We start from the raw sequence: 122,103 nt of genomic DNA on the forward strand, positions 1-122,103 counted from the left end.
CTCCTTTCAGGCAGTTGTAGACAGCAATAAGTTCTCCCCTCAGCCTCCTGTTCTCCAGGCTGAACAGCCCCAGCTCCCTCCCTTGAATTATTCTTACAATGTTATCACCAAAGTGCCGTCAGGGTTCCTCAGGATGAACCCTCCTCACCAGCTCTCAGCTCCCGGGCTGCCTGCTGCCATTTGGGGTGACGTGTTACCTCTTCTGATCCCCCGCCTGACTAGGCCTGACTCTGAGGCAGATCTGGAGCAGGCAGGCTGACACCCAGGGCAGTCGCTCACAGTCGGCCCGTGTTGTGTGTTCTACAACCATGGTGTTTAGGATGGAGTATTCCTCAGAAATATTATTATTATATATATAATATATATATATAAAATATTATTATTATATAAGTATATATAAGTATTACAGAAAATGAGCATAAGTAAGCAAATAATGCAAAACAAATAATTTGTTCACAGCGGAAGGAGATGGAGGAATAAAAGGACGATGCTTAAAAGGAATATACGCATTAAAAAATGAGAAAAATTATTATTTTAAAAATATTATTATCAGTGAAGAACGTTATTTACCTGTAGGAGCATGCAGCTGTTGAAGACAAATATTATTTTAACCATTTTTTTTGTCTCCAGAACCAGAAGACTGGGATAAGCACCACAAAACAAGGAAACTGTTTCAAGACCAAAATGGTGAATTGAATTATTATATTTTTGCAATTGTTCTTTTTCTTTGCACTGGGCTGAAAACCAAAAGAGCCCGGACACAAACAGTCCCAGTCTCAGTTCAGTAGCTAATAGAGGCCTGTTACAAGTCTATGCCACATATATTGAACTGTCTTACAAGAAGCTGAGAGAAGTTGAGCTTCATTTAATAAAGATTAAGTTTTCAAAACCTGGCAGCTTCATTTAATAAAGATTAAGTTTTCAAAACCTGGCCTGACCTGACCTTAGTCTCAAACTAGACAGTATCAACTGTTAGGGAGTGTGAAAGTTGTGCCCCAAAGCTGTTGCCAAACATTCACGATGTTTTCCCAAACATACAAACACAATTTTCATTCCAGTGGCACAAACCAAAAACATTCACTTTCCTTGATAAATAAAAGCGGAAAAAAATCCTTATGACCATTCCCTTTAATTAAGCAACTAAAGTGTAACATGAAATCACTGTTTTCCTTCAGCATTTTCCAACCAGCCATAGGCACGGTTACCAATGCATTTCATTAGACAGAAAGTGAAGAGGATAAAGAGACAGATAAAAACAAATTAATAGTTTTCAGGTTTATTTAAAAACAAAACAAAAAAAAACTGCTCACCTCATGCCTGTAGAAGGTGAAAATAAAAGATATGTAAAAAGAAAGAAGCTGTTTAACATCCTCGCCAACAATATGGGGAAATTACATGTTTCTTCTGGAAGCGGTATTTTAGCACCGTAGGATGTTCTTATGTTGTGACAAGATAATGTGTGTGTAAAGCACTCCTATAATTTAGCTGTCACACAGATGCACCTACTCAAGTGCATGTGTGTCAATGGAGAATTAGCTTTGATCTGTAAAATACATCAGATGGTTTCCATTCCTTACGCTGAATCAACTCAGTTTGATAAGAAATTAATCTGACCATCTTTCTTATAGCCATTGTCAGAGTGTTTAACTTCTGGAACGAATGCTGTGACTGCATGGGCAAAAAACTAATGTCAACATGGTTAAAAGTTATGTTTTAATGGTTTTTTATCTTAGCATTTCCCTTTTAGAGCATCCTAGACATTTAGGAGCCATCAGGGTAACACATTAGCCAGCAAATTTTTCTTGGAAGAAAAATAATGCAGTATTTAATGCTGAATAGACACTAAACTTTGGAACTGAGAAATTCTCTGTAGCTTTTGTAGTTTGAGCATTAGAGATCCAGATGTGAAAATAGAATTGTTTTTACAGCTATGCTTGCCAACACTATAAAGACTGACTTAAACTTGCAGATATCTCCTCTTATCCAAACATCTGCAAGTTTAAAGAGGCAAGCAGGTATGGATGGTGATATGAGTCCTTAAGAATATCAGTTGAATACAGATTTAACCACAGCTGGTACTAAGCTTTTTTTCACTATAATCATTCTTTCAAATACAACTTAACTTCAGCCTGGACTCTCAAGTTCTTCAGTATGTGCTTTTTCAGACAATTAGCCCACAAACAAACAGAAAGTAAAAGTGACTAATTTCCAGGAATCAGATCACAAAGAAAGCAAAATAACATGTGCACACTAAATCTAGGGTGAAAATTTACATGTGTTTTGAGGAGTTGTTATGCTTGGAAGCTGACGCTTGAGGGACTGGGATCTGTCTCCTACTTTCTTCATTTACCTCCCACACATGCTCACTTGGACACACAAAATGCTTGCTTCTAAGCAATTTCAGCATTCTTTCTACACTGAATATGTCTAAGTCTCTAAAGTTTTGCTGCTGCTGCAATTCATCTGTAAATTTTTATCTGGCATGTGGGAAAAAAAGGCTAAATGACAGATCAGAAAAAAAAAATCAGCTTAAATAAGGCCTTCATCTCAAGTATTCCTCGCTGCTGTACACATCATAGTGCTCCAAAGTCTTAGCTCTAGGCACAGAGAAGTCCTTAATTAAGAATCTAGTGTCAGAGATCGCCTACAGTCATTTAATGCAGCACAAGAAAGAGGACCAGCCTGACAAATGAAAATCATGCCCATACTTGCTCTTAAGTAAAGCACGTTACATGTTGGGCTCTCCCCATCTCTGACCATTTTAATGTTTCTAAAGAGCACTTTTAGGGAGTGAAAACTGTCTATTTTGAGGAATCTAGAAGTCTAGTGAAGGAAAATAAACAAAAGAGGATAACTGGGCGTAGATGGGTTATTTCAGCATCCAGCGAGACTGAAGTGATAGGGCAGAGAAAGACGAAGTGGTGGTCGTTCCATCAATGATGGAAGTGTAGAGAGGAATGGGAACTGTATTGAACAACCAGAACCAAGTCATAGAGACAGAAGATAGGGAAGAGAACAACCAAGTCTTCTCTATGCCTAACCACAGCCATATATAATGTGTGCAGCTATAAGTTGTACTAATAAACAATAGTTACATCTCTGAACAATAGTTACATGTCTGAATATCAAATCTAATTCCCATCTTTGCACTACCTTTCAAAAATTATTCTTAGATGTGGAGAGGACACAGCTAGTTAGTTACACAGATTAGTTATGTTTGTAGATTCAGCCAGACCAGGGAAGGTAGAGCAATAATTAATGATCCAGCCTGTAAGATTCTTTGCAAAGCCACAGGAAACAATAGCTTTGTCACCAGCCCTTCACTCAGAGAATCAGCTCTTCTCTGGTGTTCCCAAGGCAGCTCACCTCTGTTTTCCCAGTGATAGCAGCTTGTGTTAACTGCTTGTCTGCTTTCCCACATGCACCTGTGTGCTTTCTTCCTTACTTCGCAGTATGAACACCCTCCTTTCCTGCAAAAAACCCACCTCCTAAGCCTCTTTCCAGTCCCACTTCACCATTAAGTCCCACTTTGAGGCCAGTACTGTCAGCCGATGACAACTGGGCAGGTGGGCAAACTGCACAGGCTCTTGCTGGTTGGTTGACTTCAGTTCTCTCCATCCTGGAAGGAAATAACCATTTCAGTTTTCTTATCTTCACTTATAGCCCCCAACCCCTTGCCTTGCATATATGAAGGAGGAAATAAATGAAACTGGAATAAAAATCCTGACCTACTTTATTCTTCCCCAAGTTCCAGAGAAATTCTTCCTCTCTTGCTCACACATTTGGGTGTGGGGGTGCTTTTCTGTTATTCTTTTTTTTTAATACCATCATGCTTCAGTGATCTGTCTTCCCTGTGTTCTCAAGTGATTCTTCTGAGATTTTGGACTTCAAACACACAGTATCATTTTACTATACGCTTCTGTAAAATACAGTCGATGGGATTTCATCTTCATTTGTATTCTTGGCTGCAACTGCTGGACTGCAAAAGGACTAGTAGTAACAGGTGTACATAGAACTAAACTTGAGTAGGATGAGATTTGTTGTGAGAAAGAAAGTACCAAAATGGAATGCAAACCTGGTAAATATGACATTTTTTTGCTTAACCATGAACAAAAAAAGCAATGGCCAAAAAAGTATGTGTGCACTTTTGGGCCCATTAAAAATGGAGCATTTATATCTGCAAAAGTTTATTATATACAAGCTGTAGGTTTTTTTCTGGCTTCAAAACCAGAAATTTGCAGAGCCAGAATGTGAGTAGGCAGCAGAAGTTAATAGATCTGTCCTCGAAACATTAAAAAAGAAACTTGTATATGTTGTCATATAAAGAGTTTAATGGCTTTCAGACACACAGTGCTGGCCAATAATCAGACAGAATTAAAGTGCAATTAATTACACAGTTTGAAATGAATATATTAGTTACTTGATGGTACCATTTCTATCCCTAATAGACTTCAAGCTGTATAACCAAATTAAATATTGTAACCACAGCACAGCAGGACTTGCTATATGCACCGATAAAAGACCGTGGCCATTACTGCCTTTACTGGTTTGCACACCGAGAATTCAATGAAGAAATTATTTCAACAAGTATCCAAGTAATATACTACAGCGAAGGTAAAAAAAGGCATTCTCTACTCCTTGAAGGAAAAGGAAACAGCAGTGGTTGAAGAAATAATAAACCATTTTATAATAAATAATAAACCAAACTACCAAAGTATAGAAACTGTCAAATAGCCACCTCCTTGATGAAGGATTGAAGTGACCAGCCCCTAAAGGAACCAGTCATTATTTCACTGCAGAACGCAAAGTTTGTTGATTAATTTTTCTTCTTTCCAGTAAAACAACGCATATATCCAGCTATTCTAGAGTCGGTAGTAAGCAAAGAGCTGTGTTAAAATTTCCTAATGTTTTACAGTATCTGAAGTGCAGAAAAATCATGATATAGTGTCTCCGTCCAGCTTCATTAGAGTAACGCAGGCACACATAGAAACTGCGCAGAAAAGCTCTGCAGGCCAAGGGAAAGGAATGAACTTCTGGCTACCATTTGAGAGCTTTTCAATAGGCTGCCACTTCTCTGCAACCAGGAAGCAATGTTCTGTTACTCATCACAGGATTTTATTTATTACTGTCATAAAATAGGATTCGAAGGGTTTAGGATTTGATGGAGACACATGCCACAAATCTTTCACAAGCAGCAATATGGTCTATAAATTTGCTTTACTTATACAGCTTTTCTAAGAATAACACACCAATTAAAGCATTTCAATACAACTTTCTGAGCATGCCATTTGCCTTTGCCTTCAAAACAAAAGTTTTGCAAACAGTAAGTGCATTAGAAATACTAATTCACTATTTTAGACAAAGGGTAGACCTGTATCAAATGAGCAAAAATGTGAATCAACTACATCAAAGTATATTCCTATTCCCCAAATTTACATAGACAACAGTATAGATCTCACAATATTATGATAGTACTTGTGAAAGAACCTCTATAAATAAATACAAAAGGCCACAAATTATATGTAAGTGAATGAAAACCCAACCACCCATTCCCAAAAGTCGATAACTGAAAAAAGCACAAAAAAATTCCATGATACTCATAAGCAACATCAGCTAGTAAAATAAAACTGCTCCGAAAGGAACTTCTCTTCAGTATGTAGTGTTACACTAGACATTTCTGCAGTGCTAGCTACCTTCATTATAATCTGACCTTAATTCACATCATTGTAGAATTTTTGCTCTAGCATTAAAAGCTAGAGGTTTCCTTCTGAGATTTACCTTAATAAAATTACCTTATTGATCTTATCAACTATATATGCCGCACACAAACAACATATCATACATGAGGCTTTTATCCATGTCTTTGTGCCATATCTTTGTGTAAATAAGCTTTACTTATGTCAGTTGTTACTAGATAAACCAATTCTTGGATTGGAAAAAAAAAAACAACAACAAACAAAACAAACAAAAAAAAACAACAACAAAAAACCCCAGACAATAAATAAAAGCCAAGCTGATGGAAAACACTAGATGGAAAACTAAGACTTCTATTCTTCCTCCTAAGCCTCTGCTTGGCAGCAGTGAACACTGTCCTGTGGGAGCTACCGCTTGGATTTTATTATATAACCCAAAAAAATGCAACCACTTTAGATTTAAGATCTATAGATTTAAGACACTGGCCCACCTTGGTAAGATCTGCTGTTTCTGAGCATGTTTCATTGCAGCAAACGCAGCTTGCTCACTTCTCTCCCCCTCAGCATTGAACATCCAGAACTGACTCACAGCAGCGTTGCTCTCTGGATAAGAGCACTGCTGGTTGCTTCATTAGGAAGGGATTTCCTAAATCACCTTTGCAACTACCTCAGTTTGAAGGCTGACCTAAGGAAAAGTAAAATTTTGTAGAGTGCTTGAAGGCCTTCTGGTAATTCAACACAAAATACGCTCTCTATGGACACAATGAGCGCTTGATACACGACTTTGGCTCTTTCCTATCAGCCTTATATAAAATTCAGCCTTTAACTAAATACCATTAGCATTGTTTACACTTAGATATTAGCTATAGAGTTAAGAGCTGAAATAATAAAGTATTTCCTAGTTTCACTGGAAAGGAAAAAAAGATAGAGTGAAATGTACCTGTATGCTCCATATGTGTGCATCTAGAGGACCCAGAGGCAGCACCATCTCACCCATAAAATCCCTTCAAATCAACATCATACCTGTCTTATTCTGTGACAATTAATTTAAACATAAAGGATTGGCATTTGCCCATGCAGTCCCCATACATAAAGATGTACTTCTGTCATTAATTTCTCCAAAAAGTCAGAGTAATGTACACAGGCAATATGCCTTTGTCAAGGTAACACCAAGGAAGAGAGAACGCTCTGGGAAACACCTGGGAAGAAGAAAAGAGAAGTGCAGTCTCACTCACTGGAACCGCGGGGTGGTCATGGTGGCCTCTGAGGAGACCACGTAGCACAGGGTTGCTCTGTAGTCCCTTGTGAAGAGAGAAGGCTAAAGGAAAGGCAAGTCTCTGCTCTCCAAATCTTGCCTTGAACACACATTAGATATGAGGAAGACAGTTTTTACAATGAGGATGGTGAAGCACTGGCCCAGGTTGCCCAGACAGGTGGTGGATGTCCCATCCCTGGAGGCACCCAAGGCCAGGCTGGTCAGGGCTCTGGGCAACTGATGTATTTGAAGATGTCCCTGCTCATGGCAGGGGGGTTGGACTAGATGAGCTTTGAAGGTCCCTTTCAACCCAAACAATTCTACGACTCTGTAACAATAGAGCAGTACCACTCATAGTCTTCACTTTCCTTCAGCTGCCTCTGTTAACCCTGCACCTTAAGTACCACCATTCAGGACACTTCTCAAACTGCAACGCTGGTGCAGGGGATGGAAAGGTGTTATAATTATGCATCAAAAAAGATTTATTGCTGCTTGTTTTCATCAAGAACACCAGGATGTAACAATTTCTTCTCATTTTAAATATGTCTCTGGCTTAACGTCCTGCACAGCCTTTCCTTTCTGCATATGGAATGTCCTAGTTCTATGGCTTTTGTGTCCACCTGTGTTCATATGTGTTGTTCAGTGCATTAGACAAGTGCACTATTGGATCTACCATTTGTGTAGTTAAAACTCTTTTACAAGGTTTCCTTTGAACATCATGAAAGAAGGGCAGCTATATCCTTATAGAGGATTATTAAAATACCTTCTTATGTTATACCTTAGAACTAAACTTGTGTGCAAAACTCTATGTTGCTGCAAAGCCTTAGTGAATCAACTGACAAATGAATAACCACTGTAGTTCCAATAGTCTGAATTTACCAACTATTCTCTCCAAGTTTTAAAATCAGATTGAAAAAAATGTTTCAGCTCAGCCATGTGCAAACAGGACCAACCTGAATTGATAAATACAGATTCCAACATACCAGTACAATACTGTGTTAGTAATTTAGACCTGGAGCACTAAGGAAGAATGACTTTTAATACAAACTGTCAGTGTCCCCCTTATCATCTTAAGATTCAGTGTCTACAGAATTCAGCAACAACTTGTCCTTGGATTTCGGTTGGCATCGATAGGTTCTTTGCAACTTTGTGACTTTGTTCCCAGCTGGTGACTGTTTGTTAATTTTTAATAAAACAGTACGATATAACAAAATGAATCACAGTGACAGTGAGATGCAAGAAATAAGAAGCTTCCCAGTTCAAATGTATGATGAAAGCAACGAAATATAAACTTAAAATAAATTCTATCACCAAACTTTTTTTGTTACCAGCAACAGGCTTTAATAGTTGGAAATATTTCTTTTATTCATTGTCTCATTTTAAATTGCTTTTACCTTCCCTGGAGTACCTGGACTTCAGAAGGTTCATATTTTATCACCGTCTTTATTGTGAGTCAGCGAACAACAGGATTCCCAGCTGGACTCTTGCTTCTGCTCTTCAGCTCTATTTGATGTCACTCTCATGTGCTGTCTTGCGTCATTCAGAAAAATTATTCAAATAATTCTATCCTCAAAGTTGTTCACCGAGAAGTTGTTTTTTTCCCCCTTTACGCAGAGCATGAGCTGTGTTCTTCTTCGTACACTGTTCAGCCAGCTTCCTGCCCCCCCTTTCAAATTCAGGGTCAAGGTCATTTTTCCATTATCTGCTACAGACAGATTTTAAACACACCAGCCAGATGTTACTTTCATTTTAAAAACATAGATATGGAAAGTGTTTTAAGTCATAACAAAAGAAATCTGAGGATTTTTGAAGAGTTTTAAAGCAACTCAAACTAGGAAGGGAGTCCACATGATGTTGCAAAGAAGCAGTTAATATATCACATTGAAAGTACAGAACACTGGAGAGATCAGCAATCCTGAAAATTCTGCAAAAATCATGAGAATAAAAGAAATATGATGACATATATATTAGCAATGTTATTAATGACATTCTAAAATGCCTGTCCAAACAACTTCAGAAGGAGTACCCACTATTACTTGCAAGAACTATTCTACCACGTTTGTACTAAAACCCATCTCAGCACAGTGAAAATCTTCTTTTGCTCAACAATGACAGCTTGATGTTCACTTGAGAGATCACTAATGTACATATTTACAGCTCACTTGAACTATTCTGGGAGACTCTTGGAAACTAGTCACATGTATCATCTCATACTTATTTAACCAACCACTTTAAGGACTGAGTTCACTTTTACATTTTCTGCCATAGGCAGCCCATGTCAGTGATGCCCCTGTGAAAACCATCCACGCAGTACGGTTCTCGCTTTCTCGCTCCATGCAGATATAACCTCACATAAATCATTTTTTAATCTCACATCTTTTGCCCTTAAAAAGCCCACCTCTAAAGAATCACCAGGCAATCTGCTTTACATCGGACCAAAGAATTTTCAATCCTTTTCCCTCTGTTTTTTTTTCAGAGGCTCCCACGATGCTTAAGCTAATGCCACGTGCTGGAACCTCAGCTTTGGCCACTGAAAAGTCTTTCTGCTTTTATAGGATTAAATTATCTTTTTCTACAGACTGGATGGCCTCCACCCATCAGTTAGTGCAATCCCTGGTCCATGCCAGCTACTTCATGTCCAAGAAACTTCCAGGGAAAACACTGTCTGACCAGGCCAAACAAAAGAGGCAAGGCGTATTCCAACAGCAAACAACACGGGCAATCCAGTTTCAGTGCTGGGAAATATTCCCTGTTACTGCTGGACATGAATTGTATCTTGGCACTGCCTATAAACCACAAAACCTTACTTTGTGCAATGCTAGCTATACGCTAAATATTTGAGGCCCAGATAAAAGCTCCCGTAAAAAGGCTACAGGTAACTCTCTCTCCTTTCATTAACAGGGCAATAAATAAATACGCAGGAAAAATATTATTGCCTGTTTTAAAATTGACTTTTCTCTTGACTCTAGAACTCATGAGAACCCTGAAATAACTTCAGTTGTGCTGTTGGCAACCTTACATTATTCTCTGAGATGACACAGCCTGGCAAGTTGCTTCAGTTCATTCTTCAGTTCCAAGTTCTCCACAAAGACTGACAACGTTGAGTTTCACGATGGAGATGCTGGGGACTGAATGGCAACTCTACCAGTTTTTTACAATTATACTTGTAACAGTGTAAGTTCCTTCCACTAAAGAAATAAAAGATACATATGTATGCACACATGTAAAAGATATGTACATAATGCCAAGCCATATCCTAGCACCAATAACGTATTTTTAATACATTGAGCAGGCATGCACCTGGTTATGAGACCCACGTGACACGTTCAACATTTGGCATCTCTGTTATTCCAGCATATAACCAAAACACAATTTCATTTATGAAAGCCCTAATAAAAAGTCAGGAGGCTGCTCCTCCGAGTCAGCTGTTCTACATTTTATCCTTTCGTTTTTCCTTTCACTGTAATCCAAATAGAGATCCACGATTTCATCCCTGCCTGCCCCTGGTGGGTTACCACCTGGTTTGTAGCTGGTGGGTCTCTTTCTTTGCATAAAGCAGTTTTCAAACCAGACCTTTATTCTGGCACCGTGGGGCAAATTTTGGTCCCAGTAAAATTTACTGTCCGATTGACTTCACAAGCACTGCTGAAATGATTCCAAAAAGACAAAAATCTGTAGCAGTCTGAAAACATGATTTGTCAATCCAAGATTTAATGGTCTGTTTGCTTCTTCCAGAAGGCTACATATTGTGGCATTTTGCTCAGTCTAACAGATACTACAAACAACTCTTCTTAAAGCTGCGACCCTTATTTCTGTTAGCTGGTTTTGCATAATGTGAAATGACAGATTAACAGTTTCTCCAGTAACAGTGAGAATTACCACAGTGGATTTATTATTTGCCTAAGTATTTCTTCCACACACATAAATTCCTGATGAATCTCAGCTCTTTTGTAATAAAAAAATATCAGACTTATGCCCTCATATTCCTCCTGATTGGTGTTTGATTTCACTTTTATTTTTATTCCTGTCCTCTAGCAGCAAATGTATTTTATTTAAGAACCTAAGGAAGTATCATTTCAGGACAAAACAAATAAAGGCATTTCAGAGATTATTTTTGTGGAGTAACTGTTGTTAAACGAAAGTTAAATCATGGTAACAATTAAACGGTATGCTGGCAAGCCAAGCTGGGATGTGATGACGTATTTTGAGACATTAGATTTCACTGTATTAATGGAATGTATGTAATACAGGTTTGCAGGTTTGTTGTCCAGCTAAGTAGAGAGAATATTTATTTCTAAAGTGATTTCTAAAGTTTGCTGTTAAGCTTTTCTTTTTCAAATGTTGCCACCTTTTGGATTTCCCCACCAAAGACATTTTTGCCCCAGGCAGTAAATATTGATCCTTACACAAATGCAATATATAATGATGTCCAAGTTGTTCTTGTTAAAAGTGCTTTGTAGCAATTATATATTCTCCCATGTTCATAATATTTCATTTTGGATGCAACAACTGAAGTACTGTCACATAGGTCTTCAGAGTTTTGGTGCTACAGCGTGCTGATAACTAAAGAGATGCTCACACAGGCTGTGACCAAATGTAGCTGGTCACCTTCATCACTGCAACCCCCATCCACCACGCAATCCCATGAACCACGTGCATTTCTACGTGACAAGAAACAACAGCCTGGATCGATGCGATGAAGTGAAAGACACATTCATTCTGCATGGAGAGAGCAGAGCAAACAGCAAAACCCCAGCAAAACACTAATGCTGTTCCTGAAGAGACGTGCTCTCCCTACACCTGTCAGTGTACCCCTCCTCCTCCTCATCTCTCTGTTTCTTTCTTCTGATGCTTTTTCTAAAAAGCGTTGTTTTGGAGGGCAGGCTGCATGACAAGCTGCATTCTGCTCAGAGGAACAGATCCCTGACCCACAAAAGCTTTTGCACGGTTACCAATCTGCCTTTTGTGCACACGTAGGGATTCTCCAAAGTTATCTAGGCTGAAGAAATCAAAGTCTTTCGTATTATACCAACTGCAGAAGCTTCAAGGGGAATTTTATGCTAACGATTCTCTTTAATCTCCATATAATTCAGGCCAACTAAAAATAGATCTTTTACAAACAATGAATCATCATGACTTTAAGTGAATGCAGTTCTGCCACAATAAAGTTGAAATCTCTTGTTCTATAGCACCTTTCTTTCCTCTCTTCACGTAACAATAAGCCAACTGACAAAAACGAATACAGTTGCTTTTTCTTCTTCCCTCTTACTTCAGCTACCAGTAGTACGACCAGAGTCAAATCAAGAAATAATTCCAGGTACCATATTCATTTGAAGGATAATTCCAGAAGAGAAATATAATTTTCACGTTTTTTAAATTAGGGAAATTAGACACGTGATTGTCAAATCTCATGGCAGTAGCCAAAGCCAAGCTCATTTCTTTTCTGAAATGAAATTTAAAAGCACCTAGTCCCAGAGCAGGCTGTAGACCTACTTTTAGTGCTGTTCCACTGTCCTGGAATGTGTGAGAAATCAGCGATACATGCAGTGACTGAAGCAATTTGTATGATTAATTAGCATCCATGTTACCTTGCAGATCAGATCTGTCTCACAAGATTTCACACAGTGGCATTCTACACGCAAAGTTTTCTCCTGATATGTCACTACTAGGAGACAAATAGCCTTGTAAATCTCTAAGATAAAGCAGGTCTGTGCAGTAAAGAACTAGTTTCGTATCTCTCCTTATACCATTTTACTCAAACCTACCATCGCTGAGGGGAAACAGAAACAGTCATGTTTAATCCTCCACAGTAATTCATTTGGCAATTGAAAAACTTCTCACCTCTCAGTGACAATATAATGGTTTCCTAACACAACTCTTGTGGATTCCTTGAATTTTACCAACACCCTTCTGGCATTCCCTTAAGACTAATACATAAGATAAAGGTTTGTATGCATTTTTCTTAGACAGCAGGTGGAATAAATGAACAACTAGAGAGCAAAGGCCAACTATTAATATCATAGAGGTTTAGGTCTAAGGGAGACCCAGGTGTTGGCTGATGAAAAGCAACCATAAGGCAAGCTGAAGGCTTGTTCCCTGGACTTTTAAAAACCTTCAAGCTTGAACTTCTCTGACATTTGCTTTTGGATCTCATTACATTTTGGTTTTTCTTACTTTTTCAATGGAAGTTAACAGTATGATCCCAGGGTTCAGTTAATGTACCTTACTGACTGTGAGACCTATCTCTCAATTCACCCAAATTTCAAACCATGGAACTTCATGGATCTGATGTGGTAGCGTCCCACAAATGAATGTGGATGTCAATATCAGGTAGCACAATGGAAGTACATCCCTGCAAGAAGCAATGTCCCCGCTGCTACTCAATGCTGTGTGACCTCTCTGACCTGGCGCACAATGAGGAATTACATTGTCAAGATTACTACACTTTCAAAAGTGCTGTTTAAAATTATCACAATATATCCACCAATAAAATCAATGGGTATGGATGCAAAATACCAACGAGGAGATAATGAAGACCAACCATGATGCCTGTCACTAAGCAGCCAACCCAGGCAAAGCAGCAGGTCCCTCAGGACACCTGGAAGAGTGAATTCCCCCAACGGTGGCTTTGCTGAGCTCTTGGTCACTCTTTGCTGGGAACAGCCCATCATCTGCTCTGCCACCTTCCCTTCCCAGAGCATGAACAGGTCGGTGAAAGTGTCTGAACTTTGCATCAGGATGATGATCAGAGTGTTTTTTTGCAGAGACAGCCATATTTCTCCAGGATTCTGAATGACACCTGGGCAAGGCTTAATTTTAACATTTTATTATTTACCTCCTAAGTGAATATCTAAATCTCTGTCCTGCTGATTTTTTAAAAATATGACTAAAATAATTGCTTTCTCTTCTAGAAACACAGTTCTCAACTGGTTGGTGGTGCTCAGAATGTTTGAGGTACAAGTTAAATTGGATCTGTGTACTTACTAGAATTAACATTTCTGTATTTTTTTGCAGGAAAACATTGGAAGCTCTTCCTTCTGGGCGAGTACCAGCAGATCCAGATACACTAAAGGCAGTATCGTTCTTTTAGACATGAAGGAACATTTTCTATAACAGTGTACGTAGATATATATATTTCCAGGGGAGAGATATTAAAATGTTGATACTAATACACACTGATAGTGTAATTCAGTTTCATGGTCATGGCTATAGTGATGAATGTGGGAGAGAATTCAGCTACAGAGAGACTTAAATTCAAAGTATCCTACAAAAGGAAAGCATAAAAAAGAGCTAAGAAAGTCAGGACCCTGAGAAACTGTTAAATATGAACCAAATAGTGGTATTTGACAGACCGTGTCAAGGAAAAAAAAGAGGTTGACAATGAAGCTGAAAGTATCATCTCAAATTAAAATCAAAGAAAAGCTTCTAAGATGGAATACGAGTTCATGAGTAGATGTATATAAACAAGTAATATAGACCTGCCTTTTCATGTGTAGTACCGTACCCCACAAATATGTGTCTTAAGTTTTCCATTATTTCCACTGTACCTGAGAGAGGAGGAAACTCATGAGACTCTATTATATTCTATGGGTCAGAAGACTCGTAACAAGATTTCCTTTAAGTATCTGCACTGTTTTTCACCTAACTGCTGGATTTTTAATCTCTTCCAGAGTATAATCGATGCAGGGGATACACACAGAAAACAGGGTAACATTTTTGGAAGTGCTCACTGTTGCTCTGTGTTGATACCTGGGTAAATCACTTGGGTAACATAACAGGTAACAGACTCCAGTTCCCACACAAAATATTTGAAAGCTCTTATCTTTCTTGCCCTTTTATATTTATTCAGGCTTTTATACTTATTTCCTTCCTCTTAAAAATTCTAGCTCTCCCTTTCTGCTTACAGTAGTCACCTTCTCACTATCAAGCTCTTTGTGCTAATAATGATCAAATTGTTATATTCATAGAAGAACAAACGTTAAACTTTGACTCTGGTTTTGAGTTACCCCTAGAAATTCCTGTAGAGGACATCCAAGGAAGTGCAATTACATAACATACCCTAAAGGCAATTAAAAGGCAAGCTGGCCAAGAGAAGACCCATTAAGGAATAGCTACTGGAGTTTACTAAGCCTCGTAACAAGCTGTTTAGAAAGGCTGTTCCTGCACAAAGTGGTACGAATACGTACATATTCTTTAAGATCAAATTGCAACTGCAGGCAAAGAAGGGTGGTAGGAGTTCCTTCTATATTTCTAAAGGAGCCCATAGTGAATGCAAACACATCTGGGGTTCACTCTGCTCTACAGATGCTGAAATAAATTCATATTTCATGGAATACTTAAGGGTCATCTCACGCATTATACCTCCTGGTGTACAAGCTTCTTTGTAATTTCAGAAGATCAAGAAATCCTCAGAAGGGTGGAAAATTTGACAAATTGTTGCTGTATGAGAAATCAGTGTAACAACTTACAGACTGTGGCTATATGAGTTATTCTTTAGACACTGTTGGCTCAGCATTAGCACGAGTTTTTGGAAACTTTGAGGCCTTATTACCCAGTTAAGCCAGAAATTGCCTGTGTCAGGTGGGTTAAGTTACCTTGCACGTGTTGCACATCAAGCACATCAGCATGGGGACCTAGCAGAAAAAATTCCAGTCAGCTGTTACGCTTCAAGTTCCTTATACATACATGTTCTTATTCCTTGCAGTTCTCTTTCTCAGCAATATAACATACACATTATTCCTTTACATCACTTAAACTTACAAACTTAAACATAAGCTGGGCAAGTCTTCCCTTATAATTTGGCAGAAACTTTCCAGATTTGTACGCTTCATTATATTCATACCACGGTGTTGTTTTGAATGCCCATAGAGCATGTTTGGAAAGACTAGGGTTGCAACAGCTTAACATTTTTTATTTACTGGTTACTTTCTAGGAAAATGAGCACTATCTTCACCGCAGACCTTTAGTAAAGGATGTTCCGTGGGTTATTTTTTCAGTAACGTACCTGCTTCAGACAAATACTGTGACACAAAAGCTGTCTAGTTCTTTCTCTCTTTGCTTCCTGTTTTTCCTTCATAGAATTTCTTCTGCGCTGCAGAAAATAGGATGCATTACCAGATTAAAAACTGTTCTTCAAGTTCTCTCTTCATAGAATGTCCCACTGCGCAATGAGCTACACACAATCATACTGCTTTTCCAGTAGAGAAAGTGGGGGAGTGGAATAATCCTACAGTACCTTTGTCTCCTAACTAGATTATTTATAATTGTGAAATCTGAAATAAACTCCCTTAGGAAATATTAAAAATTGATCCACTTTGGTAAATTACTATTAATGCTTTCAAGTAAATTAAATGAAACAGTCATGCTTGTATGTTACTTGCCTGATGGGCAAGTGATATTAACATCATCAGCCTTACTTTGTCGTCATCTTCAATTTCCAGTTGCTGAAACGTCTCCACTCTAAACAGAGACGCTGAAAAATCAGAAGAAAAAGAATTAGCCTGCACTGTAGTTCTTTGATTCTTCTCGGCTTTGCCTTGTTGTTCTCCACCGCTGCATCTACTGGATAAACACCCTTAAGCTGAAGGAACAAGGGGATCCTTTCCCTGCATCTACAGAGGGATAGCACAATAACTGTGCTGAGGAAGGGACCATCTCACCCATCCCAGCATCCTCATACAGCTCAGTTGTGACCTTGAATCAGCTGAACTGCCTGGAGGAGTTTCTTGGGCTTTGTATTTTTAAGCAAAAGGCCTTAGCACTTAATAGTTCCAGAATTATTTATCAATACATTTCTCAATTTATAGATTTCTTAGGCTAAAAATGTTACCAAGATAAAACCAGATCTCCCCATAGAAATTTTTGCCAGACACTGTAGTTGATTCCATATTGTGTAGAACACCATATTGTCAAAATAAGTCATATTGGTTCTGTTATCAAGGCATTTTCAGTGTGAATGCTGTGAAACACATCAGTCCATGGGCTGAAAAGTTATCAAGTTGAGAATTTTTTGCTTTTTCTCTCAAAAGCATATTCCCAATTTTAATGAGTAATAACACATTTTTAAACAATGAGACAGCAACATTTAAAACTGTAGGCTTCAGAAACCTGTAGTATAAAACCAACTTACATAACAGTAATGAAGTTTTTAAGGACCTGACCGAAGTTTAATAACTTGATTCTCTTTTGGAGATGTTCTTACTATGTCAACATGGTACACAAATCAACATAATTCTGATTAAAAATCACTAATATTATTTTTTTCAGAGCATTCCAATCTTAGCAACCCAGGTTCTGCTAAGCACTTGAGAAGATGTTAAAGAACCACCACCTTCTTTCTCTCCCACACAAAACATTAAATTCAAATTGTCTGTTATGAATTTATCTTAGTGATACAGTAACAAATATAATTGTGTGGAGATGAGAGGCACACCAGTTACTAATATTATTTCATATCAAGATGTACTAATGCTGCATGTTTCAGATGGTCCAGTTATGAGTTCTATACATCAATGTATCTTTATCTCACTGGCCTGCTAGAACAATGCTTTTTTTGGAAAAAAAGCAATCTATTTTTCAAGTAACAGATGGATAAACAGATGGGTGGAAAAGTCCACTGAATAGTGTGTTGGCTGCCTGTCACTGCCTGTATGACAGCCAATAAATATCATATGGATTAAACCTGTAAACTAACATGTCCCTATTTAATGAATTCTTTCAGAATGGTACATGTTTGCTTGCCAATACCCATAGAAATGAAATGCCACTTTGGATAAGGTAAATTTTTGCAAGGAGCCCAAACACCTAAGCACAGATTGTTCTAAGACTAATAACCAAAAGCAAACAGGGAAAGAAGCCCAATGGTAAAGTGTGCACATTTTTACAGATTCTCTGTGAGAAGGTACCTTTTGCACACCTGGAAATTCCTGGAAAGAACTTGACCTTAAGTATGTTTACACTTAGGACAAGGTTTTCATACAGCTTACATCTCTTCTTGGGAGAATCTAATATTTTTGGCTTTCGGGCTTGCATAAAGTGCTTAATTCAGCAGCCACTGGTGAGATACCTGCCCACATCAAACAGCAGAATACATATGTCAGCACCTTTTGAGACATTCTCTCTATTTGTGGCTAAAATAAAATTAATGAAAAAAATATTGACGTGACACGAAATTCCATATTTACTGGCATGTAGGCCTTCCCATGCCATGTGCGTCTTGCATTACAAATGACGACAATTTGCCAAAGCCAACGTGGTTGCGAGGAATGGAAGGCTCCTGCTTACATTAGGGTATTCATTGGCACAGAGATAACTATGTGTAAAAGGGCCGTTCCTTTACTTTTCTTCCAGCCCACTGTTTAATATTCCCCGAGTAATTCATCGCTCTTTTACTGAGAGCAGATAACTTTTTCCTTATTCAACAAACCGTTACTGATTTTACAGACAGACGTAAAACTCTTACAGGTTCCGCTCCACAGGCTGCAAAATGAGCTGGAGGGAGGTTAAACCATTTCCCCACACTATATTGAAAAATGTGCCTTGAAAAGGAGTTCAGTTCTCCAGAGCGATGCTCCAATGCCTTCACCACATAGGAACCTTATTCCTGAATTTTTGAAGAAAACACAAAAGCAAATATTCAGGCTGAATTATGGCGTGAAATTCATTATTAAAATCATTTTCACTTTTAATAATTTTTCACAGGTAGTAGAAATTGACTTGCTGGTTCTCAAAAAATTCCTTAAAACCAGTATTACTGAAAACGCAGCACTTGTTGGTGCCATAAATCAATCATGAAATATTGAGCTGTGGCAAGATGCAAAATAATAGAAAAAGAAAACATAATTTAATTATGAAAATACAATCTCTTAGCTCAATACCAATGGACGGGGTAAACTGCAGCAAAAGTTTCTGAAAATGTACAGAGAGTTACAAAACACTGAGTACAATATTTTGCAACGCTATCAGACACACACATATGGATGTGTCCAGCAGAACGGTGTATGACAACATGAAACTCATTGCAATTTGAAAAGGAAATAAAAATTGAGTAGAAAACCCTTGAACAGGTTAGAAAAAAGATTTGACTGAAGGAAGACACAGTGAACATTAATGTTGAAATGTAGAAAGAAATTCTGCCATATGAAAGCGTTAGTATGGAGACATCTTTGTCTTTACATAACACTTTTTCCCTGAGGAGCTCCAAATCCTGTAAAGGGGTTAACAACTTTGCAACATATTAATTAGTTTAATATTATTTAATTTCCATGAAATGTGGTTAATGTGACATAATAAGGAAGAAACCAGGAAACACTTAAAGACATCCAAGTTAAAAAATAAAAATAAAAAAACAAGTTATGATAAGAAAAGCACCTACTCAGTTGAGCCCCCAGAGCACCTGGAGAGAAGCACAAAGTGCTCAGAGGAAGCTCCAGGGATGCTTGGGGACAAAACCAGGCTCTCCAGAGTAGACAGACACAGATATCAACCACTCAGAGGACAGCACATCCCTGTTCTCTACAGAACAACATCACATCACAAAGCGCAGACACCAAAGTATGTACAGAGCAAACTACAAAACACATGCAGGAGTATTGCGATGAGCAGGGCTCCTGCTCTGCTACAGGAGCTGCTCCTGAGCAGAGACACAGCACAAGATAAAATTGAGCGATGCGTTGGTGCAGGGTTGCACAAACATGGGGTGCTGAGTCCTTGTGTCATATGAGTTAAAGCCTTCTCTAAAAGCATCACAGGAGCCTGTGAAAATCCTTCTTATCTTCAGAGTTTTCCTTACCAGGTTCTAGCACATCCAGCAAGACCATAATGCCGAGCAGCGCTCTGTCCATGTTGACACTGCTCCTCATCTGCGTATCCACAAACAGGTAACTCCAGCCTCTTAAAAACCAGCTTCTCTGGGCATATGAGGCATGTGTGTGTGAAGACATTACGTGGATTCAGTCTTGCCTACGGCTGGAGAGTTCCTGAATAGTTGGTACGATTTTCTTATGCACTTCAACAGCCGTTTGAGTGACTGCGCACCTCTAGATCTGACTGAAGGGGTGAATTAAAAGTGGGATATTCTCTCAGTGTAATATTACATGTCTATGCGTCTTGCTGTACACTTAGTCATCCCTCCGTGTGTGAATAAGCTCTCCTGTGAAAGAGCTGCTCTACTCTGGGCATATTACAATGATTGACAGAATCTGCCAGAAACCACAGTGAGATTTTTGCCCTCTTTTCCTTAAGTGTTGCGGAGAGTAAAATTTTTAAAGTAATAGAAAATTTCACAAAAACACTAGAAATATAATTGACAGAGGAATCCAGGCATTTTATTTTTACCCCTCAAAATTGCCAAATGAAATTTTGTCCAACTCTTTTTTTTTTTTTAAACACAAAAGTCTTACATTCCAAAAATAACTAAATAATTCCATAGAAGCTTAGATTAAAATTACATGAAGCTTAGCTGTGTATCTGAACTAATTTTTACTCCTTGGCTGGTTTGTCTCTAGAGTCTTAGGAATGCCTGTGTCCCAGTTATTTAAGGCAATTCAAAGTCCCAAAAATGTGACAAGATCCAAATTTCAAAATATCATCATAGAGCAAAAATTTACTCTATTGAATATGAGCAACACCAACCAACCAAGCATTCCCAGCCTTCTGGGTACACCCAGATTTAAAGCTACTTCTGGCTTAATACTTTCCCATCCCAGGAGGGATGGATATCCTATGGAATTACAGCCAAAGCAATGCATGAAGTAATTGTTTGCACAAGAGTTAAGTACAAAAAATGGAGATTATTGCTGGCCTTTTCATACCTTTCTCCTCCTATTCTCCATATCCATGTCATGATCAGACTTTGTTTCCTCCATCATCTAGAGGCTTTTAGTCACTAAATACTTGGCTACTTCAGCCTTGCCTCCAACAGATTAGCCTGAGATCCCTAGCAACTCCAGATACATTTCTCTGACATGCAATATTAGATTATTTTCCAGGTTGATGCCAACTTCAGCTGCGTTGACCTGCGAAATGATTTCACCAGACACCCAGGGAGTCCCCCTGAAGCACAGCCACAGAAAACACAGCGAAAACACAATTCCTCTCAATACTTCCAACAGATCATCATCTCCAGGGGCTTCACACACATCATTGCGCCTCAGGTAGATGCTCTATTTATATACATTTATCACCACCAGACTACAGCTGACTACTTTTGTTAGTAGTCTGGAGGACACCCTGGATGGTTGATGTCTCCTTGGTGACAACTGCAACTCCAAAGTGCCTGGAGGGTCTCGGAAGGACCCTGGGCCATCTTGTCTGTGGAGACAAGCATAGGCAGGTCACACCACAGCAGTTAGATGATGTACAGCCTCATCACAGACATACTCTCACTTCCAAAATATAATCTACTCGTGTGTTTGACCCTGAAACATCAAAGCCGACTTGCTACACAGATGGTCTTGAGAGTAAGTCAGGTGGCAAAACCTGGAAAATTTCACTTTTAAAGTCTATTTTAAATACAATATAGTCTTAGGTCTTTCAGTTGCTTGCAAAGATGCAAATATTTTGATCTGAATGATCATAACAAATCCTTATTACAAGTGTGTGTTATCATTGGGGAAAATTGAAAAAAACCCAAAACATAGAAGAATTAGGCTGTGTGCACTTTATCAATACAATTGCAAGAGTAATGTTGGTTTTAGACCCTGAAGTTTTGAGTCACCTAATAGCAATAGTCACACTGGATGAAATAAAAAGGCCTGATCAGTATCCTTCTTTGTAAATCGTTTTGCTAAAGAGTTCAGCATTTAAAGTGACAATAACCCTCAATACTGCTGGGTTTTTTCATTCATATTTTCCTTTGTTTCCTCTCCCTTATTTTAAGTAATTAAAACTATCTTTCTAGGACAAGATAAGAAGATGCAGGAAAATAGTTTGTAACACATGAGCAATGTAGGCTGATACAAGTTTCATATCACTTTTTTAAAGGTCTTAGTGATTCACATTACATTACTTTCTAAATCTATTTGCTGATATAACTAAAAAAACAGCTAACAAAACTTCAGAGAAGAGTCTGCTATACCATCACCTAGAAATGAAGATAAAAGCATATGGGGACTTTCGGTGTGTCTAATTCCCGCTATTTTTTTCAACTTCTGCTAATAAATAAAAAACACTTCAAATTCTTTTATTTCTCTGCAACTTATTGGTTCTAATTAGAAATGCTGAAAAATCATGAATGGAAGGCTTAATACATACTGTTTCTGGACTCATCCAAATTAACTAAAGAGGAAAAGGTCCCATATAATTTTCAAACTTATTTTGAGGTTCCAAAAGGCTTAACAGAAAATTAGAACTTGGGTGTATTTTTTAAGCTGAGTGCCTAAAACTTTCCAGATTAAACTTTCAATGTATTAATAACAAAGCTGTTTAAACAAAGCTGTCATTTAAGAATTGAACCTAATATCACAAGTACTGTGCAATCTGGTCTTCCCAAACGTCTCCCCTAATAAATTTCTTCCAAGCTGTGATTCAGAAAGCGAAGAATAGTTCAGGGGTAAGAGCACAGTGAAGCCTTGAGTCATCCACCCTTTGTGGAAAGAGTTGGTGTATCATTAACACAGGAGGAGAGAATAATTGATACGAGCCTCGTCCGCCAAGAGAGGACAAAGCCTGTGTTTGCGATGAGTGACTCAATGAGCTCTTCAGCGGCAGCGTTACAGACAAATAGCTTTCTGCAGATCCAAAAGAAGTGGGGTCTTTCAAGAGGAGCCTGCGGAACTTTGGTAGTTTGTTACAGCCCAGAATGTCCCCCTGCAGCATCACTCACATGTAAGTATAACTTATGCATTATAGGAGTGAATTCAAAACCAGCTAGGGCCTCCTTGTTACTTCTACTACGCCAGATATCACAGAATGGTTTGGGTTGGAATGACCTCAGAGATCATCTAGTTCCAACCTCCTGCCATGGGCAGGGGCATCTTCCATTAGACCAGGTCGCTCAATGACGCATCCAGCCTGGCCTTGAGCGCTTCCAGGGATGGGGAATATACCAGAAAACCAGCATTATATAAATCAAAACGCCCTCGCAGAGATAAAAGAAACTAGAGTCCAGTAATGTCATTTGCCATCTCAATTGTCAGTTTAGTTGAGAAGTCCATCTGTTTCTCTACACCCCTGTTCAGACATGACTCTTTCAAACAATAGTCAATTCACGTAGCAACAGAAATACTGACATTAACTAATATTGGTTTTAATTAAGCATTAACATAGATGGGAAATACTCCTGGGCTTTTGGGGAAGAAAATGGGTATGGTGATTATCATCATTGATAGGGAAAAACAGAACAGGAGAAAAGTAGGTGACTCTACCAACATTTTCCAACTATTCATATATCTGACATAAGTACAAGAGCTCAATTAAGTAGCAACCACATAAACTAGTGCCCTAAAATGAGGAATGGACCTCTTTCAGCTAATTCCCCTGCCAGTACAGAATAATTCCTTACATGATAGTTGGCATTTCTTCATCAAGTCTGATTGGCAAAGCCATCTCCACATGTTCTTCGGAAAAATCTGTGTGTTAACATAAATTTCCCATTAAATCCACCCTTGTTTAAAAATCCATTTCTTCTATTTTTTTCCTTTCAAACCACCCCAAGTTCTCCTCCCTCTCGCTCTTTCCATGTTCCAAGTATTTATATTCAAATATCACAGTTCTTTACAATTGTCCCTTGTGAGCCAAACATTCATTCATCCGATATGTACAGATGCAAGCCAGTATTGCAATAAATGGATTAGCAAGTGCAGCCCATTATCGCTGTTCACATTTAAGCATTTATAATTTGATATCTGGCAAAAGAACCTACAAAAGCTGCTCTTACAACAATATATTTCACCTTTGTACTGTCTTTTTCAGGTGTGTTTTTTGACCTTCCTTTGGGTTATGCTTTCAACTGAGAATTTTGTGTAATTTGGTAGCCTAAGGAAGCAGGACATGAAAATGGGATTTTGGTGAGGTACAGAATAAGATAACATAATTGTAAAATACGCGATCAACGGTAGGGATAGGACTGCATCATATTTCTGTTACTTTAAATGGCATACTTAGGAAATATATGATCTGTTCACCAGCTACTTAACTAATCTATGTATGAACTTCATTAGGCTGCCTTCTTCCTCTTGAAGTAACAACCCTTATTTTCTCCAATACTCTAAAGATGTTCATGCTAATTAATGAAGCATGATTGCTTCATGTGTAAAAGTATGTATGCATACCTAGACATATACCTGCATACACAAAATTAACTGGGTTAAAAGAGTGCACCTATATAAACTCTGTGCTGAGGTAAATAAGTGCACAACTCATCCCAAATCCTGCACTCTTAGACCTTCAATGGAAACTAATTCATAGGCTTCAGGAGTCAGTTGCCATTGTAGTGCTCTTTAGACTGTTATTAATACCTCTGTAAAATGGAATGTTGATCTAAACTCCAGCAGAGTTGCTCCAAATTTTAAAGAAAAATAAAACTGAGATGGGAAAATAGCCAAAAGCTCATTCACTTTTTTCTACATCTTCAGTTTGGGGTAAAGAATGAAAAATCTAACTTTATTTGCTTCTACTTAAAATCTGAAAAAAAATATGCTTTTTGCAGATACACAAGCTATTCTAATTTGTTTAGCATTTTGAATGAAAACGCTTTACATTTTCCAGTGGTCATTACTTTGAAGAGACAAAGGCAATTTCCAGGAAGCTGTACCTTATTTCAGTAACATGAAGAGCAGGGTTGGATTTACATGGAGGAAAGGCGGAATTTGAGAAGAAACACTTTGGCTCTTGCTAAGCAGCAACTGATAGATCCTACCCTGTGAAAGCTGATCTGAGTAACGTGAGGTGTTTATCCCTTCAGCCCACATCTAAAGACTTCAGCGTCAATAAAGACCTTACAGTGGTAATTAGCACCATTTCAGACAAATTACCTGAGTTCGCAATTCATTGCTTAATTGATACTTCACTCAACAGAAGGTATTTAATACTCACATAAACAAGGGTTTTATTAGAAATGTGATGAATGTTTTATTTTATAGACAAAGTAGCATGCCAATAAAGACCGAACTAGAACTATTATTCCATTTTGAGACTATGTTGGTGCAATGCCAATTTTGCAGCAGGAACTATATTGTAATTATACTAATAAAAGCTTTATTGTCAGTCAGTTCTCTATATGCATGCCACTCAGATAATGTTAAGTAGTTACATATTTACATATAGCTACATAAATATGTAAACCTATACATATTTATAATCCACTTTTTCCTGGTCAGAAGTGACTAAAAACTGTGATCATCATTTAATGAAGATGATGAAGTGAAACAGAAGCCCCCTCCTCCCCTAACACTGGAACGCGAATGAATTTAAAAATAATGTATTTGCTGTTTCAGATTAGTTGAAAGTTTTGAGAGCAGCATTTCTGCAAAACCAAGCAACTTACAATATACAGATTTAGGCATCTTACTTGCAGCATTCATACCAGAACATCCCGGTCCCATTGATGTGCTGTTGGCCAAACAGGGAGACAGGCACTGAGCTGGGAATGGGACCCAGAGCCACCTGTCACCAACCTGCCCTCCAAGCACTGCGATCTGGTCACCATGACAGAGGCTTCCATATTAATCAATGCACAGTTTACCAACAATTTCTTTGAAGTCTAGAATACTGTATTCCTAGTTTAGGTCTTCCGTAATGTCAAGCAACCAGCGAACCGGACAGCACTGCAAATTCCATCAGTTCCTGGCTAACTTCAGCTCTATGGAATAAACCGTCCCACTTCTAGCAACAGCTTGCCTTTCTACAGGTTTCTCCTCAATTTGAGGATGGAATTCCCTTTTGATAAGAGGAAGAGCCTCATTACAGTATACTGGAAATATCTACAGCAGATAGATTGGTATTAATGGGAGGACAAGGATATGTTTATGTAGGCAGGGGAACCACAACTCTATTTTTAAATACGGACTTAGTTCATTTAAATAAGGATACCTGGAACTTCACAGTAAGTAGACTGCTGAATCAGGTGATAACACTGTTATTTTTAAATCCTGGAAAAACTTAAATAAAGAAAATAAGATATAATTAATGAAACGTTGTGTTTTCCTCTCTGCCAAGATTATAAAGAAAATAATAACATATTTTTGCAAGAACACATCAAACCCACTCATAAGCTAATCTTCAAGAAAGGAATCTTTCCCAAAACAGCCACTTGGGTTAAATGGAAGGAAATTATGAAACTGAATCACAAAGCTGTAGGGCTTGTGTTTAGATTAAAAAGAAAAATAATAGGAACCAATCACCCACTCTTTGTCGTCTTGGCTGGTACTGCTTCTTTTTCTTAAGAAACTAAAAATAAAATATACTTTTCTATTAATGAGTATGTGTTGACTCTTGTGAAGAGAATATTGACAACTTCCCCACAGCTGTTCATATTAGTTATTTTTAATTTATTGCATAGGCTCAAACATCCTGAATGACCAACTGAATGTTCAATGAAAACATTTAATCTGAAAATATTTTTTAAACGTTTAACCTTTCGAGTATTTTTAATTCTTAGGTGAGTCAATATTGGTAAGAAATAAGCATTCTAATTTATTGTCTACAAAATGCATTGTTGTGGTTTGTGAGGATCGCCATAGCCAGCTACATACGGACAGCAAAGTTTCTTTCATTAAAGCCACCCACAGTGTTGGGCTGTACCTGAGTATGAGCACCTACTTATCTACACCTCTGGCTGTAAACAGCACTGCATATGATAAAAAAGACACCTAGAGATATCAGTGTCTAACTTCACTTCTTAATTTGTGCAGAGAAAGAAAAACATGAGGAGTTTTTCACAAGTCCCTTTCAAAGACCTTTGCTGGCTGTGACAGTTTTCTGTTTGTTTCATACAATAATTTCAGTTAGAAGAGACCCTCAGGATCATCGAGTTCAACCACAGCCTAACTCTGGCACTAAATCATGTCCCTAAGAACCTTGTCTAAACACCTTCTAAACCCCTCCAGGGATGGTGACTCCACCACTGCCCTGGGCAGCCTGTTCAATGCCCTTTCCATGAAGAATTTTTTCCTAATATCCAATCTAAAGCTCCCCTGGTGCAACTTGAGGCCATTTCCTCTTGTCCTATCACTTGCTACTTGGGAGAAGAGACCAACAACCTCCACGCTCCAACCTTCTTTCAGGTACTTGTAGACAGCGATAAGGTCTCCCCTCAGCCTCCTGTTCTCCAGGCTGAACAGCCCCATTTCCCTCAGCCGCTCCTCATCACACTTGTGCTCCAGCCCCTCACCAGCTTCATTGCTTTCTCTGCATCTCTCTAGTATCTCAGTGTTTCCCTGCAGATAATACAAATAAGGAACAACCTCAACAAAATAGCCACTGGAGTCTGACTTGAGTTTTGCAAGCACAATGGCAGAATTAGTTATTTCTAGAAGAATACTGGTTTGTTCTCAAGGAACGCAAAGCCGTCCCTTCACGGAGCAAAGTTCTCCACCTTCTCCTTCAGGGGAGGCCACGGCAGGTGCTGGTGCCTCACGTTGGGTTCCCCTTGCAGAGTCATCTGCTGCCACCAACTCTCTGACCACTTACCCTCCAAACACAGAAGACAATCCACATCAACTCCATGAAAAGAGCATTTAGCACCAATAAAGCTGTTTTCACAGACACTGGAACTGTCACAGAAAGCTCAGAAGAGCAGCTCCCCCAACAGTTAAGTCAGCGAAGGACAACGGTGGTGAGAGATGAGAAGATGAAGAGGACATGTGGGCGAGCAGTGCAGTCACAGGCAGCCTGCAATGCTGGAAAGAGAGGTCACAAAATAAAACTGTACATGCTAAAATGCAATGAATAATTTATTAAAATATTAAATAATATGCTCATTTCTGCATGCAGACACACACTTATTCACACTTCATAAACTCCTGGCTGAACATCAGAAAGAATTTCCTATGTGCATTTAATTAGATTCTGAATATTTTTTCATATACATTTGGAACATTTCCAAAATAATAGGATTATGAGTAAACACGTATATGTAATTTTGGACATTTTTGTAAACACAATTTTCATCTTACCTTTTCTGCTTTGTGGGCCGTGTCATGGCCCACTGGCCTAAGAATTTTTGACAGGGAGCCATATCGTTCATTTTTATTGCAACTTGTGCAGCTCATTATAACGATAAAAACCATCGAAGCTGAGGGCTTTCATCCATCCATAACCCTATGCATTTTTTTAAGCCAGAGGCTAAACCCTTTGCTGAGATTTTGATAGATCTTCAGGATCTGTACTCTGTCCCTTAGAAACAGCTTTTTAATTAACTTATTTATTTATTGATGAGTGTAGATGACAGGAAAGAAGCCAGGGTAACAAGGAAAGCATATGTTCCCAGCCCATTAACCTCTGCTATTCAATAATGCACCAAAAGCCCCTTAACTTTCATTTTTTCTCTCTCTAGATAGTAAGGCAACACGCTTTACATTCAGCATGGAAGAGAAATAAACATTCTTGCCAGCTACATTTCTGCAGAAAATGAGCCCTAGATCAATAGATGTGTGTATTTACAGACATCTGCCATAGACGATGAATCCTCCAGTAGATTAAACTCAGAAGAAATGACAAATAGTTGTTGGCATGCTGCTGGAAATTGGCTACGTTGTCATTTCCCATGAGAGAGTACAGGCTTCTAACAGTGTTTAACCTCGTTGGACCCAAAAAACCACCAAGCTATACTATTTGCCAAAACTGGACTTGTCAACCTTGTCCTGAATTCGCTTACTATTGCTTTACTGGTGCGCTCCACTGCTGCTCTTCACATGCTGCTTTTAACAATGCTAGGGAGAAGGATGGTGTAAAAACATAGATAATTGCAAACATTGCAAAGAAAACTGTTAAATATAGGACATGAATTGGCATTTAATGACAGCTTAACATGCTTTTAAGTCAGCTGACATGCTATAAGTTGAGTATCACAGATAAAATCCAAGCTGCTATGGATTCACGCTACTATGTTCAAGAAAAGGATAGTGCAATAGACACAGTTGCTCTGTCCCAAATGCAGCATACTCATTTTAACACTCTGTCAAGCTAATACATTTTGCTCGTTAAGAATTAATAGCTCTGGTTTAACTAAACTGCTTTCATTTCCAGGACTAATGTGTCAACTGCACACGTTTAGCTAAACCAGTTATCAAAACAAATTAATATCTAGTAACTGCAGATAGCGTCTGTTTAAGCTAATTGTTTAAGTGGAATCACAGCAAGGCCATGATTCGCTTTTGAAGCAAATCACATGCTTTTCAGGCAACATTCAGGCTTCTAGCAACCCTTCATGCCTGTGTACAGCTTACCTAAGCATTTTGCTGAGACAAGAGAATTGATGGGTTTATGCTGATGCCACTTCTCGCCAGAAAAGGCGGTTCTGGCACCACTGCCAAGGCCAGCAGTCAGCTACAGCTCCCTTCTCCCGGCTTTGGATGGAAAGCAGTGGCTGTGGTGAATGCAAATAGAGCTAATAATAATTACCAGAAGCAGCGACTGGGTACTAGTCACACATTAAAAATGTTGCTCAAGTTTTCTCACGATGACCCTTCAAAGCCTTAGAGCATTTCAAGCTGCTGGATTTGACGCTGGGTCAGACCCCATATAGTTGCTAACGGCCCAACAGTGTGGCATAATTTGGGGAAAAAATGGGAGTATGACTCAGGCAATTTGAATTATATCTCAACTTTAAACACCGAAAATGGTGTTTCCAAAGAACTATCTCTCAAATTAAACACTTCTCCCCACTACAGAAAATATACCAATTTAACCTGCCCAAAAAAAGTCAGAAGTAACTTGCCAAAAATGGCATGGCTATTAAAAATACATATATATACATTTGGTTATCATATATACTTACGGAAAAGATAAGGGGCACCAATTCACATGGTTTCCTCTGCAGCCATGAAAGCTGGAAGTGGACTTGAATGGTTCAGGAAAGCTGAGACTCTCATGCCCACGCAACAACTTGGAACACCATTAATTACAAAGGCAATGAGCGCTGTCAACACTGAGTCTGATGCAGTGACTTGAACATGGAAACGTTTATATGCAAAAAATTAGTAAAATTACAAGTGTGGATTTCACTTAGAGAAAACGTAACTTAATCAAAAGTATTTTATATACTTTAATATTTTATATTAAGAGGAAGAAAAGATGAATAGATGCTGAGGGGTGCCTGCTGTTCTGCAGGCTGTAGGAAGTGATGGGGAGTTGGGAGCGTTCATGTGCCACGCGGTGTCAGAGGGAACATGACAGTCAATGGCTCTATCACAGTATGTTTTGGGATTGGAAGGGACCTCAGAAGACCATCTAGTCCAATCCCCCCTCTATCCAGCAGCCAACATTACTTCTCAACTCCTAATATAAACAAGGAGAAATGATGGCAGCAGTTAGTAGATCTATATTTTCTCAAAGTCAAAAACTAAAAAAAAGGGCAAAAGACCCACTGTTTTCTTAGCAAAAAACTATTTTTAAAGAATCAACTGCCTTTCTCGGGAAAACTAAGTACCTTATAATTGTTTCAGAAAAAGCCTGCTCAAATAAAGCAGAAACCTGAAAACTCAGCTACAACTTGGAGAGGCTGAATAAAATATTTGCCAACTATAACTACGTTCATATAACTATAACTAAACTGCAAAAGAATATTTTCAATATGCTGCCGAACTAGTGAACTATCGGGAAATGTGGTATTGATGGAGGACCATGCTCTTATTTGGGACATCATTGGATCTAATGGTGACCGCAATTAACTTCATGCACTATTTTTGACTCCAAGAAAAACGTTGACTGCTGCCGGTTCCAGTCTCACTTAATTTTAAAAGAACAACAGCGATCTTGCCCGGAGAAAAAGAAAAGTTACAAAATTGAAGCAGCAACCAGAAAACACCCCCTACGCTCAGCTTGTAATACGTTGTTTTGCAAATAACTAGAGCTCTGTTAATGAAGTATTTAAAAAGGCGTATTTTCAAGGGAGGCTCAGATTTTAATCGCCATGTCAGTCATCGCAGGATGAGCCGCAGCAGAGCTCCCGCCCAGGTGCATCCCAGCGCTCCTGTGTTTACTTAAAACACACATTAGAAAAACTGGCAGCATCCTGGTGTGAAGGCTATTGTGACACACCCCTGATTATCCCTTAATTGCTTTAATTTTAGAGTACTATTAAGTGCAGTACAACTACACAGCAGGGTATTTGCCAAGCTCATTTAATTAATCGGCTGGTTTATAATTTCTCATGGCCTGCTAGTTAACAGAGTGATTAATAGCGATAACTACAGTGTGTGAGTAGTTTAGGTCTTGATGTCATGTTTTTTAAAGCAATGGAAGATTTTTATTACCTTTAGTAGGGGCAGGAACATTAGAAACTAAACATCCTTTTCTCTCTGATAATTTTTCCATCACCCTCCTGCCCTCCCCAAGAGAGACGGTAAAAAATTATGTGCCAGCTCCAATTCCAAGGATTTTTTTTTTAATGATTATTTTCCTAACTTTAGGATCTTGAAACTCACTGCCACTGTTGTTAAGCCATTGTGCAATGCAGTGTAATATGTAGCAGTGGACTTGCCTACATATCAATAGCTTTATTAATTCAGCATTACCATACTTGGTTAGCACCGCGCGAGCCCTGGCAGTGAGGCTGCGCCACCTCATGCTCCACAGACCCCGTTTTGCAGAGGGTCAAACCCTTTCTGCTTCCACGGAGATCCACTTCCCTCCGCTCTGTCAGCTCCCGTGGTCCACCAAGACCTGGAGAAACGGGACATTTTAGAAATGAAATATAAATATAACAAAACCATACCTATGTAAGTAAAGGCTGCAAGATTAGGCTCTCAGATTGTGCGTGTACCAACAGGCACGCAGGCGCCACTACTCTTGACAATGTAAGTTTTGCACTATATTACAAAACAGTTTGCATTATATCTTCATTTTCAGATCCTTATCAGACAGGACTGTCAATACGTCTTATTCCAGTTCTTTGCAAAGCCTGTGAGAGATGTTCTTAAGCATGAAATTACTTCTGATTAAAAAGAGAGAAGTATACAATTTACAGGAAAGGTGTGTAGAAATGAGCTTAAAATACAGTTTGAAATAAAATAGAAGCTTTTCTAGCCTGAATTGTTGATGACTAAGTTATTACTAAGCTTCCACACATTTTAGCGCACAAGTTATATCATGATGTTTCAAGACTTTTTTTATAGTTACTAACTTGTGATATAACCTTGTTGTCTTGATACGTTAATGTTATTAGTATAATTACAGCTAATATAAAATGCTAATAACATCATAAGCCTCATAGAGACTTACTGTGAGTTCTAGCACACATTCAGTGCAAATATAAGCCACAGACAACCTAAAACCGAAGAGAAGAAAATGTTTTCTTTGTCAGAATCACACCCACAGACTCAAACTAGTGTGGTATGTGAACAAACGACAATGGAGGACACTGAAACATAAGTTTTTACTCAGTTGTTCTAGCATGAATGAATTCTAAGATGTGATTCATAAAGCATCATTTATTCTCATTCTAGTATCTGTGGTATTCCCTAATGTTTTACTGTTTATGTAGATTTTTCCAGCAGCACAGAAAATGTTTTATTTAATGAATGTCAACAAAAACATGAAATACATTTGCCACGGTTATGTCTGTAAAAATTGTATAGGCACTAACAAATAGCTAGGTTTTTTATACATATATATTTCATTCTAATAATAGACTATATGCCTAAGAACGATACTGTGAAAGTTTCTTTCTCTGTCTTTTGAATTAGGTAACTTGACTGAAGTATTTTCAGATAAGAAAACAACTCGTCAATTGTTCTTTTAAAATTCCAGTGAGCATAATTTAAAGCAACTACTGACCTGTAAAAAAAGTTGTCCACATGTTTTTATCTTGTATCTTCGTGTTGACACTAAACATGCTGTTACCATTTGCGGGTACACTCCGAAAAGAACAAAGCATGGAGATTCCCAGGACAGATAGAGGGAGCTGTATCTCCAGTTTTACTCTTTAAAGAGACAGCTATAAACAAGGTGTCAAGTTCAAACTTGCAATCATACAAGTAAATTAAAAAAACCCTCCAGCTTGTTTTTGACTATTACAACCAAATTAGGCTTTGAAAGCATCAGGAAAAACACAATTTGCCTAAAGATCGGGGTATAGTGAAAAAGTTTTATTTTTTATAAACATAGCTATGTCAGTCCAGTAAGACATTCAGGCAACTGATCACTCGCTCTCTTATTTTAACTTAGATTTCCCATGAACAAGTATTTGCCCCTTTTCCAGCCCTAGTGATGTAATAACAATACTGAAAAACATGGCACGTCATCAGCAAAATGTGTCAAAAAGTATTAAATAGCATTAATTTTCATACAGTTGGATGGACAGGTATGCCAGTATTCTGAAAAAGAAAAGCCCTTTGCTCTCATTCACCCTGGGACAAGCTGACAGGGGATTCAGAAAGGTGAACACAATTCTAACAGTAAAGGAGACAGAGGGAAAAATATGCAGAGCTGGATTTAGAAGCACATACACGTTCCCACTGTTACCTTGGATTATGCACTAGAAACCACGCTCTGCATCCATGGAGAGCCTGAGCTCTCCCACCGTTTCTGCTTATCCCAGAACTGGGAAAATTAGGCAATGAACGGAAAAAGTAACAAAATACTGCATATATGAAATTTGGCTAAAATTGGCTGTCAACCTCGTAAATTACATTTTTTCTACGATGTTCACCTTTGCTGCTTATTTCTTACTTTTTAATTAAACATATTTTTCTATTCTATCTCCTACAGGGGCTGGGAGAAGGGGAAGGGCAGAAGTTGTTCTACATTCATCTTAATTACTTGCAAGACTCACTGTAGCACTGTAGTCTTAATTAATCCACAAAATGCAGCTTTAATTCCAGTATACCTCAAGTGTAAAAAGCCCTCCACAGCTGATTATACTCCTGAAAGATTGTAAATATGGTTGCATATTGTTCTAAGTTAGAGATTAATTTAAGCAACTGCTATATGAAAAATAAATGTACAGATATATCAACAGAGTCCCATACTCAACTGGACGGTGTTTGTAATCTTGGTCCCAGTCCTACCGAAGGACCCTTCCTGGAGAGATTTTGAGGCACAAGAAAAGCAGATCTGACCCCTTTATTACTCTTGCTAGAGGTAACGACGTTAAGTAAGAAGGGCAACAAATTGGTTTACGAGTTCATCATTTCTCAGTTTATTCAAATTCCTCTCATTTTTCACCAGTGCTTTCCTCCAGTAATACTCCAAAGAATGAGTCAAGACCAATAGCTGAGTTCTTTTAGAATTTACATTAATCGAATCAAATCACTACCAGTCTGCATCTAATACTGTTTGTTGCACTCACCCTGAACGTCCCCTCTCCTCAAGGCGCAGCCCCTCGCACTGTCCTGTTCCATCACCCAGGGGATAAACTCCCCACTTACTATCACGTCTCCACCGATACAAAGAGTAATATTAGAGCAATTATGTGAATCACTAATAATCATAGAAATGCTGCTCTAGAAAGCAGCATGCAAAAAGTCTACGATACTTGCTACTAGAAGAGAGCTGCTTGCTAATGGCGTTTACTAAAGTTGGTATTTTCCCCATTCGTACAACATTAGGGACGCTCTCCTTCCATCCATCAAATACCTCAATACATCTGTGCAAAAGCTGACATTTTAGACTGGCATTTTTCCAAGTCAGCTGGCAATCTCAGCAGCTCTGACTATACAAATCTACTGAGAAATTGCCCAACTGTAATAGTTTTTAAAAAATCTCCAAAGTGAAGAAAGATACATTTATTCCTTATATTACTTGAAAGTGGTACGGTTAAGCCTTTGCATTTTGAAACAATGAAATGGATTCTTTTTCTTTAGGAAGCAATAGGGAGGTAACAATTGTTGGCAGGCCCTCATGGGGCCTTGTGTTTCTACTTTATAATAATATTTTTTACAAGTACTGTATTTTTACTATAAACCTTATTTACAGGATAACTGTGTTTAGCATTCAAATAATTATTCTATGCAAATAATTATTCTATGCAAATCCCTTCACCAAGTAGGTACTTTTGACAGCATATCAACCCTTTACGCTCACTTAGATTAACTAAATCATATTTTCTAATAATTTCAATAGAAAGTACGTTTACAATGCATACGAAGTCTCACACTGTTTTGTATCCTTTATAACAGTTTTCCATACCCTTCTAAGCACTCACCTGAAATGATATACACTTTAGCAATACGCTCTGCATGCACATAGTGTCTGGCAACACTGTCATCTCTCCACAACTACATTTTGATATTGTCTATAAATACTCCACATGTCGGATATTTCTATTCTTCCCAGCGTGTACAGCACCATGATATTGTCATGTTCTTTGTAAACACGGTCTGCGGTCTGTTTTCTTTGTTGATAGATAATTGTGCATTAGGCTGTATTAAAATGAACGTTGCTCAGGTTGAATGGTAAGTTTACAGAAATTATATACAATCTCTATCTTGATAGAGTATTTGTTTTCCACCAGATACCATCTCCTTCATAAATACCATTTTTTATTATGGTAAAACAATGTTTAGCTTTACTAACATGTCACGTAGTTTGATGTTACGAAAATTTAAGATACGCTACGTAGACACATGTCCTGGAAAGAACATAAAGACCTAATACCCTTCACACAATATAACTTCAGGTATTAGAGGAAAAAGAGATGCTTAAAGATACAAGAATACTTTGACTAAATATAACGAGTGTTTTTTTCTGGCAAAACCAGAGAATTGTTTTGTCAGGCAAGTAGAGGTTAAAACTCCAGGTCTCTTACTTTCCCTAATTGAGGGATTGTATTTACAAAAACTGACATACAGCAGTTCAACTATCATCAGAAACTCTGCCTTTAAAATTAGATGCAAGAAGTGTGGATTTTAAACATCATTTTAAGCATAAGGAATTTTAATGCTTTCATGTAATTTCTGCACTACAATGCTTCTAACCCTATGTTGGAGGTACAATTATTCCAGTTTTCAACGGGAGTACATTTCACTATGGAATCCTTGCTAAAAATAACATTAGCTATTTATATTTAATGTTTGGATGAAAAAAAAGTCTATTTAAGGTACAGTCTGTTTTCTCTAAGATGTCAACAGTAAGTAATATTATTTGAAGTGGAATGTTGTATTTAATATTTAATAGCATGTGTAATGAAAGTAGTGGAAAAAATAATGAAATTTCAGAAAAATATGAAATGCCATTCATCATTCGGCTGTTATTTCAGATTAGTCATGGATGTTGTCATGTCTATATGTAAAAATACATTACCTGATGTAGCTTTACCAAGGAATTAAACAGTATTCAGATATTTCAATATATTGTGTACTATAGACAGTGAACCTAGTTTTCAACTTGTTTGTGTCAATATGACCCAAAAAGCTTCCGTGAAGTAATCATTTACATGAACATAAAGAGGATGCTTGATGAAAATCAAGTCAGGAATGATGCAGCCGGTTCTCTTTCAGAAGTTCGTGTAGTAATCATTTAGTTCAGAGTCAGAAATTGCATTTTTTACTCTACCAGCCAAGCTTCAGGTTCATAAAAAATGAAATCCTACTACCAATTTCATTACCTAAATATCTCTTTCTTGAAGAGATGAGTCAGATGTCAAAGAAGTTGAAACTTACACTAGTTTCTTATAACTTTTAGCATACGAAGACAGCAAATCAACAGTCTTTTAAGATAAACTATAAAGCCAAAGTTAAATCCAATTCATATTAACTTACTAAAAAATAAATTGTTACATGTTTTACTACCTACTATAGCATTGAAATAGGAAACCGGTGTTACAGTGGGCCTTTTATAAAAATATTCAATACTTACCTAAGTAGCACCTCTTAATAAATGATCACCAGCAAAGGAGAACACTTTGTAAAATCCACAATACTTCTTTTTTGACGGGTTGGTTATAACTTCATCAACACATGAAATTGTACGGGATCAATGCACAGAAGTTACGGTCACAGGAACAAATCCCAGTGATCAAGTACAAATCTGGCTGCGTGCTTTTAGCATCCAAGTGCAAACACTGGCCTTTTAAGTACCTTTTCCCCCAAGTTACATTTATTATTTAGAATCCATAAACATTAAAGAACCACGTGATCACTCAGAAGTAAATATTTACCTTTTTTTTGAAGATAATAGTTAATTTAAAAATTCCTGGGTAGATCATTAGATTCTGATATCAATTTATTTAAGAACTAGCTCTTGTCCCACTGACATTCATGTAACAAGTAAATTGAGATACAAAGACTTGTATACCATCAGTTCTTAGATCAGTTTAAACTTACTCTAGACTAAACCAGCCATCTGACTCAGGTGTGTGGAATTCAGTCCCATAAATGTATCTTTCTCAATCAGCTACTTAATTTAGACTGTTAACATCAGCGTTTTTAATTTAATCTAAAGGAAATAATGTTAATACATCAAACCTGTAATTTTTATAAACTTTGGTTTTGATGTCTTCTTTGTATACTTAGTGACACCCACTATCTACACTTATTCGACCTTTTTATGGTCTCCACTACATCCTAATGAAAAAGAAGCACAAAGGTAAGAAACAAATGTTTTCTCATAGCCTTCATTTAATTTTGTTTTATATTATCTGTCCAGTCAGCCTTCTACAAAACAAAATTTAATGAAATTATACAATTACATAATCATATATTTTGTTTTAGATTTTAATAGCAGCTCTTAGCTTGGCCGACCTTCCTCTTGGGTTTGTTTGAATATCCTTGGGCTGGGGTGTGAGAGCTTTTTTCTGTATAAAAATCCACCTTGAGTTGGATTTTCCATGGGGAAATTCTTGTGTATCTTCTTCTTTGGAGCAATTTTTCAGAGCCTGTCTTATCTTCTGCCTTGAGCCAAGATTGTACTTTTCTGTCATATCTATTCCATGAAGAAAACGTTTGACAATACGATCTTCTAGTGAATGAAAGGAGAGGGCTACAAGGCGACCTCCAGGTTTTAGAAACTTCTCTGCTGTCTTCAGCCCTATAAAGAGTTCATGGAGCTCATCATTTACAAATATTCGCAAGCCTTGAAAAGTTTTGGTCGCAACATGCGCCGGTCTCTGAAGCAAGTCCTTCCGTGCATACAGTGCTGACGCTGGAAAAGCACCTATGAGACATTTTAAAAGGTGTATATTAATATCTTATTATTTCTACATTGCCCCCCTTGATATTAATCCGCTCATGCATGATGACTTTAAAGGAAAGAATATTTACAACTGAACATGGAGTGCTGACCTTCCTTCTTCATTATACATCTTTATGTTCTGCTTTGAATTTGCATTGCTAAAAGTAAACCCTCTGAAATTGATCTGGCTTCTGCTTGGGTGTTGTTTGTTGTGTTTTGTTGTTGGTTTTTGTTTGGTTGGTTGGGTTTGTTTTTTCCTAGAATCTTTCCTAGAAATTCCTTCCTCAAATGCTTCACAAACTTAAAATGCAGAATGATGGCTGAAACCAACTTAGGGGAAAAAGGAAGACAGGCTAGACAAGTCCTACACCTTACAGCTCAATGTAATCAATGTCAGGGTCACTATTTGTGATGGTTTGTTTATGCTTTTAACAAAAAAGAAACTATTTAATATATGATGGATACACAATTTTCACTGCTTCTAAATAATCATGCATTTCTTGAAAGGAGAGATAAGACAAAGACAATTTCTACTTGGTGATAACTATCTTTCAAAGAATTAGAGCTTAAAAGAGGCATCTTTCTTTGGGGATAAAAATTGTTGCTGACCATACTGTGCTTCTTCAAATGCTCCAAAAATACCTTGAGAAATTTAGAAAGTGCAGCAGACTCGCTTTTTCACGTGTCTACACAGCAGAACGTGTCAAGTTATGAGTCTGTTGGACGAAAAAAAGCACCAAATTAAATAATTTTGACTAGGTGCACAGAAGTCCTTCTTCTTCAAAATTCTTGAGATACACAAATCTCTGTAGAGACTGAAATTTTGTTAGAAACTTTAATATATCATTATTTAATGTATTTTAAGCTTGCATCTTCATTATCTGAGTAGAGAGCAAAAAGCTAGAGAAGACAGATTTCATGGATCAAAGGGACTAAAGTGTGAGAGTTCAACAAGATCCGTGAAACCTCAGGAAACTTCTAATCTATTATGTAAGTGAGCACAGGAGTCTAGTGAAGATAAATTGAATGAATAATGCTAGTGCATAACTGGAAAGAATTATTCTTCCAAACACAATGGGTCATTAGACATAAGCCAATATATCTGATATGTATGTACTAAAATGCTTTAATTCCATGCCAGTGCTAAATTACTCCATAGTAAAGCGATGGGTTTTAGGGTAAATGCAGTTCATAATCAAGTAGTTGATATTCTGTGTAGCGGAATAAAAGAAGGGAACACAGTACCTCAGAAACAAGTTGACTAAATTCATATTTAAACAGGTGTTTGAAGTAATCCGGTACATTGGCACAAAATAGTTTATTAGAGGAATTCTTGAGCCTTTTAAAGGTAAGATTTTACCTATGTCAAATAATGTAAGGGTTCGACATCACAAATGCACAGCGGTCATCAGCGTTCAGCAAAGGGAGAGGCCAACAATGAGACTTAAAAATCCTATCACTGTTAACAAAATTATTATCATGTACATAATGTATCTTAGTTTTCCCAACTACACTCCCCACCGCCTCTGACTCGATGCCAACAGTGCCCGAATTAACTGAAGAGACCCATCGTAGCTGTGGCTGTTTCCTATTCCTACAATCTGAATCCTTCAAGACCAAAAGCAGCAACAGGATCAACTTCTCCCAACACAAACTGCTGCACAGGGATTTGTGGCTTTAAACTGTTTCACAAAACAGAGGAAAGAGATTTAACCTATAGGAACTGGGCTCCTCCATCACTTACAAATTCTAGCTAGTTTAATTTCTGTCTTTGAGAACACCATGTTCTTCCTATAAATCATAGAAAGACTATGTGCCCTCATTGTAGGAGTCACAAATCCTGTTGTGATGAAAAAGCTAAACTAAAAGGACAGCACAAAATCTCAGATGTCCCAAGAAACCAACTGACACTGACACCTGGGACAATATCTATTTGCATATTTCTTTACGTACCTAAAAATAGATTCTTTGCAATCCTTAAAACTGCCATTTGTGTGTGAAGAAAACTGTCTCTTAATGTGCAACAGAAAGGAAGGCTGTGTTCAGCAAAATAAACAATTGTCTTTAAATGGTCAACTAACAGCTACAAACACTAGTAGTATGCTCAGAACTCTTGTATAATCATTAAATGAAACAGTAGGGTTTAAAGTCAGCATTCAATGTATCCAGAAATGCCAGAGGACATGCACGTTTCCATAGCACGCACTATGACTAAACGTAGCTTTAGCTCTGTAAGACCTGTCTCAGGTTTCAGTCATACTGGCATTTTTCCTCAATTGAATTTGGAGTTGACACATCAATACCTGGGTGTCTTTCTAATTAAATTACAAAAACCACGGTCTTTTGAACTGGAAAGTGCTGTTTTTGTAGAAGATCTTATACAACACATCTATCTCTTCTTCGGAGTCTACATTTAAAACCATTGGAAACATACCTGACTCTTCCCTTCTCTCTTCCAAAACCAAGCCCACTGCTCACATATTCACCTTACTGGAAATAGTTGTAACTGGAATGAAAAACCACTGTTCCCTTACAAAATATTAGCTACTAACAACCTGGGTTAGAAAACCCAGTGCATTTTTTCAGTTCTACCTGTATTGTTTTATTACGGGCTTCCTGCAGTACTTTCCTCCTGCCACTTGCTAGAAAATTTACAGCTCTGACTTGAAGAACATCGGTTTTATACTTTCGGTTTGGGGCTCTTACTACCCAGAGCTGGTGTTCAACTCACAAAGCAGATTCAGAATTTTTAACTATCATATTTTAGCAGCCTAAGTATTGCAGCCTCAAGTATTCTAGCAGCTTAAATATTTTCTAAAAATACTCCTGGTTTTCTGAGCATGATCCATTTCTGATATTCTAAGAGTATTCCAGCTTCCAAAAGTATCACAGATAAAAATGAAGCCAACACATAATAGTACAGCATGTAATTTAGGTTCAAATCTGACTGTGTTTCTTGATTGGGACCAAACCATAAAAACAGAATCCTAGAATGAGATTCTTTGTTTAAATTTCCACAGTCAACCTGACTAGAGATTTGTGGTGAACGGAGCCAAATCCAGTTGGCAGGCGGTCACCAGTGCTGTTCCCCAGGGCTAAATCTTGGGGTTACTTCTGCTTAATCTCTTTATCAATGATCTGGATGAGGGGATTGAGTGCACCCTTGCTAAGTTTGCAGATGACATCAAGTTGGGTGGGAGTGTTGATCTGCTGGAGTGTGGGATGGCCACACAGAGGGATCTGGACCAGCTGGATTGTTGGGCTCAGGCCAATTGTACGAGGTTCAACGAGGCCAAGTGCCAGGTCCTGCACTTGGGTCACAACAACTCCAGGCAGCACTACAGGCTGGAGAAGAGTGGCTGGAAAGTGCCTGGTGGAAAAGGACCTGGAAGTGTTGATTGACAGTGGTTGAACATGAGCCAGTGTGTGTCCAAATGGCCAAAAAGGTCAACAGCACTGAGGTACTAGAGAAAGTGCAGAGGAGACAAAGCTGGTGAGGGGCTGGAGCACAAGTGTGATGAGGAGCAGCTGAGGGAACTGGGGCTGTTCAGCCTGGAGAACAGGAGGCTGAGGGGAGATCTTAACGCTGTCTACAACTGCCTGAAAGGAGGTTGTAGTATGGAGGAGGTTGGTCTCTTCTCCCAGGTAGCAAGTGATAGGAAGAGAAGTCCTCAAGTTGTACCAGGGGAGGTTTAGATTGGATATTAGGAAAAAATTCTTCATGGAAAGGGTTGTCAGGCATTGGCACAGGCTGCCCAGGGCAGTGGTGGAGTCACCATCCCTGGAGGGGTTTAGAAGGTGTTTAGCCAAGGTTCTCAGGGACGCAGGTGAGTGCCAGAATTAGGTTATGGTTGGACTCGAAGATCCGGAGGGCCTCTTCCAACCGAAACAATTCTATGATTCTATGATAATAAACATAATCTGTGGTAGCGATTTCTGTCACACCGGCCTTCATCTTTTTAGTGAAGGTAGTAGATTTTGAGCTGTGTTCCAGAGGTGAAAATTTTTCCTACGCTACTCTAAGTCCTCTGGTTTAGTTAAATAAAACCCTATTTGTGCTTCCTGCTAAGGTACAAAATCTCTCACCCAGCCCCCTTCAATTACCATGACACTAACAGAAAATCCTTCCTGGTAACAGGCTGTACGATATATAAAAATACAAAAATCTGTATGGGAAACTTGTAAAATGAATTTCATTCATAAAACCACCACGCTTCTGGCTAGATGACTGGTTTGAAATCCCAGTGAGAGAAATTATCATTTTTAGTGTTGGGATGCCCTGATGTTACTTACACTTTAAAAAAAATCTAATAGATTCACATGTTGCAATGTATTGAAGTTTTAAAGCATGTGAATGAAATTAACAACGTGCTGTGCCTGTCAATATGAACTATTTAAGTCCCCAGAGTGTACAAGAGTGGGAGAGTTTAAAAATTAATTCAGATCGTGCACCTGTTTGCAGGAATCCGTCTGTTGAATTAGCATTGCATTTAATAAGTTTCTGTGACGCAACTAATGTCCTTTTGTCTAGGCTCCCTCAGCAGAGAGTTAATTTTCACCCATCTGAAATTCAGACAATATTACAAATTCCAAGCTGATAATTAAAGTCTATAAATGTGAACCAATCTGGATGAGATTGGCTTTACCCGTTGAAGTTCTTTTTAAACTCTTCAAATTTCTTTAATATTTCAACATCAATTCCTTTCAAGTCAAGTCCAAGTGATTATGTGACCTCAAAATGATCTGTTAATAGACATACATAGGACCAAGAAAATTAAATTTTCAACAAAAACTCCTATGTAACATGGTATGTTACCCACAGAAAGTAAATAAAAATAGATCAACAGTTGTATAGAAAAAGCATATTAAAGTTACATTCTAAATAAGCCTCTATTTTTAACCAGTTTTCTTGCACATTAAGTTAAACCTACTGTTAAACCAAGTGAACTACAGACTCTGTAGCTCACAGGAAGCTCCTTATTTATATGATCAGAGGCCTTTTGGACAATGTTCAGAAAAACAAAAAAAAGGCCAAACTTTTCTAGGGGTTTTTGTAGGAGCATATTTATTGGCTTTCAAGCTCTATCTCGAGAAACAAAAGGAATTATAATATTTTCTAGAATTGGAACAAAGGAGAGCAAGAAGTCACTTGGACACCTGAGTTAGCACCAAGCTGTTGTAGGCAATCCTGACATACCACTCTATTTATTTTTTCAAGCTATAACTTAAAATTACAACTCTTGCTAATACAAACTTTAGAAATGTCTGTCTGCTCTGTAACTGTTGCAGAGCTAGTTTTTTGTTTGTTTTTTAATTAAATTCTTCACTCTTATCTCCCTATCAATTAGCAACAGCAATACACAGAGTCTTACCTTTCGGGAAGGTTGTAGGAAATACCTAAAGCCTATCTCTCTACATAGAAATGAAATTTTCCAATTTCAGACTGGTCCAAGTCTAGATTCACTGGGGTTCTGGTTATCAGCTGGACCTTAACACAAAGCTTTTGAGTTCTAGAAAACGTTAAGCCATCATAATCTATAACATGTGAAAGAATTGTGGACTACACATGAATTCCCAGATACCAACAGCACCTCATTGGCTAGAATTTTTTCCTTGTTTTCTGGCTCCTTTAGTAGGCAAAAAAAAATACGATCCTGTTCTGGAGAGATAATCATGCTTGTATTGAGCCTGCAAAATCTAAAATGCAAGATTTTATTATTCTAATTAATATTTTATTTTTAAAGTTCTTGACATTTGACTAATAGGTCATAGATTTTACTCTGGTAAAGTCTCAAATTAGTCAGGTTTTTTTGTGTGTGTTGTGCTACCAAGAGGATCCTGTGATCTCTGGCCTACCTCAATAACTTCAGGGCTATCATGTTCTGTAAGAATATATATTGATGATATATGATAAATTAAACAAAATCTATTATAGTTACCATAAATTTTCTTGAAGTATCATCAGTTCGAAAGCTAATAGGATTTACTATTGTGCTCCTTTACTGGAGGAATCAAATCAAAATTGGAAGAAGTTCCACCCAAACAGGGATCAGTGTTACAGCGCTAAAATTGTTTTAACTACTTGCAAGCTTCATAAAAAAAAAAACCAACATAAACCATACATATTTACTGCCTTGGCAGATATGTGCTGGATTCATCGTCTGGCATGTATACTATCTGATGCACACCCGATTCACCTATCAAGCTGATTTTCAAATGTAGCAGAGAGTTTAAAGCAAGAAGAAAATATCCTTCTTGTTGCCACAGTAAGTGACCATTAAGTGATGACTCACATGCAACATATTAAGCACAAAGGGATCTTCGATCACTGTCTTTATGTACTCGTATTATTTTCTTAAGCCCAGCTAGTGCACAGAATTATTTCAGAAGTTACTGAGTTGCTTGTTTACAGCCTATGACACATTACACCTTTATCATGGCAATTCGGTTGCTTCAATCTCAATAATGATACACTGTTTATTCAACAGTTCTTCAAAATGCGCAACATACATGCGACAATAAAATAAATTCATTATGTTGATGCTAATGACTGTATTAAAAATGTAACATTTCAAGTTTTATAAAAGACCCATGGAGTTGAATCTCTTTGTTTTTTTAAGATTGCTTGTTCCTCTCATTCAGTATATTTACGGCAGGGACTTGCAAGAGCAAGCAGCGTCTTCAGGTCCTTGATAATCATATCAGCTAAACTTGGGGCCAATGGCATCCTGGGGTGTATTAGAAGGGGGGTGGTCAGTAGGTCGAGAGAGGTTCTCCTGCCCCTCTACTCTGCCCTGGTGAGACCACACCTGGAATATTGTGTCCAGTTGTGGCCCCTCAGTTCCAGAAGGACAGGGAACTGCTGGAGAGGGTCCAGCGCAGGGCAACAACAATGATGAAGGGAATGGAGCATCTCCCGTGTGAGGAAAGGCTGAGGAAGCTGGGGCTCTTTAGCTTGGAGAAGAGGAGACAGGGGTGACCTCATTCATGTTTACAGATATATAAAGGGTGAGTGTCAGGAGGATGGAGCCAGGCTCTTCTTGGTGACAACCAATGATAGGACAAGGGGTAATGGGTTCAAACTAGAACACAAGAGGTTCCACTTAAATTTGAGAAGAAACTTCTTCTCAGTGAGGGTGACAGACACCGGAACAGGCTGCCCAGGGAGGTTGTGGAGTCTACTTCTCTGGAGACATTCAAAACCCGCCTGGACACCTTCCTGTGTAACCTCATCTGGGTGTTCCTGCTCCAGCAGGGGGATTGGACTGGATGAGCTTTTGAGGTCCCTTCCAATCCCTGACATTCTGTGATTCTGAGACCCAGCAATTTCATTTTTTGGAGGTAAAAAAAATGTCCCAAGATTATATATTATAATGTTAATGAAGAGGATTTGTGTCTTACATTTTTACTTGAAAATTTCCACTTGAGAATACGAACATGAAGGTTCTCAATGTGAGCACAGTTCCTGCCTAACTACATTTTGTTCAAGTTGTTTACAGTGAAGAGCAAGTAAGATGAAGTGTTTCAATAGTCGCTTCAGGCTGATCTAGTTGGCATTCACTAGGTGAAGCAAGCTATGTGTTGCTTTCCTTTTTGCTTCTGGGGTCTTTAAGCAGACAGAAATGATGCAATTTTGTTCTGCCATAGTACTTCCTCTCAAAATACTAAAATGTAGAAATTTAAATGTGAAATATCTGATATTTGGAGGCTTATCAATGGCTGGGATAAAGAATTCCCTAGGCTGCTGTCATTCTGTGTTTCAATTTGGTTGGCAGAATGATAAATCTCTCCATGTAAAATCTATTATTGAACTAATCGTCAAACTACAATATAAAAAGTGGGAGCTTAAAAATAAAAAGAATAAAAAAAGAGAGAGAGCTGACATCAGAGCAGAACAGGCAGGATTAGATCCTGCATGATTTCAAGTACAAATAGATCCCTCTGGGACTTTGGGGATTAATATTTTTTCTCCTCAGCCACTGTGAAGAATTAATGAGGGTACCTGCAACAATGCTTGCAAGCTGCTGAGTTCTGGTGATGGGGTATATGCTGCGTGCCTGAACGATGGCTGAAGCGATTTTCTTGGCGTGCCTCTCCTCCCCGTATGTTCTCAGGATGGACGCAAGTGCCTGTTGATCTAAAGCATTCACAACATCAGCAGCGGTGGGCATGTCAGGGTACCTACGCACAACAAGAGCCAATTAGTTCACTGACGTCAGTTTTCATTGACAAGAGGTGAAGCTTCATAGCATTGAGACATAAAGTCAAACACACACGCCGCATACAAGTGCCTTTGAGGTTTTAAAATGAGAGGCAGCAACCCTGCGAAAACAGATATAGCTTGCACCTTACAAAGCCTTTTTCTTGCTACTTTAAATTGAGTTTGCTGCTTAACATCAATTAGAACCGCTGAAACTTCCAAGTATTATCATGAACTATACCTAATGAGTTGACAAGAATAAATATATTTCAGCATCATGTTAAAATGGAAATGCTGTGTGACTTTTCATTTAGACAGGTTTAGAATATAAACTTGTCCCTCGTGGGTTCATTTTAGTCACCTTGCGTTATATGTTGTTTTCTAGTCAGAACTGATCTCAAGGATCTCTTCTTTCACACCCTCTGCTATGACAATTGTTTATGAAAATAATTCATTGTAATTTTATTTTCCACTAAAAGGTCTAAGAACCTATATTCAAATACTGTTTTGAGAGAGTAGAAATGACCTAATATTACAAATGACAGGAATTATTACAATATAAACAGTATATGCTATATATTTGGGTTTTTTTAAAATCTGTGACTTCATTACTGAAATAGTCCAAGTTATTCTATGAATGTCATACATGGGTTTACTAATCGGAGAAAATACACAACCTACTCCATAAATTCTCTTCTACAAAGACATGAACGTGCAGAATATTTTTCAGGCATTTATTACTCTCCTGCAGTATCTTACAAAAGATAACAAAACTTAGAAATCAGAGGCAAGTAGTATCATAGCAACAACCGTAGCGTAAGGCTTTTGTTATGCCACAGGTACCCTTTGTTCTGCTGCCCCTGTTCCATGTGTGTATTCTCCTGATGCAAATACAAGCCTGGAGTTCAGATTCTTGAAATCTGAGGGCTGAATCCCAAGAGGACCGTGTGAGTCTTTTACACAAAACTGGGAGAAGCGAACATCATGAAATTTGCTGTGTTAAGACTTCGCATTAATGTGTTAGGGTAATTCCATAAAAACGGAGGCTTCCCATCGGCTCTGTGTGAGCAATGAAAGATTAAACGACGTTTCTTAGGCCTACAGGTTCATCAAAATACACGGCAAAAATCTTCATTCTGCCAGTAATGCATTATGCAATTACTGCCTTCAGCGATATAGCAGAGATCTTTGGCTGTTCGTGTAAAAAGCACAATGCTACAGAAATATATTAGGTTGTTTGAAGATGAAAACTGCTACATAAGTAGAAATTATCATTCCACCATTGATGTTCATGCTTGTTAACATACTAAACACCAATTCTAATGATTTAAATAGAGGTGATTTATATAGTAATTGTTAATTTGACAATTAAGTAATCCTGATGTGCCTCCTACACAATGTGAAAGGAAATTTAAAATATTGCTCAGGAAATCTCACAATAAATCTACGGGCATGGAAGACAGCATTATACTAATGCGTTAAAAGCAACGTCGCTATCTGATTTCAATTGGCAGACAAAATGGATGGGATTTTATTTAGTTATTTTATATTACTTTCATTTTAGAGAGAAGTAACTGGGTCAGATGGCCATTGCAGGGAAGAGGGAGGTTGCTCCTTTCCTGAGGGAGTGACCAAATGTGCTCAAGTGAAGGTTCCACAAATAGTAAGTGTGGCGGAAAGGGACTGCAGTACGGGCTTGAGAGATGCGGATCGAGAACAGTCTGGGAAACTCCGGATAAAACAGAGGGAAGACAGGTCTCTAAAAGTGAGATGCCCCTGTGACTGCACATCATACACTCCAAAAATGCACAATTTTCATACTACAGTTCCCCAAAATGCTACTGGTTTAATTACTCATCACTGGAACTTTTCTCTTATTTCAAAGAAGGAAAAGACAATCACCAGGGTTCTAAGTATACAGATGGAAAAAAGCTTTATGGCAAAAGAAAGACGGTATGCTCCAAAATTAGATGTGGTTTGATGATGAGAATTCTTCAAGTTGAGGGGAAACACAACACACAGGGGTTGCTGAGCATACAGTTTTTGAGCTTCAAGGAGAAATATTTTATTAAGAGGTACCTGTCACCATCCATCCTCATGTCCAAAGGTCCATCTTTCTGCAGGGAAAAACCTCTTTCAGGTGTATCAAACTGCATAGAAGAACAGCCCGCATCCAAGAGAACTCCATCCAGAGTCCCTGGCTCAACTCCAGAGGAGATTAACAAAGCCTCTGACTGGCTAAACTGTCCTAGAAGAGCTCGAATCTGTTTCCTGTAAGAAATAACAAATAAATAGCCTTAATTTTAATTATAAGAGTGCAGTGTCTTCCCCATACATAGCAGGACTTAGATAGTAGCACTCCTCTCAGAAGCAACAAGGCTATTCCTGAAGTCATAGTTTCAGTACTTTTCATAGGTCAATGCTGAAAACTGGTCCAACCTACCCACCTTTAACTCTTTACTATCTTCTCGCTCGGGCTCAAAGAAATGGAAACTTGACTAAAATGTCATATTTTTTTTTGATGTGCAGGAACTCAAGAGTTTCATGTTCGGCAGGAATTCCCTGAGCACCGAGGTACCCGCTGTGCTGAGCGGGGCTTTCGGTCGAGCGAGGTCAAGGGCAGAAAAGAACAAACCCTGGACCTGGAGGAGAAGCAGAAGAGATGGAACACGACAGCACAGCCTTGTGGTTAAAATTTACCTGCCAGGAAATAAATCCTGTGTTCCTGCCATGGGACAAAAACCTTTTTCTATAGTGGCATTTGCGATTTCAAAAATAATTGGGCAAACAAGGCACGCTGGATCATAAGCAGATAAATATTTCAGTGTAGTTTCAATTCATGCACCTAATCACTAGGGAGAGGAGAGTTTCACATGCTTTTGTGTGCTTAGCGTTCTTCTTTCTTAGATGTAAGGCGGTTCTTGCTTAATACTTCCATTCTGGGAAGGGAAATAGTGGCATGGCAAGGGAGAAGATCTGAGATACCCAATGCTTTCTTGGGTGTCTAAACTTGGACTTTTAACTCTTGCTTATACATAAGGTGACTTAAAATTTAATAATTTATTTTATCTCTCAAAATCTCAATGAATGATAGGACAAGGGGTAATGGGTTCAAACTAGAACACAAGAGGTTACACTTAAATTTGAGAAGAAACTTCTTCTCAGTGAGGGTGACAGACACTGGAACAGGCTGCCCAGGGGGTTGTGGAGTCTCCTACTCTGGAGACATTCAAACCCACCTGGACACCTTCCTGTGTAACCTCATCTGAGTGTTCCTGCTCCAATGGGGGGATTGGACTGGATGAGCTTTCGAGGTCCCTTCCAATCCCTGACATTCTGGGATTCTGTGAATGTCACAGATTTAAAAAGAATAACCAACATCTTGCTGCATTTTTAAGTAGTACCTGAAAAATACAATATTTTTCTGTCCCTAACAAGCAGCCACTGTTTCCACATCTAAGCTTTGATTACAGTTTGGATAATTGCTCTTCAGCCCCACTGGTCAGTATTCGAATTATTACAAGGTCTGCAAGGTTAACACGCAATTTTGTCTCAGTTACATAGGCAGGAGTGAGTGGACAGAGAGAGCAACTCCTGTTTTAGCTACAAAAGAACAGCTGCCCATATTTCTTTTGACACTTCAGTATCATAGCAATTTTGAAAACTCTTTCAAAATATCATCTCAAGTCTAATCCTTCTTTCAGGTCAGTTTAACATCGAGGCAAATTGACACTATGACACAGTTCAGTCAACTCCAGTGGCTACAGTTTTAAAACAGTGTACAAACAGGGAATTGGAACCTTTTTCGAACCCATCCAACTGGTGGGACAAAATGCTACCAAGATTAACCAAAAAAAAATAGAACAGAAAAAGCTCTGTTAAAAAAGTAGTTATGAACGCAACCATATGGAAGAACATTCAGCTACACAATGGTATCCTCATTAAAGCAGAATGAATCAACCTATTTAACATAGTACAAAAACCAGGAAATACCTTGAATGAGCAGATTTCATGAGGGATATCACGATCTCACATGCACATTTTTTAATTGATTAGTGTCCAGCATGTAATTAAATACACCTATTCACCTTAATAAGCACTGACAGTTCCTGAAAAGCACCACGATCCACTTAACGTATTTAAACCAATTGAAGCTATCTAGGTATAGCTTGGAGATTGTATTTCCCCTGAATATAATGAGAGGAATTTTCTTTAAAATCTGTACCGTTTGGTCCAACTGGACAGTGCTTCTCACTTTACAAGTTGTGCAAAGGAACAAACGTAGAAAATTCTGTATGTGGGAGACAAAAATAAACAAGATCTGGAAAATATTATAAATGGTCATTGTCTAGTTCCCCAGCAGACAGTAACCCATGTCAGCGACTATGGACACGTGCTGTTCTGTGCTCTCAGCCAATACGAAAAATTATGCTAAACTACGCTTATAACTTGCTAGAAATTTGACGACGTTTCTTTAAACAAGTCATACGTATTTGGACAGCTAAGAATTTGGGACAGTGGCCTTTGATTTGTGGTCTGCCAGTCTTTTGTGATTAGGAAAAGGTAAATAAAAAAAGATGTATATTTGAAGTAAGCAGAAATCTACTCTTTGGTAGAGAGCTGAAAAATGGTTTGGAGTTTGGAAATAAAAAAAGATTGAAAAAGAATTAGATTGACATTTTGATGTCAGCCTTTCAGCTGTGTGAAATTATGGCTTCTGTCTATACTGTGTTATACACTGCACTTTGTGTGTCAATAGTGGATATGGGTGTCTTGGTGAATATAAATCTTTACTAAAACCAGATGCTTTTCATGACATTATAGTGACTATATTACAATGTTCAGGCCAGTTCTCAGAATTCCTGTTTCTTTGTGGACTAGAACAAACCATTTTAAGCAGCTTGGGACCCTCATCCATTTCAATTAATCAAACCAAGTACACAGCTCTGAAAGATTTATTACCTTATGAAAGGAAATACAAACATCAACCCTTTTTTCGATAGGACAGTAACAATGATCATAGTGATGACAAGGACTAATCTATTAGACTATGAGCATGACACAGTTACCAAGCATTCAAAAGCATTTATTAGAACACAAACTCTTCCCTTCTCTACTATTCTTTACACCTATGTTCAAATAACTGTTGTTACCTACAAGATTTTACCTAAAAATGCTTAATTTAGCCTCAGTTCCTTCTGCTCTCCGTAAATCCATTTTCCAGAATAACCTCAAATAAATAATGAACAACTGTGTAGAGTAAAACTGTTTATTTCCTACAGGGACATGCCTCCTGCTTTCCCCAGCTATGTAGAAATTCCTTTTACTTTTATTTCATGCTCCAATGTTTTCTTTGGGCATTAGATGATTTACGTTCTATGACCATACTTACCTAGTGTGGAAGTCTGTCTATTACCCTTTACATATTTGCAAGAATATAAAGGGTATATATTGACAAAACAACGCTTAGCGGAAAAAGCAGGAAAGGTAAACCAGAAAACATTCCTAAATACCAAATAAACCAGCCAAGCTTATAGTTCAAAAAAGCCTAAGAAGACAGAGCATATCAAAACATTACAGATGGAGATTACATGGAGGCTTTATGGGGGGTCTTGGGGATACCCTCAAAAGCTGTAAGAAGTACAAAGGGTCACACAGCATATTCATCATTATAGGTGATCTTTGAAGGTTATGATCTGCCCAAATCCAATTGTCTCGCTTAAGAGAAAATATTTAAACTTAATACTTGAACAGCACTTTACATATTCAGAATATTTCAGAAGCATAAAACAACTGTGAAGGACTTTTAGCCCCTCCCTTATAAATAGTGAAGTAAGACTTGCAGGGTTTAATACTGAACGACTTGAAGATACCTATGTAGAAAAGCTATGATAATTTCAGAGATTACTGTCTGAGGATGTAAAAAACCAGACAAGACCTGTCGTATGTTTAGCTCCCATTTGGCTTGTGTGTGTGTGCGGTAATAGCACCGTAATTTTGACAAATTCCCAACTGCTATAGTCAAGCAATCTCTGACTTGAAATATTCAACATGCTCACTCCCTCTTTACAAATTTTGACATTTTCCAAGAAAAATGTATTCAAGATTTTAAAAGAACACTGGGAACGCGGACAATGCAGCCAATTTTAAAAATAATAAAGTGTTATTTCAGCTGCTACATATGTTGTCGAGGCTTTAATAGATTTTATTGCGCAACAACCTCAAGAGTTTGCAGAATTCTTGTATTGTTTGCTACGGTTGGAAAATAACACAGAACCGTGGGTTCAGGACCCTTTGTTCAGGTCATAACAGTATTTTATTATATTATACTATGACACATAGCATAGTAATTCTGATAGACGGCATTGGATCCACACCTCAATTATATGAAAGAGCAGAATGAGAAAGAGTTCAAAGCCTCCTCATGTATTTCAGGCTCTTCTGCTTTCAGTTAAACCTCTGGTATTCCTCAACACTTTATGAAAAGATTTCTTTTTTATTTTACTCAGGTGAAAGGGAAAAAAGTTAAGCATGAATATGGTCTCTACAAATAAGAGAAAATCTTTTCCCTTATCTAGTTCCTCTCTGTTGTCACTGAGGTTGCTGTGACATCAATCATTCCAGTAATTTCACAGAAATGCGTGATTGTGCATTCATGGTGCTCCAGCATTTTTTATGTGCATATAATACCTGCTCTTGATCTTTCACCATTGCTCCCCCTATAAATTCTACGTATGAGCACACAGCAAGTCGGGAAGTGATGATCCCTTGTCAACAATGAAAACTACCTTCTACCTAACCAGAATAGGCAGTTTATTTGAGAGGACTGGAAAAAGCACATCAAACAGGGACACTCATCTGATGCTTTGCTGGATTCAGTAACTCCATTGAGACTTCCAACAAGGGTGCCAATTAGCACCAGTGGTAATGGGCATATGGGTACAGATGTGGTTTGGTGTCACTGACTCATTGACCGAGGTCACTCGGCAGCTGTGACTTCTACTCATGACTGCACCGCGCCGGGCACATCTGGAACCAAACCAAGGTGTCCAGGTGGAAATCCCGGGAAGTCTCAGCATCCTACATGGAAACCATTGTGAGCGTCACTCCGCCTCAGGGCAACACCCCTCTCAAAAAACGTATCTGAATATTCCATACAAAACTTTAAATGACCTTTTGACAAATGGGAAATTGGTGTGGTTTTCATGTTTGCAAGAAAAAAACCCCACCTATAACATCTATAAACTTATAAACTAATCTTGTCATTATATTCCTAGTTTTATAAAAGCTTAATTACAGCTCTGGAAAAAGCCCATATATCTCTTTGAGAACTAACAGTTCAGTCCAGGCTGAGTTTTGTGCTACAGAATTACAAACATGTAGGGAACGAGCAGAACACGGCATCTTTTTTCACAGTGTTAATACAGAGGATTCTGAAATATTCAGGGTTTCGGACTGGGGACAAGGCACACAGATTTATCATTCAATCAGCTTTACTGATCAATTACTGGGCGCTTATGATCAATGGTGCATAATGACCAAAATACCAGATATGAAACGTTACTGTTTCAAAAGACACAAAATTGTCTCTCCTGTATGATAAATGAAGGAAAAGGTGTACTTTCCCTACTAACTGCTTTTCCTCCATGCAACAATTTGGTTTGTGCTGTCTAAATCTGTTTCTGTCTTACCTAAATCAGCAATTAACTATTCTCTGCATAATATGGATATTAATGAAGGAATTTTTACACATAATAGAATCTCAGATCAAGTAAATTATTTTTCTAGCAAAGGAAGTTAAATTATTACAGTGTCTAGTGCTTTATCGCATAAACCAATAACTTCAGAAACACATAGTAATCTGTTCATAAACAAAGGATTATGAAGAAAGCACAAAAACTTGTAGTCAGTTTCCAAGATTAGAAAATAGCTATCCAGCTTCCAAGGGTATTCACTCATTAGCTGAATAAAAGGTTCAGTTTATTGACATATTTATCTGCATATAAAACACAAACTTGAAGTGAACAGAATGTGCACTGAAGATTTAATAAGCAACATGCAATGAACTATCAAAAGGCAACTCCTACCTCCAACCCACACGTTCAATTGTTTTAAAATGACTCCTATTACAATTTGATTTACGTTTTGTAAGACTGTTACAAAAACCTAAACATACAGCATGTAAAAAGCGTCTCTTCTTCCTCCCTGCAGAATCAAATAATAAATGAAACTATTGTTACATTTTCTTTAGCTATCAGAGCAAATCTACACAATACCTCACAAATTCTGGCAGTCTGAAGTGCTCTATTCAAGGAGAGAGTTTGCTCACGATTGTGCATAATTATTGCTTTGACAGACCTGCTGCTACTGATACTTGGAATACATTTGCATAACCTTTGCTTTGTTATCAAAAGATGAGTCTAGACCTTGCGACTCAGCGGCAATACTATGACACAGTAAATGGGAAAACAAATCGGAGCCACAAAAGCTTTTTTTGCTTAATTTTTTAGCAGCTGACTGTATTAGAGGGGCCTGATAAATCCCTACAGGATTTTTATTTCCTTTGACAAACTATTTCTTCGTTTGACAAGGCAGTTAAACCTTAGAACACTAAGGATGAATACACCTGGCATCAAGAATTTACTACAAATGAAACAAGCAACTTTTTTCCTCCCTCCTGTCACTCTTACCTAAGCTTTCTCATATAAGAGCACATCTACACCCCTAATTGACTCCCACCTTAACATCAACACTTGGACAGCATCACATCTCCCAGCTACAAGCTCCTAATCATGAGAAGGAGAAATACAAGAAGCAGAACACAACAGGAATGCAAATAAGGGCAGAAGTGAAGTGAGGGTGTCACTCAGCTGGAAATTGCAGAAGCCACCAAGCTTTGCTCTTCTGTACCTTTGCCAGTACCAGGGCTGACCCTTCATGACACATGAGAACAAGAACTGTGCATAAAATTAACCATACAATATCATGGGTTCAGATGACAGGCTAACAGTCACTATTCTGGTCTCTTTTCCTCCCCTAGCAGTTGTTAGCACCATTTCCTAACCACCAGTGAACACTAAGTGTTAAGTTTTCATATTAAAGCCCAGTGTTTCATTACTGATTGCTCACCTCACAGCACATCACTACATAAGTAATATTAACATGCTTTTTGCCACATCACATCATATTAATACTTCCTAAAAGTCTTTTCACCTGCCTGCCTTGTAAGGTTTGTCATTTCTTCAGAATAAGTCTTAATTTTTGCCATATTAGGTGATATAGCCTAATCAACAATCATCAGCAATTAGGTGACCAATTTGTAGCCTTATTTAGATAATTTATGAACAAATAGGTTGCATATCCTACCCACATGTCCACGTGGTACTTCACTGGTGAGCTCTTTGCTTTGAAATGAGTGCGACCCTTATATCAAGGCAGAAAAACATAGAGCAGAAGACTTGTTTGCTTCTACTACCCGTTCATTACATAAAATGGTTACTTTACCTTGTTAAATTGTACTTGTTACGTCTGAATTTATAAAGCGCTTAAAAGCACAATTAAATCTATATTTGCTTCTCAGAACATTGAAATTCACAATCCAATCCATAAATTGAAATGGAAAAAAATCACGTACTTAATCCTACTAAAAATTATAAGGTTTATATGCATATTTTAAAGAGGTATTTTATTAGTTCATCAAACCAAAACCTTCAGAAGGTCAAGAGTTTTAAGCACTGTATCTGAAAAGTTGGGTTCATCCCCTAAGATAACAGATTTTTAGTTACAATGATAAGCATTAAATTCTAAAAAACTACTAAGGTTACACAAAAGAATGGAATCCTAACTCTAAGAATGCTTCTGTTTTAAAATGCTGTCTCAAAACACAATTTGGCAGCAATTCACTTGCCCAGCGGCATTGACCTTTTTCCTCATTTAGAAATTTCAATTTCAGAAGATAATCATAAAAACAAAACTAGTTTGTTTAGGAACCATTAAGATCTTGCTGCTCTGTAGACACCACCTGCTTGGCATCCGCATAGAATCTTACAGGCAATTCTATATTAAATTTTCATTCTGTTATCTCATTGATGCAATATCTTCTATTAAAAGCTGGCAAATTTAGCTGCATTTCACCAGTGATGATCTTTCCTGACAATCAGTGTTTCATGTATTGACATCTTTAATTCATAGAAGTCATGAGATGCTGCATTGAAATGGACTTCCCTCCATAATAACATCCAGAAACTGCTAATTATCTTTAAGCTAAATATGGGAAATAAGAATAATTACTGGTTTCGGTGAAATACCCTAATTTGAACCACCTATGTTATTTTCTGTTCACAGACTACATGCACTGTGTAGTTAATTGCCACTGCAGATGACAAAATAAAGGCTGAAGCTGTGTTTGGAGAAATAAGAGAATATTTAATTGAATAATTTTGATCCTGAAAGCACACAGAATTTTAAATTACTGCTCCGTTTCTCTGTATTGGGAAAATATATCCAATTGAGATTCATTTAAAAAAAAACCCAAACAAACAAACCCACTTGTAAAAGAAGAAAACATCCAGAGTTAAAACAAAACGGAGAGTCGACTCGACCAGGTGTAAAAGGTAAAAAGAGTCATGGAATCAATGCAGTGTGATTTTTTAAAGCAGCCGAAATGAACAGCTTAAGTTAAAACGATACCATGAAGAAGAATCAATGTGGATGTATAGAAACGGGATGGTCAGGCTACCAGAACAGAGGCTGCAGCATAAATCCATTTCAAAGATCACAAAACGTGATCCTGAAAAACTCATAATCAAAAAAGTATTTGTAGTTGAGTTTCTATTAACCTAGAAGAGACAATGCCAACTTAGATTTGTTGCAAGTACCCCAGTAAAGGATGACAGAGTTCATAAAGAAATGACCAAAGAGAAATATGATGAGTTGAACAGCATCAAATGTGAAATCATGCATTGCGGTGCCAGAAAAATCTCATCACCTGGGCATCACCACTAGGAAAAGGAATATGAAGTTTTATTTGACTGTAAAACGAACAGTAAACAGCAGCATGAACACAGTCATAAAAAAAGAGAATCAAAATCCTAGGATGTACAAGTCAGAAGTCTTTTCATTAGGAAAATAAAATTAGAATGGTAGGACTTCATCCGGAGTACTGTTTGCCATTCTGGGAGCTTTACCAAAGAGAGCAGCTCAAAGTGGAATGGGCACAGAGAAGCCCTAATGGAATGACTAGAAGAAATGAGAGCTATTATTATCAGATGAAAGTATTAAAAAAAACCCAGACTTGTTTTGCATACAAAAAAGAAGGCCAAGAATAGATGTTAATATTCTCCACCAAGTATTTTAAATGCCAGGGAGAGAAAAGAGCTAATAGATATTAATCAACTATCAGTTAATTTTATTCATCTAAAATTAAATTAAGTAACTGCTTTAACCGGAAATTTAAATAAAGTTTCATATAATGAAAAATTAGAGTCTGGAATAGCTGGAGCACTACATATAGAACTCCTAATTACTTTTAAGATAGAGCATAGTGAAGGAGATTAAATTATGCAACAGCATGTAATACCAGGCAATTGGATTCAATGATCTAAATGCCTTTTACAGCATGTTTGTATTTGAACAGCTATTGTTATTCTCCATTGTAAAGTGCATCCAAAAAATGTTTACTTAAACTTATCAAGACATATACACATTACACTTTTTATATGGGTATAAACATACTCCAACCTAAGAATAACATACCCCTCAGGTATAAACAATTCATTTTACTTTTAGAAAAACTTAAACTGGATGCATAAATACAACTTTAGCACTGAAAAGGCTTCTTTCTCCTCATTTTTCCCAATCAAAGTGATTACCGGGGATTCTTGAAGCAAATACAACACTGGTATTGACTGGAAATTGCTGCTTTCTGATAACAAACTCAAAAGAGACACTGCTCTCAGATAAAATCATTTTCAGCTTTTTTAAATTCAGGAGAAAGCAACTCCCAAGGCCCTTTGCTGCTACAAAAGGATAATTAGGATCCCAAGGTCAACACCTTTTGATCATTACTGAAGGAAAAGTTCAGTATCTATTTTTCCATAGACAGCGACAAAATAGTCTAAAGGCATTAACTTAATGTGATATAAAAGGAGAGTTCTGCAATACCCTAAAAAAAACCCAAATCCCAAATCAACTTACTCTAGTGCTATTCTAACTATATATCTTTCCACCCAGAATAAAAGAGAACTGGTTTATCTGAAATGAACATTAACATTCAGCTCCATGGCTTGGAACTTCATAGGCTGCATTTCTCTACGTTTATGTGCAGTTTTCCATGGATTTTACAGAGTAAGTAGCTGATTCCTCAATCAAACTAGTACTTTCTTTTGTATTACTAGCTTTAGTAGAGGCTAAGAGCTTATACCTCATATAATTACAGGTAATTTCCATGTGAACCTGAATGCCCTTTGAGATGCTAGAAAATACACAGTAACATGATCTCAACAGGCTTCAGAAGACAGGTACAGTCTACTTAGGCATTTATTTAAACTGAAGTTTTCCAAAAACTGGAATTACACAAAAATCCATTTGATCCACAAATTTTCAGACTGTTATGGAGAACATTATTTTCTGATGTTTTTTTACCTGGGAATCACAAAACCAGAGAATAACTTGTCAAGAGAGACCTCCGGAGGTCTTCTAGTCCAACCCCTGCTCCATGCAGGTCTAATTAGACAGGGTTGCTCAAGGCCAGGTCTAGTTAAGCCTTGAACACCTCCAAAGATTCCACAAGCTCTCTGGGCAACCTGTTCCAGTGCTACCACCCTTATGGCTTTTTTCCCCCCTAATCTTTAATTGCAATTTTCTGCCTTTTAACTTGTGGCCCAGAAACTTGGGACTCCAGCTACATGGCAGCCCTTCGGGCAGCTGAAAAGCTTTAGTGCAAATTGTTCATGAAGCTGGTAAAGGGTTTTAAATTATTTAAGTCTTCAACAACACTACAGATCACTGATCTCCCTTTTTTTTTTTTTCCAAAATTATAAGCTTGAAATTAAGATAAAGCAACCATGTATTTAGTCCCATTATGAAACAAATGTAGTTTGACACAGCTCCGGAACATTAATTCTTGGTTGTGTTTTGTCAGACAAAAAGCTAAAAAATTAGTCCTGAATCATTTACATATTTTCTTCAAGTGGGTTCATTTTCCATATCAGGGCACTAATACAACACTCAAAGTTTTTGCTGTTGGATTCAGGGCAATATAAAATAATCTCTCATCATTACCTGATGACATGAAAAATTTAAGAACTGAACTGTAAACACAAGCTGCTTTACAGCTCCATATTTCTGCACATTCTCAAAATCAGTGATTTTTCAGTTATGATATCATTTCTCTTTGAAAGTGTCAGTAAATGGAGTTTCATTGCTCTCTATTTGGTATAATAGCAGAAACAATTCATTACTGAGTAGAATAACCCACACTGGAAGAAAGTCTCATTTTTGTTACTATACAGATATATTTGTGTTCCTGTTCACAAGCTAGACTACTGACATCGATATAAATTCAAGCACCAGAACTTAGAGGGGAAAAATTACTCTTTTATTTCAACTAAATTTCTCTTTGCCATGGCAAAAACATGGGTGATCTGTTAAATTCTTCAAAGGACACTAGATGGCTCCACTGGTGTTCCTACAACGTGCTCTGGTAAGGTTTCAAATCTCCCATGGGAAACACTGAAGAAATCCCTTAGTATTTCATTCCAGCAGTGTGATGTACTATCTAGAGAATACTCTTCCTTAAGGTGGCATCCTTGAAAAACTTCTATAAAAGAAACTTTAAAAGACATAATAATGAAATATCAAATGAAATCAAACGGAATTCAATCAAACCATCCAGCAGAAGTTGTCAGCTCTGGGACAAGCACACCTCTGGTTTTACTCTGCAAAACTCTTCCCGGCAAATTCCATCCCCACCACACACCTCCTGCAATACCAATGACTTTTGTGTTATATTCACACTATGGTTATTAGATTTGTTTCAAAGTGTATAGCTCGATTTGATTTAGAAAAGTAATCCTCAAGCGATCCCAGAGCTATTGTTCTGTCTTACAAAAGAATCCAGATATTATTGCCGGAAGAACTTCCTCTGTGAGTCTGATTGCTCAACATTAACGCATTTGGACTGACTTCTCCACGGTGAGCAGTTCTGACATCATACTGCTTTTGTCCATAAAACCAGTGAGTTATCCGATACAAAAACGCATGAATAAAACTTTATGGAAGATGCTGTCTGCTGAAAAGATGATCAGAGACTTCTGGTTATACTACAGAGGGGGATAAAAGACATGCTTATTTAATAACAACTATTATGCATCATTCTTCTTACAAACAAGGGCCGGAGCAAATCAATTCAGGCAAAAGCTTAAACTATGTCGAAAAAATATTTGAGGTTTTCTCAAAATATGTTCCTCACCATTTATCTCTATTGATCTATATCTGAATCTACCTCTTCATAGATCGCTCTGAAAAACACTAAGGTCTTGTCTAAAGTGAAGAGCAGAATGACCCTTTGCATGGCAAGGGTCTGGCACATCTTTTGCATATATCTGTTTTCTTCACACTATATTAACTGAAGTGAGAAGATTTTTGCTGATGATCTGGAGGACCTGAACCAGATTTCTCTCATAGTTCTGAAGCTGATACAAGACAACCCCATGTCAAAAGCACATGTGTACGGCACTCACACACCAGTGTTTTAGACAGGAATGAGTCTTCTGCTCGCCCTCACTTACTGCACTTGGGTTTCCATCAGTACCTGGCTTGCTTTACAAAACACCTTGAAAACAGAAGGCTGGAAAAACAGAATAGACAAGTTTTCAATTGGAAAGGACCTACGATGATCATGTAAGTCCAATTGCCTGACTACCTCAGGGCTGATCAAAAGTTAAAGCCTGTTACTAAGGGCATTGTCCAAATACCTCTTAAACACTGACGGGTTTGGGGCATCAACCACCTCTGTTTCAAGGTTACTGAAGCACCAATATATAAGGACAAAAAAAAAGCTACATAAGAATTTTGCAATAAAGTCACATGAAGCCAATGATTTTGGTTAAGAGAAATAATTTCATTCTTCCAACTCCCCTTGCAAAAACAATGGATTGTGGGTAGTGAGTACAGAACACAGCTAGTGCTGGATCTTGCCTGTTCTACAGAACATTAAGCGAACTAGGAAGTTATGGTGGAAATTTCTGTAGTTTAAAAAACATCAAATCAGTTATTATAAACAGTCTGCAGCCAAACTGGCTGGTAACCCCACAGGCACCGATCCTGGGCCTGGTACAAGTCATCGTTTCTATACTGACAGAAGTTTGAGACGGCTCTGAGCTGAAAAACCACAGCTGCCAAAATGAGCAGAATTCGGGAGAAAACCAAACAACACCCACACCAAAACTGAAAAATTACATCATTCAACAAAGTAGCATCATCTTCTAATGCAGCGTATTAGGGAAAAAAAGGCAAATATTTTCACAGTAAAATTAGGAAAAGTCTGATAAACAAAATGAAGAATCAAGTATTCCATGTGACACAGAACTGATCAGGTATCTCCAGAAGTGCTGGGCCAAGTTTTCCAGACAGTGCTTTAACAAAGCAGTCAACAAACTGAAAGAGATCCAGGGACCAATAAAAAAGGTGGTTAGAAAACATGACTCATATGGAAACACTGAATGTTGTGCTTGGTTTTGTTTTTCTTTCTGGATAAAAGAAGGCTGGAGAGGATCAGGATGCTTATCTCTATAAGATGTTGTTAAAAAGATGTCAGTATTCAGTCATTGTGTGTGCCAAGAGAGAACAAGTCAAGGAATACTTGGCAAAAGTGGGAGCGAAGCAGCTCTGAACTTAACATTAGGAAAAATTCTTTATATATAAACCACACAAAATCACCGAGACAGATTATAGATGCAATTCCTGTTACTTAAGAAGGTTTCTAAAAACAGGAAAGAAAAATACAATTTAGGAATTCCATTAGGAATTAGGATATTTGATTTTGGTTTAGATCAAGAAAAATCAACCACCAGGTAGTTTCTTGACATTGTTTAAAACCCACGTCTCTAACATCCACAATTTAACTTCTTTTAATTTCTTTTTGGAAATCATTCAGGGTTGAAGCTGTTTCATTCCTACGATAGAAAATCTGCAGTTAAATTTAAAGTTGGTTAACATCTGCTTTCATGCCTTAGAAAGAGTGACTGATCAAACTATTGCCTATATCATCCCATTCGCTCTTTTGTCTTTTTTCCTGATACTTCTAAGACTGCATGAGAAGGTTCTTTCAACACAGATTTCTCTCTTTGTGCTAGAAATACAGGCAGAACAGCCCCCATCACACCCTTATCATCTCCTATTCCTGCAGTCAACAGTCTCCCAAGTACAATTTCTGAGAAGCAGAGACCATAGTGCCTACTATTTTCTGCCTATTTATTAATAAGGTGGTTTTCTGCACTGATCAACCAGATTTTGGATATGCAGAAAACTTTCTCCTTGAGTCTGCAAAGTCATCTTTGACTCTATTTCCTTCAGTATCACCAATGCCAAAGTATACTCTGTTCCTCTAGTAAACTGCAGTTTATATAAAACATATAAAAACATCATCAGAAAAATTACAGGTATGTAGATTATTACTATGTGGGTTTTTTAAAAAAAGAATGTAACATATAGAACCCACATTTCCTTTTTTGTGCACTATACATATTGCAAGACTGCTTCCTGAGAACCAAGTCTCTACCCATAGGACTTAAATCATCCTTGTTGCCTTTCCTGTATGCAGAAAAAGTGTGTAATATTGTTTTTTCAGAAAATCTTGGCTGGCCAAATGTAGCAGGAAACATTACAGTTCCTGTAAATTAAAATAACGGTAAGGAAATCTCTAATTTAATCAAACATTGGCAACTATTGCCCATTTCAAATGAGAAAGTCAGAGTTTTTGCTCAAAGCTGAACACAATGTTACCAAAAAAACAGGAGAAGTGGGTAATTTCCAGGAGGTTCCAGACTGTGCAGAAGAGCCAAGTCTGAAGGGACCAGCGTCACACTCAGAAGCATTTTCACAGATCGATTTCATGCTGAAGTGGACAGAGAGGTGTAAAGCCACAGCACTTCCCATGGCAACTGTAAGAGATGACATATATATATATATATTTGCTGTAGAGCAAAAAATGAAGCGAGACAAATGCACAACTATGCACAGTTTTGGTGGTGGTTTTGTGGTTTGCGTTTTTCTTTTCCTCTCCAAACAAACAAACCAAATTCTGTCTTTCACTCAATACTTGGAACTAAAAATCCCAAAGACAACCTGAGGACTCCTCTTATGCTGCTTCTTGGCTATCCCCAACTTCCCCACAAATTTTAATTGCTGGTGTTGAATGGTCAACTAATATTTAACTTCCATTCTTTGCCATTTTGCCTGTCACATTCCACGTTCCCATCTTTTCCATTCATTTCACCTCTGACTCATATCCTCCCTCCTAAAAATGTCCTGTCCCCTTCAAACAAGAATTATAAGTCACTTGGCCTTTTGATATTTTTCTGATGCTTCATTTTTTTCAGCAAAACTTGCATATAGTTCTTGTCTTCTAGACTTGCTTTTTTATCCTTCCATTGCTATGGTTTTTCAATTGTCCTCATGTTCCTGAATTTCCTGCTCTCTTCCATATTCTTCCTCAGTGCTCCATGTAGGTATTCATGTAGGTATTAATGTATACCTATAGGTATACCTATTAATGTATACCTATAGGTATTCTGGAGTCTTGTCTTTTCTTAGGATGCTTATTTCTTGCTATTATTTCTCATTTACCAATGTATAACCCAAAGAGTTATGAGGCATACTTCTTTTCCACTACATTAATAGATATAGAGATCAGACTAAACATACTCAGGTTCATTACAAATCTCATCTAAGTGATACAAAATTACTGAAATGTCACATTTCTGCACAAATGAAGACCAACTTCTGAAGCTAATTCCACTTAAATCACAGTTATCCCAAACTGCAATTGAAGTTAGAGGGCTGAAACACCAAGCTGTACATACGACTCAGTTCTTCACAAAAAGCTTTTCCATTACAATCCCTCACCAATTGAACTTTAAATAAATAATCACTCATGTACCTTGCATCTCTAGTTTAATCTGGTTGCCAACGAAATGGCGAATGTTAAGAAAATAAAAACCGCCTAAAATTAATTTGTGGACCATCCCTGTTCTTCTGTTACACACTTTGTTCATTCCTGTGACAATGAGAGGAATATACTGTCTGAATTACAGCTATTCAGTTCTGAAGGTTGATGTAAGTTTCTTCATTCAGGAACCTTATATCTCACGATCAACAAAAACCTGCTATCAGGGATAGCCAACATTGCAGGTATCTAGATTTTGCGGGTTGTAACAGCCTAACTGTGAGTTCATTTTGAACAGGTAGCTCAGAACTTTTCAAAAGGTTAATCAAATTTTCTTTTTGACAGGAAGTTCTCCAACAGATGAGCTTTTCCCTGATTCTTACATGTGCAGTAGCAAGAGAGAGAATACACTCACTATTCAGATTTCCAAAAATGACTGTTTCAAGTATTGCCTAAATATCTGTAAATTATTAGCACTCGGGAAAGGGCAGGAAAAATATTACCTAGTAATTTTAAAGATGGATTAACATTAGAGTGCAATTCTTAAATTTGAGATTTAAAGTAGTTTTCCTTCTTTCAAAAAGTAGTTAACCTCGTACTAATATTCATTCAGAGTAGGCAACTCTGCAGAAACAACTAGCTAACATATCTTCAAAAGGTACGTATATTTCAATGAACAGAGGACTGTTAACAATCTCCCTCATGAAGCACAAAAGTGTGAAGAAGTGATCTGTCCACTGTAAAATTTCTTTAAAAATAATATTAAAACAATCGTACAGGAAAACAACCATATTTTTTGATGTTTCGAACTTCAAAATGTAAGTCAGTATGTACATAATTCTGACTGAGCATCCAGACGCAAACAAAATGTGCACTTGGGAGTAACCAGCAAGGCCACTCTCAGCTTCTGGAAGACCTGATGTCTCCTTCACATTATTGCTTAGGCAATTATATCCTTTCTCCCCTTCTAATTACCTACTTGCCTTTCCCAAAGAGACTGGAATCTTCTCATGCAGTTTGCCTTCTCTTCCAGAATCTAGAAGATTTTCTCCTTTTTGTTTTAATGGTCTCCAAATCCCACCAACTCTTAAGCAGGCTTTCCATTTGTTTCCTTGGGCAAACAAACCCCTTCTTTGTCAGTCCTCACAACTACTTCTTTCTACCCCGTATGTTTGAACAATTTTCTCAGTCACCACCCTGCAAGAAGATGTTGTCTCCCTTAACTTTATAAGGTCCCTAAATAAGAGGTTGGTAAAAGAGAGTAGAGCCCCTTATGTGCTGCGTCTGCTCTCAGATTCCGCAGCACCCAGAACAAACATCTAAACCACAGGACATAGCACTGAGGGCTGTCAAAGGCTCCACATGTGGCAAACACAAGGACTAGAAGCAGAATATACAAAATTCTTCCCCCTCGTGGATGCTTGAGAGATTGGTTGCTCACCTGAAATTACCTGAAGACCATATTATAACTATATGAGACATAAATGCAGATGTCCAATACTTTAAGATCAAGCAGCTTCTATTTACTTCAAAAATTAGGATGTGGCTGTCAAAGCTGAGGAACTTTAGTTTGCAACCACAACCATTTATGCAGTATATTAAAGCTGGCCTATTATTATAAAGATCCCAGACTTCAAGAGAAGCGTTTTTGCAGGAGACAACCTATGACTAAAGTTGACAATATTTTAACTACTGATCTAAAGAACACAAGATCATCCATAAAGTTCAGGAAAGGAAGAGTCGTCTTATACAAAAGACCCTTCTCTTCAAAACAAATCGACAGTACAGTAGTAAAGCAACATGTACAAACAAGTGTTTTGTAACTTCTGCAGACAGGTGACTCCAACTTCATGCCCCAACACACAATGCACCTTACCAAGCCCCAGGAGACAATCACCCAATATGACACAGAAGGAAAATGTGTCTGTTGTAGGTTCTGTTTGTACACGATCACATTTCTTCTTGCCAGAACAGACAGTGATCCTAAACAACCACCCGGAATCGTATCCTATAGCACTCTTAGGCAGCTGTTTCATCTCACTCTGTGTGTAGAGCACGCAACATGCAAACTCTAAGCCTAGTGTTGCCGAAGGTTAAATTTTTGGGGAAAAAGCCAACAACAAAAGCCTCTACTGAAATTTCTCTATAAGACATCTGGTTTTGCCAAGCCTACCCCTTCACCCAATTTTCCTCCACACCCCATATTTCTCCCCAATTCTCTCTGCCTTACATCTTCAGCCCCTTTCACATCCTACGGAAGCCACCAGACTTGGGAGCGTGACTCAGCTGTAATTACATTAAATTCCAATAAAGGCTCATACATTTGACAAGGCAGCCCAGCTTAACCCCTGCCTCTCAATTACACATGTGCAGCAAGCAGTCAATCTGAAGTATGGCTCAATAGTATGTTTTGTGAACTCTGAGTGTAATAATTCATATTTTTATGCTGTTTCTGGAAAGCTACATTTAGTAAGTTATAAAAAATATCTCTTCCCTTATTTCTATATTGAGAAAGAATCCTAATTGGCCAGAACCAGTCATAAAAATTTAACCATGTTTCTGAAAACACAAGTGCCAAAGGGTAATGCATCGCTAATGGTTGCCAGTGGAATAAATAGCAGTTCTGACGTCAAAACTTTGTTACACTCCAATAACTGGCTCACTTGGGGTTTCAGGTACAGCAAGTTACATGTCAGTTTTAAATAAAGTTATAAAAATAGAATACACGGTGAACCATATTGTCACTATGCAACCCAAAACTACATGATTTATGTCTAATAAAACGTTAACAAAGGTGATAGTATAAAAATAGTATTTTCTACCTCATAATATCCTCTTACTTGGATCTGAGAGGGCAAAACAAGGCAGATATTATTTCTCTTTTGTTTTTCAGAATGTATGGCCAAAACTAGAGTAAGTAATTTTCAGTGAAAGTGACATATTTTAAACATTTATAGCACTTTTACCCAAAAGACAGGCTAGTAAAATTCAAGTAGTAAAATCTGCATTATGATGGATCTTTGATTCCCTCTTTAATAAACACATTAAGTAGTAAGTTCCTTTCTCTTGCCTTTCAATTTCTTCTACAGGGCAACTATTTAAAATACTCTCTTTACATTTAATTTTGTAAAAGATGCAAATCACGGGCCACGCTTGTATAGCTAATGGTCTATAGGTTCAGTGCTGCAGCCACCCAGAGGATGGACCAAACCCAGGTGCATGTGTAGAGCCCAATACTTGAATCCTTCCAGCTATGGCTTCATACAAAAGGAGGTTTAGCTGTGATAACTACAGCTGCATCCCCCGGGAAGGGGACAGGTGATGCTCTTCAGGTGACACACAGGCCAGAGAGGGACAGACTGATCTGAGAGCAGGTTTTCCAAACTGTCATCTGGGGTCCCACGCAGATAAGACTACACCACCCTGATCAAACACAAGCATTAAACATTACTGACCATTTCCGTTCTAAACCTATGTCTTGATCGTACCACCTTGCCAAAATATAACCATAAGTGATAATATTTTTCCATTTCAGGATAGCTGAAATGCTGAGGACTTCCACAACGGAGGTCATGTCATGTCCAAATATGAGTTGAGAAGAAATACTTGTTTTGCCAAAATTTTATGATCATTAAATTGAGCATCTCCTCACAGTTCTAGAGCTGGAGCTTGAAGAGTGACAACAGGGTGAGATGATGAGGATTTGCTCCCCCTCTTCCCTCCAGCGGGCAGCTTGGGCAGAGACTGCTCATGTCATCACTAATAAATCTCTCTTGTGTGAATAGCAAGTCTTGTTCATCTCAAATTGTTTCTGTCTTGAGCACCTTTTTAAGTATTCCTGAGAGAACAGGCATTATTTCAATTTCAGAGATTAGAATGTGAGATACATAATTTAAATATTTGTGCGATGCTCTGCAGGTCTGTGAAGACACACAAAATTTGGGTGACCAAAAAAATGCTCAAGATGTTGTTCCAAGAAAACAGACAAAACAAATCCAGTTTGCCTGTAGCCCCTAGAGAGTTTGCCAATCTTTTGTTATGAAATTCAAGAAACTGAGTTTTAGGATGAGCTTAAACACCGATTCAGATGATACTAAATAATAATTTAAAAGGATAACAACATTAGTATTTAACACCTATTCCTTTTGAAAAGAAAAAGCATTAGGATGGTTGGCACCAATCTGAAGGAAAGAAAAAAAGTAACAAGGCTAAAAACTTGCCAGAAGAAATTCTTACATATTGATTCTCATAAGTACCTAAGGTGTGGCAAAGAATATCTTACTACGTACAATACAATGTTTTCATTGCTGAGTTGTCCACTCCATTTTCAGTACTTGAACCTGAGTGGAAGACAGGTACTGGAAGCAAAAATCATCTGCAAGTGCCTTTTAAATAGTAAATTATACCCTAATAGTAAATTATACCCTATTATGTATTGCAAGCATGCTTTTTTCAGCTGCAGAACAGCCCTAATTTTCCAGTAGCTTTTCCCTCCAGTGAGTAGCAGCAAATGCTAAAAAGAATGAAAAGCAACAAGCAACAACTGCCCTTTCGAAGTACAATTGCCTATGAACCATGAATTTCTTTTAAAAGATAGGGCAGCTTAATCCTCTCAATACAGATGATTGTTTTACTGGATGTATTCATTTAAATTGCAGCGCGTAACTTTCTGATGTTTTCTTTCTGACGCTGCAGAATGACCATCACATTTTCAACACATCACTGGTCAAAAACATGCATAGTTTTGCTTGGTTTGCTTCGGAGGTTTTTTTCCCCCTAATATCAGCCAGTGCACTTGTCTAGGCTGGCAAAAGGAGATTCATCTCAAGAGGGAACAAGTGTTTCAGCCACAGGCTTTTCTGAAGAACAAACAGCTGGGGTGGTGACAGGACCACCTAAGACTGAGCTGGCTGGGGACAATGGTGAAGCAAACGCACATTTGCTGCCTTGGCTATGCCCCCATTTTTATCAGCATCTCTAATCTTGTGCTGCATTGAGGTTTCTATCTTTTGTCTTCCCACTGGGGAAATACAAGTTTAAACTCTTACACAAGGGGTATCAATCTCATTTTCACTGGGGGCCACATCAGCCTCGCAGCTGCCTTCAAAGGGCCAAGTGTAATTTTAGGACTGTATGAATGTAACTACTCCCTCAGTGAAAATGAGTTTGACACCCTGTCTTACATGACAAAAGCAAACAACAGGTTACTTGAGAGGCAGAGTTCGGCAATTTCAATCAATTCTTTCAACTCTCTTCCAGTACTTCCCAAAAAAAGTTGAAGAAAGTGAGTAACAACCTGGGAGAATCTTTGATTCATTAATTCAAGGCAAACACTCATCATCCCAAACCCGTAGGTGACTCCATAAACCTGACTATAAAATGAAATAAGCAGTATAAAAGTTGGCAGAACATCAACACACCAAAGCAAGAAACGATCCCTCTCCAGGCTGCTCCACTTCAGTCCAAGTTCAAGCAAACACCTTCTACAACTTGTCCATCTTCTGGTCAATACAGAAACTTCTTCAAAATAATGTAGGTTTATTTTGAATGACTTAAAGAAGAAAACCTTCCCAGTAGAGTCTCCAGGAGGTTACAAAATTCTGCATCCAACTTGCAGACTTTGCCAACTTTTCCATACAATAAATGCTTAGTCTTCTACCACAAGTGTAACCTTTCACTTAGGACAGTGGCTCATCCCAGATGTCTAACCACTTTTAACTATAATTAGCAACTATAGTATTGTTTTTACATTCCTCCTACCATGTCCTTTCTCTAATGGAACTTAAAATGTAAATAAAAATCACAGGTGCCAATCATATAATTTTCAAAAGGAAAAAAATGCCATCAGTTTTGAGATCTTCACTGTGCTTTCAAAGCTTTATTTTTTTAATAACTACAATACTTCAGAATAAATTTAATTTGATTTTTTCAACTTTAAACCTGAGTTTTCACTAAACAAAGAAAAAAACACCTTTAAATTTTGTTAATAAGGCACCAACATTTTACTCTACTATTTTATCCCATTAGTTTTAAAACAAAAGTCTTTATATTTTACAAGTACAACCTGCATTAAGAACTACCTGATGTTTCTAATAACTTTTCAAGTAAAAGAAAGCGCCCTTTAAAGAAAACGTTGACCAAATTTTTCATACATCAGCACATCCTCTCTGTCAATGCAGACATTTCATTATAAATGTATACTAATCTTAAAGTCAAACAGAGTGGAGACATACAAACCTTTGTATATTGACTTTTAGGATGAAATAGGAAAAAAAAAAACCACTATTGCAACTCTCAAATATCAGAGCTCTGACAATATATAAAGATACGAAGTATAGCCCATATCTAATAATTGAGGATAGATGATAATCATTATTATCCTGTGGAAGTTCATATGCTCAGTTCCAGCATGGGGCATAGGTTTTCTTCAATATATTAATCCACGAAATTCTTCACATATTTTATATAACGACTTCTAATGCTATACAAAGAAAAGGAGGAAGATGTCAGACCCAATTACAAGTACGATACAGGTGAGACAGTATCAAATATAAAGAGCAATTTCACTGATCTTGTTTTCTCAATGGGGAGGAAACATTTAAGGAGACAGCAAACATAAAAGATCATCTGAAAAGTTTTAAAGGATTGCTTCTAAATTATCAATTGATTTAAATCCATGTTTGTCCAGGCAACCTATTCCACGTTTCAATGTTTCCATTTTTATTCCGGTTGTTCTTTATGTTATGCTCTGAGCAAAAATAAAATTACAATCTTAATTAAATGGTTATAAGGTAATTATATTTCCAAGTATAAAATTTCTAAAGTTTTAGCACTGCATCTTCACAAAAGAGGGAAAAAAAAATAAAGACGGTACCTGCAGCATGCAAAGTGGTTTTAAAATCAAGAAACATTAGAAAAAACAGAGAAAGGTCCTTTTTTGTGCTTTACCACTCCCAAATGCCAGTACTTAGACACAAAGAGTAACAAGCAATTTCTTACAGTGTAAACAAGAAGGGAGATCAGAACTTGGTGAAGAAACGGAGACTCAGTAGCATCTTCTCTCTCTGCACTGTTTTCATGGCTTATACAGATATGACAAAAGACTCGGAGCAACAAACTGAAATACGAACTTTTAAGAAAACTGAGAAAGGTTAAGTTCAGATTCAGATGAAGACATCAAGTGGCCAGATTCAAAAGATAAATGAAGTACTCAGGCAAGGAAGGAAGATCTTGATTAGTAAGTTTAACATAAAATTCAATTTTCTGCATCCTGCTTTTCTTCTGTAATTGCTTGTGGTGTTGGAAATCTCTGTTATACCCTAATTTTTGAAGACGTACTTTTCTGAGACAGGTGAAGAAGTCTGGCTGTTCCATTTCTCAGTGGCAACCTCAAGTGCCTTGCAATTATTGTCAAAGCAATGTACTCCCCATAAACATTCAGGCCCTCGAGGTCTGAAAGTGTGATTTGAGTCTGGTAATGTGGGCACTGGGTTTCTGGATAGAACACATTCCTAATAAGCAAGAGGAAAATAGAGAGGATGCTCTTGGTTTGTTGAACCTAAAAGACCCCTTGTACAAAAACCATGATTGACAACAGCATGTTTCTGTTTACACTGAAGATCTGTGCCTGATTCTGGTATCAGTTCATCTAGGGCCACCAAAATCACATAACTATACAGTAATAAGTCCATGTTTAATGCTCCTTTCCCAACCTTCAATAAACAGAAAGTGCAGAGCACTCTACCACACAAGTTTATCTATGAGGGAAAAGCACAACAAAACAACGAAATCTTCTACAGCAACCTGCAGGCAAGCATTCGGTTTATAATTATGAGCCATAGCATGAGGAAAGAAGAGAACAAACCTCACGACCAACGTTCCTGTTGACTTCTCTCAAACAGAAACAGCGTGAGCCAATCCAGCTGAGAGAAACTCCTTTTACTCCTAACAATATCCAGTATTTTTACATAACACTGGAATACTGTTTTTGCTTTGCTACACATGCACTTAATACAAATTATTCCACATATTAAAAATACATTTCAAATAGTATATTTTCACCAGAAAAATCGCATCATGTCTCATCATGATACATTCAGAAGGTGGTGTGATATGATCATATAAACTGAAGATCCAAACTCTTAAATACTAATTGTAGCATGCAAACTTTTAAAATACATTTTCAATTTATTTAGTATACTGCACAACATGCATCACATTAACTATTTATGTACCTTCTGTTTGAGCCACAAGAGCAATTTTAGAAAAATAATGATGGCAATCAGAGGACATTTAAATACTATAGTTTCAGCTTCTTTCCTTCTCTTAACTAAAAATAAAACCAAAATACCTACTGGTTTAGCATTTAAATTGTACAGTCTTGCACAGCCCACAAAGACCCTTAAAATTAATCAGAAGTAGAGTGCATATGTGCACTCAAAATAAACGTAAAAAGAATAAATCACATTAGCTCCAGTCTAGTTTAAGAATAATGACAGTTGTCATTTTGACCCATTTGCTTTCCAATGCTCAGTTCAGGAATGTTGGGACATTCATACCAATACATGTACCTCCCAAAGCAAAGGAAAATCAAATAGCTTCCAGCACTGCGGATCAAAACTCACACACATGAAAACTCATCCGTAGAAAAGGCTGGTGAGAGACTTACTAGTTACTTACACTAAGGGTAAACATTTAGCAGAAAAGACCTAAGCATTGGAAGAGCCTGGAGAAGCAGAGCAGTAAACAACCAATTGCAAAAATGGATCAAATGATGTAAGTACTACCATGTGAAATCTGCGAGGAAAATTATGGAGTGAGAAAGAACAGTTTTTTTCAGAAAAACGGGAATTATTTATATATAAGTGAATGCAATCAAGTAGCCTGAGAGTGCGGTGAAAAAAATTGAAAATAACATATCCCATCATTTCACGTTCAACAAAGTTTTGTCTCTTTGAAAGGCACTATTCATCTTCAGTTAAATGTTTATAAAAGGCTTAACCGTATTTGAAAGGATCCAGAGGTTTAAAAGGAACATAAGAACAACACAAGAAACTGTACTCCTTAGAAACTTTCAACATGGTTATGGAAATGGTTGGTTTTGTTGCTCTTCTGGTTCTGTAATATTTGAAGATCCAAGAACTTCCTGCTGTACTGACAAGTTCCAAAGAGACTTATATCAAAAAAAGGAAAAAACTGAAAAAACTAAATATTAAGCCTGATGTCCACTTGAGTGAATGTTTTTCTTAAGAAAAAGTCATAAAAAAAATTTGATAAACTGAACAATCACTGTATTAAATACGAAGAGGAAAGTTTAGGTTCCATGTTAAATTACAACAGAAAAATCATTATTTGAATTGGTTCTTTGTATTCCTTACAATAAACACGATTTTTATAGTATCAAGCACAACCAATGAAATAATACTTATTTTGACTTCTATAATTTATTTGCTTTGTTCATCAGCATCAATTGCACCATGGGCTCCTGCTGTTTATTGTCCTGGTCGATTTTAAGCCCTTAGGTGACTTGTTAGCAAATGATTTGGAAATAAAATGTGACGCAAAAAGCTGCGTAAATCCTTATTAATCGTTAACTCTCTCTACCTCCAAGCCACCTGCAGTCCCTCTTAAAGTTGATTATGGGACAGAAAGACGTCAGAAAGCCGAAACACTGAGAACATTCTGGTTCTAGTTAAAGGGTGCACATTTTTTCATATAAAGCTCTATTGAAATTGTCATTCAAGCTTAAAATATTCAAAGAGTTTTGACTTAAGCGCTTCAGAGATGTGTTAAACCTGTAACACGTTGTGACTGGATTTAGCATTTTAGCATAAAAGAACATACAAAATATCTTATAAAAGATTTCTTTTTAATCCAAAAATGAAGAAAACTGGCTTCCTCATCCTGAATGTTGTTGACTTACGGTATGACCTAAATCACAGAATCACAGAATGTCAGGGATTGGAAGGGACCTCAAAAGCTCATCCAGTCCAATCCCCCTGCCGGAGCAAGAACACCCAGATGAGGTTACACAGGATCATGTCCAGACGGGTTTGAATGTCTCCAGAGAAGGAGACTCCACAATCCCCCTGGGCAGCCTGTTCCAGTGTCTGTCACCCTCACTGAGAAGAAGTTTCTTCTCAAATTGAAGTGGAACCTCTTGTGTTCCAGTTTGTACCCATTACCCCTTGTCCTACCGTTGGATGTCACCGAGAAGAGCCTTGGTCCTCCCTCCTGACACTCACCCTTTATATATCTGTAAACATTAATAAGGTCACCACTCAGTCTCCTCCAAGCTCCAGAGCCCCAGCTCCCCCAGCCTTTCCTCACACGGGAGATGCTCCACTCCCTTCATCATCTTTGTTGCCCTGCGCTGGACTCTCTCCAGCAGTTCCCTGTCCTGCTGGAACTGAGGGGCCCAGAACTGGACACAATATTCCAGATCAATAAAGTTCTACTTTGCATTCTTCTTTAAATAATGTAATTCTAAAATAAAGTCCATCGTAAATATCCAGTCCCCTCTTATCTGCACAGAAAATCTTCCAAGACCACATATTACTTCAAAGAGGGGCTTTGCATCCCAATGCAGCAATGCTTACTAAGCATCGAAACGAACCACAATTCTTTTACTCCAAATTTTGTCATAGGTGGTAAAGAAACAAAGTACCAAGCCGTCATTCACTTGCAATTTTACTTTTAGCCAGGAAACTTAAAATAATCCCATCAAAAAAACCTCAAAGAAAAGACCTCTCAGATATTGCTGTTTGAAAAAATAATTTTACACTTATCAGAAATTTGCTTAATATTTACAGCGTAGATTGGGTTTGGGGTTTTGTTTGTTTGGTTTGGTTTTTGGGGGTTTTTTGTTTGTTTTAAACACGGACATATTCAAAACAGCTTCAAGTTGGTCTTAATGATTTAAGAATTTACAAGCATTTAAGATCATGATATGGCCGATATTTTTAAAGAAATAGAAGAATGCAGCTGAGTCCAGCTTCACCTTTAACAAGTATAATGTTCTCTGCTGAGTTTAAGCAAAGTTGTCAATGACACAGTTGACTCAAATTGATCTTAAGGAATCATTTTAGTAATTGATGTGTTATACAGGTTATAGTGTTTCTCCTCTGCAACAGCTTTTTAAGACAAAAATATTACTTAAAACTAATTTGTCAAAGGTAATTTAAACTTTCAGTATTAAGAGTATTAGAAACTACATTCACTTTATAAATGAAAAATTAATTTAAGCTCTCCATGAAATTTATCAGAAACGGTCTTCCATGTATTTATTAACACATAATCTGAATCTCCACCTTTATCTTGGTAGCCAACATGAAAGGCACAAACAATTGAATCCAGCTTTTTGCCCATACAAGGCTGTCAGTACAATGGAATGTAATTTTGAATTGAAAACTGAAGCAATGTTGAGTAATTAAAGCGTGTACACTACATATGTGGCTGCAGAATGAAAGGATAAATGCATTTCTGTGATGGTAATTTTATTACATATTAATCTATTTCTAATAAACCTGCAACACTGACTCATTGAGACGCTTCCAGACTGGAATCCAAATATTGACTTTTATTTCTGTAATTATGGCTAGGACTATGGAGAGGACAGTTCTGCACATTTCTGTTTCTCAATGTTCAATATCTTACTAACTATGAGAATTAAAAATGGAAACACATCCCTTTGAAAATAAGAAATTCCCCTGATTATGCAATGAGATTCAGTTCTCATTTCTAGCCTTAGCAAGATAAAGGTCTTTGAGCCATGAAATTATTGCACAGTAGTACAGAATTTTTAAACTTCAGTAGAATTTTGTTTTATTCATATTTCCTGCTGCAATCTATCTGAATTTATAATACCATAGTGTCTCACGCAACAGCTATGAAAAAGGATATAAAACAAGTATAAAGCCTATGCAGCTTCTTTTTTAGTCCATTTGTTATCCACAAACTAACTAAAGAAAGAGAATTCAAGGTTTTTTCAGACATACCTTTGACACCCTGTCCATCAGGTATGGGACCATGCAAAACACAGCAACAGGTAAGACCAGTGTCTTCCATACCTGCTGCTTATTCTGCTAAATTGCCCACAAACCTGTAGTATTCTAAATACCTGGAAACAGCAACATGGCAATTCCCGATCGCAAGAATGACGTGAGAGTTCTCATCCAGTTTGTGCTATACAGCAAATATCTTAAAAAAAGCTCAAAGCCTGGTTAACGGTTTCATGATTGGTCATATAACTTTTCATTATTACCAGTCATTTTAGCTAATACTGTTTTAATCTATTTGAATGCCAATGAAAAGGTTTTTGAAGGCAAAAGAGAGAAATATTTTAATTGTTTTCTTTTTCCATGGCACAGCGTGCTTTCCAAACATGCATAAATAAGATCATTTATACCACACAAGTCATGAACTACAACACAAAAAACCTACCTTCCTACCTTAAGCATACTATCAAAATAATCCTGTTTGTGGGGTTCCTGTCTTTACCATGGTAAATAATACCACTTTCTACTTAGTCTTCACTTCACTGCGGGTTTTGACACATATAATAGATTCACCTTGGAAACAATAATTCTCTGCCTAAGAAGAAAATCTCATGTTACAGACACACATTTTTGGTAGCCTGAACTAATAAGTTGCCCTTTACGCTCTTGGAGCCCGTAGTCACAACAGTCCCCAAATTCCCTTTAAGTAAAACTGCAGCATAAAGTTTCACCAAGTGACCGCACTGACCATCCAAAATGGGGACACAGTTGTGGTCCTGCTGGCTAGAAAAGCAACAAACTGCACATTCCATTCTGTTGTGACACAGAATTTTTTTCCTAAAGAAAATGGAATGGGACTGGCACAATTCCATGTATTATTAGTTCTTGTTTTAAGTATTACTAAGAATGTCAGGTCTTAATATTGGGCTCACCAAGTGCCAACATCCACTTCTTTTGCCACAGGCAGACCATGGGAAGGGTTGAATTTGGGTATGTGTGCTCTTGGACGGTCACGTTGTTCCACCTTAATAGAGACCGTATTTCAAGGAATCAAACCTCATTCTGATGCTCAATCAACTGAAATGAGATTTTTGCCTTGTCTTCTTGCAGCAAATCCCTCTGTTCATTAGGAACAGCTTGTAGTCATGATTGAGATGAGAAAGGATGAACATCCACCTTAAACTGATGGAAATACAGTAACATGTAGCATGTGTCTTCAGAAAGGGGGGAAGAGAAAGTGCAAAAGTGGATTAAGCCTTTTTTGGTAACAAGATTGTTGGCTTTTCGACAGCTGCTCTCCTATTTCACAGAAATTGGTTCCTGGTTTCTTTCAAGGGGCAAAGAAGCAGGTTTTCAGGTCCTCATGTAGAATAATAATAATAATAATAATAATAATAATAAAAATATTATATATAATAATAATAATAATAATAATAATAATAATAATGCTGTTTTCCCAGAGATAAGACGCAATGGCTCAGGGGAAGGGAGTGTTCCCTTCCCAGCCTGGCAGGTGGCAGAGATCCCCTTGAGGATGAATGGCCAATCTGGACATCACGATGAGAAAGAATTTCATTCTCTTCTCCCAACATCATATTTAAGAATCTAAGTTTCAGCAGCCTCTAGCTTCTCATGATCACTATAAGACTGTATAGTAGACAATTTTACAGATTGTTTCTGCTGTTGAGACATGACATCTGTATTATTTCTTATAAATCAATGTGTGTCAAAAGTCAAGACAACTTACTAGTCAATACCAGTCTCAAACACTTGCACCATTAAGTAGTGACAAGGCCACAGGAAACTTCCATTCCAAGTTCATGTTTCCTCCACTGAGGTTTTACACAAATGCTCTTTATCCAAAACTTTGCTGCTTGATCAACCTAAGTTGCTGTATTTTTCAGGCACCCAAACTCAAAGCCAGCAATTAACTGCCTGATTTTACTTTCAGCCCTTTGAATATTCTGCACAACACTTTGCACATCTGAGTCACAAAGGCCAAAATCAAATTAAAATGTAAATGATGTTTATTATCACAAGAAAAAATAGAATTACATAGTCAAACTCAAAGTAATTCATTTTTATGGTCTATGTCACTTATATGCATAATCCTAATGTTTCCAAGAGAACAACAGTATTTGAAGTAGGACTCAATCAGAAAAATAATTTGAACGTCAAAGAACTTCTCCGTACATTTCATACTTAGTTAAGTTGGAAGCTAAATACTGATACAAAAATGTGTTGACAAATATTTTTATTTACCTACCCATTTTCCTTTATATCACATTTGAAGAAATACAATTCTGAATCAGAGGCTATCAGATTTGGTTTAGTTACTTAGTAACATGTCTAGCTTAAATACCAACAAGTCTTGACCTTCTCTTAGCAAGTGACAAGTACCTTTCTGTCCGCACATTTATATCATCTCCACCTTCATATGAAAATGCTAGAATCTTCTACTCTCAAAAATTATCATCTATGTACTGATAAAATATACTTTTGCCTTTATTGTCTGATACAAGGAGGAGTATTTCAACATAGGTTATGTCCTCTTGTTTGTGCAGAGTGCCTCAATGCCTCCTATTGTAAATGTGATCAAAATAAGCTAAATATACAGCTCTTGACAAACAGCAAGCTAAAATATAACTGTTGCTAAGAAATATGAAGATAACATCATCTCAACAGGACAAAAAGATCTATAGAAAACTAGCTACCAGGTACAAAAAAAACTTTAGAACTAATGTTCTCTTCTCTTCTTTTTATTGGAGGGGGAGAAACAACCACCAAGCAAACAAACAGAATCTTGATGTTTGCTGTTATGAAAAGATTTTTAAAAGTATTGAAAGTAGTATTCTATCAGTTTCCTTTAGGAAATAGTAATTATTTTATAAACACCAAACTGGTTTGTTACTGTAATGAAAATATACCCAGAACTCAACTGTTCAGTTAGAGATACTTTAAATATTTATAAAACATATTTGTAAAGATTTTTTTTTGACACAACAATTAAAAATATTTTAAATTAAAATTAAGTTCAAACAGAAAACGTTTTACATGTACTTTAGTAATGAAATGGTTACAAAAGTAACATAAGTTCCTAATCATCTAAATATCTACAAGAAACTTTCTCATCAAAACCAAGAAGATGGAAAACTAGCCAAAAGAAAAAGTCGATGTCTCCTTTATGGACCATGTAAGTTCAAGGATTATTTCAGCATCATAATTATTTGCTTTAAAAAAATAAAGAAATTTGTTCCTTTTAGGAAAAAAAACCTACGACCCAAATTAAGCTTCACAGAACTGTACTCAGAAACATCTCACGTGTATGAGCTATAACATTAAACTTTAAAGATGTTCTGAGCACTTTCATAGCACACTGATATAGACGGCATGTAATGGGCATGTCTGAAGCTCCTGCTGGTTCAAGTCACACTTGGCACTCCATTCCATATGAAGCTGAGCTAGCAGGGATATGTGATGTCCTTAAATATAAGTTACCAATCTGGACATTTGTATTGAAAAGAAATTCAAATCACCCACATTCAGCTCCATATCCTTACCAAATACCTAGAGGGGTTTTGTTTGTTTGTTTCTTTGAAATTATTTCTGGACCTTATCCGTCTTTATTAACTTAAGAAATAAAAGTCTTCCCATTCTATAAGAACAGTTAGCATTTTATATAATTCCTAGAAACACTGATGAGAAACTGTGATGGAAGAAAACTGACATTCAACAGAATGTTTCCTGCTGACTCTGTGTGGTCTAAAGGCCGTCGTTTCTCAGGCTGGAAAGTCATGAAGCTGCCTGGCCTAAACTTCTGTTGTTTAAAGATGCCCAAAATTATCCAGATGCACGTGTAGCTGTTCACATCGGCTGCCATGACCTCCCCATATCTATTCTAGAGCATAGAAAAGAATAGAGGGAAGCAGGAATAACTCATAGAAGCAGAACCGCTTTCTGTGCGCTTTGGATGAGGATCCGCTCAGCAGGAGCTTTGAAGGACATGGCAATATGATGCATCTCTCTCAATTTTAATTTAAATTCCACAAATGATACAAACCAATCTAAAACACGACTCCATGGGATATGACTCCATGGGCCACCTTAGAATACTCACTGCTGCCTGCTAGAGAATGGTGCTGCACAAATTTACCATTTAATGCCACAGCGCTATAGCACAAGAAAGAAGATCAGAAAGTGAATGAATTTTAGAGCCCCATTGTGCCTTTGAAAAATTCAAGGCTACCCACGTGCATCAGGTTACAATCTACAGTCTAAGACGGTTCCTATTGAACCTGCCTGAACCATGAGTTGGGACTAGATGACATCCTAAGATCCCTTCCAAAGGGAATGATTTTGCTATCATGGGAGAAATTGCCTAAACCAAAAATACCATCCAAACTGATAAATATAAATTATTCACGAACCTCTAATTTTCACTTAATATTGAAATGGCAAATGACTCAATAACTGTAACAGGAGAAATAAAAAAAGAACAGAAATAAAACAGTTCATTGTTTTAAACCTAATGCTTGCAAACCTTCCTTCAGAGCTTCAAATTGCCCAATATTCAAGATTTTCCTACTAAAATAACATGACAATGCAGTTTCTCTTAAGAATACTCATATCGAAATGGTAGCAATTTGTTTTCCCATGTCAGCAACATACTGTCCTGACTCATTTGACTGGAAGTCACATTAAATCTAGCACAGGCACATGAGATGTTACGCATGAAAAGAAAGACAAACCCCCTAATTTATGACATGACACTGAAAATAATTTTAATAACTAATTCAACTATCAGATAATTTTGCCAAAATAAATACAGCATTCAAAAGATGAACAGAATATTGCAAATAGAATGAGTCTTAGATTGATAAGTATTTAATCATTCTCCAAATGTTTCTATTGCTAAATAAAAGCTTCAGTGGGAATGTCAACATAACGTTGTGCCTCGAAACTAGAGTCATCGTATTTATAGCAGCTGTGTTTGGGCATAGCTATGTTCTCAAAAGACACCTTAGCCCTTTCAGATTTGAACGGTGCAAATAAGGACTTCTCTTTTATGTAACCAATATATGAAATATAAACTCAGCTACTGATGCTGGAAATGGCCTGTAGCCATCCCCACCTCTACACACAGGCCAGACAGATCTCACAAGTAAGAGTCAGGTCAGGACAGTATTTGCTTGCAACTAAAGCAGAAAAAAGGTAGAGCTCTGAAGTGATTTTTGTAAATTTGTAGTGTTTAAATTCATCAGATAGAGAGCTTTTCCTTGTCATTCACTATTACAACTCTGGTATGATACAGTGCTAAAAGAATTCTGTGATGTAGAGAGATGTTGATATTACATTAAACAATTTTTAACATCCTCTACCTTGAGCATAATTAGCTCTTCTCCAGCCTTCCAAACACACATATTAACCTGCTTCAGTCACTATAAAGTGCAATCTTTCCTGCCCTCACAGACTATGTAATACAGGTAAGAACTGTTTTCTGGCTCCCCATACATACAATAGTTAACACCTTCCACCACTAGAACTAAATACCAGTCTTAAGACTCAATGCATGGGCAATGTTGGCCCTGAGAAAAATTCTCACTTGAGGACCCCATTCAGCCTTTCCCATATATACGGACATGGTGGGAACTCTCACTTCCACACACACGCCCACTCTTGTAAGGTGCCATGTAGGAACTTTTTCACATCACAGAATAAACATCACAGAATCCCAGAATGTCAGGGATTGGAATGGACCTCAAGAGCTCATCCAGTGCAATCCCCCCGCCGGCGCAGGAACACCCAGATGAGGTTACACAGGAAGGTGTCCAGGCAGGTCTTGAATGTCTGCAGAGAAGGAGACTCCACAACCCCCGTGGGCAGCCTGTTCCAGTGTCTGTCACCCTCACTGAGAAGAAGTTTCTTCTCAAATATAAGTGGAACTTCTTGTGTTTCAGTTTGCACTCATTACCCCTTGTCCTACTGTTGGTTGTCACCGAGAAGAGCCTGGCTCCATCCTCCTGACACTCACCCTTTATATATTTGTAAACATGCTGAAAGCTGAATGTGACCAAAGAGCCCCAGTAAGACATCACTGCTTCAAAGACACGCTTAGTCCGGCCTGCTGGATAACTTGCTTATTCTAGAAACAATTTTCCCCTACTTCAGATAACTCACAAACTTGCTTTCCCTTAGGCTTCTCCCTCTCCTCCATAAAAAAGTAAAATAAGACCTTTATATTTTAAAGACTATGGATAAATACACTTTCAAATGAGCAGCACAAAGACAAGACTGAAATTGCAAGGGGAAGATGTTAAGACATTCAAACAAGCTGTCAGATCCAACTCATTCAAGCTTCAAGTGGACACCTGAGGACTGTTTGTCTGCTCAACCAGTATACTCAGATGTGCCATCTTTTAATGCTACCATCTTCACGGCTTTCTCTTCCTACATTTTCCCAAACTTACTTCTAATACTCAGCTACATATTATTTTAAAGAAACACTTGCATTTGTGCATCAGTTCTCTTCCATCTCCTTTTCTAAGGAGGTTTAGTTTTTGCCTACCTAGTCTTAAATTACATTTGAAGTTGCTTAGGTATTAGGTGCTGTTCATATACCTATGATGATTTCCACAAGAAATATGCTCTGTTTAGGCGAAACAAATACATTCTGCTTATATCAACAGACATACAGATTAAAGGTATTCTCTAGATTGTGTCCTGTGTTATTTTCCATGGGTGACAATCTCATTAATACTTCTGTTTTTCAAATATCATATATAGAAAAACACCAATAAAACACAAAAGAGAAAGATAAAAATACTGACTGTACTACACAGGAAATATTGCACTGCTCAGGACACCAGGAATTACATTGCATCTTCCTGTTTTAAACCATTACTTGTTACTGATCTCTGAGGTTAATTGTAAGAAGACCTTACTAAATATAAAAATAACTCTTATTTCTATCTTAGTTATAGGCGGTTTTTGAATGAGCTTCTTTCAGAGACAGTCAACAACATGTAAATGGATGAGCATGGCTGAGGATTAACCCAACTTCCCTCTTCACTCAACTCTGTGCTGCACAGTGTAATGAAAGTCCATACATACTCTGTATTGCACTTGCTCTCTACAAAATCACATCTAACCAATTTTTACACCATATGTTTATATTGTAAAGTGCTTGGTTTCTACCAAGAATTTTTACATTATAATTTGGTTTTCCCATCTTTTTGCTGTCATTAACAGTTGATGGTAACTCTGGCGATAGTGGTGTGGGGCATGAAGGCTCCTGCAGTTGCTCAGTGTGTATGTACTTGAACAGAAATTATTTCTAGTATACAAATACAGATATAAATTGTTAGAATTTTTAAAAACTATTTATATTCAGAGCAAATAAATTATTCTGCTAAGAGACTAATTAAAAATATGGTCTTGATGAAGAGGCATCATCATTTATTCCCATTATCTCTTGATTTAGCCAGGAAATAGCCAACAAAATATTAACGAACGGGTCTTAGCACGTTAGTCACTCCATTTCAGCTCCCTGATTTATAATCCCTAATGAAAACAATAAACTTGTCTTTCACAATTCCTTGGCAGAGATGTATTACTGGTAACCATGAGCATGCGACTGCAATAAAAATTCAGGTCATTACCACAGGAACGTTAAGTAAATCAGGAAAACAATCCAGTAACATTTAGTTCACCTAGTTACACCGTCAGTTATATAAGAACTTGATGCTGAGCTGTGTTGGGTTTGTGTGGCCAGGTTTTGGTACCGAGGGGGCTATAGGGGTGTCTTCTGTGAGAAGATGCCAGAAGCAGAAGTTTCCCTTTGTCCCACAGAGCCAGTTGGCTCAAAGATGGACCCGGCCAAGGCTGAACCCATCAGCAATGGTGGGAGCGCCCCCGGGACAACGTATTTAAGAAGACATAAAAACCACTGCACAACAGCAGCTGGAGAGAGGAGTGAGAATGTCAGAGAAACAACTCCAGGCACCAAGGTCAGTGAAGGAGGAGGCCAGGAGATGCTCTTTTAAGAGGAAACAGCCTCAAGTTGTGCTACGGGAGTTTTACATTGGATATTAGGGAAAAATTCTTCCCAGAAAGGGTTATCAGGCATTGAACAGGCTGCCCAGGGCAGTGGTGGGGTCACCATCCCTGGAGGGGTTTAGATGAGGTTCTTAGGGACATGGTTTAGTGCTGCAGTTAGGTTATGGTTGGGCTCAATGATCCTGAGGGTCTCTTCCAACCAAAATGATTCAGGTGTCAGTGCAGGCCATGGTGAGGCCGGCTGTGCCTCTGCAGGTCCATGGTAGAGCAGATCTGCACTCAACCCCCCTCATCCAGATCACAGATAAAGAGATTAAACAGAACTGGCCCCAATACTGAGCCCTGGGGAACACCACTTGTGACCAGAGGCCAACTGGATTTAATTCCATCCACCACAACTCTTTGGGCCCGGCCAGCCAGCCAGGTTTTTACCCAATAAAGAGTCCGCCAATCCAGACAACAAGCAGCCAGTTTCTCCAGGAGAATGTCGTGGGAAACAGCATCAAAGGCTTTACTCAAGTCCAGGTAGACAACACTCACAGCCTTTCCCTCTGAGGCCAAAAAGGTTTCAAGAAAGTACCTAAAGGGCCAAGTTATAAAAGAATTTAAAAAGTAAAAAAATAAAGAAAAAAAAAAAAGTTAAAAGTAAACCGTTGCATGTGTTTTGTATGTCAGCGTAACATTGAATTGGGCCCAAACTGGAACCAGAAGCTTGATTTGTTGAAAGATCAGACTGCGTGTATGAAATCAAAAGTTTCCAGTCATTCTGAAACCTGAGAAACTGGAACTTCAACAAGGGAAAGAATCTTTATTCCTTATGTTTTCATAAGGAAAATTATTTGGGTTTATTACCCAAATATATCTTTTCAGGAAGAAAATAAATTACTATTTAAATATAATGACATTTAAAGGTCTTTTTAGTGCTCTCAATTGCATTTTTCCATCTCATATTTAAGACAACTCATTTATCTATGTTGCCTGCATTTGAGAAGCAGCCAGACATTGACATACATGGTGAATTCCTTAGAAAGAAATAACACTACAGGTAACTAATTAACTTATGTATAGTCAAGGCATCATTATAATGAATAGGCTTTGATTGCACACTCTTAATTGTATTGCTTGTGCACTGTAGTCAAAAGTTAAATACTAGCCTATATAAATGAAGCGTCAATATATAATACACTCAGCTACAATTCACAAGCACTTAAAAAAATACCTTTTTGCAACTGGAAAAAGTTTATTTTCCCTAGAACTGAAAAAACCAAATTATACTTTTCCCATAATAATAGAACATAGAGCTGATGGTTCTATCCCACTTCTGTAAACTTAATGTAACCCTGAAAGCAAAACCACAAGAACCATCACACCTAAGTCACTATGGAACTACAACAAAATGGTAGTTGAAAAAATTATGAGGAATTTTATACTATTTATCCTTACTTTTGGGGCACAATTTCTTATTCTGCTCAGAGAATTACAAAGAACATACTGCCCCCTCTGCGTAGGCTTTGTGTAGGTTTCTCATACTTAAAAGCTTGCGACGATAGTGGTTAATTGCCAGATTTCAGCAACCTCTCTAACCTCTCCCTTTCAGTGGGTGGGAAAGGGTTTACTTGTTATTTATTGCTACTGACTGAATTTTATCTTGTTCTCCTGGATTCTCGGCAGCAATTCCCAAGTTAGAGGCTTCCCCAGAAAGCACGTCAAAGGATTCCCACCCACACACTGAATATCTAACAGGCCCTGACCCACTTTCTCCTTATTAAAGCAGCACTACATATTTTAAAAAATAAAAATAATAACAGAGAAGCTAAATGAATGCAAGAACTGCAGTTGGAAGTCTACCCTCTTTGGATTTTAGTTCTGCCAAAAATTACTACCAAGAAGCAAGGAGGCACATTATAATACAAACAAATAGATTTTTCCTGAGTGATCTCATTCAGTGAGTTATTACTCCAGCTGTCTTTCGCCTAAGTAGAAGGAGGTCTTCATTTATTAGTTCTGAATATAGAAAATTCTTCTAATTTAGCCATACTTATCTCCTCTTCCAACCAAATCTTTGGGCATATTTCTGCAACTTAAGCTTTAATAATGTTGTAACACAGTAACAAAAAATATATAGTATGTTTAAAAAATGAAGTCCTACACTGAGTAACAGTTGGAAATAGATGATATTACTAAGATTAATGTTACCTAATCAGAATAAGCAATAGGAATTAACACTGAATATTTCTCATTGAAGTTTTTTATAGTAGGGTAGACTACTGTAAATACTAATGCAAGACTCAAGATCTGTTATGCAGTTGATACGCTGGAATTTATTAACATCCCCAATTAAACAGGTAAAATATTCTGATTTTAGTGGAAATAAAATGGCAACAGAAAATTCAGTTGACATATGATTTTTCACTTTGCCCATTGCATTGACAATTTCAGACATAGCAGAAATCAGATTTTACTGGTTACAGTTGCAAACTAGCCTTTTCACCACCCTGAGCTGTCACCTCCAAAGGAAGCGAAGCGAACTCTTTCTGTGGCTTCCTGGCGAATCAGATGAGGGAACTATTCGATCTGACAGTAGACCTGACCAGATAAAGATGTCAACTGGATGAATGCCCTGAGCTTTTAATTCAAATCTGTGTTGGCATCAAACTGATAAAATTCTGAGAAAAGATTTATTTCTAACGCAGTGCAGAAAATTGACAATAAAACCCCGTAACATTAGATCAAACATCTTTCAATGAATACTGAATTAAAAAAATCCATTTATGAAAGATGCATATCTCATAAGTAAATCATTTGTGCTTACAATTGATTTGTAAGTAAACCCTAGCTTTACTTGTTATTTATAAATTATATACCTCCTCCTTCCCCATTTTAATTTAACAATGCTTTATGCAACTGACTTCACAGGGAAAACAGATTAATAATGAGCACATATACCACATATGAACATCCTTTTACCTTAATTATAGGAAAAAAACATATCTTCGCATTCTGAAAAAGGACTCACATGTCCTTTCCAATAGGAAAGAAGGCAGATGAGGGAAGATATCAAAAGAAATGTGAATATTGCTCTGTAACTTACACAATATATTCAAGTGGCATGCAGTTATCTTCCAGTGATTAAGACTTTTCTCTAACAATTTAACACTATGTTATTTAAGAATCGCCTTCATCCTAATCATAACTTGCATCTATAAAGGTGGACAACACTATGTCTGGAGCTCAAGTTTATATGATTTTATGAACAAAAATGGGAACTAATAGACCTTTGTTTTTAAAGCCATAGTGCATTACATCAGCTGTAATGCTATATTGATTATAAAGCTCATCTTTTCACAGACATAAGCGAGCAGAGAATCAACAATGTCAATCACTGGCAGAACAACATCCAGCACTTGTGAAATCTCTTCATCTGTCTGGAAAATAAACTCCATTCACACCCAGTTTTGCATAGGATACTTCACAGATAAACATATATTGAGTCAGAGAACCGTTTGTTATCTTAACTTGTGTGAATATTTCTGAAAATTATTACATATAAGATTAGCTTTAATTTGGACTTATATTTTTTCTATGACACAAAGAACAGAAGACTCTACAAGTCCCATGATAACTGTTGGAACGTGTCTACAGGCTTCGATTGAAAGTAGCTGGAATTTCCTTGCCAATATTCTCCACGCAATTCTGTCAAAAAGAGCATTCCCTGGAGAAATAACAGTTGAGAGCGGAATTCCACACATTTAGAAGTGTAGACTGCATGTCACTTCAGCCCAAAAAGAACTAAAAATTTAGAGAAATATATCTAAGTGGTCTCAGAGAGCAGGATGACTGGAAGCTCAGCTATGCTGTCTGGTCGCACACCTGCATTTCTCCCTGCTGGGCCTCTGACAATGGCACTTGAAGAAAGGAATGTACAGTTTAGCCTTTTCTTTTAGAAAAGATGAGGAATACCTGCTGCAGCGCTTGAACAGTACTGCTGTCTTAACACTCACTTTTATGTGGGGAAACATGACTGAACGACCCAGTTTTTCTTCATCTATCTCCTCCAGTTTTCTTGGAATTGGAAAGATCTCTCTAACGTTTTCAACCTGACAGTAAGCGACCCCTCCTTCCTACTTCTCCTAAATTTCCCAATTATTGATTATTTCATCTTAATTTAATTTCGTATCTACATATTTTTAATTATTGGTTAAATTTAAAGCATAGCACTTTCTGAAAAGCTCATGTTCAACTTTACATATTGCACACTTGTGCATGAATGTACCCACACTCACAGAATCCCAGAATGTCAGGGATTGGAAGGGACCTCAAAAGCTCATCCAGTCCAATCCCCCTGCTGGAGCAGGAACACCCAGATGAGGTTACACAGGAAGGTGTCCAGGTAGGTTTGAATGTCTGCAGAGAAGGAGACTCCACAACCCCCTGGGCAGCCTGTTCCGGTGTTTGTCACCCTCACTGAGAAGAAGTTTCTTCTCAAATTTAAGTGGAACCTCTTGTGTTCCAGTTTGTACCCATTACCCCTTGTCCTATCATTGGCTGTCACTGAGAAGAGCCTGGCTCCGTCCTCCTGACACTCACCCTTTATATATCTGTAAACATTAATAAGGTCACCCCTCAGTCTTATCTTCTCCAAGCTAAAGAGCCCCAGCTCCCTCAGCCTTTCCTCATAAGGGAGATGCTCCACTCCCTTCATCATCTTCGTTGCCCTAACTCTAACTGGACTGTTTATTGAATAAAGGAACAAGAACTTTGTGTAACAAACCTAAAAACTTGCATTTAGCAATTGTTCATTACGCAAATTCAGTACTCTGTTTAAAAAGAAAACTGAAGCATGAGCTTTACAGAAACAGTAGCTTATTAAATTGTTTCTGAAGCCTGTGTCAAATATTTAGCAAACCTAATGCTGACTTACAATTAGTTTTAGTTGGTTTTTTTGTTGTTGGGGTTTTTTAAATTATTCATAAGCCATATTTAAATTAACTCATTATTTAATTTAAAAGGATACTTTTCCATCCTTTTTTGTGAACTATTTACCAAAGTATATGTTTTTGTACAGCTCTGCCATCAGAATCATTTCAAGGCAAGCTGAGAACATTAATCTTTTTACGGTCAATTTTTAAATATAAAATTGGCTACTTGATGCACACTCAAAATTAACAGAGTACAGAATATGCCCTTGACTCTAAAAACCTCAGAAGAACTTGCATGCAAATACTCAGAAATAACTTGATCTCCTATTTAACAGGTTACCTACAGAATGTAACACTATTCTACAATAAGACATTAAAAACTATATAATAAAACTATCAATATGTAATATATTGTGTATATAACACCACAGTATCATACCTAATATCTCAACCATATCTAAGACAAAAAGACGACAACTTACGGGTACGATTCTGAAAGCTGCTGGGCTATTTTATAAGCTGTGGGGTCCCTGTCCAGTGCATATACTGTGATGTCTCTGGTTTTCTCCAGCAGAGCTGTCGTGTGGCCTCCGGCTCCAAATGTCATATCCAGGAAACACTGTTGAGTCAAAAAAGCCAACACCATTACCTTAGAGTAGACAAGTGATAAACCAATTGTTGATTTAAAGCTTCTTTTGCTAATCATAGAATAGTTTGGGTTGGAAGGGACCTTCAAATGTCATCTAGTCCAACCCCCAGCTGGAGGAAAATATACCATTCAATACAGTCACAATGGCTTTTTGGGAATATTTGCCTATTTTGAGGAGAATTGCAATCATGTCAGAGTAATCTATTGATGGGTTGTGACCTCCCACCACCAAACCTTCCAGAACAAAAGGAGAATCATTTGGTACAACCAACTGCAGCTTCATCACATTCATACTCTTCCCACTTCTTTACATTCTGAGTTTAGGGGAAAGCCTCTTGTTTGGCTGCTTTGTTTGGACTTGTTCAACTTGAGGCACAAAAAGATATACAGGACACGGGGGCACAGGAAGCAAGCGGCATCACCTACTATGTAAGAATGCATCTAAAAGGAAGGCAGAGATCAAAGTGTGACAGCAGCACAGGCACATATATATCCTGACTAGGACTAACCTAACAAGAACAAAGTTTATGTTTTCAAGAGACATTACGATAGATTTTGGGTTTGCTGTGCAAGGACAAAACTATGTATTTAGGTTACTAAGATACACTGAAGCCAAATCCTGCTGTATCTTCTCTATCATCATTCCATGGGTTAATTAGATGCAGAGTAGCATAGAAACAGCCACCTTAATAGCAATCCCATTTCAGTTGCTGATGTGATATACTCTAAGGGCTTAAGTTACGTCTTTTGCTACACAACATGTATTTCCTTTATTTTTTCCTCACTTATCAAACACTGTTTGGATATGAAATAGTTTTTGAAAACACTCATTGGCATAATCGCATTCAATACAAATTTATGTGAAATGAACTTATTTACAGAAATTATACACTCCAAAGCCAAGCGCCTTTTAAGGGAAATTTTGTAACTTATCCACAGAAAGAATTAAGAATCAACCACAAAGTCCCTTAGGATAAAAATGGAAATTCAAAAGCAATGAAGAACCGATTGAAGAAAGACCCAAACATTTTTCTAGATACATTTTATAGAAAACAAAGACTTTTAATGGAAATCCCCTAATCATAAAACTGACTATGAAACTAATAATCCAGTTCTACTGTGGCTAGAAGTCAGTGAAAACTATGATCCTACATGATCTTTTGGTTGTCATGATTTAATTCCTTTGCATTAGTTCAGAATCCATGCAAGCATTCCCTGGGAATAAACATATGCTCACCAAATTATTTTGCTCTTTCTGAAAACCTAAAGCACCACCACACAAACAAACCCAAACCAACCAAACAACAGTAGAGAACTGCACCATGATCTATACGTTGGGAGCAATACAGAAGACAGGATACAGCTTTGATTCAAGCAGAAGTGACTGCAGGACTGAATATACAGTGCTGGATAAAATACTGTACCATCAACATTAATGGAACAGGCTAAAGCACTTTGGCATCCTAGTAAACCTACTGAAGGCTATGTTAAGGACATTTACGCATAACTTTTTAAGGTAAATAAAGACTTTCCACGGATAATCTTCGAACTACATTGCTACACATGCCTAAACTAGCAAACAAGAGCTCATACGGATGCCTCAATCTACCAGCTCTACTCAAAAGCAGCATTTTGCGTGTAGAACTTAAAAAAAGTAATCTTAAATTATCAAATACAATTATTTTATTTGAAACGGCTATTTTGATCAGATTTGAAATTAACCACTATACTGCTTCATAATACACTTTTTAGATAATCCATTCATCTTTCACTCCTGAAATAACACAAAGATGCTTCATTTTTCCTTCCTCTTTCTCTCTTGCCTAGTAGTTTTTAATCGAATAAAATTAAATGACATTTTATCCTCCTGGTCCTATAAATACCAGAAAAGATTATTACATGAATTCCTCCCCCAGTGACTCACCATTCCATTGGTAAGTTATGATAGCCCTATCAGAGCTCCCCTCAGGAATTTTATAATCTGTTTGTGACCGTACATTTTAGAAACCATTTCGCTCTTTCATGACATACAGATAGTAACAAACAAAAAACTTTATAGTCTTCATTTTACAACTGGCTCTAAGATAGTTACATAGATACAAAGAGCTCATCGTCCTCATTTTTGTATACAAGACTTTTCACTGACAAGCTATCTCCTAATAAATACCTGTTAAGCATTTCATTTTACTTTCACTGAAGTAATCTGTAATTCCCCTTATGTTTATATTCTGCATCTAATAAAGTTTACTCCACAATACCTGATAGCCTTTGCAAATGTTTTTCCTTTGCTGTGTAACAAAGTGAGATTGCAGAACTGCTGTAAAATGGAAACTCTAACATGACAAACACAAATTGAAGCTACATGAGACTTATTTTAAAAGCATGTAAAATACAAGTTTTCTCACTAGTTCCGGTAACTTCTAGTCTGTGCTTTCTTTGAGGAAAGAACTTTGTCATGTTCTGAAAGTCATTTGCTCCTTTTGATGCACAACTTTGTTTTCTGCTTCTAACCTTAATTCTTCATGGACATAGTCTCAAAAAGCAATTTTGGTAAATTGTACAAAATATTCAAGACATACTGAGTTGGAACAAAGCACATTAAGTCCTATGGCACGCAGTCTTCTATCCCAGGTATCAGTTCTTCATGAGTAATCTCTCTTTTCCACCACTGACCACATGGCCAACTGGGTCTCACCTTGTTCACACTTAATGGTACCAAAAGATCATTATTATCTTACAATTAACTAGTACAGATAAGGCATTCTCCACTGCTCTTTGCAACAGACAACATGAATTTCCCCTTTCACTCCTCGCCCTGTTTAGCTGCTTTTTTGTATGAAAAAAGATACTGTATCCTCCATTGATAATTACCATCTTCTCTGGCTTCAGGAAGTGTTATCACCTGAACCATCTTAACGCCAAATTCACTGATAAAAAAAAATAAAATAGAAAAAAATATAAATCTCAAATCAACCTTCCTAGGAAAATAACAGTTCCTTCCTCCAGCCCCATTTCAAAATTCCTCTCAAGAAACAACTGCACAATTATTCCCCCTCTGATGCTCTTGTATTATATTGTTGGCATTTTTCCCTTCTTGTCTGAAGAAATTTTGCTTTAAGTGGCAGTCAGTCAAGTGTAGCAGGATAATGTACTGAGCAGCACATTTTGCAGTACTCTTAGGAATACATTTCCTGAAGAATCCTCCTCACAAATTAAATGCCCATAAGGCTCATCAGACACAGCAGGAGCGAATCACTCAGAAGATAAAGACAACTGCCATGGTGTCAGTCAAACAGAATGGTAGCTCAGTCATGGAAATACAGACTGATGTTACATATATTGCAATGCAGGACCTCTATACAATACAGAACTAACTTTGCCATTTGCAAAACACATATCACAGATGGTTTGGATTTAGTTCTAATAGAAAAATGTCACCTCTTTTAGCTAATAGGAAGGACATACTTCTTGATGTGTAAAAAAGCCAAGAGTAGTGCTGTTTTCAGAAAACAATATGAATGCAAAGCTTAAATATGAGTAGAAGAAATATTAACTTGGAAAAAATCATAGAATCATTTTGGTTGGAAGACACTCTCAGGATCGAGTCCAACCATAACCTAACTCTGGCAATAAACTGTGTCCCTTAGAACCTCGTCTAAACATCTTTTAAACCCCTCCAGGGATGGTGACTCCACCACTGCCCTGGGCAGTCTGTTCCAGTGCCTGACAACCCTTTCTGGGAAGAATATTTTCCCTAATATCCAATCTAAACCTCCCCTGGTGCAACTTGAGGCCATTTCCTCTTGTCCTATCACTTGCTACCTGGGAGAAGAGACCAACCCCCTCCACACTCCAACCTCCTTTCAGGCAGTTGTAGACAGTGATAAGGTCTCCCCTCAGCCTCCTGTTCTCCAGGTTGAACAGCCCCAGTTCCCTCAGCCGCTCCGCATCAGACTTGTTGTGCTCCAGCCCCTCACCAGCTTCGTTGCTTCCTCTGCACTCTGTCCAGCACCTCAGTGTCCTCCTTATGATGAGGGGCCAAAAACTGAACACAGCATTCAAGGTGGGTCCCCACCAGTGCCGAGCACAGTGGCACAATCACTTCTCTAGTCCTGCTGGCCACGCTATTCCTGATACAAGCCAGGATGCTGGTGACCTTTTTGGCCACCTGGGCACACTGCTGGCTCATAGACCCTTTGCCAGTACCATATAGATATTATATATTTATATAATATTTTACCGGTGATACATGCCTGCTGGAAGTCTTTCCACCTAAAACTGGGCTTCACAAACCAAAAACTAGAATCATGGAACTTCCTTGTGGAAGGTAGAGAAAGGAAATACATCCACAGTCCCTGCTGCCACAGTTGGGAACACAGCCCCAGTGCCAACAGCCTCGCGCCTTCCATGTTCCAACTTCCAGAATATAAATCAGCAGTTGGAAACAATAATTATGAAATTAGTACCTTTTTAGTGCTTGCTTATTGGTTTTTAAAAGTAAATGGCACTCTATTAAATATTTACAGGCTTGAATACCAGAAAACTGATGTATTTGAAACAAACTTCGCAAAGAAAAGGGGAAAAACAACTACCCAGCATCCAAGCCATGCTCATTAGAAGGAAATGCCTGATATCTCCTGCTTGAAGAAAGAAGAAGAAAAATAAAATGGAAAAAGACTCTTGCATGCAATTGAGACAAACATCAACATAACAATGATTTTTCTTGACCTATTTTATACTGGATATTCTAAGAAAAATAAGTTCACAAAAATAAATGTTTATGTGATGAGACTAATGACATATTTGTCAGATACTAAAGCCACCATCCACTAGTGTATTCCAAGCCAATCACAACCAGGTCACAGTGCTTCTCTTTGCTTTCACTCATCTTTCTTAGTGGGATGATAAGCCAACATTTGCCACAATAATACAACTTCCATATTTGAAACTGAGTGCTCGTGTTTTGTTGTAAATGCAAAGAAGGTCAAACTACTTGTATTGTATTTTGTGTGCTTGTATTTTGAACTGAGACACTTGTTAAGGCTAACAATAAATATTTATAACTGTATTACCAGGCACTGCTGGTAGGTATCTAAGTACTTATTTTATTTGTATCTATTCAATCACTTTGTGGAAAAAAAAAAATCCCAGAGACAGAAAAGTAATATCATAAATAAAATAATCAACACATTGCAAGACGGTTTTTGCCTCTCCATTCTCCTGGTGTTTCTATGATGAGTCATGTTCTTTAAACTTCTTGTCTGAGTTTCCTTGTTATTCACAACAGGAATTGTTCATTGTCACAACACAACTTGTTTTCCACTGCTTTATTTTTCAAATACCAACTCTCATCCTATTAAAGTATAAATATATCTGTCCTCTTGTTCAAACATCTTGAATTTGCCACAGCTTACCATTTTAATACACTGAACTATTTCATATACACGTAAGGAGAATAACTGAGTTAAGGTGAGGAGTAGTGACAAGGAATTCTATAGGAATCTTCTTCTAGCAGTGATTTTTTTCAAGGAACAGCTGATCTGCTCTATGCTTTTATTACTGTATTTTTCACAACTAAGAACTGTAAAGGTATGAACTACTACAGACCTTTCAAAAATACTTACTGGAGCAAATGCTTCTTGAATAAAGCACATAGACTATTGTTTGGGCACAGATGTTAAGGTCCACAGTGGGAAAAGACAAAGTCTCTTCTCAGTTCCTTAGTCTTTTCCTTCCCTTTTGCAAAACTCAAAATCCACCAGCTCAAATTGAAAATCCATGCTCAGTGCTGGCCTTTGTTAATACCAACCTCACGGAACCTACAGTTTCAATAAACACAGACAGAAAATTAATCTGAAGTACAAATCTAAAAAGTGACGCTAACAGGGAGGAAAAATATATTCACTACTGAAATTGTCCACCAACAGAAGGACATAAACAGAACATTTCTCCTGCCTTTTTCTCCTAAGCATGCACAACTCAAGCTTACCATAAAGATTTCCACAAACTGGTGATTTTCAATCAAATTTTAGCAATGCAGCTTATCCCACACAGCTCTCCAGAGATGATCACATTAAAAATGTTGTTTTGATATGCTGAACATAGTAACTGAAAAAGCAAGCTATTCTTCTGTAATTTATTTTTTTTACATTAAAAAAAACTACCACCACAACCCATTTCTCCTAAACATTTACCATGTATTTAACATTCGGACTTCTTACACCACCTGCCTTTAATCCACTTAATCTTTCCCACATGGACTGTGACCTTTCTCAAGGAAATTTTAAGATTAGTTTTTGCAAAGTACAGCAAAACATTTAACTTGAACCTCCAAGATGTTATTTGATGTACACGCAGAAAGACTTTATTCTGCAGCTCATCACTGTTGAAGCCACATATTGGAGCAGTTCGGATAGATCACGTTTGTGACCAAGACTAAAGGAAATGGAAAATGACATTTTGGACTGTGTTTTCTTAACACACATTCTGAACAACACAGGCCAGAAAGTGATAATAAGCAGCAGGAAGCTGATCTTTAATTTTGTGATAAAAGGCACTATTAAGGTATAACTTAGTCAGAGACAAAAAGTAATTTCAAATCTCTTTGCATAGAGTTTATTTTGGGTATTATTTGGCATTTTAAGTTATTCTTACAATTACTTCTGAACAAATTACGATGATCGTCATGTGCAGCAAACAAAAGGAACTTTGAACTATATCCCTTAGGTCACTGTGAACATATTTATGTAAGAATAAAAATGAAAAGTGTTTCTTTAAAAACTTACTTCAATTGACATTTACTAAGAGAAAAACCAAACCTATTAATTGCAGTGCAATTGCAAAGTCACACATGGGTAAAGTCACCTAAAGAAGCTCAGTTACACAGAACAATCCAAAATGTCGGTGTTGACTTTGAAACATCTTATTATGGTAACAAACAATCTATTTAAGAGACACTAATGGAAGTAGGATCACTTTTCGTCTGAAAGACATATGGAGTCTTTTTCCTGTCAACTGAAGTTCAGGGCTGGACTCAATTTACAACTCTGATCGGAATAACATGCTTGAAAACCTACAACGTGTAGAAATTTCATTAATGTTCTTCTATCATTAGATAATAATTAACTAACTTTGTAGCATTACAAATAATACTTTTTCGATAACAGTCCTCCTGCTAATTGTACCACGATATAAAATAACTTAATGTAAATATATGCTCAATTTGGTTTTGAGCATACTACAGTAATAAAAAAAGAAGCAAACCCCACAACCAAATCAAGAAGCGTACACACAAAAAACCAACCCAAAACCCATGGCATTCTCTAGAAGACAAAACAACATGAAAAATATTGCTCACCTCTGGCTGCAGTGTAAATACAAAATCATTAATTGTACACCGCTACCAATTCAACAACATTATGCATGAAATTTGTTACGAAGAGAACTTACCTCCAACATCAAAAAAATCTACTCATATGAACTCTTTAAATAGTTTTCTCTTTGTAGTATTATTTCATAGAACATTCCCTACTGATTAAGAAATGGATATTTCAAGAAAAGGTACACATTTTCAAATAAATTTCAAATCTATTATTCTTTTATAAGAGGAAGTCAAAATGCAGTGATCTGAGAATAATCTCCCATTTGTTTTTAACATTATTCATGCAATAAGCTTATTAACATTTTTTCCAATAACCAGCTCTGCAAGCTCTCTTTATCGCTATCTGAGCTACTCCTTGATTTCATTCTTTGTAATTCATATCGGAACATATTAAAATAGGCTTCTGAAACAGCATCCAAAGGTGAAAGATTTAATTAGATATGCAGGAACCCAAAGTAGCATGGCATTTGTGATCTCTTAGCAAAGGTTAACCCCCAAACATCATGACATTATGTTTTCTATGAAATATATAACAGAAGGCCCATTTCAAAAGTAAGTTTTAAGGAAAAAAACCCAACAAACTGAACCATAATCTTCCATATACTCCCTCCCTGGACAAATCTACACCACTACGGTGTTGGATAAAACTGACTCTGAACAATGTGATCGTGTAATTGAAGTCTTTGTCATAGCACATATTCAGAAAACACCAAAACATTTGTCCTGCCACCTTGGTCTTTTTATTTTTCATTTCCAATTATTTCCATTGTGCAAAATTCAAGTGTTTTAGGGTGGTTTTTATTTTTAACACAAACATTCATTCTCCATTGAGTTGGGCAGAGGGAAATCAATATGATTAACAGAATTAATTCTGTTCTTTAGGATACCGAAGCTCAGCTGACTTGCAAATGAAACATATTATATACTCCATAGCTTTTCACTTCTTAAAAAATAAAAATGTTTGTAAGGCAAGATCACAGAATCACAGAATCGACTGGGTTGGAAAAGACCTCAGAGATCATCAAGTCCAACCCTTGGTCCAGCTTCAGTCCATTGACTAGATCATGGCACTAAGTGCCATGTCCAATCTCAGTTTAAAAACCTCCAGGGATGGTGAGTCCAGCACCTCCCTGGGCAGCCATTCCAATGCCTGACCACTCTCTCTGCAAATAATTTCTTCCTAATATCCAGCCTAAATTTCCCCTGGCAGAGTTGAAGTTCATGCCCCCTTGTCCTACTGCTGACTGCCTGGGAGAAGAGACCAATCCCCATCTGGCCAGAACTTCCTTTCAGGTAGTTCTAGAGAGCAATGAGGTCACCTCTAAGCCTCCTCTTCTCCAGACTAAACAAGCCCAGGACCCCCAAGATGAGGCTATTCATATTTCTTACTCAACAGGTTTAATACACAACTTTGTTCTCCAGCTCCACTGTGTTAGCTGCTTTAAGAGCTGTTCAGTAAAACATGACATCCTACCAGTTTTCTTTTTGACACTGGTGAACCCAGGCTACTTGGCTTCAGCTCTAGGACCAGCATTTCTTTGAAAAGGTCAGACCTGCCGACCATTTGCTTCCTGCTCAGGATATGAACAGCTCAGTGCAAGGCTGGAACAGGACATGGTGCAGTTACCAAACGCAGCCTGTAATGTGGAAGCTTTTCTGTTTGCAGATGGTCGGGTTGATGAGTAGAACAGATCACTAGAAGAAGAGTTTGAGCAACTGTGCAACAGAATTACACCCTTACAACACCACTTCATGTTAATCTATCAAAGAGCATTTGTTTCCCTAACACCAATCTGTCAAACGCCACGCTGATCATGCCTCCTTTACATGCTGCAAGAAGGTAGACGAGGTGTTATTAAAAGGGATGCTCTACTCAGAAGCACAGAGCACGCAGAGAATGTGCTGTCAAGGCATTGTCTGGAGCAACAGAACATTGTGCTGTAGACCAGCACACCCTAAAAGCCAATTAATTCTGCTATTTCCAGACCTTAGTTGATGTCCCATATCTTGCACTAGCTGCTAATTATATCTGCTAATATTGTGACTTATTAAAAGATTGGGCATGCCACGATATTATGCTATTTTTGCCTATGTCATATTTTTGTATCATGTTGGTCAACCAGACCTTGTTCCAGTCATTTGAAGATTTACTAATATGCAAACAAATGGATGTATCCACATAACTTATCTCTCTATTCACATTCATTTAACATACTTTAAAACGGTGTTCTGGGATTAGACCATCAGCCTTGTTTATAATGCTTTTTAGAAAGATAGGCAACTGTGCTGGCTCCAATTCCTGCTTTATATCACAGCAATATTTGCAGTATGGCCACAACAGTATTAGTAAAAGTTATCCTTACAATCCATGAATGCAGTTACTGCTAAACAGCGGCAAGTTTTGGTACACCCAAGTCTTACAGCTGATAATGTTAAATCAATAAAACTATTTTCTGCAAATCACTTGGTTCCAACATATTTCAGTGTCCTTTCTAGAAATTTTACATTACTTTTAGCAGAAATAATCTCCGCCTGAAGACAAAAAAAGATGAAGTGTGAAGTGGTAAGAGAAGATACACTGCTATTGAGAATGCAGGTTACATTAGTCATCTTTTCATGAAATAAATACAATCATTTTGGACCATAGTAGAATTCAGTCATGCATTTTTGAAATACTAAAAATTATTCTCAAATAATTAATACAATTTTTTGTTTTACATTAAAATCTCTCAAAATTATTAACAATGACCAATTTTTTTAAAAAATACTTTTGTAATTTTATACCATGTTTTACAGCAACTGTTTTCCGTATTGTCAAAAAACCTTATGGAGTTACTTACAAAGCGAGTGACTGTCTTAGTGTAGCTAAACACAGTCACTCTAAAACAAGCAACAAACACATAATACGTTTCTCAGTAATTAGAAATGCAGCGCTACTAAACTTCATAGAGCAGGGAAGATTTAATGACCTCCAATACACCGTAATTGGAGATGCTCATATTCTCATCTAGTATGCAGGTACAATACACTAATACATAATTAAAGAACAGGCAGTTACTGATTTATATTTATGTGAGATCAGCTTTACAAAAAGGAACATACTTCAGACTCGTGGGCAATTAAAACCAGATTAATTTCCTACCACAAATATGAGTTCAAACTCCTAGTGAGAACAGCATGACTTATCATTTACTTTAATACTCTTTATTACTTTAATACAGCAATCAAAACATAATACAGACCCTGAGAATCATCCTGTCATTCACCACTGGCAAAAATAATGACCATAAAAACCTTGCAGAACTATACAGCTTGTCACATAATTCATTGATTACAGAAGGCACCTACTCTGCCCTTCAGAGCATATAATCAAACACCAGGAACTTCCAACCTCTTGTGGAAAGACTGCAGCTCGTTCAACAGGGCTGCCACAAGTCTCAATCAGCAACATGTAATTATAGTAATAAACCACATTTGAAGTGTCTGCAGTGTTGACATGAGTCACTGAAAAGAACATATATCCACAATCTGTAGTCTGAACAAGTGCTCCTTTACATCCTTTTTAAGGCAAAACCATTTTCCATTGTATTACCTGTATATTTCAATATAACATGCAAGGCTGGAAAGCACAGAATACAATGGCATGACTAAGTTAAGTAATTATTTTGAGGTGGGTAATATTTTTTTTAAAAAAGGCGCTCAGCTATAACAAAAATAATAAAGAAGCACTTTAAAACCATAATGTACTATATTTTACATTGAAGCTATTATACTAATTGCTTGCATTTCAACATGACAGTGTAGAAACCATCCCAAGTCAAAAGCTGGAAAGCAGCAGCCCAAACTCTTCACTTAATTCTGACAATATTCTGTTTATGGAGTAAGTCCTACCTGTGGCAGCATGTTACAAAACGAGGAGCTGATTTGGCTCATCTCTGTTAGTTCTTACTGGCTGAGATGAGCAGCAGAGAGGCAATGTCTAACTTAATTACACAGATTAGATACACACAGTAGCTAAATCAACCAGTTCTAACAGAGCATTAGTTTAAAACACAACAAACAGGAGCAATGCTACTTAACATGTTAATGTCCGGGTTAAAAAAAAACCACCTGTTTTTAAAAAAACCCTATAAAGACACAGGAAATAAGACAGTTTTTATCACAAGAAGAAAGTGTAAATGCAGAATACCTTCTTGCCACCCTTTGTTTATGACCTGCAAACAAATTGTTTTACTCAGCTATAATAATGCTTGGATGCCATGATTAAAGACCAAAGGAATTACCATTAGCAAAACTCATTTGCTTTATGAACTGTAAACACACATAACACAGCTCTTTTCAAAGGAACTTATTATCTATCTTAAGATAAAACAAAACAAATGAGTGTGAAAGAGTAGGAAAGACCATACAGATAACAGCAACAATTCCATGTAATTACACAGATTAGTAGTCATCTCCCTCGGAGCAAAGCAATTAAACACGTGTTTATCTTCAGATGTAGTTTCATTTACCTCCAAAAGACTATTCGTAGATTTAATGTTCTGAACATGCCTAGAGTGTTTAGCTGCCTGGGAATCAACATGCACAACTAGATGGGTCTGTCAGATTCATGGTTGTTAGCTTTAGCTTGCATTTCCATCCCAAAGGTAATTGCACAAGAAGAACAATTAAAAAGCAATTATAATTTTGAATCTTCCACAAGCAGAATCTGAGCCACCAAAACATCTTTTTGGATCTAGCTCTCAACACAGCGCTGCTGAGCTCCTCCAGACACAAACAGAAAACTCCCCTTTCCTACCGCCTGCTGTTGCACCTCCAAGTTTGCACGGTCCTGTATGCAACTTGATCGTCACTTTGCTGGTACTGTGACACCCCAGGCACATGCTGGGATGTAAAACTATCTGAAGAGTGTTTCCCCAAGCTGTATCCATCTGCAGGTATTTCATCACACCCTTCTTCCTTTCACTCTTCTGAGAAAAACTGGTTTGACATTTTATATTTATTGTATCAGCTTTATCATGATAAAACTAGTTTACAACTAACAGTTCAAGTCTGGAACGATTTGAAAGTAATCCATTTCCTTTGTTCCACTTGTCACATCCTAAACTATAGACTCATAAGACTAAATAAATAAAATCATCACCAAGTACATGTTAATTACCCATTAACCAGCTACATATGTTCAGAGGGAACAAGAAGGGTCAAATCCCTCTACTGCTTCAAGAAAAGCGCAGTCGTAGCCCCATCCTGTAGCAGCCACAATACGGCTCATGTATCATCAGAGAATAAACACGTACGTTTCCCAAAACTCCATCTTAGCATCTTACTCTTATTCCATCTTCATAGCACACAGTGAGGTAATATCACTTTGGAGAAGCCTAAATAAACACAAGGAGAGAATGCCAAAGGTAGGGACTCATTCTTTAAACGCGAATGTCCCACTTAGCTTCACTTATTTGTTCTTTACCTAGAAAAGTGCCGCACTTGGGTACATTTCTGATCTGAACATAACACTCTGGGAAGATGGAATCTGTTCCAACACCACAGACCACGCAGGTCAGAACTGGACAGAAGCAGAAACCTCTAGAAATCCCAACTGTTAAGTGAGAAAGGTTTTTCCAACAGCAATCAAATGCACAGCTCAGCATCCAGGCCATGAATACAGCAAACAACAGCGAAGATATAATGACAGTTACTGTAACAACTGGATGATTTGATAACTGGTTATTTTCTCCATTGTATACCAACACCCCAATTTTTTTCACGACACTCGGCAGTGATTCGCTCAGTGTGGTCTAATCCATATCAGCCATTCAACTGCTCAAACAGAATATAGAAATAAAAATTTGTTCACTTAATGAAATCTTACATAACTCTTTATGCTATTAAGCTTATTTTAAGCTGGGAGGATTCTTCTCTTTTAAATATGCACTATATTTAGTCACAAACCATCCTCATTTGGGCTGACGCACCCAGTTACTCTGCCTATGCAAGCAAGATGCAAGTGAGAGCACATAAGAGGTGTTGCTCGCCAATCTCAATTTGTCTTCCATTTTCTTCCAAAGAGTGGAATTACTCAATTGTAATACCTACTCCAAATACCACAGGTGTGCCATCATCCTAAAAATCGCTACATGGAAGAGTGAAAAAGCTTAATGCAAACTGCAGCCCCATTATTTCCTCTCTGCCCAAGTCCACGATGAATCATTCACTACCTGGTATGCGTTATTCAACAAAGTAGTAAGAAAACAACACACCAGAGTTCCAGGGGAGGGCAACAGCAGAACTCGGAATTACCAACATCTCAGAAACTGGGACCAAAGTTCATGCAAAAAAAACCAAAAGCAAAGTCAAGTGCTATTGGTAAAATAGAAGGAGCAGAGATGGAGAACAAAAAAAATCCCATTGAATAAGTGTAAAGGAAAATTAGAACTTTATTAAAGGTTCATTGACTATAGCCCATCAAACTCAAACAGCTCAGCTGGATGAGTTGTTCTAAAAGCAATGCAAAAGACAGACGTTTGTCACTACACTACAGAGTCATGACTGTCAATTTATATATTAAATCTATTTTCCATTTAAAATGTGTATGTCTGCTTTTCCTATCAGTATAATATTTTCAAACTTAGTTTGATATGGTAACTAGTAACTGTGAGCTCTATCTCCTAAAATAACAGTATGGATATATATTTCTTGTGATTTTTTCTGTTTTACACAACTTTTAATACTTGCTTAAAATAATTGCATGGTTCATTTTGATAGTTTGCTCCTTGTATTCCACTCTTCTGCTTTTAATATTTACATATTTTAATATACTACTCAAACAGAATAATCCTATTCTGAACAATCAGACTTGCTGAGGAAAAAAAAAACAGACATTCCTAAAATACTTTGGAAAATTATTTACAAAACCATAAAAAACACAGGGCTAAAAATATTATTTTAACTATTATAGCCTCTGAAATTATTCTAAAATTAGTAGCTTAATTCTTTCATGTCTCAGTAGGTGCTGAAATTTATCTCCTGGGTTTTCTAAATGCCAACGACATCAGGTTCTGAGCACTTACTCCTGCACACATGAGTCAGGTCAACAAGACAGAATTTTTGCATAACATTTGCTGAAATGAAGTCTTAATTCTCTGATTGTTCTCTCTACCAGTGGCTCAGACACTAACAAATACTTCTAAGAGTGGTATTTCTGACACCATTTAATGATTTATATTGGGGTTTTAGTTGGTTTGCTTGTTTTTTCCCCTTACCTGGAAGAATGAACTCACCTGATAGAAATGTGCAACATTTTAAAAAGTAATCCATCCACCATAGCAAGGCAACACCATTGGCTGTACCATGCAATATGTCAATCTACACAGAATAAAACCTCTAAGTATTTTGCTTAAATATTCTATTAAGTTATAGAGGAAAAAAATATATGTATTACCACTATTTGTTATTTGCTTGTGTGATAAACAAACCATTGTCCCACACAATTAAAAAGGCATGCCTTTATTAATTAGTATACGTAAACGTTCCTGAATATTTCCCCTGCTTAAGTAAATGAAAATCCCACTACTGGTAGCATGTTCCAGACTTCTGAACTGAGATGTAGAAATCTCATTAACAGGCCAGCAATCTCATTTCTTCATCTTCAGTACTTCAACTTAGAACAGATTCTGTCCAGCAATAACGCAACACAAAGTCTGAAGTGCTAAAAAACAAAACGTATATGTACATTTGCATGTACAAATGTGGGAAACGGGATGTGGACAAATAGGAAACTATCACCACTTCATACTATAAGCAAGATTACATGAGCAACAATGCACGTCCCCAAGGAAGAGCGGTTAATACTCTACAAAAGAAGCACATCACACAACTTCATCACTGAAGATACTGCCACTGTACGAACTAGACTATAATTCCCAAATCACTACGTTCAAAATCAAAGCCACAAGTCTCCACCACAGAAATATTTTCCTAAATCTCCTGCACAGAGCAAGGAAAGTTTAGCTGAAAGATTTTTATATGACTTTATGCTGCCTAGAAATTGGATCCCTCCAAGTCCAGGTTTGTTCTCCTCAGTGAACATAAGACAGGTGGAGGTTTTGCTTTAAGTCTTCACTGCTTCTTTCAAATTGAAAAAAAGATGCTTTGAAATATGCTGCATCTTTCTCTTAAAGGTTTTATTATATTGTTAGTTTTGAAGGTAAATATTATTTTGGCAACCACATTCAAAATATCTAAGCATCTTCACAAACTGATGAGATAGAACAAATACCTACATGAAAAACAGCCATAAACCTATTTAAAAATGTAGGTTTTTAAAACAGTTTAAATTATTTGCAAACCCAAATGAATAGATACTGTGATGGACAATAAGTACAATTGGGGAAACAGGAAGAACTACTAGAAAAGGAGAGGAACTGGATAAAAAAAATCAAGATAAAGACAACAAAGGAAAAATGTATGAAGGAAGAAAACCTATGGAAAGGAAGGGGGCTGAGAATGAACTGAATCAGTAAGTCTTGCATTCCTAGGAGAAAGTTGATGTGAGGGAAATCTACAATCCAGAAAAACAAGAAAATCACATTCAAAGAACACATTTCAGAACTAACTGAATGATCATTTCAGGAGAGAACAGAACATCTTCCATCATTGCTGCTTTATATGAAACTGGGCTTAGATGAGGACAAGACAATAAGAGATGTGGAAAAGGAGTCCCTCAGGACACATCTCTCTGGTCCAATACAACATCCGAAGGCTCCAGCAATTTTCTGCTGAGGACTATTAACATTGCTTTTATACAGCTGTAGCAGATGGTATGATTCACTTATCTCAAAATACAAGAGCTCAGGGAACCTGATGATATTATCAGGCATCAAGTTAGAACAAATAAAAAAAGTGCCTTTCATGCAAATATTGAAACTATGGATATTATGTTGTGGGGAGAGGTCTAATACTTCACACATTTTTTTTTAGAGAGATCAATCAAACTTGAAATAAAGACCATGCCAGTGATATTACACGAACACAAGCCTCTACTTCTTTTCCTTTCCCCACTCAAGGATGTCCTTAAACTATTGTCAGTGCATTAAAGGTAACAAAAAGTAGAAAACCAATCATTCTTTAATCCCCCATTCTGCCAGGTTTCCATTAGCACCTGTTGGGCTCTGCCACAGACTGGACACCTGGTCAGGTATAATTCTGCTGTGATCCCACTCTATCACTGAGGGGCTTGGGATTTAGCAAGATATTTAGATCTAATGAGCTCAGGAGAGAGGAAAAACTGTTCAACAGAACCAGAATATGTAATCAAAGCACCTTTTGCCTCCTCGAGTCTCTAGAGATTTCTTCATTATCCCAGCTTCAGTATTTATCACACATGGAAGCAGCACAGACCACTTCTGAAAGTTCAAAGATATCGTCTCAAAGGTTTTAAAAATAAGGCATTCAGTGGTAAGGAGAGCCATCATCCACTCCTCAATTCTCAGCTGGAGCAAGCACAAGTCCTACACAAAGCCAGCAAGGTTTTTTAAAATCATGCAAATTATTTCTGTAAAAAATTAAACCTTGCTTTTCTCCCCAAACCCTGAGGTTGTTTTTCTTCCTTAATAAAAGATAGCTTCAAGATATGCCCTGTTCTCCCCTTCCTCCCATAGAGTTCTTTGCCTCCTCAAGCTGCATCATGGAAAGCAACACAAAGGAACTGAAGAACTGGAGGGAGAAAAGCTCCAACAATACTGGAAATCACTGCCATCATCTGGGGATGCTGGGCAGGCACTGAGACAGAGACAAGCCATTCGTTATTCTGAAATAGGGTACCAACACAAGATGAACATTAGAAATGACAACAACAACAAAAAAAAAAACCCAAAAATGTAATCTGCAAGCATATATACATATATACAAGCATATATACAAAACATATATTAATTTTGCAAATTTAATTTTTAAGAAAATTTGCACGACGCTTACAAAAGATCTGGAAAAGTGAAGATATTCATCAGTGTTAATAGGACAGTTCTTAATGAGGAAAACTTTAAGAAATCCTCAAAGGACTCTAAATATCTGTAAAACCACAGGCATAGTAAAGAGCATAATTACTGAATATGTGACCTAACAAGGAAAAAAAAAATGAAAGTGAGTACTATAAAAATCATTAAGAAGATAGTAAAAGATAATGGCAATGACTGGTCTATTCCAACAGAAGCAAGATCTTAAACCACACAAATTCTAACAGCAAAAAAACAATTAATGTAAGTTGCTAAAAACAAAATACTTCAGTGGGATGTCAATCAGTAACACAGAGCTGACAACTGTGCTTTAATTAAATTTGAGACTGTTACCAATTAGTTAGTCTAGAGCACTACAGGCTTCATGCTGCCTATGACTCAGTGCACTGACTCATCCACCAAAACTTTTCTTACAGAAGAACTATCCAGGCACCCACAAGGATGCAAGATCAAAACGAAAATAGTTTCATTGACCTTCTTAGCAAAAGTCTTGTTTTAAATTTAGATGACCAAAAGTATACGCTGGAACAACCTGCTCAAATAGGTTTATGAAGGAGAGAATTTCAAGAGTATTGTTTTAACTCCATTGCAGATAAACATCTCAAAAAAACAACATACAAGTAATGCTTTGTACGGTTTAGAGCTGAAGCAGCAGATTTTAAATCTGCTTTTTCATAACCTGCTCAAGTAGTACTATTTATTATTAATAAAATATCTAATATTTTTCATTTAAAGATCCTGTTTTCTGTCACTTAGAGTCCTGACCGACATTAAGAACCGAAGGTTGAAAGTATTCTGTGCCAGAAGGTCTTTAGCTGATGGGCTGGGGGTGGGAAAGAGTCATCAGAAGTCCTCAACCATTTCCCTGTTCAGGAAAAAAACATGTTTGCTTAAGATGTTAAAATTATAACAATTCCACCATTGTACTAGGCAGGAATGATATTTTCAAGTTCTGAAATAAAAATAATGGGAGGATAATCTTGGGTGATTCTTCTCATGGACTTCCAAACATGTTAGATTTAAAATCGAGACTTCTCTCCCAGTTGCTCTTTGTGAATGCTCAGGCTATGATGGCCAAGCACGGGATCTCAGGAAAGGAAAACTGTCTCTTGCTCTCTCAGATTCTGCCCTGATCCTGCCGATACAGAGCGAGCAATCAAAGAGAAGAGGGGACAAGAGGCAACCAGACACAGGACCAGACAAACGTGAAAAATAACTTAGAGTTATATGTTAAGCCTGGAGCAAAGGGTGGAACAGGTAAGGCTCCTGAGGGTTAAAATGAGCATGAATGTTGCAATTAAGAATCTTAAATGTTTTCCCCAGAAGTCACACTAGCTCCCACAAATCTCAGTATTTAATTTTTACCAACTGAAGAAGCTGTATCTTCACCGGGAACAGGAATACTTCATCTCCTTCTCACAGCAAAACCACAGAATAACAGCCTAGTACTTAGGGCATGGTTTCACAAGATGTTAAATATTAGGGGGGGGGGAAAGGCAATTCTTCACTGTTTTCTCCTGTGCAAGTCTTCCTTCTTCTAGTCCATTCCTCCCAGCACAGGTGCCTACCAGGTGCTTCCATAAGCCAATTTAACTTACCAGTATGGCATAGGAAACAAATACAGAAGAAGCAGCTGTGCTTTTTTTCTGCCAGCTTAGTGTGTTTAACTGATTTGCAGAACAGTCAGGGAGGGACAGGAGCATATGGAGATGTACAGGGAGCAGGGAAGCTGGACTTGCCACTTCAGTGGCAAAAAGACATTTCACGGTCTTATCTATTCAGCTTGACTCTTCCAGCAAACCTTGTAGGAATGAATCAATTGCTTTGAGTCTTTTCGAAAGCAAAGCACTACTGGAAATTGCGATATCTAACACAGTAATTAAGAAAAGCACTCAGCTGACAGATGAACAGGGGAACCTCCGCCATGCAGCTCTTGTGCCATTCTCAGGAGGTCACTACAAGCAGGTTGGGCACATTATTTGTTCTCATTTTTCTGGCTGTAAAAGTCAGGAATTCTAGATGTGCATCCCACACATGCTGTGGCCTCAACAACTGCAAGTGGATGTCACTCCAACATGTTTCAAAGCTCTAAACCAAACACTTAACTCAAAATATTAACCTCTTCCAAAAAGCAGGAAAAGGGGCATTTCTACTTGGGCATCCAAGAGATAATTTTGCTATTGATGCCTTTAAGCCCCGCAAAGTAGCAGTAATATTACTGTGCTACCTTATAGGACAGCTGTAAAGATAAATCCTGTGTAATTAATTGGAATGAATGAATTTATCTATGAAGATCATATGTGGAGAACTCAAATGCTGTAGGGATATAAATCAGGAGAAAAAAATGTGAATTTAAAGCAGAGTTTGAATAGGGAACAGCATAAGATGTGTCCATGTACAAGAACAAAGCAAAATAACCAGCTTATTCGCCCAGCACCCTCTGGCTATGCCCATCACAGCAGGCCAGTGGAAGAAGGTTCTCAAAGGGCAGAACAAGCATTTTGTCTGAGACCTGACACATGTGCCCGTGGGATTCACGGAGGCTGAACGTTTATTAACAGCTGGAACACAAGGAGCACTGTCAGAATCCATCTCCTGGTGCCGTCTGAAGAAACCCAGTTTGTGCACTGCAACAAGAACCATCTGCTTCAAGCTGGGACAATCAATACACCCTCTCAAAAGATGGTTCTTTACTGAAAGAACTTAAATGCTAATGCAGATGAACTCTAATTTGTGCTAAAAAGAACGTGAGGTTTATCTAAATGTAATTTTTAAATGTAATGACATTAAAAAATATTTTTAAATGTAATCTAAAAGCATTTTCCAAAGGAAGCTCAAAAAACACAAACATTTGATGCAATCTGGAAAACCTTCCAATGCCACAGTTGTGACAACTGAACAATTCATTTATCCTCTACTGCATTATTAAAACTGTACAAATTGGAAAACAGAGGACACCAATGCTGCCTGTCATGCCAAGATGCACTTTTCACATATTAAGTCTAGTCTTTTGTAATACTCATATGATCCTCCAGTCAACTTCTTTTGATAAAGATTGGATGTAAAATACAGGCCACCAAGTAAAGCAACTTTTTAATGTCTGATTCTGTACAAATACCTGTTCAACCATAAATGAGTGGTTAGACAGGTAGTTGTACAAATAGTCTTGAGTTTAAAAGAAAAATAAAGTATTTTTTATACATTTGCTGTAAAAAAGCTCATTCTTATTAATGCTTCCAGTATAACCAAAACGGAAATCCAAAAATTCTGCAGAAAGTCATCTTAAGCGCTGGTTTTCTTTCTATAGGACAAGAAAGCTTTTAAATATTTTTGCTATAGAAATCTAGTGTACTTAGTGTTTTTTCATGATTTTATTATACCAGATCAAAAGTGTCTACAGTGATTAAACACTTAACCTATTCTAAGCCATGCTCAAAACATATGAAGGAAATTCATTAACCCAATCTACCAAAACTAAGGTAGACTTTTTAATGTCTCACCAAGAAGTCGTTCCAGAAATACAGCAGATCTTAAGAACCTGACGGTGTCTGCAAAATTCTTCAAACAAGGAAACCCATCCAGATCATGTCACCATGATAAAATAATCCAGATGAATCCACAAGCATTTTATAATTCCTTAAAACATTACAATGAATCACAACTTGGGCATCTTCCCAAATGATCTATGCAATACAGGCAAATCCTATTAGTGTTATAAAGTCTGTGTATGTTAGAAAGTCCTCTAAAGATAAAAATACTACAATATTGAGAAAAAAAACGCAAACAGCTAATTAAGTGCTACTTGTGGCCAAGCAAGAGTTTACTATTTAGAGTTTATTCAGAAATAAGTGGTTTATGTTCTACTGAGAAGGGCTTTTCAACAGGATACCATTTCCCACTTATAAAAAGAGGTCATTTTGTCATTTTGATACTTTCCCTAGGTAACGGTTTGCTTATCAATTCAAGGTCAGCAGAGAGGTCTGTATTCAGCCCTGCTCAACAATTACCCAGCCACAAAAGCCTTCATTAAAAAAGATAAATCCTCTTTATTCAAACAAAATATACACCACTAACACTCGCTTCAGACTTCACAATAGTAATCTTGCTGAGTTTAGAGAATGGCATCTGTCAGAATTTGCAAAATATTTAATCAAATCATATTTCTAGAACTACCAGAAATCTAGAACTGTTTTCACTAGAACAAAAATACCGACTCAGAGATTTAATCCATTTGAGGTCATACCTTCCCCATGATGTTAGCACTTCAGTCACCAAAATACTAGCAGGTAACAGAATTATCTATGAGAAAACAGAAAGTTTCTATGAATCTTTCTCATCTTCTCCTGTGTCAAAGTGTTCACTTACTGCTCTGCTAGAAGTGACACCTGTTGAAAGGACACAGCTCATGTAAGCTTCTCAAAGCCATTGAACAAGGACTTTACACTAAACTTGTAAAGCAAAACCTACCCCAGATTAATTCCAAACCATATATCTATAAATTTTACTAATTATATTTCTCGGTTCTAAGCACTGCTTCTTCAGTTGACTGAGGATGTGGCTTACAACGGATAAGTCCCCTGCATTCTCCCAATTTATCCCAAACCTGTTTATTGCACCTACCACTATATCCTAATGCATGCATAGATCAACCATGTAGAGAAAGGATTATCATTTTATCTTGGTATAGCTAAGACTTTGTCTTTGATTTTGATTAAATATACAAAAATTAAAAGGGCATACTTGTTTTATATACCTGCCAAAACACAAGGCTTTTGAAATTATTTTAAATAAAACGGATTGTTACAAAGTGTCAGCACAGTGAGACATGCCATAAAAGTTGGTTACTCATGGGATTGCAATAAAGATTTGTTAGTAGAGAAATCTACTCTTTGAGAAATGCTGAAATGTTTTAATATCTCTCTAAATAAATTACAAAATTGTACACACATTCACAGATGAAAAAATTATTAAAACATTCACTTTGCAAATAAAAAATGCTAGAACTAAGAAAATGAGAGGTCAAAGATAATCAAAGATCCTCTTGCATTTTTATCAGGATATTTTTATACCATTGCTATTTAGTAAGAAGCGTTATTTAGTCTTTAACATACTAATTACATTTGCTCCCTCTCAGGAGGATTTAAAATATTTTGTAAATATGTTTAGTTTCATACAGTAAATCAGACATACCTGGTTTTAAACTAGAGAGTACCTATTTTGACTCTTAATAAGCATTTCAAAACTATTGCCACACAGAATGGAAAATATCACAATCTAGAGAACCACATAACCAGACACTGTCAGGTCCCTACCTCCCATTCTGAAAAAGCTGCAATGTGCATCCGCATTTGCTACTATCAGGAACTCCAAAAATGAAAGATGACTTGCTATTTATTTTCTAATGCCATCTCAGCTTCAACCAGTAACAAAATACTGCCATGTTCTAATATAAAATTATTTAACAACGAAAAATGAACTTTAAAAGGAACTGCTGGAAAATAAAAACATCTGTGCCAAAAAGCAGCCAAGGATACCATGTAGAGCAAAATAGTCATTTCAAGTTTCTCAGCAGCAAATTACATATGTTTGCAACATTTTGAAATGTAAACAACCTTTCCAAAACTCTGGATCTACTACCAAAAAAGTGAAGTTGATCAGAGTGCTATGAAATGTATGAGCAGCTACATTGTACAGATAAAGCCACAGGTCTATATGAGCACAACTCCCATTCAAACCTTCCTCAAGTATAAAAGAGCTGAACTTGTCAGTGAAAATATTATAAAGGGATTAAAAGGTCTTATAATATCACCTGCCAGAAAGTAAAATGACCAAAGGAAAATAAAACAACAGTTTAAATTTTTGCTAATGGTAATACACTGCACACTGTTCTATACAGTACATGTCTTTCATCTATGTAAAAAGTTACCACATGTAATTTAAAAAAAAAATAAAAAAAGGACTTATAGATGGAAGGTACCTGAAGTTTTTCCAAAAGCATCTTTTTGAGAATATGAAATGATTAAAAAGTTGTTTGCACTACAGGTCTAACAATCAACATCTAGAAATCTAAATAAACAGTTGGCATTTCGTAAGAAAACAACCTTCTCACATAATGTATTAAGTACAATACAAAATGATTTTCCAGTGCCAGCCTATCCAACAACTCAAGCTAATGCAACCATTATTACCCATTTTTCACATTTAGCTCATCCACACACCAGAGGGTGCTACTAAATTATCCCAGTAAACAGCAGAAACACCCGTAAGATCACACACCAGGTCTACATATTCAAGCACTTCAGTAACTTGCATTCTCTATCAACCATCTCTACATCATTCTGCACAGAAAAGAGACTTATGAATGGTATTTTGGAGCAGCTATCAATCATAATCACTCAATAGCCTAAAAATTAATTTCAAACATCCAGAAAGTTTCCTGGGATCAAATTGTGTCAAGGCAACAGACCACAGAGGAGCCCTTTCCCAATTCCCTCTTAGACCAGAGGTAGACAAAGCAAAAACTTCACCTCAATATGCGTTATTTACTTCACTCATTTTCCTAAGAGTAATGTTGTCTGGAATTAGATTTAATGACATTATGACTCAAGCACACCCTTATTAACATTTCCATAGGAAATTAAAATTTCAATGTCTGAATGACTTCAGCTAATCACTTCACTTAGCAAGACAGAGCTGATTTCCTCAGCTACCTCACAAGAAACGTCTTTCCTCTGTTATAACTGAGAAGACATTTAAGATGCAATGAAAATTTTACAAAGGCTCAACTGAAAATCTAATCCATTCTTTAATATTTATGGTTAGTCAACCCAAAAAAGCCACGTACATGTTTTTGATATGTCTTGGCTGCCAAATGCCTGCAGCAATTTGACATCAGATAATACAACTTTTTATAGAGAGGGAGCCTGAAACAATATTAGTTGATTCAGTGTCTGAAATACAATTATTAATAAAAGTATTTTCCCAAGCTGCTGAGCACCAGCAGACAGCACCGGAATGAAGACGATGTGCTCAGTAACTCTGAGAATTAAAATAAAAATATATATAAAAAATAAAATCAGACCATAAATTTCAGTGACTTCAGATACAAATTGATTTTAAACATCAGATTTGGTAGTTTAACCTTTTCACGCAGAACACGCCTGTGTTTTGCTACTCAAACCAGGATTACCTTAAACAGAAAGACAAGAAAGAGAAAAATATGCAGTTATTTCCTGTACTCCAAGCGCGATCCTAAACCCCTAGTAATATTTTGTGTGGTAGAAAGTCTTTATTCCTGTTTACAAACTCAAATTCAAATATTTCATAAGAAAGCTTAGCCAAAAGGCTGACTAAATAAGACACAAAGTACTAGAAGGGGAGGAAATGAGTAGCTACATATATTAATTATCATCCTTTCTGGGATCACAGGCTCACTCAAGTTAAAATTTAAAGGGCTTAGATTACTTTCTGGTGAATTTTATTAGTTTTCCCCAAGAGGTGCAAAGAGTAATGCTGTCACAACAGAAAAGGAGAGCATATACAGCGTCATTACAAGCTGAGTCACCCAAAAGCATTGAATCTTGCTTTATTATAACACAGCGTCTTAAATAGTCTCCTGAAGCACTATCATTTGTTATGTGATAGAGTGGTAACAGCAAGCTAACCCAGGATTACAATAAAATGAAATCTGGCGCATCTGCAGAGTTGTTCTCTGTAGGCAGCCCAAGTTCCCTTGCTGGTCTCTTTGGAGATGGCAGCTCCAGGCTTCCCTTCCTCTACCGCAATAGGAAAGACGCAGAAGAAGGTTGGTGAGAGCTGTCTTGTTGCTGATGATCCCATTCAGAAGTGCCTGCTGAGAGACGGGCCGCAGGTGGGGAGAAGAGGTGGTCGGGCAGGTGTCCAAGAACCACAACCAGAAGATTCCTCCCTGTGCAGCTGTAGCCAACTTATTCTTCCCACCCTCCCAAGTTTTTAAGCTAAAGAGCAAAATCTCAAAGTATAAAAAAAGTAAAATCTGAAGGCATTTCTTCACCATGCCTCATTCGTATCTTGCCATCATTCAGATCCCATACATTATTTTTTGTTTCCTGGTACCACAGTCTAATAACACAGCAATACCAGCTTCAAAATAGAGATGTGCAGTGCTCTCAAATAAGTCCTATGTGTTTTAATTCATCTGTCATTAGGGGATTTGTGATCCCTGTGTCCTTTCAAGACCCACTACAGAAAACAGCAAAGCAAGAAACTTCAGACAACTAAAGAGCATGACTGGACTTCTTGTGCTCCCTCCATCAACAAGCCGATCATGAACACCATCTCCTGTCTTGTTTTCTTCCCTGTCCTCCCTTCTTTCCTCTCTCATCTCATGACAGAATTCACCCAGACGCAGGTAATGTAGAACTTGTATGACACTCACCAGCATCACTTTGTTAAATACTCCTCCTTCTACCTTGTTAACTTTTTTATTTAGACTGCTTGTCACAGCAGAGAGCAGTTATAAGTCAAGGAACTGAGGCAAATGCAGCCTGGTCTTTCAACTTCCTTTTGTTCCTTAAAACAATATTTAAAGGACTATCTTGTGCATGTCTTAAAACATTTTGGAAAATATTTTTAAAATGTTTTCCATTTTCACGCACTACTTTCAAATGCTAATTTCACCCAAAAAAAAAGAAATCCCCCTTTAAAGTCTGATTTTAGCCAAATATTTTAAGCAATGCTCTCTAGCTGATGAGATTCTGTTTAACAAGTTTCCTATTACACGCCACAAAACATGAATACACTTAGTTATGCACTCTACATTACACATCTCTCTACACAGCTGTGATCTGAAACCGGGCTATTCTCTTCTGTGAAATTACATTATACACAACCAAGAAATCAGGCAAGACAAGAGTGACTGACAGGGTGCACAGGATCAGCTGAAATAACTCCCAATACCCCCAGTGACGCTGAAGTATCACAGCAAAGAAGTTTTCTGTAATGCCCAGTCTATTTATAGAATTTTGCTTTATTAATTTGCCTTTTCCAAGTTCCAGTGTCTTTTGTTCATTTTACAATGACAGTTTACCGTTATCGTGTGCTGCTCCCATAGAAGAATTAATCATACACTTTGCATGTGGAAAGGTATTTTCAGTATGCTTCCCACAATAAACAAACATACAGCTGTTTCTACAACAAAAGAGACTATATGAATCACTTTGTCACTGGACTACTTGCAATTTACAAGTCATGGGGAAAACAGGCTAAAATGATAAAAACAGTTCTTATGTCCATGGGAGTGTAGTGCTCATCCAAAACAAGTATTGCAGCAATTATCTCAGGATGTAATTAATATTCCATGCCAAACTCAGTATTTTGGTTTTATCCTACAAAATACCTCATACAACTTAAAAACTCAGATTTGATTTTTCAAGGTCCCTTTTAAATTCCTGTTTAGCTTGGACAGCCCGTGGAAAATTTCATTTTTGAGAGCCTTTAGTGTAAATGGGTTGTTCCAATTACAAATTATTTGCAGATTGCTTTGGAAGTACTACGATAAGTACACTGGCCACCAGCACAGCCACATAACTATTTATACACCATGATTCTTGGAAACTCTTCTCACAAAACAGAAGTCTACTCTGCAGGGTGCTGTACAGAGAAAGGTTATTTTTGTCCTTAGGAGCTTACACTCAATGTAAGGTGGAAAAGGAATACTGATATATGGCCAAGGATATAAAGAAACTAAGAGAACAATTTCAGAACAAGACTCAGCTTTTGCACACCAGCAATCTACCTCAGCTTCTTTTGAGTGTCATTTATTACTTGACTATTATAGCTCTGAGGAACAGGAAGGAAATGACTCCGCTCCAGATCAACATCCAACAGTGGCAAGAGAACTTCGGAGCTGAAAGGCTGCTGTCTTCAAACTAACTGCAAAGCTCAAGCAGCATTTCAGTGACAAAAGCCCCATGTTTGACTGTCAGCAATGTCTTATACTGCTTCTTGTTATTTTGGAAGGCCATACTCATACTCTCTCAGTTGAAAAAGAATCATTTGACATTTGGATGCATGAAAATAGTAGCTATCCTGAGAACGATGCAATGTATACCTGAAAGACTGAAAGGAAAGCTCATGGCAATCCTGGATGGTTTTAAGAAATAACCATCTCTTTCTAGAAGCTAAGTATCACTTACACATTATTTCCAAGACAAAGAGGATACCCTCGTTAATGAAAGATTTGTAGAAAAAATAATCCCTATAATTTTATGAAGAATCAAAGAGGATACCTCTGCAAGAAGTCCCAACTAACTCAAGAAGATGTCAGACAATATCTGTTTGGGGAAAGTCAACTGCCTTATTTTTTTCAGACACAATGAATAGAATGAGATCAAAAGCTCATTTGATATTAACTTTGTTTCTGATGAACTACTCAAACACTGGAGAAAATGGAATGGTCTTACTCGTTCTTTCTTACCTCAAGTTTGATCACCTACCATTTAATTTACAGACATTAAAGAAAAGCTTCCAGAACTCTCATAAACCAAGTAATGCTTCTAGAGCCCACTGTATCTCCACTCTAGTCTAGATCACAGTTAACATAAAACCATACAAGACCAGTTTACAAGCTTCCCCATTACATTTGAGTAGGTTATAATAATACTTGTTTTTGTTCTAGTTATTATACATAAAAGTGTGCTGTTTGTGCTGGAACACTATCAAGTAGTTTCCTAGAGCTCTGCAACCTTTAAGAACCTTTGTTATAAGACCCCCATAAGAATCATTAAAATTTCAAAGTTTCATCCTCAGGCATTCATAGTAGAACTTACTGCTAATGAAATTAATTTCATATCACTATGGCCATATGATGTGGAAGAGATCCACATCTCTAGTAACTATTGGAAAGGACAAAATAGGAAAAAGTAAGGAGAAAAATCAGGAAAATGTGCTTCTGGATATCCAAAGACATTTGTTCTGAAAAGGAAGCTTGGTTCTTCACAACCACTGAAGTTTAAGAGAACAGAGAAAACTCAAGCTGCCCAGACAAATGCAGAAACAGTGGCTGAGTTTGTGTAAAGAAGACTAGTGGACTGAAGACTAAAATGTAGTTTAGTCAATAAAGTGAACTTAAATAGGAAATTACTTGCGTGTAGATTTACTGCAACAGACTATTCATTGAGGAGAAGAACGGTAAATCGGTAAAAACTAATTTGTACAATATGCTTTGAAGACAGGACTACTACAGGGACTTTGTAGAAACAAGCTCTAAAGCAATAAAGGAAGATTCAAAGATAAGTGGGAAAACAGTTGCTTAAACCCATGACAAATAGATTCCACAAACGAGACAGTCAACAAGAATATTCAGTAGGAGGGTACTAATGTCTTTATCTCAGCTGTGACTCACTCTTAAGTAACACTTATTTTCTTAGGAACACCTATAAGTAAAATGAAAACCCCATTCAATGACCAAAACTATAGGGAGAATGTTTCCTTTCTAATTTGATTTTCCTTATATTTGGAAACTCCTTGTTTCAGGACACAACAAGAAATAAAGGTCCAAATCAGGTTTTTTGTAACAAATAATGTAACTGTGTTAAAACCCCGTAAAGGAAATCTTCATGTGCACAGGAGAAAAGAAAGCAGAAAAACAAAATCCAAGATCAGAATGTTAACTTCCCTGCCCATAAAATACAGTGTTTGTGAAGTTCTTAGTCATGACTATCACCTTAAAAATATAAATTGATACCACAGTCCCAGTTCTATATCCACGTTAACAGAAACTGCACCACCATTCATGTGAGTGAGAAACAGTGTCAGCCTTAGTTTAAAATTTCACTAATGTTAACTGCAGCAAAACTCAGTTGACACATTTCATGCTTTTGCACACTACTTATTTTCAAAACTTCAGGCTTCAGAAAGTGCTGCAAATGTCTGATTTACACTGCCTTTACAAAAGAAAAATGGAAGTGCTGTTTTCATTTTCGGTTATGCTAAACAGGCTTCTGTTTAGCGTAAATCCTTCTTTTCAAGTTATAACACACTTGTGCTCTCTTATGTCTGTCACCAGCAGTTCACCACTTTCTTAGAAATCTGCAAAACCACATATACACAGACCTGAAAAAAACCTCACCCCAATAATAAGCTATTTTACATTAATAAATATTTAAAATCTCAGAAAGTCTTCAGGGACAACAATAGTTACTCTCCACAGTTTATAACCAGGAATAGTTTCTTTTGCAAGTTTTATTGCCAAATATGCTTATTTATATCAACAGACACAGTTAATGAACAGTTTCCCATCAGCCTCCTCTTAACTCTTATTCAAGTAAACACTTACGCAACTTGAAAAATACTTTATATAATGTCACAATTTCTTTGTTCATTTAATGTGTGAAAATTTCATCATAGTTCTGACAGGTGAATGAAATCTGAACTCAAAGTTCCTTATGTATTTCACTAGTTTAGGCATCTTCAACAGAAGGACACACGCAAGGGCAATGCACATTGCAAAAATTACATTATTTAGATTCTCCGTGGTTTCCAAAACACTTAAAACACGGTGTTCCAAACAAAAGAAGTTTTCACAAGGCCATGCAACAAGATTTGACCACAACTTTTGACTCACCTGGCCTGGCTGGGGGGATAAACAATTAACAACCTCCTCCAGCATCACTGGTGTGTGCAATCTTCCAAAATTATTGTCTTCTGTACTTGGAGGCAACTCTTCAGTTTCACATTTTGGGACAGTTTGTTCCTTTAACTCACTGTCAGAAAGTTTTTTTGCTGAAGAATGGATCCTTCTGGCCAAAGTAGCCACATTTATTGAATTCAGTTTGAAGTTGCTCAGAAAGACACATTTGTGAACTTGGCACAGACACCGAGATAACATTTTGGAGCTGAACAACCTAGAAAAACAGTAGATGTAGGGAATTACTTAACAAAAATATTTAAAATACTAGATTTATTTTTAAAAAGTGGAAATGCTGTAAGTAAAGCAGTATGCAGTCCAAGATGGGCAGTTTTACAGATACATCATGTCAGCAAAAAGTGAGAAACTCTAACTTGTTTTCAGAATTTTCAATATTATCTACCAGTCAATCATATTCAAACAACAATGGTTTCCTTTTCAACAGCAACATCTCCTTTTCCTTTTCATTGCCAGGACTCCAACAGTGTTACAATGTCCCAGAGACACTAACATTCAATGACTAACCAAATCTGAGCACAACCAGAACAGTGACTTTACTTTCAAATTGCTCCCCTTTGTTTTGCCAAGTGCAATGAGATGATTGCTCTCAACATAGCACTCTGGTTGCCAAGTTTTCTATATTTCTAGTTAAACCAGTAATGGACAAAGCAAACACCGCAACCATATTTAAAACAGTACTGTAAGTTTGTGTTACACACATAATAATTCTATGGTTTTCATTACGCATTACCTCTTGTAATACCAAATATTTTGAACACAGTCAAATGTAAGAATTCTGCAGAGTATAACTAACTGAAATAAAACCTAGAACATCACAGTGGTTTGCTATGTACTTTGTCTGTAAACACATGGAGAACTGATGAATTTCCCCTCTAGCCAAAACACCCCAACTCAGTAACCTACTAGCAGATAGCTGCATGACTTAAGCAAATTTTTACCTTCCATCAAAAACAAAAATTAAAATAAAATATAAAGAATAATAATAATAATAAAAAACCACAGATAACTATAAGGCTTTATTGATAAGGTATCTGCATTTCTTTATGGAGCTGAGACCTCCTGTAGCAATGTATTTCCTAGTCTCTCCTTCCAGGCAAGAAAGTTGCAAACTTTGACACAAAACTATCTGAAAAAGTGCCATCCTACGTTTACCCCATTAACAGAAGGGCAACCTTATTTTACCTGTCAGACTTTTACTACATGCTTTGCTTGCATTTACCCAGCCAGAGGCTTCACATCTTTTGCCTGCATAGATAAGAACATGCTGAGTTATCACCTCTGGTAAGTTATTCTCCTGGTAATTTAAGCCTCAGTCAGGCAATATTTCCCCTTACCTTAAACTTGAAAGTCTTAAATTTGGAAGTGTGCATCCTTCTACAACCTTGCACAGAAATACCATCGCCTTGCAGTTTTGCAACAAACCACAAAGCCCCTACAGAAAATATTGTATGAAGAGGGCAAAGACCAACAATCATCACCCAGCTCTCCCTGCCCTACACCACTACGGGCCCAGGAGGTGTCGTTAACACCAGGGACACACTTTACCCACAACCAACCTCATCCTACACATCTGTGTTGTTTTTTTAGAAGCAAGCAGAAGCATCCTTTCCTACAGCATACACGTTATATACATCATGCATACTAAGCAGCATTCAAGCGGCTTGAGGCTGCAGAGCAGGATTTGCACTCAAGTGGACGGTAAAAGCAGAGAGAGAGAGCAGAGATTCGACCCTGTAAGGCTTTTCCCCAGAGACACCCCCACCCCACAGCCCCATCCCCGCCCGGGCCGGGGGACACGAGGGGCCCTGGTAGCGACAGCCTG

The 122,103-nt window shown here is 37.4% G+C and overlaps 1 protein-coding gene across 1 annotated transcript; it reads right to left on the reverse strand.

Moving 5' to 3' along the window:
• Window positions 1-37,753: 37,753 nt before the first annotated feature.
• METTL15 (methyltransferase 15, mitochondrial 12S rRNA N4-cytidine) lies at window positions 37,754-120,461 on the reverse strand (the record flags this gene model as incomplete). The annotated part of the gene is made up of 5 exons (XM_080345293.1): window positions 37,754-38,199; window positions 46,220-46,398; window positions 48,497-48,688; window positions 90,036-90,172; window positions 120,198-120,461. 5 exons carry the CDS (start codon window positions 120,459-120,461, stop codon window positions 37,754-37,756), a joined length of 1,218 nt encoding a protein of 405 aa, XP_080201419.1.
• Window positions 120,462-122,103: the final 1,642 nt, after the last annotated feature.

This window comes from Nesoenas mayeri (assembly GCF_963082525.1).
Source record: "Nesoenas mayeri genome assembly, chromosome: 5".
NCBI classification, from domain to species: Eukaryota; Metazoa; Chordata; class Aves; order Columbiformes; family Columbidae; genus Nesoenas; species Nesoenas mayeri.